The sequence below is a fragment of the Molothrus ater genome, chromosome 12, assembly GCF_012460135.2.
Source record: "Molothrus ater isolate BHLD 08-10-18 breed brown headed cowbird chromosome 12, BPBGC_Mater_1.1, whole genome shotgun sequence".
Lineage (NCBI taxonomy): Eukaryota > Metazoa > Chordata > Aves > Passeriformes > Icteridae > Molothrus > Molothrus ater.
Genome location: NC_050489.2, coordinates 13950012 through 14054088, shown reverse-complemented (window position 1 = coordinate 14054088; position 104077 = coordinate 13950012). Strand labels below are relative to the sequence as shown.

The 104077-nt window shown below is 48.6% G+C and overlaps 2 protein-coding genes across 5 annotated transcripts; one reads left to right on the top strand and one right to left on the bottom strand.

Moving 5' to 3' along the window:
- The first annotated feature begins 4721 nt into the window (after nucleotides 1-4721).
- On the top strand, nucleotides 4722-6800 carry TPPP3 (tubulin polymerization promoting protein family member 3). The gene is given in 4 exon segments (XM_036390678.2): nucleotides 4722-5078; nucleotides 6105-6258; nucleotides 6492-6650; nucleotides 6652-6800. Coding segments are annotated over 4 exon segments (531 nt in total). The 5' UTR covers nucleotides 4722-4890; the 3' UTR covers nucleotides 6682-6800.
- A 10841-nt stretch (nucleotides 6801-17641) lies between these two features.
- PLEKHG4 (pleckstrin homology and RhoGEF domain containing G4) lies at nucleotides 17642-103155 on the bottom strand. Of its 4 annotated transcripts, XM_036390423.2 has the most exons (24): nucleotides 103021-103155; nucleotides 89207-89404; nucleotides 81312-83421; nucleotides 75912-76127; nucleotides 71906-72029; nucleotides 70739-70832; nucleotides 65675-65761; nucleotides 63789-63905; nucleotides 61493-61591; nucleotides 60442-60590; nucleotides 47563-47701; nucleotides 45104-45226; nucleotides 44399-44590; nucleotides 28242-29185; nucleotides 26162-26411; nucleotides 25505-25594; nucleotides 24959-25183; nucleotides 23876-24046; nucleotides 23182-23398; nucleotides 22460-22576; nucleotides 22109-22372; nucleotides 21296-21492; nucleotides 20679-20755; nucleotides 17642-19515 (listed from the first exon to the last, which is right to left on the bottom strand). In XM_036390423.2, exons 1-23 carry the CDS (start codon nucleotides 103021-103023, stop codon nucleotides 20714-20716), a joined length of 6168 nt encoding a protein of 2055 aa, XP_036246316.1. In that variant the 5' UTR covers nucleotides 103024-103155; the 3' UTR covers nucleotides 17642-19515; nucleotides 20679-20713. The 4 variants fall into 4 exon arrangements, with proteins under 4 accessions (XP_036246316.1, XP_054372149.1, XP_054372147.1 ...); XM_054516174.1 differs by lacking the exon at nucleotides 20679-20755; XM_054516172.1 differs by lacking the exon at nucleotides 17642-19515 and having other exon boundaries at nucleotides 20687-21492.
- Between the last annotated feature and the right edge of the window lie 922 nt (nucleotides 103156-104077).

Sequence of the window (104077 nt, the reverse complement as noted above, 5' to 3'; positions counted from 1 at the left end):
CTCTCCTTCTCAACCTTGCTTTTATCCTCTTGGGCCTTTAATGTTGATACCCTGCAGGTTCAAGTGCCAATGGCATTTCTGCTGCTCTGCATGCGGAATGTCCATAGCAGACCTGTGGCAGTAAGCAGAAGGAACAAGTCACATTGGGGTGCTGCTGCAGAGTCCAGCATGGGCAGAGCAGTCCTGGGCTCAGCACCAGAGGGTTGCAATGACCACAAGCTGCAGCCCAAAGCCATGAGAAAGCTGGGTTAAGGTCCTGACAGCAGAAGTCCTGATGCTTCAGCTCCCCATCACTGCAGACACATTGAGGTCTGATATCCTCAAGCACTTTCTCCAGCATAAATAAATAAAAGGGTTTTGCCAGGGTGTGAACTCTCCCACCAGCTGAAGGCAATGCCCTGGACCAGCTGTTTCCACCACAAGACACTGTGGCTTTTTATTAGGAAGAAACAATGATTCGCAGGATGACAGCGTTCCACAATCCTCTGAAATCATGTCATGGTCCCTGGCCACTGTCTGGCAGCTGTGCCAGGCCCCACGGTGCCTGCTCCAAGCCTCCGCCTTGGCATGGGATGCACATCGTGGTTCCTTTCATGTCTGAGCCTGGCTCGAGTTTCTTTGTTTCCTCTTTGAAGTCAAGGGGACCTTCCTTTGGGAAATGATTTTATAGGACTCTGTTCCTGCACTGCTTTTGACACATGCTGAGAGCATCTCAATGAGCTGCCTTGAGCTGCAGGGTGGGCAAAAGGAAGGAGGATGAAGCTTTCCCCCTCTCCTGTGCCCGGAGCTGTGCATGGCACGCCCGCAGCTGGTGCTCGGTGGCACACCCGGCACGGACTCGGCACAGCCCGGTCCCCATCGCGCTCAGCAGCCGCAGCTAAGCCCCGCTAATGCCTTGTGGACACGCTGTTGCTGGGGTGACCGTGTACATATTGCACAACCTCCGAAACACTTCCCTCTGTTTTGTAGCAACTCGCGCTAGAGAAGCGGCGCTCCCGCATAACCTCATCCCACCCCAGACACGGCCGAGCCAGAGAATCATTCCTGGAACGGGATGAGTCCCGGGAGGCTGCGGTGCCCAGCCTCGGGGGAAGCGAGGGGCAAAGAGGATGGGGGTGAGCACAGAGGGTGCTCGGAGGTTGTGCTTGTGCCCTCGTGCAAGATCTGAGCTGCACCCTGAGCAGTCACAGCACTCCGAGCTCTGTGTGAGCTGGGAAGGACACAGCCTCAGCAGGAAGCAGCCGAACGCGCACCTCGGGGATGCAGCTGTGTGTGAGCTTCACCCGGTGTGTCCGGGGTGAGCGCTGGAGTATTCGGCTCATTGCGTCCCTGGGGCAGAGACAGCCTGGGAACATCCTGACCTTGATTAGAAGGGAAAGGCCCCCGGCGAGCTGAGCCCTGAGCCGTGTGCATGCTCCTCCATCACATCACAGGAGCTGTGCAACCTCCCTTTCAATTCCTGCCCGTCCCGCGGGCTGCGGACCAAGTCACAGCCTCCTCCCGGGCTTCCTTTTCCGGGCTGCGTGAGGAACAGCGGGAGCCGGCCAAGGACCACGCTCCATCCCAACAGGGCTGTCATGGTGACAACAAACGCACAACAAACCCCAGCCCTCAGGAACCGAAATCTGACCTGCTCAACCCGAGCCCGTGGGCAGCTCAGCAGCCGTGGCTCAGCGCCCCCCTGCCCGGCTCTCCCCGTGTGCCATTGCTTGGCTCCTTGGGTCTGCAGCCCCAGGAGCAGCTGAAGCTCCTACAGAGGAGCTGCCCACATGTCCAACTCCTTTTCCACCTGCTGCTGGCTCGGAGATCCCGGCTCCCACACTGCCTACAGCTGCCAAGTCCTGCTGGATGCTCCAGCTGATGTTACCTGGCTCCTGTCTGGGGCTGTCAGCTGGAAGCAGAGCCAGACACTGCTCTGGTGGGAGCTGCAGGGCAAGCTAAGGATGAGGCTGTACCTTCATCAAGACTTAACCATCCTCCTCTGTGTAGCAGTATTTATTCCCTTGCCCTTAAGACAGAGAGTTTACAGCTCCTCCTCACCTTCTGCAGGTGGGATCACACCCCTGGGTCCTTGCTGGCCTGCAGAGAGGTTGAAATTCCCACTTCACAGCCAGGCACTGTCAGCTCTGACCCTCTGCACTTTGGAACCTGCTTTCCCATTGTATGAGGAGCAGGAAGAATGTGTGACCAGGAGATCCTCCTGGTGCCACCTGCTCCATGTAGCTCCCAGGCTCTCTGGCCATGTCTGAGCTCTACCAGGACAAACCAGAGAGAGGAAAAACGCTTGGAGAGATCTGCCTGGACTCTGGCATCAGGTGAGCCTCCACACTTACCCTTCCCACTCTGGACTGTCCCCTCCAGGATGTCCTTGCCACCCTGCCTCTGACTGGGCTGTAAAAGAGCAGCTCTTCAGGGGCCACAGGGTTGGTTGGGGGAATAATAAAGTGGGGTCCTTCATGTGTCTGACCAGCTGGGCCCACCCAAAGGGGCCAGGGGCTGTGACACACGTGGGGCCTCCGGCCACTCACCTCTGAAGTGAGAGGTAAAGTTAGTGATCCCAAACTCCCAGAGCTGGCTGGTGGTTACCTCTGGCGGTCTCCAGACCCCAATCCAAGAAAGAATCAGTATGAGTGGGTTGCTCATGTCTTTGTCCAGTCAAGAACTGGCAACAGTGTCCCAGGAGAGAACAGGTACCCCTCAGCCAAGTGGGGGAGGTTGTCACTGGGGCTGTGCCCCACAGCAAAATGCTCTGGGTGCACAAGCAGAACAGATGCCCTGGGGCAGCTCAGCCATGGGGACACCTGTGTTTGTCCTTAACCTGCATCTTCTCTGCACAGGGAGCAGGGCAGACAGACCACAGGGTGCCAAAGATTGATGTTTGAGCCACTTCCCAGTCCCTAAAGCTGCTGATTTGTCCTCAGGACCCCCAAGGCAGCAGCAAATCTCACACTGTGTGTCCTGCTTGCACAGCTCCTGCTGGTGCTGCAGCTGATCACCCACGATGCCCTGCAGCCCCAAGCGATGCCAGGAGGGCACGGGGATCAAAGCAGGCTCTGGGCAAACAGCTGAGGTGGGGCAGTGAGTAAGACATGTGGGTTGTGCTGGAGCTCCATGACAACCACAATATTTGGGTACTGCCTCAGCTCGCAGCACCCACTGGGAGCCCTGCTGTGGTCATGCTCCAGGCTGCCAGGGTGGCAGTGCTGGCATGTGGCTGCTCCAAGGGAGTCCCACTGGGCCACAGGTGCTCACCACGGTCCCTGACACACCAGAGGGGTTGGCATTGCCTCCTCAGCCTGGGCAGAGTTCCTCTATGGGGGGCATGGTGATTGTGTGGGGCAGGGGAAGGGCTGCAGGGTAAAGCACAGCTGGGATGCCAGGAGGAGTCTGTGCTGAGGGGTGGTGGAGAGACCTTGTGGGTTTATGGTGGGGCCTCGGGGGGTGCTAAAGGGACCTTGTGGGACAACGCTGAGGATTTGTAAGGTGATGGAGAGACCTTGTGGAGTGTAGGAAAGACCAGCCAGGTGCTGGTAGGGTCTCGTGGGGAAGCAGAGAGGCTTCATGGGCTCGTGGAGGGTCCCAGAGGTGGTCCCGGGTCCGCTGCCCGGGCTCCTCTCCCCGCCCCGAGGGCGCTCCCGCCGTGCCGCGGCCCGGGGGAGGCGGGCGGGGGCGGCCCGGCCCCTCCCGTCCCCATGGCGGCGCCTTAAACAGGCGGCGGGGCCGCCCCCGCCCGCCTCAGAGCGCGGCGCCGGGAGGGGAGCGAGTGACCGGGAGGTGAGAGACCGAGCGACCGGGACCCCCGCGCCCGCCGCCCCTCGGGTGCCCGTCCCGGGGCCGCTGCACGGGGAGGGAGGGAGGGAGGAAACCCGGGGGGAGGGCGGGCGGGGGCCGTCGCTGCCCCGGCACCCCGCGGCCGCCGGCAGAGACCTCCCAGCCGGGCGGGAGAGGCCCGGCTGCCGCTGCGGGGCCGTGCGGGCCCGGGGCTGCGGGAGCCCGCGGGAGGACGGGGCCGGGAGGGGACCGGCGGCATCCCCGCCCCGCCGCGCCTCCTTAGCGACGGTCGCCAGGCAACGCCCATCCTCCCTAGCGACGGTCTAGGGACCACTCCCCGGCCTTCGCCGAAGCTCCGGGGCCCCACGCCAGCCTCTCTTGCCCGGACACCCACCGGGCGATGTACCCGCTCTGCGCCTCGGGGTGCCGGAGAAGCCCCTGGGTGCTGGAGCTCCCCGGAGTTCAGCCGTGCCTAGTCCCGGCCGAGATGCTGTGGGTGAGGGATGCTGAGCCGCCAGGGCGAGGCTGGCGAGGCGATGGCGAGCGGGGACGGGACAGCAGCAACAGTGCCGCCACGGGGTACAGAGACTTGTTTGCTGCTTGTCACCCTGCAGGGCATCACGCTTGGCCCAGCCCTGGGGGCAGTCACAGGCTGGGGTGCTGCAGCTCCGCACAGGGGGATGGAGGCAGGGGAGAGGTGGGGCTGAAGGCAGGCGGCGGGGCCGCTGTGCGATGTGAGAGCGAGCGGGATGAAGGCGGACGCATTGCGTCATTCCCGGAGAGTACTCCCGAGGGACAGGCTGATGCACTCACTCCCCGCCAGCCCCGGAGCCGGCAGCCTCGCTGCTGACAGCTCTCGACCAGCAGCCTCCATTCCCCAAGACGCGTTCTTGGCTTTCGGCCTCGGGGCTCATCCGAGCCTGCTGTCAGCCCTCACCCCACGCCCGCAGGTGCTGCCAACACCCCGATCCTGCTGCGGAGCCTCCATCCTCGCCAGCCTTCCTCCTCCTCCTCCTCCTCCTCCTCCCGCTGCTGCCCTCGAGGGCCTCGAGCAGCCAGCTGAGCTCTGCCGTGCTGCCAGCAGGAGCCTGGGTGGTGCCGGGCTCATCCTGCAGCCCCATGGCCGGGAATGCTGAGGTGGCATCCCTGGAGGAGAGCTTCCGCAAATTCGCCATCTACGGTGACACCAAGGCCACGGGGCAGGAGATGAACGGCAAGAACTGGGCCAAGCTGTGCAAGGACTGCAAAGTCACCGACGGCAAAAGTGTCACCAGCACCGACGTGGACATTGTCTTCTCCAAGGTGAAGTAAGTGACTTGGATGCCTCTGCAGGATGGGCAGGGTGTGGGTGTCTGGGTGTGGGGTCCCCACAGAGCTCTGCTCCCCCTGCTGTGTGCCCAGGCTGTCCATTCCACTTGTCACAGAGCTGTGGGAGCTGTCCTGCAGTGTCCCACCTTCAGGGGGGACATGTGGCTGCTTCTGCAAGACCTAATGATAAATCAACCCAAATTTGGAGGTGGGAGGCTCAGATTTGGTGCAGAGATTGTGTCCCTGCTCCCACTCCAAGAGCTGGGGTAGGCCTGGTTGGCTCTGCCACGTTCCCATCTCTCAAGAGGTGCCACAGGGAGCAGAGGAAGGTGCTCAGGGTTGTCCCATGTGCTGTGGCCCTTCCCTGGGCCTGGCCAGCTAACACCCAAGCTTGGGGAGGATCCTGGTCCATGGGAGTAACAGAGGCAGCTTGAAGGTCTGAAAGGCTCCTGGAACTGCTTTTAGGGTCCCTGGGGACACAATGATGCTTCACGCTCCACACCAAGGGTGTGGGAACAGGTGGAGAACCTGCTTCTTCCATGTGCTCTGTCCAGGAATTCCCATGTTCCTGGGTTGGGTCACATGGAACTGAGCACTGGGAGGTTTTTGGGGTGCAGGAGAGCAGGTTGCTGTGCTGCCCTAGAGATGAGGACCAGGAGCTCATGGGAGAGATGCTCTGTACATGTCCTTCCAAATTTGACTGGAGGATTGATGCCTGCCAGAGGAGAGAGTGTGGTGGGCAGCCCAGGCAGGCTGGGAGCAGTGAGGATGGATGCACTCCCCTCCTTGACACCAGCACCAAGTCCTAGAGCACTTCCATGCACCCTGGTGTTTGGTAATGGGGACTTCAGCAGCATTTGTCTGGAAGGCTCCTGGAGCTCAGCACCAGCTGTGCCCAGCCCATTCGGCTGCAGCTGAATTTCAGAAGTGGGTGAGGGCAGAACAAAGTCAGGGTCTCTCTGATGCAGCTCATCCCATTTGGAGGCAAAGATGTGCTGGTGGCAGCCTGAGTTTTGCTCTTGCAGAGGGAAGACAGCCCGTGTCATCAACTACGAGGAGTTCAAGAAGGCGCTGGAGGAGCTGGCCCCCAAGAGGTTTAAGGACAAGAGCAAAGAGGAGGCCTATGAAGCCATCTGCCAGCTGGTGGCAGGGAAGGAGCCCATTAACGTGGGTGTCACGGTGAGTGAGGAGCCCCTGGGCTGTGGGAGCAGGAGGGGAGGATGGGGCTCTGCCCATTGTGCAGATGCTTTCTAGGAGACCCCATGGCCCCAGGTGAAGGGGACCTGAGGGTCTCATAGGGCACAGGGGCACAGCAGGGTCTTTGGTGGGTGTCAGGACCTTGTGTGGGGCAAGGGATGGGACTTGTGTGGGAAGGGATCTTCTTGTCTCCCATGTCCCATCTCCCACTGCAGAAAGCCAAGACAGTGGGAGCCGTGGAGAGGCTGACGGACACCTCCAAGTACACCGGCTCCCACAAGGAGCGCTTCGACGAGAGCGGCAAGGGCAAGGGCAAGAGTGGCCGGGAGAACATCGTGGACACCAGCGGCTACGTCAGTGCCTACAAGAACGCAGGGCACCTACGATGCCAAAGTCAAAAAGTAGGGACGGGTGCCCGTGGTGCCACCGGCCCGGGGGCTCGGTCACAGCCCCGGGACGTGCCCGTGAGCCGGGCCCGGGAGGCTGCGCTGGGGCCGGCCCGGGCTGGCGGGATCGGCCCCCGGCGCTGGGGGGATCGGGGAAATCGTCGGGCCCAGAGCTCTGCCCCAGCGCTGCGTCCGTCCCCCCCCGTGCTGTGATCCCCCCGCCCCTCCGTGTCCCCCGTGCTGTCACCGCAGCCCCACACCGCACTAACAGCGCTGCTCCTCAGGGCTCCCCTGCCCGTCGGCACCCACACCTTCCCTACCTCAGCCCCGGCTCTCGGGGCACCCTCCGTGTCCCACCGGGCACCGCCGCTGTGCTGCCCTCCGGGGCCCTGCCTTAACCCGCAGCAGCTCCACCACAGCCGCCTCCTTCCCTCCCCTCGGGGCTGCCTGGCCCTGCCGCTCCCCGGCACTCGAGCCTCAGGCCCTGCGGTGCCGCTCGTCCCGGAGCCGCTCCCGGCCCAGCCCCGGGATGCACCCGCGACAGTTCGGTGTCGCCTGGACAGCGGCAAAGGTCTCCGACCTGAACCCCGGTGGCCTCCCGCTCCCTTCGTGAAGCCCAAACCAAAGGATGCTGCAGGCCCGCGCTGTAACCCGGCTCTGCAATAAACCCCGTCCGCACTGAGCTCCGCTCTGGTTTGTTCGTGGGCCCGACCCCTCTGGCTGCTCCCCCGGCCGGACAGAGGGGGCTCGGCCGCCCCGGGCAGCTGTGCCGGGGGTTGGCCCTGGCCACCGAGGGTTTTGGCAGCTCCTGGCTGGCCCCGAGTTGCCTGGGCAACCGCAGGCACACAAACACGAGCGCCTGGCTCCCACTGCTGCTCTGTTTGCAACCAAACACACGAGGAGCTCCTGGTAACGATCCCTGGGAACAGGCCGGGCTCCAGGGCGGCACGGCAGCTCCGGGATGGGATGGTCACTCAGAGAGAGCCGGAACCCGGCTGCAGGGGCCGTGAGCCCGGCCCCAGGCACGGGCTGAGCCTGCTGCAGGGCTGCTGGGCGGGCACGCCAGGATCTGCAGCTGCACATCCACCTCCAGGGTCATCCACGCAGAGCCAGGCTCCCTAAATAACCCACAGGGGCTATCCCGGGTGCCTCAGCTGTGGCACTGGCACTGCTCAGGACGTGAGGGATGTGTCAGGGGCACACATGAGGCTGGCACAGGCTCGCTCACTGCCAAGGCACAGCACTGCACCTCTGCATCCCAGACACTGCTTTGGCAAGCACAGGAGAAGGAAGAGCTGGTCTGGTTGTCTTCTTCCAGGCTGGATTCAGCCCCATCCTCAGTGAGGGCTGGGGGTTGTTACCTCTCCTTTCTCGTCTGAGGAGGTTGAAGGGAGTTTGTGGCTGTCTATCCCTAAAGGCTCCTTATGAAGAGCCAAAGTTTCTCAAAAATTGTTGCTTGTGAAGGGAGAGGCCGGGAGACTTTAACCCTTTGCTGACTCCCTTGCCCAGTGCACAAATGAGCTGCAGAATTCCCAGGGACAGGCTGCCCCGCATGCCTTGAGGTCTGTGGAGGTGACTCAGCCCTGTCCTTGGAGGCTTGGCAAAGGAAGATTATTTTGGGAAGAGGTGAGCAGGTCAGGCCCCACAGGACTCATCCCTGGCTGTGTGTGGCCCTGCTCAGGACCTGGATGTGGAGCACAGGAGCTCCCATGTGGGGACAGCTCTGCAGGGGAGTTGCAGGTGTTGATGTGGTTTTGATACAGGGAAATCAAGAATCCTGGGAATCACAGAATCCTGGAATTATTTGGGTTGGAAGGTACCTTAAAGACCATCTCATTCCAGCCCTTGCACCATGAGCAGGGATTCCATGTTGTTCCAAGCCCCGTCCAACCTGGCTGTGAATGCTTCCAAGGGATGGGGCATCCACACTTCTCTGGCCAGCCTGTGCCAGGGCCTCCCCACCCTGCTGCTCAGGTGATGGCTCATCCAAGGCAGGGCTGCAGCATCTCCCAGGACAGCCAGCTCCACCAGCCAGCCTTTCCCTGCTGATTCCTGAGCTTCCTCACAGCCTGTGGAGCCCCTGCAGAGCTCAGGTAAGAGCTCACAGCTCTCACAGCTCCCACCTGCTGCCACCCCCTGCATAAAGAGGCTCCTCACCCACTCCTGCACCTCTTCAAGTCCTTCACCACTTTCTCCACAGTTTACACAGAATTTCTCCCCTCCACCCTCTTGGTTCTGGAGGAGGCAGCTCCAGTGCCCACTGTTCCCAGCATGCAAAAGGCATCTCAGTCATGCCAAAGCAGCCCCGGGAGAATTTATGCCAGTAAACACTGGCTGGATCTGTTGGCTGCAAAGTGCCCCAGATCAGCCTGAAAAAAATCATGTCCTCTGAGGTGATGGGAACAGCTTTCTGGGAAGAGTAAGATATTGATCTGGGTCTTCACCAAGAAGGGGAATCTTACTAAATACCAGTGTAATGATCTCCTGAGGGTTGCTGGCTCTGTGTGTGCATGTCCAAGGCCCCGTTCGTCCTTGCAGGAGTGTGTGAATGCCCTTTAGAAACAGCACCTGCAGTTCTGTGGCTGTGACCTGATTACAGACACATCCCACAGCTCCTCAAAGTGGTCAAATCCAGCTGGAGACACGGGTAAGTGCAAGGAATATGGCCTTTGAACAGTAGCTCTCCTGGGCAGTGTGGGCAGGAAGGCAGAGGTTCCTGGAGTGGATGGCAGTGGAGCACAGGATTGACAAGGAGAGGCTGAGCTGGATTGCTCAGCACCTGAGAAGACCAAAACCTGAAGAAACTTCCACAAGACCAGCAGCTCCAGCTCTTTGCCCAGTGAAGCTTGAAGTGGTGCCACAGGCTGCTGAGCCCTTGGGGCATTAGTTGCAGACCTGCTCTGTGTGATGAAAAGTGACACTGCCCAAACCCAGGGCCTGCAGCCATCTCCTCATGCTAATGACCTTCCTCTGGCCAAGCATCTGCTCTGAGCCTGGCTCCTCACCAGCCCCAGACAGACACTTTGCAGCCAGCTGCAATTCCCTGGCAGCAGAGGAGCCAGCAGGGAGGTGTCTCAGCCAGTTTGTGTTGTGTGCATTGGTCCAAGCTCCAGACATGAAGATATTTTCTCCTTCCCACTTGTGTCTCTCCCTTGGCCACCCTCTGGCCACGCTCCCACAGTGGAGAGACTCGCCAGACCTTGTCCCCTGTGGTGCCCTGACACCAGAAACTGCCACCTCTGGGTTTTAGACAAATCCTGACTCTCTTACAAGGTGGTGTCTCACCTTGCCACTGGGATGTGCAGCCCAGAAGGATCAGGTGGGTGATTTGCAATCAATTTAGCTGTAAAATGTGTTTTCTGCCCCAAGGTCCCTTCCCTAGAGAGCTTCTAAAATCATCTGGGCTCAAGGCTAATGAGCTTCATGCTTTGACAAGTTGTGTGCTGGGGATGAGGGAACTGGCTCCTCTGAGAGGTCATTTTTCTCTAGGATGAGCAATTTTTGACCAGAAATACTGATGAGGATGGATCACTCTGGCCCTCAAGGATATAGATTTGTTCCTAGAAGAGGGAGACAGTGGATACCAATATGGCCAGGGAGGTTTTACCCTTTCTGTCCCTGTGCAGGATCACCAAGAAGAGCTCGTGTGCTGTCCAAACCTCGCTCCCCAGGGAACATCCCTGCTCAGAGGGCTCTGTGCTGGTGCTGGCAGGTCCTGGCAAACACCTGCCCTGTGCAGCTGTACCTGCCCTGCTCCCTCAGTACTTTTCCACTTCACTGCTAGCCTGATGGACAATGCTTTCCAAAATACACAGACAAGCTGTAAATCGTGTTCAGACAAGATTCAGAGTGCAGCTTCTGTCACCCAAACCCAACACTTGAATTCAGGCTCCTCCTGTCATGCCCTGAGATTGGTTTGACCACGTGTGTTCAGGCAATGCTTCACTGCCAGCCACGTGCTCCAGCACTGTGCTGGAATATTGATTCAGTTCCCTTTTAGATGGAATTCAATTAACTAAATTACCATCTTCCCAGCATGGCATGGCTCCAGATAAAATGTTATTATCCAGGACTCATCCCTGCATTTTGTTAATGTAATAACTGCAGCAGACTTGTGAGAGCACAGGGGGAAATGGAAGCAGGAAGATGCAGAGAAAGAAAACAAAAGGCAAGGACTGGATTCACCAGATTGAAATACAACAGGAGCTACCATGCAAGGTGAAACTGAGCATGGCCCATATTTAATGTCTGTTTTGTTCCCTGTGCAGAGCACAATTGTATAATTGCTCTGAACTCCGAGCTCCCAGAGCTGTGTGCTTCCACAGCTTCCCAGGTGTGTGATGCACATTTTCCCAGTGGGGATGAGGCTGCATTGCTCATGACTGGTGCATTTCTCAGCTGGAAGAAGGGTTTGGGAACAGTGTGGCTGCTCTCTTTAGTCAGCTGCTGCAGCAGGATGGTTTGTGGATAGTAAAGACTCAGGGCAAGATTGTTGCATAAAAAAGATTAAAGTATAAGCAGGCATTTGAGAGACGGCACCTCCTGCAAGGATATTTTTCCAAAACCGATACACTGGTTTCATCATGGAACCATGGAATATCTGGGACTAGAAAGGATCTTAAAGATCCTTTAGTTCCAGCCCCTTGCCTTGGGCAGGGACACCTTTCACTGCCCCAGGCTGCTCCAAGCCCTGTCCAACCTGGCCTTGGGCACTGCCAGGGATCCAGGGGCAGCCACAGCTGCCCTGGGCACCCTGTGCCAGGGCCTGCCAATCCCCACAGTGAAGAATTTCTTCCCAATATCCAATCCATCCCTGCCCTCTGTCAGTGTGAAGCCAGTGCCCCTGGTCCTGGCACTCCATGGCCTTGTCCAAAGTCTCCCTCCAGCTCTCTTGGAGCCGCTTTAGGGACTGGAAGGTGCTCTGAGGTCTCCTCCTCTCTTCTCCAGGCTGATTTCCATTTATTCAAAATCACATTTTAAAACATTTGTACTTGGAGCTCTAAGCTTGTAGCCCGGAGCTCTGTGTTTGACAACCTGCAGCTACAGCCAAGATTCATTCTAAGATTTCGTGCAGAGATTGCTGACTGTCCCTAATAACTGATAGAAGCTGTTCCAAGAGGTCAATAGCATGTGCTGAGATAGCTGGAAGCACAGCAGTGGAGCAATCACATCTGTGATTGCAAAAGGCAATCAGGTCTCCTCTCTCTTGTTTTGACCTAAGATATTTTTCTAAAAAAAAAAAAGGTTTAATCAGACACAGAATATTCCTGATGTGCTGCTCACTGAACTGGCATTTTCATGACTTGGCTTAGAAGTCTGTGACCAGTTCCAGCCTCATTAAGAGTATAATGTTAATGGTCCCCAGAATAGCTCTCTGTTGTGTCCAAATCCATCCATGTGCCAGCAGTGGGGGCATTACAAGAAGCAGACACGACTGGAGGAATTCTGCTGGGACACAGGCACCGGGTCCTGCTGTGACAGGTGAGCTGTCCCCTGCCTGTGACCTCTGGCTGTGCTGCAGGACAGCCCTGGGCTCCTGTCGTTCAGTCAATTGTTTCACTTCCAGGCTTGGAAATAACACCTGGCAACTCAGACCTTTCCAAAACAACTCATCAGAAGGGAGCACAGGGAGAAGGGTGGGTGAGCTTCCAGGTGCTGCTTTCTGAGCATCTTTCTGTCAGGCTGGGCTGCTCTGAGAGACAAAGGGGATCCAGCAGCTGGAGGTTACACACAGCAGAAAATCTCCAGGGCTGCCTGTGAGAGGCTGCACATCTGTTTGTAAAAAAGCTTGTTTTGGTCCTTCAGCAGCCCAGGTATCCATCCTGTGATGCTCTGGCTTCCTCAGAGTAACTCCACTCTTGCTGTACCATGACTCCAAGCTCCTGGAAAATGCCAGTGGGGCACATCTGGCCCTGGCACCCATGTGTGTGGTTGCTCTGTATCTGTTCTCATGAGCCTTATAAACCACATCAGCCCCCATTTACTCAATTCCCAGGAGGCTCTGGAGGATCTTTCCATTTTTCTTTACTCTGTGTGTGTTTGATTCCTGGAGATGCAGTGGCTGGGAGCAGCAGCCTGATCCATCTCTTGTAGGGTGGAAGCCTCCACATGGTTCCCCTAAAGCCTTTCATCCAGCTACTGAATCAAATAATCCCTTTGGGATGAGACAAGACATAAGAAAGCAAACCCCAAATCCCCAGAATCACAAAGGGTCATAAATGTTACAAGAAATGAATCACTTTTGTACAGTTTTACCTATGTCTGGCAAGTCCCTGGGAGCCTTTCCAGTGGTGCTGCTGAGCCTCAGAAGTGATGAATGTCCATGAATGTAACATGGTGTGAGTTTAAGCAAACCCTTCTGTCACTGCTTTGAAGTATTTGTCTCAAACACACTTCTAAAGAAAAAAACCCCAACTTTTTCCAAGCATTCCTGCATAGGTGTGTGAAAAAAACAACTTAAACAAGCAGTAAAATCTGGAACACACCAAGATAATCTGGAGTTTTGGCAGGAAGCTCAGGTGATGTCAGGAAACAATTCTAAACAGAAAAGTTTCTATGGATTTTTTTTTATTTTTTTTTTTTTTTTGAGACATAATTGGAAACAGATTTTTGCTTTGGATTTAAACACTTCCCAGCAGCATCTGCAGTGTTATCCCTGCCTTATGCATGTCAGGAACAGGAGGGTATGGAGCAGAGGAGAGAAAAGCTCAGCACCCTCCTGTTCACGTTATTGCTGCAGGTTTAGGTTGTCTTTGGACAGCCATGCAACATCATTTTCCTGGGATTATTACCCATTAGATTTCAAGGTAAATTACAAAATCCAGTGAGGCTCCTGTCCATGGAGGTCCATTCTTCCCCCCTCATAAATCCAGCAAAGGATTTTGGAGCTGTGAGAAGAGCGAGGAGCTCGGGCAGGGTGCTCCTCTATATTAATGGTTTTGCAGTCAAGTCGACCAGCAGAGAACATCAGAGACACCAGCGACTCCAAAACCATAAACCTGACACAAAACCAGCCTGCAAACTACTGTCTGGAAAGCTTATTAATTAAATAAATTAAATAAATATCTTATGTCAGCTGATGCTTCCAGTAGTAACACACAGAGATGATAATGGGTAAACCCAGGAGAACATTCAAGATATGTAAACCCATCCCTGAGGTGTGACACTGCCCCAGAATTGCAGCTGTTATTGTACAGATTTATTTAGATTCTAATATTTAAAGTATAAATTATTAACAAATATAAAATATAGATATTAAGATATGGAGTTTGCCTGTATTCATACTGATGCTCTTTTTTTTAATGCTGACCTTATCTCTAGAGGAAGTTAAAAATATTATTCTGAAAAATTGTTTAGATATTTAAATAATAAAGTATTAATGTATATTAAGTAAATATTAATAAAGTATTGATGAGCACTCCTATATCTTTATCTAAAGCCCTCTTAAGGTTTTTTAACTAGAAGTCCCACATGATCAAATTGTTCAGTTAATTTATTAGCTGCCATATTCCAGGTTTTCTTGGTTTTTTAAATTTTTTTTGTCTTCTCACCTGTTCCCTATTCTAAGAAATGACACAAAGAGCATCTAATTAAAGAGATCTGTCATGTTACCATTGTGTTAATTGGCTTTTAAATAAATTGCAGCCCTGCTCCTTCCTCCAGACCGGATGGGATGGGATGGGATGGGATGGGATGGGATGGGATGGGATGGGATGGGATGGGATGGGATGGGATGGGATGGGATGGGATGGGATGGGATGGGATGGGATGAGGAGGCACAAGGCAGGGCTGAGACCCCTTTGTGCAGGGGGAGCTGCTGGCTGGGCACTGCTGCCATCAAACAGCAGCCTGGGCTGCCTGAATTCCCTCAGGAATGTCTGGGAGGACTTTCCTTGCAGCAATGGCACCATGAGGGTGTTTTGGTGGTGCTGTCTTTCTTCCACTGTCCCCTAAAATTGGATTGAGCCTCAGAAATACCAAGGTTTTACTCTCTGGTTGTTTTTCTTAAAGCTTTTAATGTTTCTTGCTTGAACAGTATCAGCAATAAGTTGATGTGATTATCTATGAAAAAGTCTTGTTCATCATCTTTGGTTATCAGTGCAGTCTGGAGCTACAAGCTCTCTCTGTAAGGTACTGACTTTATTTCTTGCATCCATTTACAGAGGATTTCCCTCCCCTCCCTCCCATCCTTTTCCAGACATGCTTTTGACTCCTTTTTCTGTGGCCATTTATATGAGAAATAGCAAAAAACCCTTCCAGACATCAGGTTGTTCTAGAATTTACAGCTTTGTTCTTGCCACTCAATGTTTTCTGTGTGGATGAACCAGAGAGCATTGTGGGATCTGCAGAAGAAGAGTTAATTAATTTTAGTGTCAGTGATTGGTATTTCTCAATTCCCAAAAGAAAAGTCACTCTGTCTCCTGAATCTCTGTTGTGGAAGAAGCTCCTGCATAGGGTAAGTCTGATAATCATAAATTATTCACTGACCAACACAGTTTTGTGTTTGGGCACCTTCATTTTTACATGCAGACCTCAAGGTTACCTTTTCTCAGCTCTGCTGAATTTATCCTATGAGCATTAATTCTGCAGCTGAGGCCTTTCTTGCAGGCAAAGTGGGATTTTCTGTGCTGTATTTCTAGACTTTTTTCATTCTTAGGTAATATTGTGTGCAGATGGATGTCACAGACTTGCTGTTAAAGTTTACCAAGGCTCCTGATAAGTATCCAAATAAAAGTCACATTCAGCTCTTCTGCCCTGGTTGGTGAAACAAGATTTCATGCTTGACCTTTCCATAAGAGCTCATTTAATGGTTTTGATTTTAATTAACTGCAGTTAAAGAAAGCAGCTGCTGTGTTTGAGGAGAATTTTATACTGCCCCATCTTATTGAATACAAATGTTTGAATCTGGAAAAGGTGGTGTTGCCCTTTCTAGTGCTCCATGAGGAAGTTCAGTTGGCCTGAAAATAACTTCATTCTAATGAATTTATTATGGTAAATTCACCACTGAATTTACTGTCATGTGCAACAGGGAAGTGACAGTTCCTCCTCTTCCCCTAAACTCTGTATCTGCATAAATGGAAATACTAAATGGGTATCTCTAACAAAGATTTAATTTGCTATACAGCTACAAGTATTTTTTTATTTTAATTAAAGTGTAATTTTGTCTTGTGCCAGTGAAGGGTGAGTCTGTACATCCTGGCTGGATGAAAGTCTATTTTCAAACGTTCATACCCGCATTTCCTCCAAGCTTTTTCGAAATTCTGAGTTTCTTCTGATTTCCAATTTCTTTTTTTACAAATGGAATTGTCTCCAAAATGTTGTGCTGCTTGATATTTCTAACATCAAATAGTAACATTTTGTATTTAACATCATCCTTTTTTTTTCTTTTTTTTTTTTTCTTTTCCTTTTTAGGCAGTGTTTAAAGTTGTTCCATCTCCAAAGGCTGGGAGAGGAAGAGCAGCAAAGCTCAATAGTGTATTACTGCATTAACAAACAGTGCACAATGACATTTACCATGGCCCTGTTGAGGTATGGCCAGGACCACATCCCACTGAACCAGAATTCCTGCATTCCCCGTCCCTGGAAGTGTTCAAGGCCAGGCTGGACTGGGCTTGGAGCACCTGATCTATTCTAAGGTGTCCCTGTTCATGGCAGGGGGTTGGAATAAGGTGATTTTTAGAGCCCTTTCCAACCCAAACCAGTCTGTGATCACAGATTTGTGCAATGTCTGCACATCTTTAACAAAAAGGAAAATTGCACCTCTCTTCAGATTTTTGTGGGTTTTTTTTAGGGCAGATCAGCAAAGTCAGATTAGTCCAGCTGAAAAATACTCCATCTGCCCCCTCTGCTGGTGTCCCTGCCCTAAGGCTGAAAAATGCTTTCCAAAACTGCAGTGGTCAGGAGAACTCAGGGAGGTTACAGGACAGGGTATCCTCCCTCCACAGGCACAGCAATCTGTCTATAAAATGTATCAATCATCAGAAATTGAGATGGCTTAAAACAGCAGTGTCCTGTGAATATTTCACATTGCACCAAATTAGAATTTTTGCATTCCCCATTCCTGCAAGTGTCCAAGGCCAGGCTGGACAGGGCTTGGGGTGACCTGGTCCAGTGGAAGGCGGCACTGCCCACAGCAGAGGGGTTGAATGAGATGGTCTTTAAGGTTTCTTCCAATCCATTCCAGGATTTTACAATTCTAACACCTGAATGGCCAAACTATGTCTGGGAATTGTTGGGAGTACAAACTGGGTAGGGCCAGGCACAATGGCCATTTCTAGCAGAGATAAGGATGCTCTGGGAAGGGTGGATTCCCAAACAGCCCCACTGAACCCATCTACCCTCTTCAGGGGATCCCCTAAATGTGGAAAATGCCACAATGAATTTTCCATCTGAGGTGTGTCATGAGTGTCACAGAGCAGAGTGGGACTCCTGCTTTTCAATCAGACTTTCTTTATCCCTGGTTAGTTAAAGGGGGAGAAAAAAAGAAGAGACAGAGAATGTCACTTATCTTGTAGAAAGGCTGGAAAAAGTATTGAAAATTCCAGTTCTGACAAAGATTTCAGGGAAACACCTCTGGTTTAGGAGCTCATTTATTTTGGTTGCACCCTCTCAAAAATGCATTGTCTAATCTGGGATTCCTGATATGCAGCTCACTCTGTAGAAGTCAAGGTTGGCAATGGAAATATTTCTACTTATGCCAATAAAACCAAATATTTTTTTCTCATTGTTTGGGTGCCAGATATGGAACAGAGGGAAAAAGTTGTTTGTGTACTTTTCAGTGTTTAAAATGACAGGCACCATCAGCCTCACCCCAATAACCTGCTGGGTTAGGTTTGGTCAGAGAAATGTTACTTCAATCTGTCCCCAGTAGTCTGAGGGGGTATTTAAACACCCCAGGGACAACTGCTCCTCTCAGGACTCCCTGTCTCCTTCTGCAGCCCAGGCTCCCATGCTGAAATCATGCCACAATGCAAGTAAGATTCATATAAAGAAAATAACCTTTATTAGACAAATCAATCAAACCCTGAAGAAAGAGTGTCAGGTAAACAATACTAAAGGTTTGTCCAGCAATTTAGAAACCTTTGAAACTGAGAAATTCCAGACGTTTCATGTTCCTCTTGTTGCATTAGTAACTTCTCTCCCTCTTATGACATGAGCTATTGTTGTCTTGACAGTCCAGAAACTGTGCATTAACCCAGCAATTATCTCAAAATAGTAACTTGTAAAATATTCCCTGTATAACTGTTTCCCACGCAATTTTGTACAAAGGTGTCAAATGTATTTTCCTTGCTGTCTGAAAAAAGAACAAGGTTTAAAAACATCCAGCTTATTAAAAATAAACAAGTGTTTTACATACAGTACAGGAATTTCCAAACTTGAAGGAACACTGTCTCCAGGGTGGCTGTGGGATGTAACACCCCAGTCTGCCAAGGGGAGAAAATTGCAGTTAAATAAATTACTACTCCATCTTCTTCCTCAGGCCAAATGTAGCACTTCTCCCACACCTGCAGGAGCCTGATTTACAGCCCTGCACAAACCAGGAGTAAACAGGAACTTGGCAGCCAAGTAACCACTGTTTCCAGAAATGGTAATTTTCATTTTGTCCAAGAACAGAGGGAGGGTGTCACAGCCACACAGTGACCTTGGATGTTACTCATGAAAAAGCCACCTTGGAACACAGGGCTCGTTTGTTTTCCAGTTATGCTGTGTTACTTCAAACAACTTCCACTTAAGGTTCAGCATTATGATCAACCCATTACACTCAAAACCTGTTGGTCTCGAATGCCAGCACATCCAAAGCTCCTCAAACAAGCCACAACAGTGGGACTGAAGTACCAGAAGAGGGGCTGAGTCAGAGATGAAGCAAGGAGCCAGTCCCTGTCAGTCCAAAACCAGGGGCACAGCCAGGACAAAGCACAATGGAACCTGAACTAAGCCACTGGAACCTGAGCCAGCAGGGCAAGAGAGGAACTTGCACTGGGACTGCAGCTACAGGGGGCAAGTGGCTAAAATTAGAGCCAGGAACTTTGGTGCCTCCAGAGCTCCACCAGACAGCTCCCTCTTCCTCACTCCTACTGACACCTCTGCTGGCTGCTCCAAAGCCCCTCTCTGGGTCAGCCTCCCACTGGCATCAGGGGAGCCTCTGCCTGGGCATCTCCCCCTTCTCTGGTGAATGCACTGAGGATTTACAGGGGGAGCTGGCAGTCAGAGCAGAGGTGGCACAGGCAGAGTGGCAGAGCTGACAGATGGTTATGAGAGAGATTAGCTCAGCACCAAGGCACTGGAAGAACCATCTGAAGAAACAATTCATAACAATGAAATTGCTTTTTATTAGAATGGAAGTATTAAGCCAAGGAAATAAATTATTGCTATGATAGACATATTTAGAACATAAGGAAGGACGTTAAATCTTGAGCTTCAGGTCACTATAACCCTGAAACAGAAAGTTAGACTACTTTTTTTAAATACCTCAATTTCTCTTCATGCCCTTCCAAAAACTTTATAAAATATGCAGCTTACACAACAAATAGTAACAGAGTCACTTGTAATAAAAATCTGTACAACTCATAGCTTTAAAAATAATACTTTTTTTTTCCCCCAAACTGCTATGTTACTTATTACTTATAAATATAGGGCTAACGAGTTCTAAATGCCCAAGGTCCCATCCAATACCAAAGCTATTACATTTAGTTGACAGAAGCCTTCCTGGGACTTCGTCTCAGGAAGAGGTCAAGTTTTGGGCTGTTTGAAAGAGCCTGATAATGGGCAAAAAAATATCTTCAAGGATGAAGACTGTGTCCTTCTGCTGGTCAGAGGCCTGGGGTCTTCAGTGAGTTTGAAATGGCAATCAAACCTGGAACACAGCACCGTGCAATGGGTTAGACCAGCTGCACTCCTGGGACGTGGCAGGATCCCACAGGTCCCTCTGTCCTGGCCAGCAGTGACCTCACAAAACACTTGAAATCCACTGTATGTCAGAGGTAAATTTTGGTGGGGAAAGAATATTCTCCCTGCAGGAGAAGCACAGCTCTTCCCTCTGTGCCTAAGGACTTGCCCAAAGGTTTTGTGCTGCTGTCCCTTCTGCTTCTGTGGCCACTTCAAAAGTCTCACCTGTGACTCTCCAGAAGGAGGCTCAGGATCTTAAATCTGAACCTTACTGGTTCTGTATAGCTGGTTCTGAACTCCTGCACCTGCAGGTCACGAGGCATGGGCCTGCATGGTGCCACATCCCACAGTGCCAAACTTATGAGCCATTCACCACCCTGTGCCTTGACCATTCAAGCCCTAATCCTGCCTCTCCCATACCCCTCTGCTCCCTGTGAGAAGGGAGGCTCAGCCCCAAGGACAGAGAGGAAAAGGCTGAGACAAGAGCAGGCTGGCTTGAGTGACAATATCAAGGGCTGCCAGCCACAAGCAGGAGCCCTGCTTGGCTGCAAGTCCTGTTAGGGTTCACCCTCCTTGGATCAACAGTGACTTCCTTCCAGACAGGGCATCCTCCCAAAATCCCTAAATAGTGAAGCAACCTCTGGCAGCTCCCTCAGGACATCCTGACCATAACCTAGCAGGTTCCTTTGTCTGGCAAAGTACCATTTCCTTTGGAGGTTCAAAGGAAACTGTGGGATAAATCTGCCCTGGGGAGAATATTGTGATTCCTCGAGGCAGTTCAGAGGGACTAAGAGCAGGATTTTGGCAAACAGCCACAAGAAATAGATTAGTGGTTAGACAGGTGGGCAGCATTCAGAGGAAAGCAGCTCATCTGAACACTCAGGAGGTGGTCAAGCCTTTACTACCTGAACGTGATTTTGCTTCTGCAAGGCAGAAAGCATCAGACCAGCTGTTCAGAGTGTGGCTCCATGGGAGCTGCTCCTCTGTAACCAGATGAATCAGAGCCTCAGTCAGGAATGCATAGGGAAAACTCACAGAAGAGCTGAGGGTGAGGTTCCCCTGACTCAGAGCTACTGACAAACCTGACCAGCACTCAGAACTGCTGGAAAATCCCCTGCAGGGGCTACTTACAACAACTCCACTTCCTGAGGCGGGGCCGAGGGGGGTCACACTATTCTTGAGGGACTTATGGTGACCTGGCCTGCTTTCTGCAGAAGAGAGAAGCCAGTGTTAGTAGGGGGTTAGAGGACAACAGCATCAGGACAGGATCTAGTGGGAAGGGAAGCAGCTGAGAACGCTAAGGAACACACCAACATCTCAGAGCAATAGGCTCCCACTACTCCCTCTCATCATTCCCCAAAAAACACCCAAACCTCCCAGGAAAGGAGCTTGGCAGCACGTGCAGCAGAGCTCCAGGCACTCCAGGAGGTTATATGTGTACCCCAGCCCATGGCAGCATTATAGCTCCTGTTTGTGCAACACCTCCTTGTGCAGCCTCCAGCACTGCAGGTCCTTTCCAGCTCATCTCCTCAGGGATCCTGGCCACTGCAGGGGTGGCTCCTGCACCAGAGGCTCTCGCCTGCCCCCGAGGGGCCAAGTCTCTGCAAGAGGAAATGTCACTTCCCCACAGTCACCCCAAGCCCAAAAGCAGCATCTTCAGTCCCCCTGTGAGAGGCAGTGGCTTGAACTGGGGACGCAGGTACAGGAGCAGGCAAAGTAAGGAGAGTGTTTTGGCTGCTTGCACTTACTGCAGAAATGTACTGGCTGTTTGTGAACCTGGGTCTGCCCTCCATGGCAGAGCTGTGTTGTGGGCCTATGGGCATGTAAGGGGGTGAGCCCATGTCTTCACAGAAGCTTTCTTGTGGGACGTTGGAGACACAGCCACTGTCGGAGCCGCTGGAGCCAGTGGCTGACATGCAGTGCGATGACTCTGAGCTCTCTGTTGCTGGGGAAAGAGAGGAAGGTCACTCTGATAGCCACAGACCATTAACAGATCACAGATAACTTTGGGTTGCATATAACCCATGCCACATAAGCTTGATAATGTACCTGTCTGCAAGGGCACTGGCCACACAAGCCCAAAGATCAGCCACACTCCTGTCTGGGCCTCTTTAAGGCCACAGACAACAAACCAACACAAGGAAGAAGAGTTCTAATGATGCTGGTGAGTGGTATGGGCTGGCCAATGAAGTTCACACAAGGGAAGGCAAAGGGTGATGGGGCCAGGATGGTGAGGGCAAAGGACAGAGCACTTCATACCAGAGGGGAAGGGACACAAGTCCCCAAGACCACAACAGTATCAGTACACAGCACCAAGCCTGCTGTGGATATGGCTGCAGCTCAGCAGGTACTTTATAAGCCCTGTATTTGAGCTAACTCTTCTCAGAGAACCTGAGACTGAGCTGGCAAAATAGAAGGGCAGGGCCCTCATGCCCTGGTCTGGGTAGAAGACAAGGACTGCCATGACCCCAGCAAGCCTGGTCTGACCACACAGCACAGAACAAGGTGCAGGGATGAGCCCACACATCCCAGGTGCTGCAGAGCAGAGGGGCTGTACGTACTCATTGAGGGCTGGCTGCTCGTCTCGTGCTCCAGCTCATCTTCCTCGATGCAAGTGCCAATGTCAAAGGGACGTCTGGGGGCCAGGACCCCTGGCAGCAGAGCCTGGTCCAGGTACATGTGGAGGTTGAGGGGCCCCAGCAGGGAGGAGGAGGAAGGGGAATAGGCAGTGGGGGTGCTGCCAGTGGAGAGCTGTGTCTGTGTCCTCTTGAAGGGGTTGGAATGGTCAAACAGAGACACTGCAATTGAAGCTCTGGTCCTGGCACCTGCCAGAAAACATACAAAAAAACCCCCTGAGAACCAGTCCTGCCTCCCTCACAAGGATCAAGGGGGAAGGCACAGCTGGCACCTACCTCTGCCTTTCATGATGTAATCGATAGCACGGTCATTAATAGCTGCCTCACTGGGTTTGATATCCAGGAAGGGCTTGTTACCCACACCCATGGAGACCATCTCCTGCATACGGATTTCTGGAGAGGAAGAGACCCACAGCCACATTGTGAGGCTGACCCAACCCAACCCTCCCCACAGGCACTATTTAGCCACAGGTTAGAGCACTCTTGGGCTGGGCTGCTTCTGAACTGCTGAGATTAGATCTCCTCTCCCCTTGCTGCCCTCCCCAGCGCTGTGGAGTCTCCAGGAACAAGCAATCATGCCCTGCTCTGGCCAAGTAGCTCAGCGCCATGCCACCTACGAGAGTCCTGCCAAGCGGGAAGCCTGTGGGGGACAGGAGGGACTTGGTCAGCATGATTCAGTAGTGAGCTCCAGTAGTGGCCCACATCACTGGGGAGACCAACAAGTCTTTCAGCGGCACAGCCTGTGCTCACAGGACAGGGAACCCTGAGCATGGATCTTTGGTTTCTCTCATGGAGAACAGGTGGGTGTCTACAGTCATACAGAGCTTGGACCAGTTGAGTTCCCTGGGGATGAGGGGCAGGGAAGGGACATGCCCAGCCAAGCCCAGCACATGCTCCTGAGGCTGCATGCTGGCACACAGCTGCTTGCTGCACAGAGCTGCCTGGTAACAGGATCCAAACCTACTCAGGACAGCATGAGCTGAACAGGGCTCCCGCACCTTTTGCGGCACAGAAGGAATTCCAGGAAGGAATCACACCTTTATTGCGGGCTGCCTGCTGCCACAGGATTTTGGCAATGTCACCAGTCCAGGCCTGCTTAGTCTCAGCAGAGCTGGCCTGGAGGATGTAGGTGTCACTGGACTTCCGCCTTCGGAACCAGATCTCAAAGCGCAGGCCGCTGTCTCCGCAGTTCTCGGTCAGACCAATGTCTGCAGTCTGGGAGGAAGAGGAAAAGCAAAGCATAAACCAGACTGTACCAGGAGCAAAAGGAGTAAGCTGCTTGAACCTTGTGCTAGAGCTATCCTCAGCTTGGCAGACCTAAGAGGAAGGAGCCTGAGGGTCTGGAAAGCAGCAGGTATGTCCTGGATACAGCTGAGCACAGACAGCTCAGGCAATTCCTAGTGCTCCATCCAGAATTACCACCACTTCCCTGCCACGTAAACATTGACTTTCCCCCATACTCCACAACCCTCAGAAAATGCTGGCCCCACATCTCACAGCACAGAGGGCCTAGGCATTAATGAGTGAAATATCCCCTTCTGGCTTCACTGCATGGTTTGGAGGAGGCTGAGAAGTGGTGGGAGCAGCTCTTCTGCTGAAGGTGCTCCTGCTTCCCATTTCAGAGGCATGTGCCATGGGGAAACCAGCCATGGACAACTCCCACACAAGAGGGAGCTGCAGGGCTGCCCTTACCTTGAAGGAGCGCTTGTAGATATACACATCAAAGCCACCCTCGATCCTCTTGGGCTTGCTGAAGAGGATGAGGTCCTCGAAGAGGAAGACGTGTCGCTGGTACTTCCTGCGGCCCAGCCAGATGGTGAACTCGTCCTGCCGCACCAGCTGCCCCTGCTCCTTCAGGTTTACCTGGACATGAGAGGACACCCTTGTAAGACTCCACCAGCATGACCCAGGCAGCCCTAGACCTGGACTTGGAGAACATGGTCCCATATGGCTGTAGCCCAGGTGGTGAAGAAGTGGCAGCTACCTGACATATTAAGAGGGCTCTCAAAGAAGTCAGGCTGCATGGCATTGCCGGGGACCACATCAGGCTCAAACAACTGGCTCCAAGCTCAGGGCAGAGCTGGACCTTTCTCCTAGGTGTAACCCACAGATGGCCCTCTTCTGTCGCCCTGTGCACATCTGTGACAAACCTCTGGAGTGGCAACTGCAGGCAGCAGCCAGAGCTTTCTCTTGGGGAGGAAATGAGTTCCATCCACTGCAAGGAGCCCAACTGGGTCAGAAGGCCAGCTCCTTAATTCTTCCTGACCCAGACTGATCTTACTCCACCCTGAGCCCTGGGGTTTCTCCTTCTCAAGTGCTGCACTTTGCATGCCTCTCCAAGTCCCACTTAGTTGATTTTGTCCTACCCTTGGCATTGGCATCAGTTCAAATTCCTTACTGCAATCTGCCTGACCCTCTTTTGACAGCTCAAGAGATGAAAGGTCCAAAGCAGCCTGCAGGATGCCATCTGCAAGGGCTATGAGGCTGCCTCCCATCACTGATAAGCATCTGGGAGCATGTTTATGACAAGCAGCTCACCCAGCTCAGGTAGCAGCACCCAGGCTGTCTGTCCTAGGAAATCAAGGAGACCTCCAGGCCTCACTGCTCCCTTGCCCCATGCCTCAGCAGTCCTTCTGTGCTGTACTGGCAGACAGCTCTCTGATCCCTGGGGGAACCTGAGGGGAGGCTCACCATACAATCCAAAGACACCAAGTCTAGAGAAGGGGAATAAGTGTGGCTCTGCTCCCCTGGGCAGGGGAAGACACTGGAACGTACATCACAGTCACGGATGGCATCCATGGCCAGCAGGTCATTCCCATGCCGGAGCTGAAACTTCACCATCTCCTCAGCAGCACGGAGATAGCCCAGCTCCTGCTCTTGTGCCTCGCTGCACTCCTTGATCAGGTCCTTTAGGAGCAGGGCATATTTGCTCATCCGCTGGATGGGTTTCAGCAGGTAGGAGGCCAGGTCCATCTTATCCCCCAGCTGCACCTGCTTGAACTGAGAAATGCAAAACAGTGAAGGCAGCAGCCTCCCCAAGGAGAACCCTGTGCCCCCAGGCCAGCACTGACACCTCTTGACTGGGGTACTCAGGGAAAATGAGTACTCTTGGGGGAATGCAAGGCTACAGGACCAATGTTGCTGTGTGCTGGGCTCCTTTCCGAAGCTCTCTGCCCTGTCCCTTCCATACAGCTGTGCAGAGAGTTGTGCCAGGGAAGCAGTGGCAGCACTGAGCCTGCCTTATGCAGGTAAGTTGGCTTTGCTTAAACAGATCAGTGACCAAACACACTGAGCAATCCTGATACAGGCAGTGGAACTCACCTTGAAGAAGGTATTCCCATGGCTGGCCAGCAGCGAGTCTGACTTCGGCTTGTTCTTGCTATACAGTGCATACATTCCAAACTGGTCTTTCTGCAGAAGAGATCCATCCTCCAGTGAGACCCATGCACCCAGGACACAGTGACAGCCACAACCCTAGTAGGTTACTCTAGTACTTCTGCCTCTCCTAGGCTGCACCAGAGCCTCCTCTGATATCAGGAATAACTTTATTTCAAGCTCACTAAGAGCCAGGGAATGTTATTGTCTTCCTACTCCCAGAGTAGCTAGGACTTTTTGATTCATTGTTCTGCTATCCCTAGCCTCTTCCATACCCCAACAGTCACCTGGTACCATTCACACCACGTAGCAGCAAAATGCATGGGGCAGCTGACCTTAAGACCTGTGTCCCTGTGCTTCTGCCTAGCAGCCCTCTTCTGCCAGAGCTGGTCTGTACCCCTCTGCTCACTCTAGTCATTACCTCTGACACCACAGACAGAAAACATGTAAGGGATGTCCCTGGAGAAACAGATGGGCTTTAAGGAGCAGAGATTTTGTTCCCCTGGCAGTGTCTCTTGGTAGCAAAGCACAACATGAAAGGCACAGAAACCAAACTCATGTCTGGAAGAGCCTGATCCCGGGGGCAAGGTACTGATGCCTTACGTGTCGCAGGAAGCAGTGGCTGACCCTCAGTGGGTGGTTGCAGCAGCTCTCAAGCTCTCGAAGGAAGTATTGGCTGTGGAAGTCATAGAGTTTCTCCAGGTTTCCAAAAATGACGCTGCGCTTCCCACGCAGGTCCTGGGGCAGGTCGAGGCGCTCCATCTCAGGGAAGTAGCTGTCGATGATGTAGCGGAGTGACCGCACGTACTCCCGCTCCGTGGTCACCATCTCGTCGATGATGTGCCGCAGTTTGCTGCAACAGGAAACACCCAGCCCTGAAGGGACCCGGGCTGCAGCAGGGCTACAGCAGCCAGAGTGCCTGCAAAGCACTGGACTATCACTAGAGAAGCTCTCTCTGACTGCCAGCATGGAGATGGATCCTTGGCACAGCCCAAGCTCAGATACACAACTGTCCGTGATTGCTCTGACCCTGAGCGCTGACAGGACTCAAGGGAACAGCATGAAGCTGTGTCAGGGGAGCTTTTAGGTCCCTGAAGCTATTAGGTCCTTCACCCACAGAGAGGGTGCTAAGGCACTGGAACAGGCTCCCTAGGGAAGTGGTCATGGCACCAAGCCTGTCAGAGCTCAAGAAGCATTTGGACAAAGCTCTCTACCACATGGTGTGATTCTTGGGGTAGTCCAATGCAGTCAGAAGTTGGATCAATTACCCTTTTGGGTCTCTCTTTCAGCTCAGGATATTCTGTGATTCGAAGGATTCAGGAAGGGAGTGCCCAAGGCTGGCTGTGATCCTGATCCTGATCCTCAGCAGGACACACACCCCTGGGCCCACCCAGCCCCTGCTTGGGACACAGTGGGCTGCTCTGCAGTTGGCTGCTCTCCTGAAACAACAGTGACAGCAGAAGTCACAGTGACTTCTGTGAGGAGTCAGCCTGATGACTAGAGACTGTGGGAAGCAATGTTAACCCTGGGAGAACAATAGCTCTAGAATTAGGTGCTGTTGGGCTTGCCCTAGTAAAAGTGAGAGTAAAACTGAAATGTCCTAGCACTTCATCAGTGAACAGCAGTTCCCAGCATGGATTGCTCTCACGTATCTCAAAGGCTGCCTCTTAGGTACTCGAGGTTTCCACTGTGAGGCAGTGTAGTACCAAGCATAACTACTCCAATGTGTCCCTTCCTCCCCTGCATTTCAGCCTTCACTCAAGTCAACTCCTCTGGCTGTTCAGAGAACAGAGCAGTGGAACTGTCTCAACTGTCTCACATGGACACAGGAGGCCTGCTGCATTGCTCCCTTGAGAAGCAAAGTGGTCACCCTTCTATCTGCTGGTGCACATTCCCTGCCATGAGCTTTTCTGGGTATCCCAGGGATATCAGAGCCCCCTTCCAGAAGATTTCACTGTCCCCAGCCATTTCACTCAAGAGTTGTAACCATGGTCCCCCAGCATCCAGCACTCTTTTCTCATCTCTGCCATTAATTTTTTTACTTTGATTTTAATTTTTTCCAGTGAGAGCAACTGAAAGACCTGCGTCAAGATCCTTTGTCAAGAACAGCTCATATCCCTGGGCTCTCCAAAGCATAGGCACACATTATAGTATGACAACAAAGCTGAGATTCTCAAGGATAGAGAAGGAAAACAGCACAAATGGCAGCTGTTGGACACCCAGAGATTTCAGCCCCAAAGCACAAATATAAACACCCTCTCACCTGTGATGCTGCTGTCACAAGGTGCTGGATGTGCCTTCCTACCAGTCTGGGTACAACACTCCCAAAAGTCTGGGGGACAATGCCCTGAACTTCTGCTCTCCCACTGCACCTGTACTCCTGGCTTTGTTAGGTCACTGAATAATGTTTCTGTAATCCCTCATTCTCCAATGGAAGCAATGTTCAGAGACTCCCTCTCCTGTCTGGGAACTGAACTTTCCCCTCCTAGAGGAATCACATTGTGAGGGAATATCCCTGTAGGCTTGCTCAGCATCACATACACACAGGCAGGGAAGCTGGAGCTACAGCTCCATCTGTCCTGTAACCAATGCTAAAGTAACCAGCACTACAGAGCTCCTCTAATCTCTGCTGGCTGCCTTTCCACCATCCTGAGAAAGAGAACCCCAAATATCAGACACTTACCTGCCCCAGCTCCTGGCTTCTGACCCGGAGAGGCAGCCCCTCTGTCCCTCCAGCAGGCAGTCTGCAGCCCAGCTGCTCACAGCTGGCTGCCGCAGAGCGAACGTCCTGTCCACCAGCTCAGTGCTGCTCACCTCCAGCCCCTTAATGAAGACGCCGGTGTTGCCGTACCTGGCCGGCTCGCTCCTCTGGCAGCTGGCCCACAGGCTCTCACCATAAGGCAGGTCAAAGCTTTGGGCCTTCCGGAGCACCTTCCTGGGAGGCAGCTTCCCAGGGACTGGAGTGGATGTAGAACACTGCTTCACCTCTGGGGCTTCTAAAATGCTCTCCAGGTTTGGCTTTTCTTCAGGCAGCATTGGAGACTTACAAGCCCTGCTGGTGAAAGAAATTCTGCTTGAGTGAGGACCAGGGCTGAGAGGAGCTGGGCAGACAAATACTTCCCCAGCATCGACATCTCCAGGGCAGCTCAGGGAGGGCGAGGGAGCTTTCTCCCTAGTCCACTCCAGACAGCTGTTGGTTCTGTTGTAGCCATGAGATGTGCTCTGAGTCCTGTCCCAGTGGGACCTGGAGGTGGCCCCCTCAGAGTGCCTCCGGTGGGACAGAGTGCCAGTCTCACTGCCAGCCTGGGGCTGCTCCCCCACAGCTGGGTTGCGGTCTGACAGCAGAGACTTCCTTGTTCTCAAGGCTGCTTCGAGTTTCTTTTCAAAAACCAGCTTGGTCTCCTGGCATTTAGACCATGCAAATTTCCACTGCTTGAGCCCCTTCTCACTCTTCAGCTCACAGGCCAGCTCCTTCATCTCCTGGAACCGGGCAGCACTGATGTCCGGGTGCTGCCCCTTGTAACTCTCCAGGCATTTGATCACGTCTGCACAGTGCTCGGCGGAGCTGCAGTCCTCCATGCTGATACAGGCAAGGTGTCGCATCCCTTCCAAGGCCCACTCGTACGCCTGCAGAGCGAGTACAAAAAGCAACAGCCAGTCAGAGGGACTCAGTGAAGAACAACCCTAATTCAGTGCCTGAAGATAAGAGAAAGGATCAGTGTCTGGCCACCACAGTTCCTTGAGTGTAGAGAGTGGGGGGGGGCTGCTATTGTCAATGGAGCTTAACAATTCAGCAAAACAAACAGCCCCTTATGCAGAGGGCTTCAGCTGTGCTGGCTGCTCTGCCACAGCCCCACCTCCCCGCCAGGTCCCTGGGAGCTGGCGCCCACACTGCTGGGCATGTTTGTCCTCTCTGGGCAGGGGGGCCCAGGGAAAGCTGCTGCTAAGACTGCAAGAATTCACACCTCAGTGTGGCCCTGCTCAGCATAAAACCTGGAACTCTCTTTCCTCTTTTGCCCAGCCACTTTCACCACTGTCAAGCAGGACAAGGTCAAAGGGCACCAGTAAGCTGCAGGCAATAGGACTGCTGCTCCCTACGCTGTTTTCCCAGAGCTGACAGCACAAAGAAGCCACACCTGGGCTCTGTGGATCACCCCAAATGCTTTGACCCATCCTTGCAGCAAGGAAGAATCTGGGACTGTGCAGCTTGTGCATTTTCTGTGTCTGCTGGCAGCTTGTGTGGTGTGCTGTGTCCTGCCTGCCTGGCTCTGCTTGCCACTGCACTACATGCTTGTGCTCGTTAGTCAAATACTGAGCTCAGCAGTTTATTTCTAATACTCCAGGAATGCTGGAAGCAGCTTCATGGGGCTTAACTCTAGCAGTGGTGCATATGCTGGCCTTGCTAAAACAGTTCTGCTGCATCAGTCAACCAAGAGAAGTGGGACAAAATGTGGTCCAGTGGGACAAATACCAGGGAAGAGTGAGTGTCTTATCACCATGGAAAGAATGGGGCTCAGCACCAAGACGTGTCATCAATCAGAAGCAGAAGAAAGACAAACATCTGACTTAGGTTCATAAGCCACCATTTTCTCTATAAAGAAGAGATGGCAAGATTTAACGATAGAGTAAATAAGATGTGACCAGCTGCTATAGGCCTGGCTAGAGAATTTTAATGGTCATCAGTGAACACACAGGGTTATTTGTTGAAATCAGATATACAAGGTGGGGAAAACACTCTGGACAGGGCTGCCTAGCATCTTCTACCAACTGCCCAACATCAGTGGATGTGCAAAAACACCACTGGATGCCTGGAAGTGAGCCAGACCATCTCTACCACTTAACCTGTCAGGCCCTGTGTACCTGCAGAGAAACAACACTCATTATTAGTGCCAGGAACAAAGTGATTGGTTTTTCCATTTTCCATTTCCTGAGCAGCTTCACTGTAGCAACCTTCACTCAGAGAGCTTAAATCATTTACTTTTATGCAGCTTTAGACATCAAGAAAATCTACCCAAGCTTTATGCAAGCAGACATTGCATCCCCATCAGGGACATGGTGGTCAAACATATCAGGTGCCAGGCTCACTCTCTGCTGGTGACAGAGACAGGCAGAAGGTATTTCATTCACATGATGCTCACTCCCTGATGGGAATGACTTTGACAGCCAAATGCTGCTGTTTGTAGGAGAGCTGAATGCCAGCACAGCCTGCAGCCTGAGCAGAGTCACTCTAGGGCCAGATTCCACAGGAGCTCCCACAGCCATCCACATTCTCTTTTGAGCTGCAGCTGCATGGTGTGCGTGCAGCCAGCCCCATTACTCATGCAGAGCAAGGAGCTGCTTCAGAAACACCAGCAGCTGCTCAGGGAGAATGCTTCTCAGCACCACACAACTGCAGCATGGGACAATCCAGAGAGCAGTAGCCCCCTTTCCAAAGAGCATCAACAGGCCCCTGACCTTCCTCTCTCTTGATCCAGGCTTTATGCTCCAGACTTGCCCACTGCTGGCAGCCAGGAGGGATGTGCAGAGGCAGAGGACGTGTCAGATTTTGGTGTGAATCCGCATTTATCCTCAATGCAGAGGTTCTTCTATTTCCTGGAGGTGGAAGCATTTCAAGGCGAGGTGAATCCCCAGGCCCAGCAGATCTGCACAGCAGTGACAGATGGCCTATTCTGCTGTGGGGTTTTGAGCTGCCCCCTCCAGCTGTACATAAACCAACACCAGCCCCTTACAGCTCTGCCCAAAGCAAGGGCTGGCCATCGGTCTGGGCTAAGAAAGGGCACATCTCACCTCTCTGGCTGTGGAGGTCAATGGGTGATCCCCACTGAAGGCTGCATGCTGGCTGCCATTTGCTTGATGGGAAAAGCTGAGCTCAAAAGACACAGAGAGCTGTCAAAGAGAGTGCTGAGAGCAATGTTCACGAGAGGGACATCCAGCAGACCTGCCTGGACTCTACAGTAACCAGTCAGGAAGGCAGATGCCTTGTGAAGGCCTTATCTAAGGCTGGGGTACTCATTTCCATGCACAGATAGGAGAGAGAGAAAAGAGACTTTTATTTCCTGGAAACACTGCAGATCTGTGTGTGACTACTGTGAGGAGGGATCAGGGCTGCAAAGCACACAGGACAGCAGCCCCACCACCTCTCATCTTCATATGGTCTCTGTCTGTTCTTGGCAAGGACCCCAGGGCTGAGGAGAAATTACTCTCAATCTCGATGGCATTTCCTTCCATCACCAGTGCCTGTCACAGGCCGGCAAATAGCTCAGCTTTGTTCCCTGCACAATGGAGCAGCCCTCCACATCCTGCAGCTTTGCTTGGTAACAGGCTAAGTGACCACCAAGGCTTTCTCCAGTCACATCATCCGCTTCAACTGCCCCTTTTTGCACATAAATGGCAATCCTCTCCAGGGACCAAGTGTGCCCCCATCCTCGTGCAGGGCAGCGGTATTGCTGTCACCTGTCCCCCGAGCAGGGCTGCAAACAACACTCAGCCAAGCCAGGATACGGCCCTCTGGGTGAGGGGCTTTTGGGGAGCAGGCAGCCCTACAGCTTCCCTGCAGAGCTGCAAGAGCTGCTCAGATAAAAGGAGGCACCTGTGCACAGGGAAGCTGAAATCTTCCCAACCATGTCTGGAACCAGGCAGGAAAGAGTCTGTACCTCAGCTTTTGATCTTTACAGTCAAGTTGTTACTGAACCTCTCAATTACAGGATTAAAGACAAATGTGCTTCCTGCATACGCCTGACTGACCTATCCTGCAACAGGCATCAGCAACAGGTTGGTCCTGCCAGGCTGCCCAGGGCTCTCAGGGAGCTGCCATGCTGTAAGGAAAAGGCAGGGACTTCACTGGATTATGGTGCAACCCTCAAGCCCATCATCCTCTGCTGGTCTTCTGATCATTTCACCATGGACAAGGCTCGCAGCACATCGAGGACAGGAGCTCCTGGAGTCTGTTGGGTTTGGCACCACTAAAGTACCATCTGCAAACACAGGCTCAGAGAAGTTGCTCAGCCCTGGCTCAGGGCACACTGCCAGCACTGAAAGCCTTCCAGGGGTCCTGGATCCTCACCTGAGCCACTACTCAGAAATTACACCTCCCCAATCCAAACTTATCACAAACCTATCAGATTCCTTGTATACTCAAGGTTAAGTGACCTCTAAGACACCTTCTGGGTAGCCAAAAGAAGGAGCAGGCACTGTGCATCTCACATATATGCCAGAAGGGGCAATTTCAGGGGTCTGTCTTTGTCCAAACCTCTTTCATCCCTTCCTGTGGGGAGATCATGACAGTAACTACAATTTCTTTACAAATATGAAACTGAATGCCTGAATAGGCAGAGGTAGGCAAATCAACTTTCTGCAGAAGAAAAATGCACCTGGGTGGGTAACTAACTTTGCTGTGAGAAGGTTTCCTTTGGAATCTCAAGTGCCTGCACAGTGCATCTTGAGACAGTCAAGATGGCCCTGGTGGGAGCAAAAATGCAGGCAGGAATGGAATCATGCTGGGGGGTATGAGGACTGAAGCACAGCAACAAGACAGACCAAGTTTCTCACTCTTCTGTGATGATGTCCCAGGACTGGAAGCCCCCATCTCCCTTGCTCTCTACAGCTCAGAGTGGGGGAAGCAGCATAGCAGCTGAGTACACTGTCAAGGACAGCAGAAAAGGAACTGACATAACAAGCCCTGATCCAGCTTGGTGCAGCTCCTGCACCCAGGCTGGGCTCCACTCTGCTGTTTCTCAGTGAGACACAACTGACTGTAGGTCTCTGTGGAAAGAAACAACTACACAGCCCCCCATTTAATCAGACCTCCTCTCACCGCCACTGTACTCATTTTAAATGCCCTTAACTTCAGCTGTGAGCTTTAAGAGCAAAATGAGGTTAGCTTGCAGCAAAAGAGGCAAAACTGGTGCAGCCAGAAAAATTAAAAGCATCACAGGTACTGCTGTGAACTAAACAAAGCACTTCCCAACAGCTATGCAGGGTGTCACACAAGCACTGAGTCCCTGCAGCTGCTCTGCTTTGCTGGCCACCCACACAGCCTTGGTACTGACCCAAGTGCAGCTCAGACACAGATTGCAACAATCCCAGCACAGGAGTAAAGTGTGACAGGGACTCACCAGAACACCATTCCAAAGTAAATGCAGCTCAATTGCAAGAAAATGCTACTGCCATTATTGATGTTTATTTGGGCTTATTCCCTCTAAAGTCCAACATGGCTTTAGGTTGATTTGAGAAGTGACTCCTGCTCACAGCACTGGTGTGTCCCTTGTCACAGGCTGCTGCATGCACGGTGGTAGCAGGGACCCATGGCTGGAGAGAGCCTTATATGCTGGCAGTTCAGAAGGACCACGATTAAAAAGCTATTTTACATCAAAATATATGGAAAGCAAAATTACCCAGGCTTACCTTACTTACCACAAAAAACGTCAGCTGGCAAATGGTGACAAGACTAACTCAGAGACCAAGCAGCTTCAGCAGAAAGTGGTCAGCTCAGCACACACTTGGATCTGCCTTAGGCTTTCCTCAGGCTCCCACCTACCAGTACTAACAGCACCCATGAAGAAAGGAGCAGGGAAAGAGCAAGATTTCAGGATCTGCAGATGTTCCCTTGGCAAGTCTATCTGTTGGTTAAAAACTGGCTTCATCCTACCTTGCCATCTGTCCAGAGGGAGTCCATACCCTGGCTGTGCCCAGCTCTGTGCTGTACATTATCCCCTACAGCCAGACTGAGGCAGGGCCCCTGCTTCAGTGCATCATCTCAGCTCTGATTATTCACAAGCAAATGCTGCTAGCCTAAATACCAGATTGGGGGGCCTGGTAACCAGAGACAAGGCAGAGGGGGAAGGGACCGCGCTTCACACGAGAGCTACTGAAGTGTGCAGAGAACACCCTGACTGGGCACAAGCCAGATACCCCTTCACAGTGCAAAAAACAGGGAGAGAAAGCATTCCAACTGACCCCAAATTCTAGCAAAATGCAAAGTAAAACGCTACCCAACATATAAGAGCTATGGAGCAAACACTGATCCCTCCTAGACATTGTGATGCTTTTTCCACATCTCTACGAGCCAAAGCCCCTGCTCACTTCTACCAAGATCTGTGGCTCCATGAGCAGGCAGCTCCACTTGCACACAAGAAACCATGTAATTTCAGAGCACAAGCATTTCAGCAAAGCCACCACGTTAGAAGTAATCTCTTCTCTATGCAGAGGTTTGCTGTTACTCTCCTATCCTGTAGCAGTCAACTTTTCCAAACTGCATTTGCAGCCCCTGTCTGCGATTCATTAGAAGCACAAACCAAACCAATCAAAACTGTGTCCTACATGAGATGTAGCTGGTAAAAGCTCAGCTTTAAAGACTATGAAAAGACTCATGCTCTTGAAATGAAGAGCTAAACTATTTCTGAGCTGCTGTGTAGCTCAGACAGCCTCCCCTCCTCCAAGGGAGAACAGACCACTGAAATCTTTAGTTTGCCTAAAACTAGCTGCTAAGGAAAATAAACTTTAAATCCTGTATTTGCATTTCTGCCAGTTACCAAGTGCCAGCTGCTGTACAAACACTGTGGGAGGGCAAAGGATGAGAGATGAGCACAAACTAGAAACTCCTTGGATTTAAGCATAAGAAAGCAGAACAAGCAGATACCCCACAGCTGGGCAGGAAAGAACAACAAGGGGTCAGGGAAGCAGCACCTGTCAGGGTTGGTCTGGGCATGCCACAGTCCAGGGTACCATCAAAGGCTGCTCATTAGAGCAACGTGCTTGGACATCCTTTTGCAGCAGCTCTCTTGAACAGAGCTCAAAAATCCCTCCATTTGCCCTCTGGGGAGCCAGGAATGACAAGTCCAGGAGAGCCTAATTACAGGCAAATATAATTGGCTAAAATAAGATTGCACATGATTTCTGCTCTCTTGACGACAGCACGGAGACCCAAAGGGCAAATGTGGCTCGCTGTGCTGGAGCTGTCGTGCAGGACGCGTGCTTGCCCTGCTCTGCTCTAACTGCTGCCACTGCCAGGCAGCACCCAGGGGGGTCAATCAGAAACAGGGTGACTCACCTGGTGAATCACAAGCAGCTACACTAACCCCTGCTTCAGAGCAACTCTGAGATTCCACAAGAGCAGCCTGTGCCAGTTTCACCATATATCTATGTAGAGGCACACACGTACATGTGTATGACATGCATGTGTATATTTACTTGTGTGTGTATGTATAAAATCACTCCCTAGGTAGCTGGGCAGCAAGTGGCAGATCTGCTTTCCTCAAAGCTCCAGAGTTTCTCATGACTGTAGCTTTGGGTAGATTCTGCACTGACTATTCTCCCCCTACTTTTCTGTCTCACTATAGAGATTTTCTCAACATTTAAAAGCTCCCAGGTCCAGAAGATCAGGGGCCAAGTCTGCTCCCAGTAAAACCAAAAACTTCAATGTTTGCCTTTGCTGCAAACCAGCCTCTTCACATTTGAGGCACTGCCCATTTTTTCAGCAGCTTTGTTCACCAATGAGCCAAAAGCCTCATGCTACCAGCCAAGCTCCAGATCAAGCTACAGCGAGATGTGTGAGTCACCAAAGCTGGAGCTGGCAACTTGCACAACAGCAACAAATTACCCTTTCAGAGGCTAATGTCACCTCCAAAGGTTTTTTGCATGCTTTGCTTTTACATCTGTCCTGACAGTCACACCATCATGCTGTTCCAATACCCCACTGTAATAGCACCCCACAGGCAAGTGTGGACAGACTGGACTGTGGTGGGTGTCTCCCCTCTGCCCTGGCTCCCTTTTAATGAGGTTCCTCCTGCTCCATGCTGGGGATTGCAAAACTTCCAGTATGCCCTTAGGCCTGCATGGAGAAAATGGGTGCTTTCTCTGTAGTCTTCATTTCACATCCTTTCCCTTGTGACAAGCTGAGCCAAACTCTGCTTAACTATAGCATGATGTGTTGGGATCTCTCTGCACTGCACTTTGGGTGCTTGTGCCCCAGGAGATGTGGAGCTGAAACTTGATCTCGACACCCAGCACATTTCACTGGGTCTCTCCTCTGCAGGGGAACTGACAATGCTGGAAACAGCTCCTTGTTTAAGAGCACACCAAGATGTACTTGGAGGGTGCAAGGCCCTGCAGAGCAGCCGGAGGAGCCGGCGGAGGCAGCGGGTGCTTGGGAGAGCCCTGTCCATATGTCCAGGGCTTTGATATGCAGATTGAGCCATTGTGAGATTCAGTTCCATCTGTACACTGAGGGGAGCTTCATGACCAGATTGCTTGAACAGATCTATTTAACTCCCATGACTAAAGGGAATTCCAGTCTCCAGGAGGATCCGAGCATCCAGATGGATGCCAGCACACAAAAATTCAGAAAATCTGTCACCCTGTGCAGCTTCTATCCCAAGATCAGAGGGGAAAAAAGTACCCAAATTTTGCAATGCACAAGGCTGGGCCCAGCTGAAGGGAGATCTCTGCTGGCATCAGATCTCACACTTTAAGAACACACATTCCCCTCGCACCTCAGCTCCAATGTGAGCTGAGAAACCTCTGAACCTGCTGGGTGGAAATGCTGTTTCCCTGCCACGACTGACTGGCTCCCAGTGTGGTGTTCCTGCAGGAGATCTGAACACACCTGAGAGAGGCCCAAGTCTTTCAGATAACTGTCAATTTATGCTCATGGCAGCCAAGGACACCGAGGAATTTTTACACAGATGTGCTCTGACAATCAAGGCTGAAGGTGGTTTCACCATGTCAGGCATTGCTCCCTGCATACATGCAGTGGCAGAACATGCTGGCACTCCTTGGGTCAGGGAAGGCACATGAAGGGCACACACCCCACATCCCAAGCTGTGTTACACACCGGCTGGCTCCCTCAGACTCTTCCTGCTGTGTCCTCCACCGAGGGAATTTGGCCAGCACAGTAGGAGGGAGAAGGACCCCAGATGAATCAAGGCTTTGCCTCTCTGCACATGTCACAAACACATCACAGACCTCATTCTGCACTAAAGCACTGCCTGAGGTGCTGGAACAGGTGCTCAAAAGCGTCTTAACCCAAGAACCTCTCACCTTCAACTGCAAATTGCGCTTGGATTTAGCACATGACAAAAACCTAATTAATTCACTGCTGCTGCCCTGTAACACTGAGGGACAAATGAGTCTCACACCTATGTTGTGCAACCAGAAAGGAGCACTGAGTGCTGGTGCTAACTACTATTTAGCTTTTACCTCCTGCCACAGAGCTTGCCAGGGCTACTGCTGTACTGCCCATTTGACCATACAGTTTTTGGTGAAACATAGCAAAAAATAACCCTAGCACCAGCAGAGCTAGAAGTGATTTACTGAAGAATTTGTAAGACAGAACAGTTTCCAAATCGCTAATTTTGCAAGACAGAAAAACCTGATCTGTAACAGCTCAGATTTAAGTGTTCAGGACTTCTTGTTTGTACAAGAGGGCTATCTCCAAGGCAAAGCAGAAACTTTCTAATGCATGAATACACTTTGATAGGAAAGTAAACACTAGACTCTTTTTAACCTTGCAGGAAGATTTCTCCAGCAAAAACCTGGCAGGAAGGAGAGGGGAGAAATCTCACGCATTAACCTTGCATGAACTCTGCCAGAGGATCGATTTTCCTTGAGGCTCATTCCCCCAACTGCTTCAGGCTGTGCATGAAAAAGGACACCCCTGAAATAGGAGAACAAATCAGACTAGATGTCTGTCTAGGGGCACGACTTTACAGGCATAACTGAGGAAGGAGAGAGAAAGAGAGATGAGACAGCTGCTGTCAGACAATGCTGAAGCCAGACAACAGTGGCTTCCCCTAAAACAGCACAGTAACTATTCCTCTCCCATGCCTTTTGGATCTCCTTTCATCATCCTGCGAACTTGCATCAGTAACAAGATCAAAACTGTTATTTGGGAATGTTATGCAGACCATCCCCAGAAAAGCAAAGACAATCTCTGCACAGAGGTGTAGAGAGAATAGTGCATATTAAGTCCCAGGGACTTTATTACAAACCACAGCAAAATCTCATTTGCTCCAAGCTGCTGTGGGGTAAAACCATGTTCTGACCTGTGCAGAACTGCTGGCAGCATCATGGAACAGGGACCTATGTCTCTGTTCACAGTAAGCTACAGTAAGGATACACCGAATGTCTTTTTTTCCACTTTGGTGCTAAGTTCTACTCTGTGCTTCTCCAAGCACATTCCCAGGGCAGGGAATCATAGAACCCTTTCAGTAAAATTACTTCTCAAACTGTGCCAAACAGCCTGCTACAAAAAAAATCACACTTTCAGGTTGCAGACACCAGGATCCTTTCCAGCTTCCCACAGATCAGCATTCACAACCCTCCTTTTTTCATCAAAGGCTAAGAAAAAAAAATCAATAATTTATCACCTGGAACGGACTTTTTTCCCTCAAAAAGATCATCTGCAAAATTGTATCTGGTACATAATCAGAAATGAAACACAGGAGAAAACAAGGTATCAGCAGGTCTCTGTTCTGAAACTTCTGGGGAGAAGTCAGAGATAACATTTGTGGAAGGCAACTTATTTAGCATACTCTGGATTTCTGCTGACAAATTTAAGATCAGATCTGAAAGCTGGGAGTGCTGTGCCAGCGGGTCTCAGTCACCTGGGGGGCAGGAACCCAGCAAACCTTGGAACAGACCAGGAGAGCAGCCCCTTCCTTTGCTGTCCACAACATTTGACAGAAGTCCTGGAGGCTGAGAGGTACCACCTGCCCTGCACATACATCCAGTCCGTCTGCAGCACCCAGCCCCCACAGCAACTTCTAGCTGCAGGTAAATTATGGCCACTGAAATGATCATGCAATAACTTTTAATAAAGAGAAAGAGGGAGTTCTAGTAAAGAGAAAGTCTGCTCTGCTACAGACAGCGCAGCCCTGGGATTCAGAGGGACCATGCAGAGATGCCCACAGCCCACAGGGTTCTGTCTGAGCGCACAAAAGCCGCACACAAAGCGCTCTGATTCACCCTGGATACACAGACACGCACAAGCAACCGAGTGAAAAGCCTTCTCTACGTTGTTTCCAAACAGTATCAATACAGCTCACACATCAGCCGGCACTTGGTACTTACAGGAGGGTTTGCTGTGTCCGTCTGCTGCCGGAGCCGGGATGGGGCGACTGTGACTTGGAGGGAAAGGTGCATGGAGATGTGCAGAGAGGCGAGAGCGATGGAAGAAGGGCCCCGGCCCCTCTTTGGGCCCCAGAGCAGCAACACTTGCTCACGGGATGGAGTGTAAAAAGGCTGGCATTCCTACAGCAGCAAGGACAATGGGGAGGGATGAGGAGGCACTGCCATAATCAAATGCAGGCCAGCTGGCCCTCCCCCAGGAAGGGCAGGCACCTCCTTCACTTGCCAAAGGCTTTGTTTTCTAAGCCACAAAGAACAAAGTGGCTGAGGAGGAGAGCATAGGAGAACCCACTGTGGGGGCAGGTCCATCCAGAAGCACAGGTAACCCATTCCTGGAGATGTAAACACAGATGGAGAGGGGCTGGGCAATATTCTGCCCACTCCAAGCAGAAGTCAGAAACAGCAGCTCCTTGAGTGCAGCAAAAAAAAGACAGACAACTGAGGAACAAGAATCACCTGAGGCTGATGGTCAGGGGTCCTTTGAGGGAAAAGATCCAAGAGAAACAGAGAACACCACTGAAGGAATTGCTTGTGGAACAGAGCCCTAAGAAATCCCAAGAAATGAGAAACCCTACCATTTCTCAACCCACCTTGCCCCAAGAATCCTTAGCAGCAAGAATTGAAGGTGAACAACTTCCCTCAGAAAGCAAACATAAGGCAAGGGCTCAAGCTGCAAGAGACTCACAAGCTATGGCAGGGCAATGACCACACTTTCTCTGAGCACCAGTGAGGCATCATCTTGCACAACATCCTGAGAAGCAGGAAAAAGCCCCCGGAGCTGCCTCAGGCCCTCCTGTAATGATACAGGCAGTTCACCTCTGGGCACCACATCACCACACGGCCACAGGGTATGCAGGTGCTGATGGGACACTGCCCCTTCTGGTTGGGTCAGTGTTTTCTTCTACTTGTGCCAGCAAGGATCATGCACCTTCACTCCTGACCTTCAGCAGGACTGGCTGTCATCCCAGACCTGGTAGAGACTGTCCTGTGTGCTCTGGCTCACTGGACATGCTGCTGCAAGTAAGGTGCTCGGTTCTGACAGGGCACATTTCAAACATGCAGTCCAGGTAACCTGCACTTCCCTTGTGGTAAAGTCAACAACATGGGATATAAGAGTGTTCTGGGAAATAATTCACCCAGAGAGAGCTTAAGGAAGGAAAAATATGAAGGCTGATGAGATAAACAAGGAGAGGAAGACTTGCTGGGGCTGCTCCTGGTCTTGATGGTGTACCTATGGCAGTGTTATTATGAAGCCAGGATAGAGAGCAGGAGAAAAGGATACTGGGGACTGTCCTGCAGGAACCCCAGAACAAAACAGACATCAATGCTTTTGGTGCACCATCCATACCCTTGCTTGTTCAGCTGCCCAGTTTTTCCCCAAAGCACCGTGTGGTGCCAGATCCCAGCGCAGTCTTGGAACTGAGTAAACAAGGGACAGTGGCCAAACCAGGCTTGAAGCCACAGGGAGATGGCAGGACCCCTAATATACGAATATACCCACACTGACTTTGTGGTACTGAAAAACAATCCTCCAGCCCACAGTCAGAGGTGGGGAAAGCAGCTTCCTTCACTGTTCTCCTGCCTCAGCCCAACCATCATCCACCCTCCTGTCAGGCACCAAGGGCTCCTGCCACAAAGGAAGCGGGGACAAATGGAAACATCCAGCTTGGCACCAGTCATGTCTTTGGGGAGGGAACCCTGCCAGCCCATGTGCAAGCTCCATGTGGTCTGGCCCAGCTCAGGCTGCCTCATTGCAAGGAGCTCTGACAGGCCTTCAGGAACTGCCAAGCAGTGAAAAAAACCAGTACAGCACCTTGATAGGGCATATGGGGTTATGCTGTCCTGTCCCACGGCCTGTCCAGCAGCCACAGCCCTACAAACACGTGCCCACCACATGCAGGAGGGCCAGCACAGCAGGGCCTGCCATTCCCAGCAGGCAGTGAGGTACGTGAGGGATGAACACCATGATCCCCATGGTGGGTGCTCCACTCCTTTGGCACATGCTGAGATGTTTGGAGAGCTGAGCTTGCCAGCTCATTTCCATAGTGTACATTGCTTACGCATCCTTGGGCTTCTTCCCCAAATCCTGGGGTTTGGCACTCTGCAGGCTCCTTACAAGAAGGAATATCAAGGACATTGCTTATTGCAGACTCCTGCTGTAGATATGCCCTCAGATATTAGGGAAGAGAGAAGGGAGTCAGGCAGGCACTGACAAGATCAATGCAGGAGGGTCAAAAGCAGCTCAGTATCAGAAGACAGTGAAATCAGTTTAGATAAGATCTTCTGCTTATCCCCCACCTCTCAGACCACACCACTAACTTTGCTTTGGGAAGGCAGAAAGCATTCTGGAGATCAAGATCAAACTCATAGGCACTGAAAGAACTTTCATGCTGTGCAGCAATTTCTGCACTGATCCTACAGCTGCAGGATGTATCCCCCTACACTCCTTGTTTCAGTTGGCCACTGGTTCACAATACACACGTGGTATATTTACACCACCAGAATTGTTTATAACTCTACTGAAACCAGTGAGATCAAAATCCTCCTCCCTCCCTGAGCCAGCTGCCTCTCCTCACACAAAGCAGTGTGAAAACACACTGTGCCACTATAATTTGGTTTTCACTGGGGCTATGCAGCATGAAAGGCACAACCAAGAGGGCTGCTGCTGCCAAGGACTGCATCCTGGAGTTTTCATCCACCAAAAAAGCTGCAATGCCCTCAGAAAATTAATGGGCCGTTGTTGGGGTCTATGTAGCATTTGTGTCTCTAGAAATGACCCAGGCTCTGAAAAGGTTTTGAAGCTGTAGAGAAACACACTGCCATAGTCATGTCCAACTATCCTGGCAGCCCAAGAGCTACCAGCACAATGTAACTTCCATGCCAGAACAGAGCATTGAGCAGCCTGGAAGCTTTGGGGAGACCTTTAGAACACCTTGCAGAACCTGAAGAAGCTCCAAGACAACTGGAGAGGGACTTTGGACAAGGGCATGGAGTGACAGGGCAAGAGAGAATGGCTTCAAACTGACAGAGGGCAGGATTAGACTGGATATTAGGAAGAAATTCTGCCCCGTGAGGCCCTGGCACAGGCTGTCCAGAGAAGCTATGGTTGACCCATCCCTGTAAGTGTTCAAAGCCAGGATGGGGGCTTGTAGCAACCTGGTCTAGTGGGTGGCATCCCTGCCTGTAGCAGGGAAGTTGGAACTGGATGACTCCTTTAAAATCCCTTCAAACTCAAACCATTGTTTGGTTCTATGATCATGTGCTACAGTCCACATTTGTGCTCCAGAGACTTCCAGCTCTGCCTGGAAGGGTTCACATACAACCGATGTTTGGCTTGGCTGCAGAATTGTCAGTATGCCAAACAAGGCTTGGTGCTTTTGTGTGCCTCAATTTATCAGAAAAAACATGAGAAAACCCTTCCCAGGATCCTTCCCAGGATGCCCCATGATAGCAAGGGGTGTTCAAGTACCAGAGCAGCCCTTGAACATCTCTGTTCAGTGAGGCAGAAAAGCATAGGTTCTTGCCATTCTCCTATGGCACAGAAGGCAATTCTCTCTCCATTGGGGTGAAAAAAAAATTACATCTTTCCACAGCAAGAGGGTCCCCCACCTGCACAGCAAACTGCAGAGATGAGCCAGAGCAGACTTGCAGAGCATCACCAAACAAACTCAATCGTCATTGCCCTGACAGCAGTGTTCTGGGCTGCCTTCTCCACTTTTCTGCCTCACACAGGATGCTTTTCCATGTTTTCATGTTTAGCTGAATTTCCTCCCTCCCCCCTGAGCACTTCTGGCTGCCAAGGCAGCTCAGAGACAGCAACGAAGTGGCACCTACATCTGGTACAGCTTAACTTTTAGTGTCTATTCTTTCTGGAATTTGAGAACTTCAATACCCAATGTTTGTACAAGTGTGGAATAAATGAACACAGGCTCCCTGGCTTTCTGTTCTTGCCAAAGTTGTATTTTAAAATGCACTTAGAAAATCCTACTGCTTTTTCATCAGCAACTTTAGAGATTAAAGAACACCAAATCCAACTGCAGATCTGCTAAATGGGTGCATTTGCACTAAACCAAACAGGTGGGAAGGTCAGGCACTCAGCACAGTCACCACACACATCGTGTCCTCCAGCTTCCCAGATCCCTGTGATGATCCAGGGATCCCTTGTTCCCTCAGCCACACTTCCCAGCTCTCCATTCTGGTGCTCCCTTTCCTCATGCAGGCCTCGCACATGGGAGGATTTGGACTGTATTTATTTAGGACTGACAAGCAGAGTGCTACTCCTGATGGGTTAACAGGCTGAATTGGCCAGTGTGTAAGGATATAGCAGGAAAATGCAAGCAGCCTATCCTGGCACGGTGGCCAGGACTGGACACAATCAGCCCACCACTTGGCCCTTGTCATCAGAGCCAGCACTGCCATAATCCTGCCCACTGTTGCCATGAAAGGGGTTAAAAAGCTCCAGCTCAGAGAGCAGAAAACCTCTATGCTTAACAGATGTGGACATTTTCTGGAAGACACACCCACCCCTTCTCCCACACACTGACTTGAAAAAAATCACTGCAGACACATGAGCATGAGGGGACTGCTGCAGATTATAGATCCAGCTCCCTGATGGAGCAAATACTACATTTCACACCTTTCATAAACAATCTAGCATTGGATTGAGTCCAAGCAGACTTTTACACCCTCCTCTGTGCAGCAGATGCCTTGTCTTACCTTGTCAAAGAATTCATACAGCCTGACTGTTTCACAGACTCGGTGCCTCGTTTCATCCAGCTGGGTGCAGAAATCCTCCAGCTCATCTTCATAGGTCTGCAGCTTTATCCTGTAAGAATGCACATCCACAAAGGAAAGGTCTTCCCATTGATTCATCTTCTTTAATGCTTCCTGTCCCCTTTTGCAATATTCCTGAAAACAAAAAGGTATTGCTTATGAGGATAAAGAGCTGGAATCAACACTAAGTAGTCTTCAAGGCCATTAGCAGCTAGGGCTAACTAGACTGGTTTTTAAGGCTCAAATCACATGAGCAGGGGTGTCTTTGTTTACAGCAGAATTTTGAAGCCTGATCTCATGATTTACATTTGTTACACAGTAGCTTGTAAAGGTCTACACAGCAAGACCATGGCTCAGTCAGGATCAGAAAAAGGCAATGTTACAAGCACATCAAAGGAGGAACAAAAAAATCACATCTTTCAACCCAGTAGTTATTTTCCCCAAGACTGGTAAATGCCATCTACTAAGTGTTGAGCTGGTGGGTTTGTCTGCAAAAGGAGAGCAGGGAGACTATGCAGTGAGAGGGAATGACACACATTTTGATGATGAACCCTCTTAGCACCATGTGTTTGGCTGAGCACATACAAGACACACATGCTACCAACTCAGATGCTGGAGAATATAATTTTCCAATCTGACAACACTTACACTGGCAACAAGATCAAACTCCTTGAACTGCTTTTGTGCTTGAAGCAGCATCTCCAAAGAATCATCCAGGTTGACAGTTTCCTTTAGCCGTTTTCTGCCAACGTTCTCAATCCAATTGCTGACCTAGAAGAAAAGGGATAAGCCCTGCTTGTTAGTCACCCTGTGCTACTCACCAATGTAGGCCTTTATGTGGAAAGAGCAAGGAACTCCTCTCATAATGCTGGTCATCTCATTACTGGAAAGAATGAGTGTAGACTTCTCCCCCCCCCCAATCCAGCATTTCAGTCTGAGCCTCCTGCTCAGAGTTTTTCCACTTCAGGTTACAGAGTAATTGAAAAGCTCTGCTATTGCTCACTAGCCTTAGGCATAAACAGGGCAAGTGGCTGCCTGGGCTCTGTTTTGGGTGAGCCATGGTCTAAAGCAAGCTCTGCAACTTGCAGACTGGCCTGACATTCCTATTATTGTTACCCCCAACTGGGATCAAATCTCCTTGCTGCCAGATTTCCTATATCACTTCCCTTTTCTGACTGGTAGGACATGAACCATGTCAGTGTCAATGTATTGATGGATTCTTCCCATCTGCAATGCTCCATGGTTCTCTGGGACTCGCAGCTACTGGTTTTCTGAAGGCAGCTCTCCACAAAGCTGAGCAGCAACTGCATGTTCCTCAATGGAGCCCAGCTACTGCTGCAGTTATCAGCCCATATCCTCAAAGAGGGGTAGAGGACTGACTAAAAAGAGCATCCTAAGAGCAAAGCAGTCATAGGAGGGCAGGCAGGATAACACAGCACCTCCATCATCACTAGGTTTTAAAAACAGGCTGGTAAACTTGTCTGCAATGCTCCAGGCACAGGTGCACCTGGGGGAAGGGACAGACAAAGTGCTTCCTAACGCCCACACATCCTGTTTTCCTATGTCACCTGAATCCATATCCCAACTCAACCCCAGAGTCAAGGACAAACTCCTAGTTTTGTGGACTGTGAGAAGGTTACAAGGAGCAAGCCCACAGGCAAGAGGAAGAGATGGTGGTGGGTTCTCAGTACTGCAGAGAGGCACACTGCTGCTGCCTAGAGCTCCCAGGCAGGCTTAACAGCAGGAGCAGCCCCTGCCACCACTGGTGATCTACAAGCAAAGTAACACAGGAGCAGTGGAGTGTTACTCAATTCAACAAAGAAATAAAGTTCAGCTTAAAGCAGAAAGAGGTTGCAGTGCTTGCTTTTGTGCCTTTTTTCATTTTTGTTAGGTATTAGGAACCTGTGTGTTTAACAAGAGTCTCTACCAGGTTCTTGCAACACACTTCTTGTCCCGAGCACATCCTGCATGGCGCCCCAGTGTCTACCTGCAAATGGGAAGTCATTAAACTCCTAGATCCACCTTGGCCTGTGAAAACACTAGGTAGGCTGCAGCCTCCTTTGCAAATCGAGTTCCCACTAGAGGAGAGGAGCCCAGAATCACAGAACAACAATGGTGAAACGGATCCTAATCATGATTTTTAAGGTCAAACAAACTTCTCACTGTTGATGAGTTACAGCACAGGAAACCATGCAACTCCATAATCTCAGCGTTGAGTTCAGGCTTAGGGATCTGCAACATGGAACATCTGGGATCTGCAACACTGAAAGGACTCATCAGCTCTTCGAGGATGCTCAGATGTGAGCTGCTTTATGACTTTTTGAGGTGCTTTATCAACATGGCTACAGGTTTCAAAGGTCTTTCTGAAAGCCAGTGCCTGTTTGCTTCAGGTATCCCATGGCTGTCAAGAGTTTAAACAAGCACTAAATGAAGGGAAGTTGAAGGTCCCACAGAAGTGCAGAGGGTGGGAGGTTGAGCATGGCTCTTGGGCTAAGGACAAGAAGCTGTTCCCTTCCTGGAGCCTGTAGAGAGGGCTGCACCCAGAGGGGAAGGAGGGTGCCTGGACTTATCAGATATCAGGGACCTGAGAACAGTACAGGAATCTAAACAACAGAGTACACAACAGGGATGGGCAGCCAGTGTGGGACAGGGATATTCTGCAACAGGATGTCAGGAGACCCTGCAGGAGCTATAGCCCAAAGGGGACACCCAGACTTAGCAGCTTGTTGACATCACTCTGCTGCTTCTCAAGGTGAAGTATGAAGAATACTTCATCAACAGTCTCAATGAGAGGGTCAAAAAAGACACCCAACCTCCAAGTGTATGACTTACCTCTGAGCCACTTCACAGATGTTTATGGGGTTTGACTAATCCACACCTAGAGAGAAGCCAAGGGACTTTCACTTGGCATCAAGAGATACCAGGGAAATAAGTGGCTTGATTCTCAGCACTGCTGAAACTCTATCTCAAATTCTTATGTTCAGCTGTTCTTTTTAAGCATCAAGCATCACTGTACACCTTCACACAACAGATCAACAGGCCAAGTACCTGCTGTGGAACACAGAGTCAGAGGGCAGCAGCCACTGGAACTGACAGGTAGGTCTTACCTCCTTAAAACACTCTTCCACTTTCTCAAACTCCATCACCAGCTCCAGCTCCTGGATGCGCTTGTTTGACAGCATCACCAGGCGGTGAACGCCCTCATCAACTTGATTGTAAAGCACGCTGGCAGCGTCGAGTGCATCTCTGCAAGAGGACACAGGGCTGCTCAAGGCTTTTGCATTAGGTCCTTCCCCCAGCACTTCATGCAAACACAACCTGGCCAACAACAGCACTCCAGTCATCCTTCCCATGGAACCCACACAGGCCATCTCCATATGGAGAACAGGGGAGAATACTGCTGCTCCTTGCACATTATCATGATTCACCACTCTGACCCCAATGCAGATAACCTGGCAGGAAAGACAAGAGTATCTCCTCCCAGCCAGACTCCCTGCAAGATTTACCATATTTCTCACACTTTCAGCTTTTCATAAACACAGATCATTGCATCAATGGATTTTCACAAAACACGGGGTCAAGCAGTTTCAGTGTCTAAAACCACCATTTGAATTTAATTAAGTAAATAAGCCACCACTAGTAAGCAAATCTCTCCTGAGTGACAACAACAATATTAAGTGCCTGATGCCCCACTTACTGTCAGGATTTCCACCAGCCAAACAAATATGCAAAGTGTACAACAACTCAGTGCCAGGAGAAATCAGATTTTACAGTGTTGTGCTGAAGAGATTCATAGACTGAGCTTCCTACCTCCCACAGGCAGCCGTGCTGACCAAAGCCCAGCAGGCAACACCAGGAGGCACTCTCCCTGCCAGCCTGCCCACAGCACACAGGCAAGCATGGAGGGGTCAGGATGCAGCCCAGTGCCCTCAGATGCTGCAACCACAGTCTTGGTAAGATAATGAGTATTAGCAAATTCATTTTAGATGTGTGCAACACCTCTCCAGCACAGGCTTGGGTGAATCACAGATGGGATCCAGGAGACAGAAGAGCATTCAAGCTTATTCTTCTTGTATTTCTTTTGCTTCTAGATTTCCCCTCCTACAATCAGGGGCTCAAGAGACAGCTACATACAGAAGAAAACATTACAGCCTCCTTCAGCTGTGCTCTACACTGGCATGTTCAGTTGCCTGGTCATCTCCTGTACTCACCCTAAACCAATTTTCATTTCATCGTCTTACAACCTTTTGACTTATTAGAGCGTGGCTTTTTTATCGTATTATTAAAATTATCTAAAGCACTTGCAAAATAGGTAGCTAATATTGCTAATGGAAAGTGATTCAAACCAATTTAGTATACAAGCTTATTTCTGTCTGGGTTTACAGGCAAACTTGAACCTATGAAATGCAACTGAATGTGAGTGTTTAGTAGCAGCCACCCTGTAGTTTTAATTGACACGAGGTAGCACCATAGGTCTGGACTAGCAGCTCTGCATAGCAGAAATCCACACTATTTTTCCATTCAGAATTCCACCCAGTGTGCAACAGCCAACTTCTCAAACCTCAGGCTCTTAGATACTTTTGTTTTTCCTCTTTGAAATGCCATTAGACTGAATGAATTTCTCCAAAGTGCAGCCAAAAATACCCAAATAGTTTCTGGACTAAGATCAGTGCTACTGCAGTACAGAGCAGACAGGTCCTCTACAGAGAATCTGCAGGCTTCAATGGAAAGATCCAAGCTGTAACGCTGCTCTGGCGTTTCCCAAAACTGCCATAAACAAACTGTGATGATATGAGCCTTCTGTTTTGTAATCCTTTCCTATGGACAGACCCAGATCCAACCCAGGAGACTCACAGCAGCAGTCATAATCATTGTCCAAGCTGAGCTCTGGAAAGTGTTTACAGAGCAGGTTGTGGAGGCCAGTTCCCGTCAGCAGCAGTGACACAGCTGGGACAGCTAATGAGAAACAGTTTGGACGATGGCTGCAAGTTAAATTTGGCAACACCATTAATGCTGCTCGGTTTTGTGCAGCAGAGCGTATCTGTCAAGTCCCATTTTCTGAGTAAGTCTCCAGCATACTGATGGCCAGACAGGCAGACACCCCTTGGCCTTACTCCCACAGGGCTGAATTCCCTGCTGGCATGAATGCTCTCATCCACTCAGGAAATGGATACAGCAAACACTCTTCCTCCCGCTGGCACAGGCAATCAGCACCTATAACTTTAGGCATTCCAGGCTGCTATATGCAAACCTTTTCAATTACCCCCCCATGAGGCAAAATATTTTTCAAACCTTCCCCTGAGCTTCCATGGAAATCACTTTGGTGTTGATGCTACTTCTTTGATGGCACTCATCAGCAAGCCAGACTGACCTGCTAGACCTTTCTGTAATAGGAGTCCTTATGTCCACCCAAGCCAGTGACAAAGCGAGCATCCATGGCTTCAGCACTTAATGTGGTATTGTCAGATGGCAACCTGTTGACACAGGGACCTGAGACAAGGGTTCCAGCTCTGGCATTGCCTGACCCAGCAGAGAGTATGATCTGATTAGGGGATGGGAGCCAGGGAGTCCCACTCTGCCCCTTTCCATACCTGACAGAGGAAACAACCCCCCCATTGTCCTAAGTCTGAGCAGTTTTCCTTGACAGGAATCAGTAGCAACTTGGGCTGCAAGGCCTAACAAATACTACAGATTCTAGCAGAACAGACTGCACATTTCCCAAAGGCACAAAACACAGGCTTCCCTGAAGACAACACTGCAACTATGGGCAGGAAAAAAATCACCCTCAAGGAAGAAGGATAGGAAGTGATTTTAAAAAAAGGCTAAAAAAACCCCACATTTCAAGTTTTTTTTAAAACCAGACATAGGTGTACCATAAAGTCACTGTGTAAAGAGGCTAATTCACTGAGCCTCTGTGGAAAAGACCAGTCTCCTGGAGACCAGTCACCTGAGACCAGTGCTGGCCTTATGGCCAGCAAACCCCTCCAGGTTAGGTTCAAAACTGCAGCAATGAAGTTCTCCTGCTGGCCCACCAAGCACAGACCGAGGAACCCATTTCAGAAGAAGGGGCTTGAGTGAACTTCTTGGTATCCAACTAAAGGATTGAGAAAAATCCACCCAAACAACACCTCTGGCCCGACACATTCCCACCACAGGAGTTATCCTGCCTCTGAAGATCTCAATCCAACCAAGCCTTTATGTACAGTTTTAGAAGGTGGAAGGGAGCTCCAGTTTAGAAGTGAGCCCTTTACCCATTGGATGTAATCATAAAATACATGTCTCAGTAAATAATGTGGCAGCTACAGATGTACAGAATCTACATATATATATGCAAATCAGTCATCCTCTCTCTGTCTCTGCTGATACAATGGTACTAAAAGTGACATCCAGTTACTAAAGACACACACAGAAAACCTTTGCTTTACTGACCCACAAGCATCTCAAACTTACCTGAAGTCAGTCTAAGATGCTTTTGTGAGTTCAGTTCAAAAGAAGGCTGGAAATTAACTCTTACCAGTAATTTGGGCTGTTTGGGGTTATAGAAGCCAAAATCCCTTACTCTTGTCATTTAAAGGACTTTTATTCCTCTGTGAATGCTTGCAGCAGGCTATTGATATCCTTATCAGCCACAATTCAACACTCTAAGGCTGCCCCTTCTCATGGTCCTGCCAATGGTTTCCTGAGCGACTGAAACAACATGCACAGAAAAAATATTTCCAAACAGCTCCTCTGGGCTCAGAGTCCCCAGACAACTTCAGGTGTGGCCTCACACCACTCCTGCTCCTCTGTGAGTTCCTCCAGCATCTCAGCACCTCAGCTCTTTCAAAGACCAGCCACGCTGTTTTCACACATTCTGCCTCGCTTGGCAGGCATTCATTAAGCCCTCTAGTTGTTGGTCTTCTGTTGCATCTCCAAGGTAACTCCATTCATATGTTGTCAGCCCCTGACAGTTCACTTTTACCAGCTGGACAGGCTCTCTGACTAACATCCATCTTTTACTCTCTTACACAGAGGAAAATATAAGCCTTTCCATGCTGTAGTATAAAGTAGGTAGGCAAACTGAGCCCAACAAAGAAATCACTCACAGTCCATGGGAAAGTTTGGTTTTTTGATTCACTTGGGCACTTCAGTGCTCACAGAGAGGATCCACTGGGCATTAAGCCTGTTCTCCCAAACCTCTGTACATCTGTTTATCTATTTACACACACCCACATCCATTTGCTGATCTAGATCTTAAAAACTTCCTAAATGATTTCCAGTACACTAGTAAACTCCACAATATCCTGAAAAAGGGAGTTTTATGGGGAAAACGATACTTCACACAAATATGTATTTCTTTTTCAGCTTCAGACTGAGTAGTTTTTAATTCCTGTCCTTCAGTACCTTCACAGCAGCTTGGAGTAAACAAACCAAATACTGAAAATTTGGTTGAAGAAAGAAGTGACTTCCATCCTGGCACACAAAGAAAACACCTGGTTGTTAAGGACTTTAAAGATATTTTAATAGTGGCCTGTGCAACTGAGCACGAAAGGCAGAGCTGTTTGAAGTCAGTGGAAAGTCTCAGCTCAGATTTGTGTGGATGCAGTGAAATTTCCCTGCATATGGGAGTGTGGTATTAAGAGTCTTCTTCCATGGTCAAATCATCAAAAGCAATTTTGCAATAGTGCAGAGTCAATATAATTTATAGCAAAAAGGAGTAGCTTGATGTCAGTTTATGTTTCCCCAAATCCTGTTTTCATTGGGCAATTATCATTTCAGTGGAAAAGGTTCCAAATGTCTTCAGCTTTCTGGAGAAGTGCCAAGCTGTTGTATAATGGTAGGGTAATTTTAAACCTATAATTTAGAAAGATCATTTGTGTCTAAGTCCATTCTTCAAAAAAAGCCAGCCTAGGAGAGTTACACTTGAGTTTTCAAAGTAAAGTACCTGTTTTGTTTTCAAAAAATAGATGGCCACAGAAGAAGCTTCCAGCAGAGTCACAAAAGCAGGTGCTGCCTGCACCATGCCTGCCAATGTCATTGAGATGTAAACAGGAGAGCACAGGGAAGGGAGCAGCAGAACCATCACTATTCTGCACTTCCTGTCTGCCCCTTCAAGAACAGCTTTGACAATCAGCAAGAACAGCAGATCTAACAAAGGGGCTGAAATCCAGAGTTCATCCTCGGACCAGCCTTAGCCAATTTTAAAATGGCAAAAATTCATGGATGGAAGGAAATACAACACGTTGGTAGTGTATTTGATGGGGTTTGGGCAAGTATAGGGCAGCTAACTTGTCCTAGGAAAATTGGATATCCTTAATCTGATTTGTTCTGTAATTTAGAAGAAACACAGTTGGATGTTACAACATTAGCCTCATCTAGTCTTCCACTCTCTTGGTGCTGAACTTCCCTTGTCCATACAGGTTTTAGCATAAAATGAAAAGGATCTGGAAATCATGAGATTTAAAGGATGGATTAGCCCAAGGACATCACCAAGATCATGTGTGCTGATACCTTGGCTACAAATCATTTAAAACATCCTGAGCAATGCTTCTGGAAGAAATCCTTCCAGGTCTGCAGGGACAGTGCTGTGCCTGAGGGATGTTTTGCAGGATGAGAAATGTCATTCTTGGTCATTACTGCATTTTGGTAGCAACCTACATAAGTGCCATGTTTGTAATGATCCCATAAAAGGAGGTCAACCTCCAATGCACAGTCCTGCTCTCTGAGCTGAGAGCTTCACATGCAGCTGAGGTTAAAATTCAAACTAGCCATGGTGAAGCTAAAGCAGATACGGCTAAATAAATATGACTGATTATTCTCTGCAGCACACAAATAGCCATGGTGGTTTCAATTCCCTGATTGAAGTATCTGAGGAACTGGGAACATTTTTTAGAACCCTGAAGCATCCTTACAAAGGCACAGAGGTCAAACACCAAATCTGCAGTTGCCTGTGGGATGGCTGTTCCCAGTGGATCTAGCTGAGACCACAGACCTGGCTGAATCCCTCCTCACTAGGTTACCTGACCTGGGAGCCATCAAGTAAAAACCATCCAATTAATGCAACACAGGAGACCAACACTGCCAAGAGAATTCTCTTCTGGAGCTCAGTTAGTTTAAATGTGTTTTTAGCAGAAATACACTCAGAAATCCCTTTAAAAGCTAAGGGATCAATGCACACAGTTAAATAAGTGTCCAAGCACAGTCCCAAGATGTGACCTTTGTTTCTTCTGCCTGGCTCACATTCAGATACAATAAAACTGTGTTCAGACTCTGGTTGATTTAAAATCCCAGTAAGATCCATAAAACTGACTGGGAAAAAACCCCATTATAATAAATCCCAAACCAAAAAGTAGCCTGCTTATGGGGACAGTTTCCAGTGCAGTGGAGCCTTGGATAGGATTTGGAAACATCATTCTGGGAACACTGAGCCTCAAGATATGATTTTCTACCAGCTGTAAACAATTTCTACCTCCAAACCTTGTCTAATGTACATTAACCTGCTTATGTTTATACTTTATATCCTGGTCAAATGCACCAGTCTAAGAGCTGTGTTCCTGAAGCTGAGACCAGCAGGCTTTCAAGATGTGCTGCTCAAATACATACACACTTCATTTAAAGCCATATCCTTATTTCACTGATATATCCTTTTGCCCACTTTCAGGACTATGATCCATATAATAGTAGGAGCTGTGCTATTAACCAGCCCAGCAACAGAAGTATCTATCCCAACACAGTTATATAAAAAATGGTTCTTGTGGGATAGCCTGGGCTAAGGCAGGAATGTCAGGCAGTTCAGCTAACATCCTATACTGGAAACTTTTTGCAATTTTTTTCCATAATATTTTTAAACAGATAAAACACAGTGTGTCATTAATTACCTAATGCCCTGTTGGCATGACAAGCATTGCAAACAAAAACAAGCAAAACTGGAGTCTTCTGGGTAAATTCTCACTGAATCCAAGAAGATTTAGGACATAAGCAGAAAATGAAAAACAGAAAGGGAGCTGAGGGGAATCATCTATAAAAAGCCCAAGAGGACAATGAAAACTTACCTAGACAGAACTCTGCAATCTTTTAGCTCTCTGCAAATGCCACAATTGACGTCTCACAGCACTTCATGCACTCAGAATGACAACAGCCCCAGCTCCACTCTCCTTTATGTACGGAGCAGCGAGATTTGTTTAATGGGAGCCTAAGTGCTTTTTACCAGGCTAAAACCACCACGCCAACAGAGGGAACAGGTTAGACTGTAACCAAAATGAATACCAAGTAGCACAGCGTGTGTTTGGGTAGAAATGTCGCCCTATGCTCCTCCCTCCACCTGACACAAACAAATAAGGCCCAGGAAGAGCACAGCCACCCATGCTCGGCCAAAGGCTTAGCACTCGTCAGCACCTTCTGTGTCACCAGCAACAGCACAGAGGCCTCTTGTGGCAGCCTCTGAGGTCAGAATTTAAGCACACGTTTTCATCTGCCTTCAAAGGTATTCTGAGTACACATCTTGTCCCAGGGTTTTAGGACTGGGTCCACAGGAGGAATATGGAAAGGACCCTGCACTGAAAGGTGCCTCTCACAGATCACGTTAGGAGGGTGCACTGTGGCAAGTGGTAGTGTGAGAGGCTCCCAAAGCTCCCAGAGAGGAATGAAGATGGGCAGGCACCAGCTCAACTGCCATCAGCAAGAGGGACACAAGCATTAGCATCTTCTGAAGCATGCACACACAGAGCACAGCAGACACACATCTTTAAAGCAGAAAGGGGATGGCAGAAGACAATAATGCCTCCAGGAAGGTTTTCCCAGTGTAAGTTGCCTGGCTATGACCACCAGCCTATGGGCAGCAGCTGGCAGTTTGACAGTGCACACGCTGTACCTTACAAACTAAGCAGTCCAGCCATCTCATCTTACACACCAGACACCTATCTCCCCACTACCCTTGCTCCCAACCTGTTCCACATTTTGGATGATCAGCTTAGTCTGACTCTGACCCAAGCTTCAGACAGTGCTGTGCAGTCCCTCAGCAGGGGCAGAGAGCCTGTACATTATCCAGGTTTACTTCCACCACAGGGAGCTCACACAGCACTTTGCAGAATGGCACATGCAGGCCTTGCAACATCCCAGGAGTTGCTACCAGCAAGAGCCCTGCTGAAGATCCATAAACATGAGGTCTGCAGCACCACACAGCTATACCCCACCTCATTGTTAACTAGCCACAGCTTCAAGGAGACCCAGAGTCTCAGTAGTGTGTGTGGAAGCCAGAACATGAACTATGGAGGCTTTTAGCTGTAAGATCACCCTCTCTGTCACTGTAATTGAGTCAGGTCCAGCACCAGGAACCTGGCAGCTCAGGAAGTCTGCTCTGTACTGTCCATTCCCTCTGCTCAGCTCAGGTCCCCACCCAGGGCTTCCAACGAGATCACCAAGCCACACTAAAAATAGCCAGCTCACAAAACCAGCTTTTGGCTCTAGCCACTCCACCCTCAAAATACAGAGACTAACTATACTGCCTTCTGCAAACAAAGGAGAATTCACTCCTCCATCTATTTATAAGCTGCTTATTCACAGCTAGTAAGCACAGATTCTTTTCAGATGAGGAGCTTGGGGGAAGAGATTAAGCTTATTCTGGTTCCCTGGTGCACAAAGCCAAACACTCAACATGATCATTCCTTCACCATCTGAGGTTTTTCTCCTTTCAGCTCTCACCTCTAGCCTTGGGACTATCTTGCCCATCACCATGCAGAGCATGACACAATCCCACTCCCGTGCCACGGTGAGAACACTGTGGTAGAGCCAGGCAGGTGCATTCTGGTTAAAAACCATCTATATATTCATATAAAATGGTTATACCTTCTTTACTCTACTTGTGACTCATAACACATCTGCAGGATGAAAGGCATTCACTGGGCACTTGTCTAAGCACACGTTTCCAGCTGTTGGCTATGCAGGAAGGGTAACAATAATGAGAACAACAGTGAGAAACACCTGGCTAAAGACCAGGTTAAAAGGATCCTGGCCTTGCTGCCCACCCCCACACCACAGCCTCACTCAGCAAGAGCTCCCACTGCTGCTGCCTGGCTTCTGGCAGCTTCTCTGACATTGCCATCATAAACGGTAAGTTTTTGACATCCACTACAGAAGCAGCAATAAATTAATCCACTTTTCACAGCTGGCTCAGTGAGTTGCCTGTAGGTGAGCTGATCACTACACAAGATAGCCAGAAGCCAAAGCTACTCCAGCTAGCCAACTCTATGTACCTTATTAAACAACTCTGGTTATTAAAAAATTCCTCTTTGAAAGTGCAAAAAGAAGTATTAACAGCATTGAAGTGATGGAGGTCTCTGTGACATGTGGCCACACTTAGCAAGAGGAACTTCAGCTAGGCTAACAGCTCTGCACTTCAATCCCAGAAAGACTGGGACAGCAAAACCTCAAAGAGTTCAGCTAACAGACCTGGAGAAGCACTGAGCCTTCAGAGCAGAGGATGGTGTAAAGGCAAATATGCTGGCTTTAAATCTACCAACAGTGAGCAAGTGGCAATGCCACCTGCAGCAGTCCCCAGGCACCTCTGGGTGGCCAGCCCTACCATTACTGCACTTCAAGAGGTGCCACAAAGATACACTGGCTCATGAGTGCTACACCCACACCAACTCCAGGACAAATTCAGCCTGGTCTTGATCAGAGGGATCAGCTGAGCACACCACAGCCCCTAATCCAACTCCCTGCAATGAGCTGCCTGCAGGATGTGTATTCTGGTAACTGAGCTCCTCCTTCCTAAGCTGGGAAAAGGCAGAGTTCCAGCCAGCCTGCATGGAGAAGACTGTCTTTCCTTTTGTGGACAAGCAGCTGGATGGGTAAGGCTATCTTCTGCAGTGGTACTTGGTGGAGGAAGGAGTATGAAGGCTCTTGGTCAGCTCACAATGGGAGCAGTTACTGGTCAAAGCCACTGCTGTGGTGCTACAGCATCTCAGGACGAGACCATCCAGGAAAGACTCCCAGAAGCTCTCAAATCAACTGTTAGAGAAACAAATGGATGGAGCACAACACATCCCTCCTGCATGCCCACATCTCTGATGGAATGAGTTCAACTTTTGCAGGAAGGAATCTGTGCCACTGGCTTAGCAAAGCCTCACAAATCCCAGGTCAGACCTGAGCAGCAATGAGACCCACTGCTCTGTGCCACTCCAAAGGGCAGCTGTGCTCTCCAGGAGGTCAGAGCGAGCAGAGAAGGCTCCACAACCAATTCCACGAGAAGAGTTTCATTACTAAAGAAAAACTAAACCAATTCTTGTTTACCTCGTGCTTGTGAAAAGTATTTGGCAGATAACATCTGACTGCACTTACATGCCTGCTTCCTTGCCTGTTTTAACTTATTATCTCCAACCTGTGGTCAGGCATTTCATCCATCTCTATTCTTACCAGCTCCTGGTGTTCTTTTTCCAAATGAAACCACAAAATAGCAAGAAAGACATCTGTGACAGCTAGAAAAATATATTGCCTGAAGAAAACCCCAAGTCAATCCCTTGCTTGGTTAATCCCAAGGTGAAGGCGCAGATGGGCTTGTCATCTCTATTCTTAAAAAAAAAAACAAAACACAATTTTAACTTCAGTTCTCCACTTGTAGTTGACATATTTTAATTAAGTGGAGCCAAAAGTCCAGAAAACTGCTCTTTAAACTGTCTTCTCTATTTATATGTAATTCATGCACATTCAGACAGTCACCTGTTCACAACTGGCCTCAATTTATGACTAAGAAGTCCTGGCAGTCATGACTATTTTATCAGACTTTTGTACCACACGAGACAATAAAAAACAACAATGGGACACGTAATAGACAAAAGAGCCAAAGGTGACTTAGAAGAGTAAAGCCATTTGACTTGCTTTTGTAAATAATTTATTTCAAGTATTGGGAGAATGGGTGTGGAATTAGGCTGCTAAGCATTGATCAAGATTTTACGATTCAAAGTTCAGAGCAGCAGTGCCACAAGCCCTGCTGAGTGCACACACAAAGGGAGTTCTGTTCCATTTTCACATATCACCAGTTGAAAATCAAATATTGGACCTACATACATCACTAGCCACTCCATGCTAGCTTAGTTGGCCAGTTGCAATATTTTGTCTCTATCCTGCTTTGATCATATCTGTTAAAGAAGCCTTTGAAAATCATAATCTTTACAATATTAGCAGGGCTTAGAACCTTGAATATCTGCACATCAGATAGGAAAGAAGGAGTAAGTGCAAAGCTATGGAGGACTGAAAACCAACAGTGCCTTAAACAGAGTTCTCTAGCCAAGTGATAGAGCTCTTTTCCCCATTTAAAGGGATCCTGAAACAAAGAAGAGTGGACTTCTTAGGTCCTCTGCCCCAAGTTAGATGAAAATTTAAATACTGCATGGATTTTAGTTTCTGCAACTACTCCACAGCATAGAAAAGAACAACTTTCTCCTGCTATATTCAGTTACACTCCTTAAGCTGGAGAAAGCCACATGTATTTGAGCCATGGCATACAGTCTCTTTTCACACTGGCAGACAATGAATATAACCTGAATTAAGCAGAGAATATGCTACACAGCTTCAGCATGCACTCAAACACCGTACAATCAAAGAATTCTGTGTGTATCCCCCACCCCTGCCCTTGCTAAAGTAATCAAAGCAGTAAATTATCCTTAGGGGTTCTGTCAGATCAGGTTTCAAAGTTGATCATTTCCCTGCACAAAAATATAGGCTTAGCTTAAAACCAAAACAAAACATAAAACTCATGCACATTTTCCCATTCTCCTAGGACTCTAAAGTTGCTATGTTACTTAAAATAAAATAAATATTAATTAAAAAAACTAAACAAAGCACAAAACCCCACATTATTGTGCTTCTCATGTCATGTGAGAATGAAAAGCTTATACTGTAGCAATTCAATCCAAAATTGCATCAAGATTACTTCACCAGTTCAGCAAGAGAACTGTGTCTGCATAGTCTGCCAGAGCTGCTGACAGGAGCCACAGCAAGCAGGGAACAGAAACAGTTACACAGCCTGCCCTCATGCTCTCTCTCTGCACCAAAATGTCGATCCTCTTCTTCCAGTGACAGGCAGCAACTTGCACTGTCATCCACTTGCTGAATTTTAAAAGAGAAATGTTTTTTTCACAGTGTTTGGTTGAGATACTCCATAACTACTTTGTTATCTTCTCTGGATTCCCTCCCTTCAAACCTCCCAGCTTGTGATGGCAACATGGAATTGAACCAGAGCAAGGCTGTGGGTGCACAGAGCTATTCCACACCACCCTGCCACCCCCCGTGCCCTCACCTGCACCCACATGCCAGTGCTTATCTCACACTGAGCTGCAAGCTCCTGGCTGCAAAGGCTGCCTTTCTACCTTGCTGTTTGCACAGCACATAGCACAGAGGCCTTCCCATGCTGATAGGCTTCAGGTGTTTTAACAGCACAAACACAAGTTGTGCAATGCCCTGGGGATGTCAAACAGCTGGGCTCTCTCAATCCTCGCTTCTCATACCGACCCCACAAATGGGCAGTGAGTATTTGTTTGTGCAAACTGTACCAATGTGCCAGGAGATCAGAGCCTGCCTCAGCCAGCAAGCATTCCTCCCAGCTAAGGTCCCTGGAAATCCCCTTGCACAAGGAGTGCCTTAGGAAATCACACAGCGATAATGGCCTGCACCTAAACATTCATCACTGCTATCATCAATTAAGGCTTGTGTTTCACAGGTACCCAAAATATCCACTTCTCTCTCCACTACAGAAGATAAGTCTGATTTGGCTTCAAAAAGGAAGTTGAACCATCTAAGTGAATTGACCTGGACTAGTTTTTGGACTGGGGAAGAAGCAATCAAGATAAGAATAAAATTCATTACATTTTTCACCTTTACTGTTATTAACATAATTCCTTGCTACACAAAGCTGTTCTCCAGCCTGCACAAACGATAGGGCACCTCAGGGAGACTCCCAGCACCTGCTTTTTGCTCATCCCCATCTCCTCTCTCCCAGTCTGGGGGCTCACCTGTAGTCTTGGGTAAGGGTGACACAGGACGCCTCCTTCCCCAGTCTGGCGAGGAGCGCTCCGCCCTCCTGCTGCACCCTGACCAAACTTGCATCTTCAAGAACATTCTTCATCAACTGCCTTGAATTCCTCAGCAGCACAGCTGCATCCTGGAGGGATCACAAGAGTGAGGTGAGCAGATATTGCAATCTACAGGCAACGAGGGAACAGGCAAAAACCGGAACCTAAACCAAAACACACCAAAACCACATCTCACTGGGCCCACTCTAGGAAAAGGGGACGTTGGTTCCCATAAATGTTTCTCTCCAGCCTGATAAGTCTAAAGTGATAAACAGTGCTCCTTATGCTCCTGATACCTTCCCCACCAGGCTAAAATTGTGACCCAATTCCCATAATTGTTTTTCCATTCATTTGCTGGGCATAGAAAAAACAGCTTTCCAGCCTTGCTTCCCACACATACTTAGCTCCTACTGCTCTGGGAGCCTGGATCTGCATGGCTCCAAGCCTCTGGGACAAGGTGCACATGAAGGGTTTGTGGAGATACAGATGTGTGCAGGAAGGCCACTACCATATCCTCCATCATTTACTATTGGCACCCTCAGTGCAGAGCTGGCAGCAATTCCCTACCATGTCAGGGATACAGCAGCTTCTCAAGAAGAGAAATAGAAGGTTTGTGACCACGTAGGTTTGGTCTTTGTCTCTTTGTCCCTTCCCCTTCTTGCCCACTTCCAAACTTTGCCCACACCCAAGTTTGTACCAGCTACAGAGCTCTGGAGCTGCTGAGAATGCACCCCAATGCTGGAGCTAGCACCCATCAGCAACAAGCCCAGCTGGAAACATCTCCTGGGTGACTCTGAGGAATCAGACAATCAATCAGCTTCCAAACCCACTGAAGCCTCTATCACTTCATTTGGACTAGCTCCTACTAGTACTGGAAAACCCTGCTACTACAGCTTGCAAATTCAAAGCTACAGCTTTTCTGCAGCTATCCAGCCTCGTGCTCCTTTCTGTCTCAGGTCCACCCCTGATCCAAGGTGAGCAACATGCTTACCTCAGCCTTTCCTGGTAATTTTGTGGATTCCACTTTATTAATAGCTCCCTGAAGGAAGGCACAAACACCCTGGCATTGTTGTAGCAAGTATTCCAGCTTCTACAAGAAGAAAAGACCAAGGCAGAGATTATTGTCTCACGGCTGACAGGAAAGGTCTTCTGGGCTTGCAAAAGCTTCAGAGTACAAAAATCAAGAGAGGATCAAACACATTAATCCAAGGGTTCAAATATATCATTCAGTGAGACTATATCAGCAAAGAGAAACCCATAAGAAGCTTCAGCTGCATCACACTAGACCAAGGCCTCTGTGCAGACCTTAGAAAGCTGCATACTCATGGCTTGGATGGGTCATGCTTTACAGAAAAAAACCCCAAAAACCAGTCCACTTATGTCTCACATTCTTCCATTAGCATTTCTTGTAACTTTCCATGATGATGAATCACACTGCATAAATTTCAGAAAAACAAAACATAAAACAAGTACTTGGAATTTTTCTACTTTAAATAATTTCTCCTCGTATTAAAAGTAGTGTAAATTAAAGATTAGGAAACTGGAAAGCTTCCAAAATTAAGTACCTTAACCTATGGACAAATTTGAAATCCTTCCGCTCTTCAGGGTGGGGGGGAAGCAGGGAGAAAAACAAACAAAAAAAAGTCCAAACATTTCATAAGGGCTTGTAAGGCACTATTTTTTAGAAAAGTTAATGATACAAAGCCTGAATACTGCCAGATGCCACCCTCTAGACACTAAAATCAAGAGAAGGGAGAAACAGTTATTCCAAAATAACTGTGATTAAAACAAAACAAAAAAGCAGCTGTTTGAATCTTTACTGAATTGAACTCGCTCCTCCCCTGGAGTGCTGGAACACTGCCAGCAGTGACAGATTAGCAGGCAGGATGCAGGTGAGATCACTGAGACAGGAAATAAATGCTGTTTGCCACATAGCTGCAGAGCTAAAGGAGCTGAGCACACGGGTCATTATCACACACAGTATAAACAGGCATTCCATACAGAATGATTCCCATACTAACTCCATTTGGTAATGTTTTACATGCCAAGACAAGAAATAGCCTGATATTATGGTGCTTCCTTCATGAATTACCCTTCTGCACACCCAGAGCACCTCAGCTCTCAAGGTATTCTCAACTCTGTCCATTAAACTAATCCATTATTTCTTGCAAAGTTTCTCTGCTTTGTCACTGCCAAATAAACTTCAACTTCTCTAAGTTCTCCAAGTCAATCCTTGGCACAGATTAGGCCTCTGTACCTCTACTGCATCAGCACAGGTTCATACAAGTACTTTTAGATGTAAGTTGGAAAAAATAAGTTAACATTTGGCACATGCCAAGCCTATCTTCTGAAGCCTACCACCAGCACCAGAGTGGTGCTATCTGTGACATCTTAATCATGGCACTCTGGGTAGCAAGGTCAGAGCCAAAAGACCACTGGAAGCTGAGGTGACAATTCTGTCAACCACCAGGGTCAGCAAACTCAACATGAAGACAGCCAGCTTGTGTGCAGATTTACAGAGATTTAATCCTGTCTAGTCTTGGTGTGCCAAATAACTCAATAGAGCTTTTAAAGATTCAACAAGCACATGGCTGACAGCACTCAGGCTCCCTCCACAGCACAAGGGCACACAGAGCTGGGTATTGGTGCCATGGATGCCACCCCTGCAGGCTTCTGGCAGTCTGCACATACCCTGCTGCTTGCAAGTAAAAGATATTCCTAGAAGAAGAATTCTGAACTGATTATCCAGAACTTCCAAATCTCACTCATGCAAGGACTTCAGATATTACCAAGGAGATAATAGCTTGATTTGGGAACTTGCTCCAAAATCAAAAAGATTTAATTTGTTATTACAATCAGGTTCTTCATCATGAGTCCAATGGCAACATGGTACCAACACCTTCTGCTGAGATTAGTTTCAGATGTCTGTCCTCCTGTCTAACTCAAGAGCCACTTGTGTATCACAAGACAGGATTCCATTTCAGATTTGACCATATTTTGAAGGCAAGAAAGAATAGAAAGAATTAATGCAGTTCAAGCAAACGAGTAAAAAACTAAAACTTTAGTTCCTGCAGTCATGCCAAAAGACCACAGTGTGTACTCATCTTATGAAGACAGTATTAGCATTTTTTTTTTTGATACGAGAGATTCATTTGCATTCACAGCTTTACAGGAAAATTGTCTTTTAATGCTTGTAGGTTCAGCTGTTGACAGGTTCCTGTTGCTCCCATCTGTTACCATGCCACTGCTTCTCTCAGACACCAAAGCACACAGGCCATTGTACTCACCCTGCGGAAGCTCAGCCAGCTCTGGTGGCAGTATGGAAAGGTCCCTTCCAGCTCTAGAGGCAGCTGGGAGCTGTCTATGTGCTTATGGAGGGATTTCATGGAGGTGAGAAGTTCAAACTGCACAGGAATAGAAAGGAAAAGAAAAAAGCTCACTTGTATTAGGGTGTGAGTACTGGAGGAAGAGGGGAAGGTTAACAAAAGGCAGAATCTATTATTTCTTTATCTGTCTTGCACAGAAGCACAGCATGGAGTGTGTAGCTGCAATATCACAATATGAAGGGGAAAAAAACCCAACAAAAATTCAATCTTAGAGCAGCTTTTTAAACAGCTCAGTGGGCAAACCCTGAAGGAATGCAGGCCACAACATGCTGTTTCACCAGGCAGAACATCTGTGATGGAAGTCTGGCAGCAGCCAGCCTTCTCCAGAGCCAGCACCTCCTGGTGTAAGCAGAGCAACTCCCTCATATGTTCCCACAGTTGTGCTGTGATTTGCATCTGTTTAGAGAATCTGGGAGGTTAAATCTAGCCCCCAGCTTCCCCATCTCACTTCCTATAAAAGAGTCTAACAGACCAGCCTCTGCCCTGCCCTCAGCTCTCCACTCATCACAGCAGCTATTTGCTCCAAGAGTTTCTCGGAGCTTGGCACAGGTAACTTGCCCTCTTCACATCTGTAGGACCTCAGAGCATTTCTACACTCACCAGAGCAACAAGTGCTCCTGCAGGTACATGGAAGCCAGCCCAGACACAAACTCAGGTGCAGACACTTAACTCCTACACACACACAGTGTGAAGTTTCTACCTCCTTACAAAATTGTGATGATGCTTCCAATTCCTCCTGCATGCCCATGTGTTTATTAGCCTTTCCTCTGTTCCCTCCTACACTCTTTGTGTTTGTTCAATGTGTTTAATGTCTTCTGTAACTCTCCCTGCATGCACATGCCTGCAGCCCCCATTCTGACTCCAAATTCTTCCACATGGGGGGAATAAGGAAATGGACCAATAGCATTTGTTATTCTTTAGCCTTTGGGGACACCACACCTCATGCACAGCAAACCTGACACCTGTCACAACATCTTCATCCACAGGAGCCAAAAGGGAGCTCCTGGCCTGCTCTGAAACCTACAGAGCTTCATCAGGCACATAACTCTTGCAGCTTGCAACAGTCTTGGAGCACAGGAAGAGGACTAAGATGAAGTCTGCTGACCACAGCATGGCTGGGAGCCTACATTTCTTATACAGCTATAGAATAGCAAGACAATTTTACTTCTAGTGGGGGAGTTCAGTGATGTTGTGGTAACTTTCCCTCCTCTTGGTCTTTCCAGATATTTCAAGCTACAAAGGGAACCTCACACAAATGCCCATCTCATCTTCCCCTTCTTGCAGAAGTCTCTCAGCCACTGGCAGCAGCAGGTATGAGAGGAAACAGAGGAGATGCAAAATCCAGGAAAGTAACAGGCACCTTCAAAGGTGGAGTTCAGGATTCAGCATCATGTGATCTCTTCCTGACCACACACTTCCCAGCTTGTTAATGGGAGAACATGAAAAGCATCTCTAGCTAATTGTGCAGAGCTCCTCCAGACAGTTATCTATGTTCCCAACAAACCCCCTGTGTTCTGAGTCCCCAGCACACTGACGTAATTGTGGTGCAAATGTCACTGATGGGCGTGGCAATAAACAGCAGGACAGGGATCTGTTCAGCTCACAGAAAGACTACAACCCAGTAAATACCACACCCATAGAGACCACAGCCACAAAACAGGGAGGATACCTATGGAAATTTCATGTGAGAATGAACATACATCAGTGACAGGGAATTTGCTGTCTGGACAGTTAAATAAAGGATATCAGGAGTGGCCAAGCAAACTCCAGATAAATGGTTCCATTACCTGTCCTGCTGGCGGCTTCTCCATCCGAAAAGTCAGATCTTTTTCAACCAGAAGCAGGACTCCATGAATACAGTGAGGATCCATCTCCTACAACAGAACAGAGCACAAATCCATTAGTCATCTGCCTTGGATACTAAGGAGAATATACCACACCAGGTTCATAGAAAGTTTGCAATTTATCCTTCAAAGGCATCTACAAAGCCTGGAAGGCAGTCACCAGAAATTAAGGAAGGCCAGTCTACAAAATATCAAGGTGATGTCTTTAAGGTAGTTTGCTTCAGATCAACTAGTCCTGCAATATTTAAGGAAGCAATGGAAAAGGTCAGGTGTTGGCTGTACTAAAGAAGCTCTGCCTTCTGCACAGGGAAGTGAATCAGGGGAAAAAAAAAAAAAAAAAAACAGAACTTAAAAAAAACTAAACCATGTTCTGTGTCCAAGTTTTTTCCTGATAACTCTCCTGGTCACTTCACCTAACTGAAAGGAAGTGGCTTTCCCCCCTCCACCCCCAATCCAGTGCCAAAAACATCATCTTGTCTCTACTTACTGCCAATTTACAGTCAAGTACTTGCATCCTGTTTCTACTGTTAAACTGACAGAAATTGCAAATACAAGGGATGTTTGGCAGCTGTAATTCAAACTCAGTGATCCAGGAGCAGCTCTCCCGTTACAGAAGCATTCTACAGGGAAGTGAGAAACAGGCAGAGAGAGAAACAGTAGGAAGAGGGAAGCATGGCAGAAAGATCCAGACCATGGAGACAGGACTCCCTACATATGTGATGCCTGGACCAGGAAAGCAAGGAGAAGAGCCATTAAAGCTGTTGTGCCACATGATTAAACAAGAGCCATCCCATTTTGATGTCTCCTATACGGTCTTTGCCTCTGTAAAGATCTCAGGAATTGTCAAGCAACAAATCCTTTGTGGTGTTGCTCGAGCTGGAAGGAACCTGCCACACAGCAGGTCACAACAGCAAAGGAAACTTGTTTAAATAAACAGCTCCAGCAGTGAGCAGGGTTAAATATCTGCCAGGAGCAGCAGAGCCAGAGTACAGAGATAAGTGGACCAACAGAGACTGAATGACCTAACCTGACACTGGGCCCAGTTCAGCAATTAAAAAACAAGGCAAACACAAGGAGCCCAAATTCTGCAAGTGAAAGAACAGAGGAAAAAGGCCTTTCTCTCATCCAGTCCTAAAACATGATCCTTTTAAACAGAGAGCAAAAAAACCCCAACTAAAACACCTTCCAAAACCATGAGAATTTTCTAAATTGTAAATTTCTCCAGTGAATTATTCACATTTTCACTGTTATTTGAACACTGATTAAAAGGCCAAAAAGGATTTATTACATAATTAGGCTGCATTAGGTAAATACTGAAGAGAGGATGGGGAGATATTACAGCTGTATCACCAGCTCTGAATTTATCTGCTAGAAAGTACTGAAGAAAGAAGACTGGACACAACTTCAAGACTGCTGATGGTACTAAACAAATTTTTTCTTACACAATCCCTCTTCTATGCCAACAGTCACAAGATGTGCAATATGAGTGAGGGATAAAGGTAGTGATGGTGTAACAAGAGGTTACCACAATAGCCAAAATACTCATTTGTTTGTTACTCCTGAAAATAGAAACTGAAAAACCATTCACAAATAAAGCTGTCAAGGGAAAAGTTCAAGGTTTTCCAGCTCAAGAAGAAATTGTATTTCCAAAGAAATCAAGTACTTTTCACCACATTTTTAAATTTAAACAGCTGAAGATAAGTCAGTCTCATCTAGCACTGATGGAGCAATCCAAAGACTGAAACAGTTTACCAGGAGCATCTCAGGAGACAAGCAGAGCTGGGAACAGCAGGATGCCACTTGAGGAAGCTTTCCTGCAGCTTTATGCACAATCTCTTACCCTCTCTGCTAACAAAACCAACTTTATGGAAGCAAAGAAACAAGAGTTTCATACATACAAGTGAACTCTTCACCTCCCAAAACAGGTATAGTTTGGACAGCATAGAATAGAGGGGCATCAATAGGAGTTCAGAAAGCACCAGGGTAAATACAGAGCCTTTTATAATTATTCCTTTTAAAGAGAATTAGTTATTTCTTCCAATGTTTCTCAGACTGAAGTTCCAGTTTTCTGGCTTCCTGCCCCAAATGGAAACCCATGGCCAGACTTAACAACGCTGGCACAGTCTGAAGCACAGGCTGCCAGGAATGTTTGCACAGAGGGGACAGTCCCCACACACCTCAGTCAGTCTCTGAGTGACCACTCTAATGGAGTAGCAGGGGTTCCCTGTCTTTAACATGAGACCAAGTTCCTCTGCACTTCTGCACTAAGTGAGAATGCAAATACACCTCTTGAACAGAAAGGTTTGCACAGAACTTCTCTGCTTTCAAATGCTAAACTGACTCTTCCCAACCCAACACGAAAACACAGCCTCACACTGATATGGGAAATTCAAAAGAATCTCACTCTATTAAGACTCAGGCAGAGGGAAATCCCACAGATACTTGCTCACTGAAGGCAGGGTACGCATTCCACTGTCCATGCCTTGTCTGCTCACTGAGCAAGGGATCAGTCTAGGACTTCTGAGCAGCAAAGCTCCTCTTAAGAGTCACCCTCCACAGCACAGAGCTTACCTGTGACAATCTGTAACCAACATTACAGCATTTATCCTGCAAAAATCCTTGCTCCAAAGCATCACTACACAGTTTCCCACAGGAACAAGCCTGATCTATTCCTGCAACATGCACACACTGTGCACTTCCCTTCACCTCCGCACAGAGCTGCCAGAGCTCCTCCTGCTTCTTCCTGAGATAGCTCTGCAGCTCCTTTGATTCTGCCCCACTCCCTCTGCTCTGGCTGCTGTCTGGGACAGAAAGATTTCCCAGCCATCCAATATTCCAAAAAAAAGGCGAAAAAATTATTGCAGAATACAACTGGCCCTACCCTGAAGGCAGAGAGGACAAGCTCCCACCAGTTTACCAGGTGGTTCTGGACAGAGGAACTGACAGACTCCCATTGCTGTAGGGAAAACTAACCTACAAGCACCCAAAGTTGTCTACTAGCATTTAATTCCAATCATGCATTCATTCTCAAAAGATGGAGAAATGGAAGGAAGATTTCCTCAGGCTGACATATCCTGACCCAGGAACCTTTGCTTCCCAGGAGTCTCTCTAGGCTTAAGAGCCCAGCAGGAAGGGACTCTGCAATAGGGCATCTGATCTGTGCTGCCCCACTGTGAAGCAGTGCTTCCCACTGCTGGGTTAAGAGGAAAACAACCCCTCAGAACTGAATAAGCAGTGCTGGACCTCAACATTAAACAGATTCCAGCACATTATCATAGTAGGCTTCACAGAAACTATGTAAGTAAAATCCTCTATAAGGGGAGTGGTGGACAGCAGAGAAATGAGCTCTAGAGACAGTCTGCCAGAGACAAGAGACACTGAGATGTGCAAGGGATTTCAGAAAGGTCCCCAAGGAGGTGATGTGCACGGTAACCTTAGAGATGTAACACACAGTCTGTACCTCAGAGCAGTCACTGGCCAAGCTAATCCTGCTGCACTCCAGAACACTTAGCTTGCCTCACTGTAGTTATGCTCAGTTTTCTGTATTACTCTACCCTTGTTCCAGAGCAGAGGACAACATTGCCATGGGATAACAGAGTAAATGCTGAGGATCTTAGTGAGGCCAGGGATTACTCCTGTGCCATAACTAGGCGATGAGCTACCTGAACAGGTCTCCTTTACAGAGTCTTCAGAAGAGTCAGTGTAAGGATCAAAAACCCATAAGCAGAGTAATCAGCCTTTGTAAACAGTAAGAGTAATCAGTCACTGCTACCTAGAGCACACACTTAGGTCCAGCAATCTGTCTTACAGCACATTAAACTCTGTTAAGTAACTGTAGCACCACCCTGATAAGGAGGTTCTCAGAGCCAAACAGCCATCACAGCACAGCAAAAAGCTTCCCCCCTCCCTCATTTCAGAGGGGAAACTTAAGGTTAAAATGGCATTATTACCATGCTTGTATGAGAATTGAGACAGCCAGAACATGTTACTGATTTCCAAATCAGGCAACTAAGACTGCCATGCAACTTACATGGACGGTGAAATGCTCAAAAGCTTTAGCAAGCCTACTGCCATGTGGGCACAGCATAAAAGAGAACGTGTTTGCTTGTTACCTCTGCAGAACTGAGCAGGGCACAGATTACTCCTTCACCACAGAGAGTGAGCACACTGATAGAGCTCACAGCTCCACCCAGCCCAGGAAGCAGGAGGAGACAGACCTCTGAGTCAGACTCAACTCTCAGATGTGGCACTGAAGCACATAAACCACAGACATCAGCTTCATTAAAACATTGCCCTGTTCCAGTTTGCAGAGTTTGAGTCCTAAGAGACCTAAGCTCTGATTTAAAAGGAACACCTGCTTAAACAAGATTAGTCATCACTGCAACCCATCATCTCCCTGTCTTTCTAAGAGCAGCAGATAGTTTCTATCTGGGAGGGGGGGGGCAACATAACCCACTGGCTTCCCAAGTGACTGATATGAAAGCCTTTGACCTGAAGCAATACAGAGTTACAGCACATCCGATTCTAATCATTCACTGACAGCCACATCAACAGCTGCACGTGCTTTTCCACCTGGCACAGCAAGCAGTGTCCTTCCCTTCCCATGACAGCAGCAGAGGCATCTCTCCCTCCCTTCTCTGCAGCAGGCAACAACCCCTGCACATTCCACACAGCCCCTCAGTGCAGGGGACAACACCTCCAAGCAAGATAATTCATGACAGCATTGAGACTTGGGTACGGGCTGTTCTCAGCACTGAGATGAAAGCAAATTTGGAGGGGTGGGGAGGGGTGCTCTCCCCTAACTCAGACTGGCTTAGGTTTTTTGCTTTGTCTGCAGTCTGGCAAGTCCAGGTCATCCTCCTAAAGCAGGGCTGGGTGCGTATCTCCACCTCCCAAAGCCAACTGAAAGCCAGGTGGCAGATGGAGACACGAGCAGCAGATGGAGATGTAACATCCAACCATGCCAGCAAGGCAGCCAGTGCTCCTCTGCCCAGGCTCAAGGCTCACCTGCAACGTGCTGAACGCCTTGAAGAGAGCAGGAACGGGAGAACAGCGACGAGCATCCACAAGAACAGTCAGACCCAAAGCCTGACATTCTGGTCTGCAAGGACAAAGATAAAAAGGTCACCTTTGTCACCAATGAAAATTAATAAGACTATAAAAACAGAACCTGTAGTCATGGCAGGGTGAAAAAAGACCAGTACATTATGGCTTTATAATAACAGGAACTAATTAGCCACCTTCTCCTGAGCAAAATATATACACAGAAACCACCAAATAATTGCTCTGTTTTTACCTTTGCCATATGATTATATGACTTCCACCCAATTTCCCACTTCTCCTATTCCTAGAATATTTGTCACTGATGGCAAAGGTGCTGATGCACACTGGATAATCCACACAGGAAAACCAATTCTTCCTAATTGTGTTCAGAGACAAGCTCAGGTTTCAGCCTCACTGTTTCAGGAGAGCAGCCAGTCTGGAGCAGACCCAATGTCTACCTCATCTAGAATCAGATTTGAAGGGAGAAGCATAAGAAACAAAGCATGAGTTTCTCATGGATTAAGCCTGCTCCCCTTATTGTTATATGGTTTAAAGGCCTCAAAAAATCACTATCAGAGTTGCTTTACCTCTTCTTATTTAATCATATACAAGTGAAAAATAGTGATGAGCTGGGGAAGAAAAGTCTGTCATAGTGAAAGGAAGAGAAGCTCCAGCAAACTCCAGCTTGCAGACAGAGGCTTTTTTCAGACACACATCAGGCAGCCTCTCAACCCTTACATATCCTTCCTCCCTCTCAGCTTGGAGGCCTGGCCCTAAAATATCATGTCACAACACTATCACAGAGCTGCTGCATGACTGCCCCATGATAGCTCCCAAATCCCATTTTCTGAACTAATGAAGGATAGCAAGAATGGCTTGGATTCATGGCAACACATGAAAACATTCAGTACATACCCAATTATATCACACCATGTGCACACGGCATATACAGAATAGGCAAAGTGCTTGCTGAACACAGGCAGGAGATTCCCAGCTGTGTAATTTCAGAACTGTCTGGACCAAGTTCCTAGGCCAATAAAGTCAACCTCCTCCCATTCCTGTCTCAATTCCCATCTCCAGGAAAGGGAAAGCAGACAGGGCAGCAGCTGTCAGCCCAAGAGCATCACAAACCTTGGGATGCTGTGCAAGTACAGAAGCAGGCGCACAAGCTCAGTGGTGTTGCAGTGGGGGTTTAACCAGGCTGTGCTCCTTGTTGTTATTATGGCCACTGCACGTCCCGATTTGTCTCTCGTACCTGTAAAAAGAGAGGGGGTGGAAATCACACAAGTCATTCAAGAGAGCCTGGTTCCAGGTCTGTATGCATCATATTCTCCTACTAAGACCCCACCACCTTCCTGGAAATCCTGCACAGAACTCAATATAGTGCATGTTGCAGATGGTAGGATGCTATAAACACACTTTCAAAGTACCCAAATGCTGCCCCAGAGTGAAGCAGATGAGCTCAGCTTGTCTCTCTCATGGTAGTGTTAAATTTGTACTGCTGTCCTCCACCCAAACACACATTCTTCATAAATATGGCTGAAGTTGCCTAACAATAATCTTGAGAAAAGCAGAAATCTCATAAATTTAAGACAGAGAATCTCACCTTCACATTGCTGTCAGATGAGAGAATGCAAACAGGTCTGTAGAACATGCACTATGTTAGGAGAGTGGGCACATGCTGAGCCCAGAATGTAACCATGCTGCAAGCAAAGCCCTGGAGCAGGAGCCCAGAGCTGCTCCTCAGAGGCTGCAGAGAGGACAGTCCAGGAGCACACTCCTGCCTGCCTACAGCTCTGACAAAGGGCAGAGGCAGTGCTATGCTTTCATTAGGTGCAGAGCTTGCTCAGTGCCCAGGGAATAGATACAGCACAGAACAGGCAACCCAGCTGAGTTGTGATACACTCAAGAAGAAATCCCTCTGCTTCAGTTAGCCAGGAAGGACAATGCTTCCCTGACACCCATTTTCCAAAAGCCCAAAGTCACAGCTTATCACAGGAGGAGAAGGACCTAACAGTGCCAGCTTTGGGATTATGTCCAGCCTCCTCTCCAGATGCAAAAGCAGGGGTAAAGAGCAGGTGGACACAGCACTGTGGAAAGCCAGAGCTGCTTCTGAGACTCAAAATCAGGCAGTACCTGCAGTGAGCCTGCTCAAGCAACTGGGAAAGTAAGTGATTTGGTGAACAGGAAGGACAACACCTCTTTTGTGTGAAGAGTATTTCACAAGAACAGGAGCCAATTCCTGTCATACAAACAGTATAAGAAAGATGGGGAGTGGGCAGAAATCCCAAGCACAAGACAAAAGCAGAGACTTGGAGAAATCTGTTTCTTTCTCTCCTTAACTCTGTTCCCACCACAGGAGATACTGTCCTGGACCACCTCTCTCCCCCATATCCCAGGGACAGGCATGAGAGCTGTCAGGTAAAACAGACACAGATGGACAGGCACAAGCATGGAAAGCTGCCCCAGTGTCATCTCCATCTGTCACTTGGACATGACTTGAGTAAGGGCCACAGACACAGATGGACACCATTTTGAAGCAGGGCTTTCTACCTCACAGGGACCAAAACTGTGACACAGGCTTTCTCCTGCTAACAAAAATCTTTCATCATCAGTGTGATTCAGGAGGACTTCTATTACTCCTGAAGTACTGTAGCCTGGATGCTGCATAATCAAAGAGATGGAAAGAAATTAGAAAAAGCTCATTAATATAATTTGTTTCATAAGCTAAGGGGACCATCACAAAATAAAATAAAATAAAATAAAATAAAATAAAATAAAATAAAATAAAATAAAATAAAATAAAATAAAATAAAATAAAATAAAATAAAATAAAATAAAATAAAATAAAATAAAATAAAATAAAATAACCAAAGCCCTCAATTACTGGAAAAATGGCTCAATAAAACTTTTTCATTTTGAAGCAACATCTTCTGTCTATCAAGCAGGTTGGGAATGACCAGAATTTGATTAAACCTTGAACTTCCACCTAGTAGTTTGGGAATTGCCTGATCAGGTCAAAAAAAGCAACCAGAGCCACCAGGGCTAGGTCTTCAACAGTGGCATAATCCAAAACTGAAACTATCCTGGAAGTTTCAACTAACTACATCAGCTACTAGTTTATTAGCTCTTATTTACCATTCATTATAAAAGTTATTCCTTCTAATGTAATTACTGTATCATTGTCACTGACTAACATAAAGCATTTAACTGAGTGGTGAGTGCATTCCCTCAGGTGTGAGGGTGCCCACTGAAACCCCAAAGAGGCAGAGAGGTCATTCAAATCTCATAGTGCTTTTACAGGAAACATAATTCCTTCCTTAGAGAAAAACTTGCTTGGAAGCAGTATCAAACCCAATCCTTGCTTCTTGTGGGCATTTGCTATCCTTCCATCACATATTCAAATGCTTTTGTCTCATTTAACATTTGTACATTATGAGAGGAATCTGTGACAAAGGGAGCATTAGGTAACGTGGTCAGGCTTCTGCAACAGCATGGACTGAGAGCTTCTCTGAAAGACCCTCTCTACTCCTGTAACTTTTTGGGCTGTTATATACAGCATAAAAATGTCCAAACTGATCAGTAGACCAGAAGATTAAAAATCCTCCTTTGGAATTTGTTGTAACAATTCATCTCCTAATGCAAAGTTACATGTATGAATGTACCATTACTCTGCCCTGCCCTTGGTTTTCCATTTCACCTTCTTCCAGAAACTGGAAAAGTTTTAACTCCCTTCTTCTTTCCTGGCACAAAGGTGATTTCATCTCTTTCTCAATCATCCTATGAGATAAACAGCCTTCCAGTCTCTTGTTGTAAGACACCCAGTTTAATTACAAGAAACGGGCTGTAACCCTTCTCTGCACCACCTCTAATATTTACCATTTCCTTTTACAATACAGCCCAAACTATTTCAGAGGCATCACTAATAAGTATACAGAGGTAAAAAATCAGTCTCTTAATCTGTCTAGTTGTTTCCTCCCCTTTACACAACTGAGGTCAAAATGGGGGGGTGGGAGCATTTGCCCAGCACCACCAGGGAGATGCCTGTGCTGCCTTTCTGCTCTCCTTCCCTACTCCTCCACACTGCACAGTCTGCCTGACCTCTTCTCTGAGGTTGGGCTCTCTGCCCAATTTTTAACTTGTATGTGGCCCCTGAGCTGATCAAATGCAGCTCCTCCTGCCCCACACTGAACAACCCTCTGCTGGCTCTGAAAGGACAAGCCCAGAGGGGCTCCTTACACAGAGCTGCCAAATGCTGCTTCTCACTAGAGAGGTAGCTCTTACTTTCTCTGCTTTACTTCATGTTTGGTTAAACACAAAGACGTCTTGTGTGGGCCCTGTACACCAAGCAACCCTGGCTGCTCTGTCCAACAGCCTCAGCTTTGTTCACCCCTCTGCCAGTATTCATCCCATGCAGAAATTTTATCTGCAGCTATTTGATATTCATTGCTCTATCAGATGCAAACACTGAATAACATTTGACCTACATCTTGATTCTGGCAGAATAATTCTGGGAAGTTCTCCCTTGATAGCTTACAGGTTTTGTCATCTGCTATTTAGCTACACTATCATTCACCCTACATGTTGCCCATCCACTTCACTGGGATATTCCTCTCAGCACCACGTGCCATGAAATCTAATGTTTTCTAAAAATCTATTATATCTACGTGGCTACATTTAGTCAACTAAACTTCTAATTAGCAAGAATAAAACTGGTTTTCAAGAGTCCTGTCAAAGAGCATCTTCTACATTCCTATCCTTTAATTACCTAGCAGGTGAATCAAGTTCCTATTCTTCTGACCAGGTCTGATGTCAGGCCCACCAGCCCATCATTAGCTGCATCCTCACTCTGCTCTTTTTGAACTCCTGGTATGAGCCCACAGATTTGGCATTTCTGACTCATACACACTTGGTTAACATTTTGAGACTCCTGAGAGCAAATTAACATTAATGGGAGGCAAGTTCTACTTCCTGTCCTGCCCATTCGGAAACTTCAGAGGATTCAAGAAGTGGAATTTCTGAAGAGGTTTGGAAGAAATAGAATTGGCACCAGTCTCCAGTGCTGCAGAAGGAGGCTCACCTCCCTTGCCCTCCTACAAACCACATTTCCAAGACACATTCTGGCTCAGCTACTCACCAGGCAGGCAGGCAACTCCACTCCTGAGCACTTCTGGGTTCACATCCTTGACTATCGTAGGTGCAAAGTGACCACCCCAGGCAGTTCCACAAGTTGGGGATGTCGGGGGAGTAACAGGAGGTGAAGTTTCCTCCAGGGCACTGCTTTTACTCACTGGTTTCAACACACCTGTGCCAGTTGCCTCTTTCCTCATCTCTGTCTCTTCTGGCATCATCCCTGTAAGACAAGCAACAAACAGAAGCTCGAGCAGAGTTCCACCCAAAAGATCCCAGGTAAGTACCAGACTGGGGAGAGATGTGCTCCCAGCTCCAGCACTCTGCAGCTCCTCCAGCCCTTTAGCCAGCAGCATGCATGTTCTAAAACTGGTTATAACATTAATACTACTGTAATTCTATAAAAAGAAACCAATTTATTGTAAAGTTTGCAAAGTATAAAAGCTCAATTCAGATGGGGATTACTGTAGTCAAAGTTCTTTCTAAAGGTAACATATCAAGCAGTACATGTCTGCTCACAGCCTGGAAGTCTGGCACACTGCAAGTCCCTGGCTGAGCTCCAGCAGCCTGAGCATGCTGAAGTGATAAACCAGCTTCTGACAGGGAGGGCTACTCCATCAGGACAGAATTACACCCCCAACACCACTTTCAGATTAGTTCCTGAAAATATGAAGTCAACTGGAGGCTGACAGATCAGCTGGAAATTAGCCAAAGAGATCCTGTTCTCCTCGTCCAGCCTTTTTTAATTAACATTTAACTTGAAAGTCAAGAACACATTTAAAAATACTGAAGAACAGGATGATTACACCAATCAGCTCCTGCTCAAGAACTGCAGAAAATGCTTCCTTTGTCTGATACCTCAGCTCCAAAGTACAAGTTATCAAAATCAGTTAATTCTAAAATTAAATATCTGGGCTACTCCATGGAAACTAAAGCTAGTTCTATCAAGTTTCAATTTTCATGTAAAATTATCTGGAAAGAAGGAAAAAAAGTATCTACCCATGGGGAAGTATTATTCCCCATTTCCCAACATCACAAGAATTAGAAGCCAACAGTACATCTTCAATAATAGATCTTTAGTATCCTAAGTACCCAACTAGGCTATCCCTGTGTTTGCAGTAAGCTACACTAAATAAAATACTAAACTTCACTACTAATCCTGATACTTCAGAATCTATCAACAAAAATATCAACATTTTTTCACGAAAATAAGAGTGGAATATTTATTTGCTTGCTCTGAAGTCAGACATTTTAATTGCTATTTAAAATTTACTTCAACCATCCTACCTTCCTGCTGCATCAACAATGCTGACACTTGACTCAGTTTATTTACTAACAGATTCCAATACTTCATTAAAGAGCAGGACCAGGAACAAAGCAGTCCTTGAAGTGGCTTTCAATACAAGTTCTAGCAGTGAAGGAGATTTACAGGTTGAAGCTTAGCCTGAACTGCTTTCAAAATTGCTAAAATGGGTGAGAGAAGTGCCCTGAGCAGCATGGCTCACTGCAACAAATCATGCAGCAGTGGGGGAAACTAGGAGGAGCTCCCAGGCACTACACCATCAAGGGCATGATAGAATAGCTGCTCTTTCCTCTTTGGTAACACCACTGGCTGAGGAGCATCCCTGGGATGCAGCCTGGCATCTGCTGCATTTGGCCACATAAGCTGCTGTGATGGCTTCAGGGCTCTGCCCAGTTCCGGGCTGTACCAGAGTCCCACTCTGTTCCTAGGGGGACGTCAGCCTCCACTTCCCAGTGGTGCAAGAGGTCATCCACTTCAAACACTGCTACATCTTCCTGAGCAGCACTTTAGAGGGGCACTGATCTCCTGCAGAAAGGGTATCTTGAACATCACAGAGTCATGGAAGTTGTGCCCAAAGGTTTCACACTAAGAGCTGGTAGACTTTCTAGGAGAACATGGAATCACCTTATCAATGAGCTGTAAGGACTGGCAGTAAGAAGAACTACACGGTTTGTAGTGAAGGAGTCTGCATTAAATGACAAAAGCCTGCAAGGAGGACCAAAATGTGAGATTTCAAGAGGACAAGAAACAGAACATAGCTGTGTTCCACATAGGTTACACACCAGGGTAAGAGAAATACATAAATGTATGTGACAGTCTTGCCTTGGATATCGCTTAGGAACGAGGCAGCAGCTCCCAAAAGATAGGAAAGATTTTGTTCAGCCCACCATACACAGTCATGGTACCAGGGCTTTTCAGCCCTGGGGAAACTTCACTAAAGCTGTGCAGCCTCCAGACTATGCACATCTTGGCCAAACAAAACTCTCCCTGAGCTCCTGAAGGCCAGCTCAGATGTGCAGATGCCAGCTCTCCCAAACAGGCCCAAGCGCACTGTTTGTTATTCACAGTCGGGGCGGAGGCACTCACTAAAGCGGAAATTGTCCAATGCGGAGGATTGGAGGATTACATCTAAAAGCAAATTGAGAACAGGGACATCTGAATTTGCCGTGTTTGCAGGTTCCACCTTTCCCCGAGGTCAAGGAAGTGGTAGGGGAGGATTTGCTTGTGTGCATTTCACAGAGACATTAGCATTTTCCCTGCAAACTGCCCCAGCACCAGTATCACCTATGCTAACATGAGGTAGTAACCGGGACCAGGAATGGAACGCCCTAACAGGTGCTGCTGAATATGCCCCAGTGTGGCTTTTCAGACTATTTCTTGAATATAAAGGTATTTTCCACCCACAAAATAGAGGCATTCTTTCCAGAGCTGTGAAGTTTCAAAATCCACTTTCATTTAGATGTTAGTCATTAGGAAAAAACAGCAGTCACATTATCTGTGAATGGAACCAGTGTAAATTTTAAGCCACTAACTCAAAACAGTTCACATTTGACTTCAGACTCTTTTCTATTTATATCTAAGTCTTTCTAAGTTAGACTCTATTTGTGCACAGAATAAGCTCACTGAGAATGGAAGTAAAGGGAGAGAGTTAAGGGACAAGGAAAAACATGCAGACACAGCAAACTCAGATGCCCCAGTTCTGAACATGTATTTTGACATAATCAACAATATCTGCTGTAACAAGCAAGCTCCTCCACCTCACACAAAGCAAATTGTGCCTCTGCCCACTGCTGCTGAGGTGTGAATTTCAGATCTGAATTGACCCAGTAAAGCTTAAGCTTTGTTGTTATTTATAGTTTAGGCAAGATACCCACAGTTTCCAATCATAGTAGCAAAATGACCTCAACAAGACACAGAGAATTTAACCTACAGAACCACCTTGCTGGAAAAGTAAAGTCCATTTGTAGGACATTTGCTTTGCTTTGTAATTTTATCTCTGAATTATCTTGTAAGTACATCTCTGAGGGTTTAATGGGGCTAGATAAGGAGATGGCTTGTTTGGATCTCAAAGCAATCTAATGTAATTGAATGGATTAAGCTTTTTATAGTGCCAACTCTAGTGTTTAAGAAGTACTGCCAGCATTAACAGATACTTGAGCTTCCCTTTGCCACAAAAAGTTTATTTGGACACTTTGGATGGTTTTCCTGGCAATTTAGGTTGTTTCTTTTGCTTTACAAACACTGAGAAAAAAGGTTTGAATTTTTCTTAAACTGCAATGCCGAAGTTTAACATCAGCAGACTTGAACCAAAAGTGTCACTTATTTCAGCCAAATCCCCAAAATCATTTTTATTGTCTTTCATTAAAAACAAACTCTGTGTGTACCCAAGAGGAGTCCACCACTGCTAAAATCTCCAGCAGTGGCCAAGATTTATTCTTTGGATCAGTGAGAACATCACACATCTCATAACAAGCTGGACCTGGTTAATTTTAAAAGGAAAGAGATGGGAACACTCTACAAGCAATCACAGCACTCATGAGCAAAGTGTCCACCCAGTACTAAACACGGACTTGGTGTTCCAAGGCCTGGTCCTGAGTAAGCAAGAAGTCAGGCCAGGTTCAGGTTGGCCAGGGAAATGGACACCCACAGCATGGATATTTCCTCACATATATCCACCAAGACCCACAGATAGGCAGAAGGTGATTTTTTTTTTTTCTGCTCATGGTGACAGATGCTCAGACAGATGTGTGCTGCAGAAATAGAAATTCTGAGCTGACCCCTCCATTTTGCAAAAGAGAAATGCTTGTCACTTCAAAAGTATCAGAAATGCCTGGTAACCCTGGGCTTGCCTAACTATAGATTTGTTTGATGCAAATGTTAATGAAGTTTTATTTTAATCAGTGGACACTAATTTAGCTCCATTAGAAGGTCACTAAGATATCAGGTAAAATGTGAGTTTTGGGCACCTGAGAAGCAGCTGTGTGTGCAGTCAAATGGAATCATGCAGCAGCTCTTGGCCACATAATTTGGGACAAGGGCAAGCATTACAGTGGCAGCACATCCCAAGACAACCAGCTCTGGATCTGTTGCCCCAGAGGCCCAAACATGCTCTAGCAACGTGGGTCTGTACGCCAACCCTTTCAAGAGTCCTCACTCCAACATTTCAAGCTGGGTAATTTTCCTAGCCAGGGGTCTCAGGGAATGAGAGCTGCCGAACTGGAATGGCATGTTCCACCCGCCCCCGCCGCACACCCGCTCCTCTGTGTGATCTGCATATCGAGCTGCAGCTTTCCAGACTCAGCAGAGCTGGGCAAAGCCCACACCGGGCCCGTGCGGTTACACACCGCCTGCCTACAGTCTGCTGCAAAAGGCACACACCTGGATTGCCCTCTCAGTCCTCCTGAAGCAGCACAGCTCCAGCTCAGGAACCCAAGCATCAAGAAATCTGGGTAATACCTGCTTGAACATTCCATCTGAGTTAGATGCTTCATTTCTGTGCTCTCCCACTCAAGTTAAACAGCTCCTACTTGAAACACAATCGAGCTGAAGAAAGCATGCCGGAGGGGAAGGCAGGGAAGAGGGGGGAATCCCTCAGCTCTGCAGCTTGCTGCCTGAATCAGTTAACAGCACATACATTTGTTGATCTTCAGGTCACGTTACACAACTAGTATTTTACTGTGGCATCCACTGCTGCTTCCTCTTGCCACAGCCATCTTCCTAAAGCCAGTTTTCAACTATGAAAGACTTGTACAGTTAGACAAGTCTCTCCTCATACATTCTGCACATCATGAATGTAAGCAGGAGGAGGCCACCAGCAATCAGATTAACTGAAATTAAAAGCTTCTTCCAATGGAATTTTGTTCTGTACCAACATAAATTTGCAAAGAATTATTAAACAAAATACCACAATAAACCCAACTGTGAAGAGAAAGCTAATTTCATGCCACAAAAAATGACAATTTATCTCTTCCCAGCATTTTGTGCTATTACCCCAAAGCCTCCCACATGTATTTATCAAATCCTGCCTGATAAGTAGTACTCCTTGAGGATTTTGCTTTCAATCCATGTTACCAAACACAACCAACAAACACCCAATGGCTGTACCTTTAGGAGGTGATGCCCCCGATGATGCCTCTGGCTGGGAGTGCAGAGTGGTAGACTCTGTATGCCCCTCAGCAGATCCTGAGGACAGTGGTCCACCCTCCAATTCCTCCTCAATGGATTCCAGTGTTTTTGAGGCTGTAGTCTTCAACCTTTCCCTGTAAGAACAACTTTCCTGGTTCTCCACCTGTCCCTGCAAGTCCTGTATTGCAACATGCTCCTGGTTCAGCAGAGAATTCTCTTCACTTTCACAGCCATGGTTTTCCACCAGCCTTTGCGGTTCCTCAAACGTCCCTCCAGACCTCTGCATTTTGAACAGACTTGAGTCGTCTTCTTGTGCATTGGGAGCCAACAAGTCACTGTTATTTAGTTGTTCTGCCATCTGATTCTCCTCTGCTGACTGGGCAGTTTTGAGTGGTATGGTTTCTTCAGCCTTTTTATGCTCTTGCTCTTCACCATCTGACAAGGTTCCATCCGCTGGAGCTTTCACAGAACAGCGACTATGACTAGTCTGATTTTCATTTACAGTCAACATTTCTTGAGACTCTTTCACTTCCTCTTGGCTGTCCCTTCTTCCCACCTCAAATTCATCTACATCTCCTTGGCTCTCTTCTGGAGGACTTAATGCAGAACTGCTATTTGCCTCATTATTGCTGCAGCCAGCACTTACATCTGCCATGTTCCCTGAAGGAGAGCCTCTCTCCCCACCTACCTCTGAATTCTCAGGCAATGTAGTGACCTGAACTGGCTCAACACTTCCACTGACAACCTGGCAAGAGACATCAGAAGCTTCCTTTAGTGTGCAACATGGTCCCAAAGGCCCTAGGACAGGTCCAGAAGAAGCATCCATCAGTGTCACCTCCTTCTGACCCTCAGTCAGTGGTTCTGTGCGTACTCCCAGCATCACTTCCTCTCTAGCAGCAGTAGCATCTAGAATCACTTCTGGGCTCTGCTCCAATGTTTCAACACCAGCATTTTCACTAGGTCCATCCCTTTGTCCCTCCACGTTTCCAGGGGCACCAGGCACTCGTGCCCTGCAGCTGACAGCATCTCCAGCACACACATCAGTGTAGCTGCACAGTGCGTATCGCTCACCGTGAGTCTCCCGCTCTACAGATGAATCTTCTGCACGGCAAGCAGGAGGCTCAGCCATAGGAAAGTTATCACCCATACTTCCAGGATCAGCTGGTATCAGCTGACCTTCTGGGGACAGTTCTCCATGTGCCATCACTTTGTTGCCTTCCAAAGGAGTAACATTTTTGAGAACTTCTGGAGAAGTGCTCAGAGTGTCCATTTGACAGTGCTCTTTCTGCATAAGTGCTGACTGAATTAAGTTCTTGGAGTAGGTGCTGTCTTGTATGACAATAAACCTGTGCTTGCCTTTAGACTCATTCACTCGTGCCCTGGGCTGAGTTAAATAACTTAATGCCAGCGACTGTGTTAAAGATCCTGTTTGTGGCCCAAATCTGGGCAGCGAAACTTCTGCCAGCTCAACGTACTCTCCTTCAAGGTCACTTTCCAAGTTCTCTTGAGTCACAGGACTTGTACAGACACCATTGATCAGAGCTTCATTTAACTGTGGAGCTGTGCTGCTAATGACAGGGTTGTCTCGATTTGAGCTTAATTCTTGTAGATACTGAGACCTCAGGTCTGGTGAACCACACTTAGTACGGTCCGTGGAGAGGCACAAAATTGAACGTTCCTCTGTTATTTCTGGAGAGATGATATTGTTTTCAATTATTTTTGGTTTATTTATAAATTCAGGATTAACCACTTTATCCCAGGGGACACGAAATATTTTGTCATCAGTGGTTAGTAAACAATTTTCCAGTGCTATGCCCATCCGCTCTCCATTGAACGTACTCAACCATTCCAGAGTAAAAATAGAGGTATATGAAACTTCTGGAATCACCACTTCTTCTACATTATGCTTATCTTTTGCCAAACATTTCAGTACAATTCGTGGAGGCTTCTTCAGAGAGGGGACCACCTGCAGATAGAAGTCACCAGGCTTCAAGATTTGCCAGTCAATGGAAGCTAGCTGGATTACAATCTTCTCTTGAATACACAGGGGCCAGCCCGCATGGCGAAACAGCAACCCGCAGTACGGAGCCTGTGGAGACAAGAGAACGTGTTTTCAGCACCAGCAAAAGATCTCAGCTCAAGCTTCTCTGGAAGAGATCAAGAAAACAGATTAATCTAGAGTCTTTGCTTATTGCAAGTTTTCCACACTAAGGTCTTCTCTTGAAAAAGCAGAAATAAGAAAATCTACCAACACGAACCACCCATGCAGGACAGGTGGGCACAAGTTACACTGGGAAGCTGCAACATCCCACTGAAGAGGACAGTGCAAAAAAACCCAGGAGATAGGAAGCAGCAAATGAGGAAAGCACAGCAGAGCTACAGAGAAAGAAAGCAGCAAATGCCATCAGCAAGCTGTGAGGAACCACACTTAATATACCAGCAATTTACTCATTCCCAAAACATAGCAGCACTCAGGCCATGCCTCAGACAAATCCCACCCAAGTAAAAGAACTGAAGTTTCACGGCTGAACTGACTTGACTCAATTATTTACAGCTTTATCACAACTTCAAAAAATAAAGTCCAGTGCTTTGAACTTGATTCTGTTTGGGTAAGATTTAAATTAAGCCATTCTATAAGCCATCAATTCCACAATTAATTTCATCTTTTTCTGTATGACGAGGCTTTGGATTCAATTAATTCAAGTATTTTGCCATACAGCAGAGAAACCAGAGAACAGAAAGGAACTTCCTGGATCCTCACACATCTTGAAACAACAGGTACTGGGATAAAGCAATTTCTTTCTTATGTTCATCAAGCCTTCAGCCCCACCAGATTTCTAACTCTCCTTGCACCTGAAGCAAAGTTGCTCACAGGCTTAGAAACCCAAATCATCCTTCAGATTCAGTAATTCCTCCTCCTCCTCAATCCTCTATTTTCTGGATGTGTTTTCATTGCTTAGACTTATTAACCCATGTCACATGACCTTAGCATGTCTACCTTCATCATCTCCTCAGTGTGCCTGAAGTATCTCCTTTGTAATGCCTATTTCTTTTCCTTAAAAACCATTTGTTCATTGTGCAAAGCATTGTAAAACATGGCCTGTAATGGCATCACCACTTCCCAAATGTGCTTCCTAGAAGCATCTCTTAAAGCTAAGATCCCACTTGTCTTCCAGTCACTCTCCTACAGTAGCCCAGTCACCTACTGGTTTTTCTTTTCAAACTGATGAACTCCAGTTCACAACAGAAGTTCTGCCTCCCACTTTGTGGAGGCACATACTTGCCCTCTGAGTCTACCATTAGAAAATTTAAGTATAAAGTTTTAGAGCTCATCTTGTGCAATGCATTTACCACCCTCCTCTGCCGGGTTATAGTTTGTGTGTCTCAGGCTGGTTTCACCACAAACATGCCATACATACTCTTTATGCCAAGGTCATGGATGAGAAGCACGGTGTGTTTCATGACTCCTGCCTCCAACTCCATTTTCCCCCCAGTACAAACACCCTCCCTCCCTTTCACCAGTTTGTAGCCATCTTGCAATTCTTGCATAAACCTCAACCCCTTTGACACAGTAATTAATCTTCCATATGACTCCATAATAAATCCTTTATGGCAGAGATTAAACAATGGAACTTATCTCTCTAGAGAGAGTTGGTTTATTAAAAAGGCTGTTGTGACACTACCTGCCATGGAGCAAACCACATGAAAACGTTATTCAGTTTTTCATGGGTCAGTTAATTCAGTCCTTGCTCAGTGCACAATGTTGTAGACTCAGCTTGTTCTCTGTATTTTGTTACTAGTCCTGACTTAACAGATTCAATAAAATCCCTGCTACCAGACATTCAGCATTATATGGTAACTTCTTCCATATTCCAGGATGGAGACCTGCCAGTCCTATTTCTTCAAAATAGTCAAGTTCAGTCACAGTAGTTTTGCTTCTGTTCACTTATTGCTACTGCCTAACTAATGTACTTACACACTGTATCACTACAAAAAGAAACCTGACTTTAGTTTTCATTTACTTGAAGGATCATATTAATATTACCTTTCTATTCTAACCTTGACTCAGAGCAGGCACACATCCCCTTCTTTCCTCTTTCTATGAAGTTAGAACCAAAAAGCCCTCTAACCTGACACACAGCTGCTTGAACTTCCCTCAAAGGCTAAGCTGGGCAGTCTGATGTTCTCAGGCTTTCTGATCAGCAAGGCACAGATGCCTCTGTCACTAAGCTCCTTTCATCCACAATGCAGTTAAACTCAGCAAACCAAGACCACCTCTTGCAGCAGTTTGCACAAGCTGCTTCTGGCTCCAGCAGGTCTCAGGCTAAATGTACCTCATGGACTCTTCTATCAAGCTCAAGGCCAACAAAGCTTGTGGCTCTGACCAAAGTACCCAAATCAAGTACTTTGTACATAAGTTTTAAACTAGAGCAATTTGCAGTTTTCCAGAAGAGACTGTACTACTGCAGCACACCAACCCCTCTTCTCCCATTATAGGATCTCCTAGTAGGTATATGAAGGCCAAGGGTCTGTACCAAGGGTCTTTCAGGAGAAAAAGAGGCAGATGAAGATCAGTTCCCAAACTATTATAGCTCATAGGACTGAAAAGTGAAAGAGACAATCAGCAGCAGCATAAACACAAAGCTGAATTCCATCAGCACATACTTGACATAGAGATTCTGTTAAAATTTGGATGCAGAGTAACCCACTGGAGGGTCACTCATACATTAAGAAATTCCAAACAGCCTCCCTGTTTAGATGCTTACTTGTCTGCCTACTAACTCATAAGGAGAAAACTCAGCAATAAAATCACCAAAACCAAAATGCAGAATGCATTGAAGTTCCTGAAAAGCCCTACAAAGCCACAATCTAAACTGCATCAGGAGCCAGAGTAACATCCAAAACAGGAATGCAAGTCCCACAATAGCCTAAACATTACAGAGCTTTAGAACTTTTAGTAAGTGGAGCATCCTCGGGCTGCTCCTGTTCCAAAATGCACCTTCAAAGGGAAGATTATGTGAAGAGGCTTATTACAGTACCTTTAACATCTCATTTTGAGGCTCAAGGATTTGCTTTTCTCGTGTCCAAACACTACAGAGCCAAACCAGGCCCACCAGAGGAGTGCCAGGAACACCCTCTACACCCAGTGGCTGCAGCCAGGAATAAAGCTGCCTCTGAAGAAAGAGCTGGGCACCAATGACAAAAATGGCACAAAAGCTGAATCTTCTAAAGCTACAGGGATGGTTAAGCTGGAACAGACCATTTAGCTCAGGACATCACCTCAAAGCCAGGGACAAAATCTGTTTTTAACTTTGTGCTAAGCAGAGACAGACCTCCTTGGAACACCCCTTCCAGACCCTGAGGAATCACTCACAGGCTGATGATTTTAATACACCCAACTGATGCCCATGAACTTGTCTAACACTTCATGAAGCCATTTACACTTTTGTCACTGCAGAGGCTGACAAAAGATCCAGTGCTCTCTAGACTTTCTACAGTAGTCATTCAGACATGAGTTAATTTTTTGCCCTCTAGTGTGTTTAGGAAACGCTCACACGGAGCAGCTGAACTACAAACTAGGGAAAAAGTACTGCTTTTGTTTAGACTGCCTAAAAACTAGGCAAGACTTTCAAAAAGCAATTAGTAAGAAACAGTCCTATGTGATTTCAGACTATAAAGATGAAGGCGCATACAGTGGAGGTTTGAGGAAGAAGAGACCACAGCAAATTAAACAAATTTCATAAATAAGAAATAATAAATTTAAAATATCAAACAAGCAGACTTTTAAATAAAATATGGAATAGCCTGGGCCCAACTCTAAAAGGGTACAAGGTACCTAGAGCTTCCCTTGATCTCCTGGTACTAGCACTCCAGAAGCAAAAATCACGAGTCACGGCCTGAAAAGGTCACAACCAAGTAAGAAAAGATCTTGCTCTCTCTCAGACATTTCACACCTCACCAAAAGCCCCCAATACCTAATACTAAGCCGTGTGCAGCCCTCCCTAAAGGCAGCTGCCCAACCCACCCCACATCTTGTTGGTCAGTTGGGTGGGCCACCAGTATCCTGGGCTTCTCCAGTGCCCACTGGCCTCATACTTCCCTTATCAGGACCCCGAGCTCCACCTGCCTTCACCTCTCCCTCCTCAGGACACCCAGCACCCATTGCCCTCACACCTCTCCCTCCTTAGGACACCCAGTGCCCACCGCCTTCACACCTCTCCCTGCTCAGAATGCCCAGCACCCATTGCCCTCACACCTCTCCCTCCTCGGGACGCCCACCACCTATTTCCCTCACACCTCTCCCTCCTTGGGACGCCAACCACCCATTTCCCTCACACCTCTCCCTCCTCACGGCCGAGCACTGCAGCGCCTCGCGTTCCAACGGCCCTCCAACAGCCACCGAAGCCACCGTGCCCGTCAAGGCGGCCCCGCGCTGCTATTGGCTGCTGCAGCCCCCGCTGTCCTCCCATTGGCTGCCAGGCGGCGGAGGCCCGCCCAGCCGCCCTGCCCGCGTTCCCCCGCGCGCCCCGAGGGCCGCGGTGGTTGCGCGGTGGTTGGGCGGCCTTTGCCCTGCGTTCCTCGGGCCCTGGTGCCAACGGCTCCCCTCAGGGACAGCAGCACCGTGCGCCCACCTCACTGCTGCTTTCTTGCCTTCCCCTTCACCGCCTCACCTGCCCAAGGCACCGCTGGCCGCTCAGAAGCTGCCGGGATCTCGAGAAGTGGGGAAATTGCTACCTTGGCTCCTTTAGCGAGGGCGGTGTTTTGGGGAAAGCCGTGAAACATCTTGAAATAATTACCAGTTTGTACAAACGCAAAGCCTTTTGTTTCTTTAAAGGGGAAAAACACACTATGCACCATAGAATTAGAAGCTCCAATTACAGATACTGATGGACTAACATCTATTCCAGTGTTCAGGGTGGGAGAGAGCAGCAAGGTCGTGCACCACCTTGGATCCTCCTCAACTCACAAAGACGGCTGGCACCAAGCTGGAGGCTGGTGACAATACAGGGTGACAAACACTGCACCAAAACACACTTTCAAGATGCCTAGCTCACATGGATCCACCCTGTGTGATGGGTCTGTCCCCCAGTATTTAATTTCCTCGAAACAAATGAGTAAATGACTATTTCAGTTTCTATTCCATATTTTTCCTCCTCCTAGAAATTCCTTGCCCTCTACCATGAGGACTTGAATTGAAAGCCTGGCCACATGCCCCCTTTGCATTCAGAGACAAAGAAGTTAGAACAAACCTACCTTTTAGGTTGTTTGGGCTGGTTGGGTTTTTTTTCATCTTGCAGACTTCAAGCCAAGTTTTGTGATGGAGGTGTTTGACTCATCGTTTCTAACATTTTAGACTCCCAACAGTAAAGCACGTTAATCTTGGACTCGTTCTGGCAGTAAGTGTAATGTGACTCCTCGGGGCTACTGAGCCTTGTGACCGTTCCAGCAACCATCAAAGGGGAGCTGGAGTTTTGGAAAAACACCGACTGAAAGCATTTCTCCCTGCACGTCATTGTGCCAGTGGCAGGAGCCCGACAGCTTCATCCACAGGCCCAGAGAACAGCTGGGGTCAGAGGCCACCCTGGTCAGACACATTTAGCAAACACTTTGCTAAACCTCTTCCTGTGAATCCCTTAAGCCCTTGGTGTTCCTGATTACAGAAACGGAGAGCACTGCTCCACACCTGATCGCTGATCTCTGAAGGGTTAAGCTTCAACAACAATTTCTCAACTATTTCCTAATTGTCTGCCTGCCCTCCCACCTAGACTGCCATACATACTCAAGCACTTTTTGCCAGCCGTTTTGCATACAAGAGCAGAAAGAAAACTCTCCAAGAAAGCCTTCACATGCCTTAGAGAGCATGATGTACTCACACAGGCATCCTGCTGAATGCACTGCAGGATGTGCTTAGCTGGAATCAGGAAGTCTATGAGGTAGTGCAGTCCATCCCCACGGTACGTCTTCTCCACCACATCAAAAACTTGGCACAGAACAGTGGCTGCGGTAGCCTCAAATGGAGGGTAGAGTGCTGATAACGTGCTCTGAATGCAGCCGTCCAGTGACTCCGAGTCCTGCCGAGAGAGAAAGCATTAGTGGGACTGGGGCACGATCCGCCCAACGCCCAGGAGCGCGGCCATCGCCAAACGCAGGAGGAACGAAGATCAAAGGAGCCAAGTGCTGTCCTTTCTGGCTTCTTTTGGCACTAGAGATCGCAGGTAAACACAGAAAAGCTCTCCCAAACCAGGAGTGGAGTGCTCGCAGAGCGCTTCACACAGGATTGCCAGCTTTTGCTTACGCAGCAAGTCCTTGTGCTGCCTGCGCGGGGTGGGGCGGCTGTTAGACCACACCGCAGCACGTGAGCGCATGCAAGACACACAGCCATGGGGTGGGCATCACCAGCCCTGTCCATGGTTTGGGGACACTCCCTGGTGGGCTAAGGGCACCTGCAGTGGGCTGAAGCTCCTCAGCCTCCTGTGCTCTGGAGTCCCAGCCCAGGATAAGGTGCCAGAGTTGTTTGGTTCTGTGGAAAGCCATTCTCCAGAGCGACTCTTCGTTATTCAAAGCTGTTTGCCTCTCTTGAAAGGCTCTACTGCAGGAGCCAGGAGATTTTTGCAGTGCGAGATGCCTCACATGAGGATTCACACAATGTGTGTGAGCAGGGCTGCCTGTGGTCCCTGAGCACACTCATTGATACCTAGGATGCCTGTTCAGGGGGATCGGAGGCAATGGCTTGCCTGCATCCACCTTCATTTGGGAGAACCTGCCAGCCAGAGCCTGCCCATAGTGTCAGGACCAATTCCAGTGCTGGAGGCCAAATTCTGAGTTATTGCATGGGTGTAAATCAAGAGAGCTTGCCAAAAAGTAACAATTAAAAAAATATAAAGCTGTACATATCTGGAGAGAGGATCAGGATCGCTCCTTTCTTTTCTATTTTAGAGGGGATCCCTTGGGCTAGCTTACAGCCACTGGGAGTAAGTTTTGCTCCAAAACCAAATCAAAGTTTACTCAGGTGTCTGGCCAGATCCTCATCTGATCCAAATCCACCTCCTTTCACTAGAGACAAGAAAAGCACTTCAGCTGCTTACGCAGAAGCTCTACAGCCTCCTGTAGAACAGGAACAACTACATGAACATGCCTGAAAATACACTTCAGTCCCACAGCAAGACTGGGAGAGAAAGTTAAACAAAGCAGTGCCACAATAGCTTACACCACAACCAGGGAACAGTAGAACAAGGGGATCAGGAGGAAACAAATGATTTCACTGCTTCCATCCATTGCAGCACATCTCTGAAGATGCCCCCACCAGCCTGAGAAAGTTCAACAGTCTCAGAGCAAGCCTGAACTGACCTGCAGCCCAGCAGAGATGATGCTCCTCACACAAGCCTTCCCATCTCTTGCAGCTTACCGATCTCCAGGTTCCTCCTTTAGAGGGTTGGGTGTTTAAGCACAACATAAACTCCCTGCTCTGATGCAAAGCCACCTTGTAGGACAGCCTATGGGACTGCACAGGAGAGGGGAGGACACCCAGGTGATGCCTCCACAATCCCTGCCTGCAATGAGCTGGCAGAACTACGGTGACAGGCAAACCACACATTGCCTGTGGGACAGTACTGCTTCCTTCCTTGCCTTTTCTGCTCTTTCTCCTGATGTCAGCAAAAGCAAGGCTAGATGGATGGCAGCAGGCTCCTAAAGTGCCCACACCTTTTCTGAGAGACCAACTGCCTCCTGCAATACTCAAGGCCAATGCAGCTAGATAAACAGAGGTTAAGGAGCTATTTTTCATACACATAGAATCATAGATTATCCTTAGTTGGAATACTTAATCCAGTATTCTTAAGCCAGAATTCCAAAAGCAAGACCCCTATGTGCACACTCCGTAGAGCTGAATTCTAGGGGATGAGCATTTAACCCTAATTCTAAATAGGAGGAGAAGGCTGTTTTAAACAATTTACTTTCCACTCAGAAAAATAATAACCTCTGTTGATACCAATCAGTCCCAGCAAGTGCCTGTGACCTTGTCAGATAAAACTGGCCTTCACACAGGTGCTTTCCCACCCTACCAGTCACCTTCTTGGGCACTATCATAGCATTGCTGCTGGCAGCAATCTCCCTCTGACCCTCCACAGCCCACAAGTTCAAAACATCAATCAAAACCAGCTGGGGTTTGTTCTGCACCATCTTCTGCTTGAGCAAAATTCTTTCAGATATCAATCCCTCCCCAAAATAAATTTGTTAAGTTCACTGTTGCAAATAAAACAAAGAAGTCAAAATATTTGCACATGAGTCAGTGCATTGCTCTAAGGTTCTCACACCATTCCTCCTGCCTTAGAGTTCACAAAACAATTATTAACATTGGCACCAAATCAAAAATCCTTTATATGGTTAAAATAAACCAGGTTGTACCTTATCCTTTCTTTAGTAAAATTCAAAATAACCATAGCCTGTAGCCATTGCAGAGTGCAGTGCTAACTGCACTCCTGAGCACAGAGGCTTTCTCTCCCTCTGGCTAGATTATACCACAAAGCCATGATAGCTGTGTAGATTTCTAAGGGATAGAGAGAAGGTTTCAACCATTACCTTTTGGTAGAAAGAGATGTTTGCACCAGTCTCTGCTAATTCTGCAGGAAAAGCCCCAAACAAGAAGTAGATTCCCATGTCCCACTGTGCTGCATTGGATTGCAGCACCAGAATCCTTGGGAGGGTACAGAGCACAGTAGCCTCTGTGTGCTGCAGAGGAATGTGGAGGTGACACTGCTCCTCAGTGCTCCCATCCAGGATGGTCACCCAGGGATAGCTCCTGCCTGGAAGGAGGGTGAAACATGGTACTGCTTCAGAAGCCACCTTGAAAATACAGAGGGCAGAACATGGCAGAGCTTGGGGCCTGCAACAGCAACATACTCTCCTTCAGCAGGGGATTCATTAACCCAGCTCACAATCCTAGGGATGGGGCTGCTTATTGGCACTAATTAACTTCTCAGACTGCAGAGGGGCTGGAGGAAAGCACGTCAGCCAGGACTACAAGAGGCCTCATGGAGCTGCTGTGGAATGCCAGAGCACAGATGGGCAGCCTTACACATCCTGCCTGCTGCCAGGGCCTGCTGCCATGCACGTGGGGGAGATGTGGTTTGCAGGCACAGGGAGTTCATAGAAACCAGAGAAAGGGATAGTGCCCTGTGGTCCTGAGGCTGATAAACCTGAAGTCTAGAGCCTATCTCACCTACATCAAGGAATCATAAAATGAGTAATGAAGGGACCACTGGAGGTCATCTGTCCAACTTCTCTGCTCCAGAATGCCCCAGACCATATTAGGATCCCCCTAGACCTCTGCAGGGTCACCTGGAGCATGTTCCTCCAGACAGCTTTTGAATATCTCCAGAGAAGGAGACTCCACAATCTCTGGGCAACTTGTTCCAGAGGTTCCATCCCTTATCTCAAACAGGCAGTGTAACCCCCAGCAGGCACAAGGAGAAACTTTTGTGACCCGGGATAAGTGAACAGCACCCGGAGAGAAGGAGAACAAGCTAAACCTAAAAGAATCCATGGAGGGGCACTCCTACCCCAGCACATTTCCACTACAACCAGCTCACAGTGGTCCCCAAGAGCTGGCAGAGCCTGGCACAGGAGCCTGCTGAAAAAAAACCAGCCTCCTTCAGGGACTACACATTTCAAGCTTCCCTGCTTCCAACACTGTTGCCACATCTCTCTCACAAGAAAGATCCTGGACATGTGCTGCTTTTCAGCCACTGGGCACAAACACCAACAGGAGCACTTTCCAAGCAAGCCAGAGAGCATCTCTGCAAGCAAAAGGAGTCTTGGGATTCAAATGGTTCTTTGTCAATAGCACGGGAGGACCTATAAACTCCAGCTCACTGCCACCACTCCACCACACCTCCCAAAAGAGAAACACGCTTTTAAAATAACTCCTCTATAAATCAAGGCGCTAAATAAAGCCCAGGTTAAGGTCATGTCCGGCCAAACTGGCTTTCACTGCTGCTCAGCTGAGAGCCAGCTGCAGGGGCTGGAGCACAGGGACAGAGGAGGAAAGCACCACACAGGGATGGGATGGGATGGGATGGGCTCCATGGGCTGAGCCATGTGACAGGAACTACCCAGCATGGTCGCACCCAGGAGGCCAGGAGAGCAGTGAGAACCCAGGAGGAGTTCACAACTGGCAGAGGGCTTGGGTCTGAACCGTGGGTGGGTGCGCTGCCCTCTTCCCCTGCATATCACAGGAGCCACGGATGCTGTGACAAATAGAGCAATAAAGACTGTTGTGACAAAGCTCTGCTGCTCAGCCCTCAGAGCCCCATTCCATCACAAACTGCAGCAAGAACCAGGAGTCAATCAGAAATGAAGCTACGAGTGCCTGGGCAGAAGAGGAGCCCAGCAGCTGTTGCAAACCTGCTTAGGGGATGTATCTACTTCTCCTGGTGCAAGTTGACACTGCAGGCTGGAAGAGGAGCCTGCCATGAGGCATCTGGAGTAACCAGGAGCTTCTTAGGCTTTTCTAGGTACACTGATGGAATTTTCTGCCACTGGGAACTCCTGTCATTCTACATTTTTTCTTACTCAGAACTGAACTTCTTCCTCTTCGAGACCTACTGCTTACCAATTAAGTGTGAACCCTGAAGAACCTCCTCCAGGTTTGGAGAACAAAATGTCAGCCTACCTGGGGAGCAGAGAGGTCATCCCCAGGGCTACACACACACTTCACACAGCATCAGAATATCTGTGCTCTTCAAGCAAGAGACAGCAACCCAAGCAGCTCAGGACAATGTAAATCAGTGCAGGGGAGACCTGCAATGCTTCTGGACCCACCTGGGACAGCAAAGCCTTGGCAGCATTTTCCCTACAATTCACCAAAGCACTTTGCTCATTTTGCCTACAAAGTACTGAGTCTTAGTCAAGGCAAACATGAAGAGGCACAACTCTTCCCTGATGACAGCCCAGATGCTGTCTGCAGACTACTAAAAAAGATTATTTTGTTGAGACTAACATGGGTTTGACTAACCCATGACTTATGGCAGACAGCTCTCCTTTCCAGCAGGCTGGACTGGCCCATGTAACACGCTGAGGATTCATCCTGCAACAGGAATTTAGTTAAAGAACCTACAGCTCTGCTTTCCCAAACCTACACTCCCATTTGAGCTGCCAGAGAATGAAACTACATGTGCCAAATGCCCCAGTTAAATCCAGAGCTTGCAATGGCTTGGCAGAACAAGGAGCATGGCTGGGCCGTGGAGCAGAGCCTGGCAGGCTGCGAGTACAGAGAGTGGTGCCCGTGGTACACCCAGCTCTGAGTCACGGAGCCTCTGGGCTCCTGCTCAGCAGGGAGACCTTGCCAGAGCTCCCGCAACTTCGTCCTTCTTCTGCCAGCTGCCCGGAGCGTGGCCACGTCCTGCACGCACCCTCTTTGTCCCCTCTTGCCCAGGTGCCAAGATCCAGTGCAAAGGCAGAGCAGGAGAGACCAGAGTGTGCAAAGGTGAGGGGAAGAAATGACCCAACCCTCCCACACCCCAGACTGGAAAGTAGAAATAATCGCAAAACTGGGGAGAGGCAGAGCTCCAAGCAGCACAGCACAGCGCCTGCCCATGGCTCCCAGCCAGCTTGGGGACTGGGGGAAAAGGAGCTCACAGCAGGGGCTGAGCAGGGCTGGGTTAGCTGGTCCCTCCGCCAGCACAGGCTGCTGTGCTGCACCACTTGGCTGGGGCTGCTCAGATCTCAGCTGACGTGAGAAACCTCATTTCCAGTAAAAACAGACCTCTGGGCTTTCCATGAAGCCTTTCCACTTTCTGACACAGAGCCGAAAGACAGACTGCTTTCCCTTTAAATAAAGGAGACATTTCTGTGTTCAGAAAGGTCTCTGGCTAAAAAGAGGGCTTGTTTTTCTGACAAAATTTGAGATTTCCCACTCCATTGCTGCAGAGAGGAGAACCCTCCCAGCCCCATTTCCTGAGCTGTTCTAATCACAGCGGCAATGAGTTCAAGAGAGAAAAATCTTCCCAGAGCAAGTGCCAGCTCCCCCCTCTGCTGCTTGCTCTGAGGCTCAGGGGGAGGCTGAGAAGAGGGCGCCTTCCTTCGGCACCCTGCCTTCCTCTGGATAAAATCATGTATTATTAAGAGGTGCAGCTATAGAGGTAGGCATTCCAACTCCTATAATTACACCACCTTCCTGTGAGATAACCAGGAACAGGTCTACCTGCTCTTTGGGCTATTGTTTTAGGCTTTTCAGGGAGAAAAGCACAGCACCCACTTCCACTTGGGAGGCAAGTGTTTGCAGTCTCACCCAGGCCAGCTTTGCTGAAGGGCTGTGCCTCCAAAAGCAAGCTGCTTTCTGCGTGCCACCAAGGCATCCCTTGCAGAGGGCATGGCTGCAGCCTGGCTCAGCTCCCCTACACTGAGGCAGGCAGGACTGCTCCATAGCCTGTGGATAAACCAGCTCCTACAGCTTTGCAGGGAGTGGTGCTCTGCAGACAGAGCTCAGAGAATCATTTCCAGATGCCTCCCTCTGTTCTCCCAGCCCTACTCGGTGTTGACGCGGCTGCGGCAGCCAAAGCAGCTCCTACTGGGCAGCACACAGGATTATCATTCCAGGCACTGCAGGAAAACAAGCGCTTGGAAGCGATTAACTCATGATCTCTCATTTAATTAAACAAAGGGAAAATGATGTATTTGCTTTTCAGCTCCGAGGTCCCTGTTCTGCGCATGCTGTAGGTCTGGGCGTGCGCAGCTGGGGAAAGGCAGGCCCAGAGCTGGGTGATCTCTCCAAGCTCAGGCTTGGTTTGTTTTCACTCAAGGGGGGACACCTCAGATTCCTTTGAAAGTGAAGCATGACCTCCTGTGAGCTTCAAGCTTTGGAGTGCACAACTACTCCAGCGCTGTCCTTGTGCTGGAGCAAAAGGCAGGGAATAGCAGAGGCAGCCTGGTTCAGGTACATCCCTGGCTCTGCACCACACTGCAGGTGGCCTAACACAGGCATTACCATATGGCAACATGACTGGTCACCTGAGCCTGCCCCAGCCCAAGACCCCTGTTTACTTGGGTTCAATACAGCACCTTCCCCCTAATTCACCTTACTTCTCCCTACTCTTCAGGTTTTTGTCCTCCAGCTTTTCTGGAGAAGAGATTGTAACTTTCTCCTTTGTCTGTGCAACATCCAACACATCAGAAGAGCTGCTGACAACTGCTGAAGATTAAAGAGGCCAAAGTGGGAGTGACCCACAATCCAAGAAAGTTGTCTTTTAGTCAGAGTGGGGAAGAACTGGGAAATGAAGCATTTCCTCACAAGGGCATGTCTCGCTCCCTGATGAGTTCTCAGTGTACTAAGCAGGAGATAGGTCTTTTATCCATAGCAACAAATGAGCCCTGGTCTCAAAGACCAGTTACTTTCTATCAGAAATAGATCAAGGAGATGATATAGGTGTTTAAAGGGCAGCTGAGTGAACAGATCAAAGCCCTGTCCTTAAACAGACATCTTCCAACTGAAACAAAGGTCTGCAAGTGGATGAGAAGAGCTGTGTATAAAACACCATCCTACAGCTGGACACCAGCTTATTTTGGTTTAGTTTAATCAAGGGATTAAGTCCTTAATCTGAAATAACTGTCTAAGCACAGGTTTTTATTTTTTTTAAATATCACTGGCATAGCTCTAACATTGCAATTAATTAAACAGGTTGTATTCTGTGTGCTGCAAAGCTTTGGGTACTTTTAGAACAACCTTCCCAGAAAGAGACTCATGCTGGAAGAGCATGAGCACTGGCAGCCATGGTTTCACTGCCCATTGTTGGCCATGTGCACCTTTCCACCTCCTCAAGACCACCTGGAGTTCTCCTCTTCCTCCTGCTGCCAGCCTGCACAGGCTGCCCTGCCTTGGGCACCAACACTCTGCCCGTGGCACCATATGCCACAGTCCAGCCAGGGACTTCCACATTCCAAGTGTCATGTTCTACAACAGGCCCAGACAAGGCTTGCTAAATCCTGTTAGATATCACAGTGAGAGCCAAGTATTTCACAGGCTACTTCTATACAAGTCCTGAGACATTGCAGCCAACTCCCATTCTTTATAGGGCTCAGTGTACAAATGCACTAAAAACCTTTTTCTCTGCTATGGAACAAAAGAAATTGCTTAAGCTCATGCACCCCATTATTAGTGATGGGATTTGCTCTGCTCTCAACTTCAGGCACTGGCATCCATCTGGCAAACGAACCCATGCAGCAGCATGTTGTGCCCCTTCTTATTTCTGCCTAATGGGTACTAACTGACAGGGCACTCCAGGCAGATGGAAGATTTCTTTGTACCAGCCAGCTATAAAATACCCTAAGTAAATTCTTCACCAAACAGGTCAGCTCATTTTAACACCTTTTAGTCAGAGGCATTAGGCCATAGCCAACCCCTTGTGTTCAGACACCCATCTGGGGGCATCTTACAACAGATGGGCAGCCACCTGTGCTCAAAAAGAAAATGATAATCCTTCATCAGGCCAGCTGATGAGTGCCAAAAATGATCTTCATGGGGTCAGTACTTAGAGTATTATTTCTGTGCCAGTGTTGCACACATTCTGGACTCACGTTTAGATCTCACCCCTTCCTTTTGCAAGGTGCATGAGCTGCTAGACAGACTCCCATGGGGACTGGTGGATTCTCCATATCTTGCAACCTCCATAACTGAGGGTGGATGCCACAGAAAAATTATCCTCTTTCAATTAAAGAGCTCCCAGACTCCATATGGAAGCTAGGTGACACTCTACAGTCCCAATATCCCGTAACAGATGAGCCATAGTTCCTTTTGGCCTTAAACACACTGTGTTACCATGTGCTCATGAAATATGAGTCCTGCTATGTCAGAGGGGGACAGAAACTGCTCTGAAGCAGAGCTGCAGTTCCAGGAGGGGATGGCTGAGCACATGAGAGCACAGTAAGTGTAGACCTTGGAGGAGCACATCCCTGCACACCATTGATAGGAGAAAGTACCCAGCAGCAGTCATCAGATGCCTCTTAGGAAGAGGCAGGATGAGCCAGAAGGACAGAGCAGGCAGCTCAGAGATGTCCATGATTATGCCAGCTCAGCCATGGGCCACTCCAAGAAACATCAGTCTGTGCTGAAGAAGGGAGAAGTGTTCCTGGTCAGGGGGACCAAGATTTGTTCCAAGACTCTCTGAGGTCACTGGGAAACAGACACGTGTGCTCAAGCTCTCCTCCTGCCCCCAAGCAGCAAACCTGGGACAGATTCAGATGAAAACATTTCCCCTGTATTTGGATACAGCACTAAATGCATGCCTCCCAGAAAGCTAAGTAAATCAGTCAGAAATTCAGGGCATTTCTTTCATTAAACTCCTGAGTCAGAAAGGGGTGAACACAGGCTTTTAAAGCTACTCCCTTTATAGATTTTTTTTTTCCAAACAGAAAACAGTCTCACGTGTCCCATTATTTCCATACATATCAAAGGAGGGTGGAGATTTAACTAGCAATTTCTAAAAGATCTTTGTGCACAGAAGGGATGTATGCCAAAACGTGGGTGGTTATAAGCCCAAACACAAAGGAGAATACATCCACAGGCATTTTTCCCCTTGATCCATTAACGGGCCTGCATACCAGCCTCCTGAGCATATGAGAGGGACCTTGTTCAAAAGGTAAATGTATTCAGCAAGATGACAACAGACAGCAAATAACCCACATCTTTTAGCCATGTTGGAGGCTCAGCAATGCTGGGGTTTTGTTGGGAGGCACTGAGACTTGACAGGCAGCCTCAGGGAAGGCATCCTCCTGAAGGAACCTGCTCAGGAAGCCTCTGCCACACCTAACACAGGCTGCAAAGCTCAAGGTGGACACCTAGCTAAGGTCATCAGAACTCCAGCAGCTTTCCTCCTCTGCAGCATGCAAACCACCATCCAGCCACAGCAGTGTGCCCCATTGCAGGGGATCATAAGGCTCCATGGAGATTCTCCTTTACCCCATTCACCAGTGTCCAGGAGGAGCACATGCAAGTCTTCTCTTCAGCTGAGCCATTTGATTCCATTCAGATCAATGGTTGGCTGTACCAGCTGAAGTAAGGGTTCATCCTGGGCTTCCCAGGCTGATGGCAGGATGGCAAATCTGAGCAGACAGAAAGATTTTCAGATTCATTCTGTGCTGCTTTGATCTTGGAAGTTTCAGCTTGGTGTCCAGTGATGCAAAAAATAGGATACATATGAAACCAGCACATACTACAAGAAAGGCCCCATTTTTTGTTAATATTTTAATGAGAGACTAAGCCAGCCAACAGAGATGAGGCACTTGGTGTGGCAGAGAGGTATAAGCATGGCCAAACCTTCAGAATCAACAAGGGCATGTCTACTCACTTCTCTGAGCTGCAAACCAGGTACTATGAGTGGTGCAAAAAACACAGAGCATCCCATGGCCAGAAAGTGGGCAGCTTCACCCTGCAAGCTCTCCTTGCTTCCTACTGCTCTTCAGTCAGCAACACATCTGCTCCCAGTGCTACCACTCACTTTCTCAGACCTTGGTGACACTGAGCTCTGCAGGACTGGAACAGGGGGTTCCATCATGCATAAACAGCCAAAAACAGGAACAAAAAGTGCTCTGGTACAGTGCCTATAGGTGGGTTCAGTTTATAGTTTCTGTAGGACACCTTGATTGTTTAAACAGGGATTTTTTCAACACTTCAGTGCTAAAGGAACCTGTAGCCCCTGTGATATGACTTCCACCCACACTCAGCACCAATGCTCAGGTTAAGGCTGTGCACAGCCTGCAGGATGGTCCAAACTTTACATAGATTGGTTGCAGACAGGGTTACATTTGAGATGCAACTAGAAAATGAGGCTCTGTGAGCTGAGCACTGTGCCTGTGCTCTAGAATTTAGAGCAGCCATGCTGGCTATCTTGTCTGAAGTGACCAGCCAGGAGATGCTGACAAGGCTCTCATGTTATGATCTCTTCTGCTATAGCAAGGTATGCCTGCAGAGCCAACTGCCCATGGGGGCAGCTAGCCAGCAGCACTGCCAGAAGGGGCTATGCTACAGGATGCTGGTTTTCAGAAAACAAGTGCTGACACACAGCACAGAGTCCTCCTTGGATTGTCTCACTGTAAGCACCTGCTGTCTCCCATCCCCATGTGGTACTAGAATACATTTGGCAATTTCTACAAGGAGATGCCTGGATGCAGCTGGGCTGTCACCTGCACTCAGCCATTATTTTTATTGTTACAATGAACAACATGTTCACCTGCCCAGAGCTTTTGAAAATAAGCTGGGCAAAATGCAAGTTGTCAACCTTGTTACCCCAGAGGAGGTGCTTTCAAACTGCTTCCATGTGCTCAGGATTATGTCTCTGGACTTTGTCTGTGTTCCAACATCTTGCTCATGGTTTTGGCACAGACATAAAGAAAGAAGAGCCCCAATGCTTAAAGCTCTTTGTGATTCCCAGATTCATTTCCTTCCCACCCTGGGAGAAGACATAACTGGAGGAAGAAAGACCCTATTTTCTGCTGAAACCCATCTTCTCTCCTACCAGCATAGAGGTGCCACCAGAACTTCTCTGAGGAAGCACCAGGAAAGGTGAATCCTGGGAATACCAGGGGATGAAGACAGATCCCAAGTCACAAAAATCACGATGGGTGAGCAAGGTAGACAGAGCCCAGCCAGACTCCTGCACTGCTCTCACCATGGAGTTTCCACAGCTCCAGAAGTCACTTCTAGTGGAAGTGGGCTACTTTAGCCCAAGCTATCTCACCCATTTGGTGTTCTGGGGATATCCCAACTGCCACAACCTTGTGTACCCACACACAACATCAGCTCTAACACTGAAACCCCATGAAAATGAATCACCTGTCTCACAGAGCAGGGCAGCCAGCAGTGGTGCCTTGCCACACCTCCATCAGGAGCCAAGTCTCCAAGAGTCCTGCAGGCTGCTGGAGGCCATGGAAGGTCTGTACAGGCCAGCAGACTGACACACATTCACTGAGATCCAAATCTTTTTGCCTGCAGGGTTTGTTTGATTTACCAGGACACAAAAAACTCAAGTTTACCAGAACAGCTTGGAGCTACAGTCACAACTTGGTTGCTCACAGAAATGCACCTCCCAAAATGTAGATTGGTCTACCACAACATTGAGAACAGATACCTGCCATGGACCAGAGGTGTCCACAATGTGGCCTGCGCCCAGTGCTGGGTCTGGTGCAGCTTGGCCTCTGGTTCCTGTTCCTTCCAGCTGCACTCAGCCCCTGAGAGGCACAGGATCCCTCCTCAGCAGTGATACACAGTCCTTGAAAGGCCAACCACCCAGACTGGTCATGGCACTGCTCCTCACAAAGGCCCCTGCTTCAGACAGCTTTTGCATCACACATTAAAACAACATCAAGGGGGGAAGCTGAAGCACTTGGGAATCAGAAAGACACCTCCAGCTTGCAGGAGCAGAGTAGTAGCAGCCAGTCTCTGCCTCCAGCCTCTAAGGGCAGAATTTCACAAGCACTGCTCCAGCCCATGTGGCAAAATGCAGCCCATGAGACTGCAAGGGATGGCCCCAACCCTGCACAACCCCAAGCAGTGCTCTCCTTTGACTTCGATTTCATAATATAACCTGCATAGACCAAAAATTGCCAAGAACACACAAGGCATGGGGTGAGGAAAGAGGTCTTCTGACTGGGATGGAGAAGTAGAAGTGAGATGCCTCCAGAAGAATAGCAGAGGAGAGCACACCACGGCTCTGACAGGCATGTGAGGGCAAAGAGTACCACAGGATTCTCTGCAAAGGAGCTGGAGGGTAGTAAAGGGAAAAGATATGGGTCTATAAACTTAGCTCAATTTGCAGAAGTCAGAATTCAACTCATCCCTCAATGAAAGCCAAGTTTCTGCAGGCTCAGAAGCTGAACTTTGAAAGGGCAAGTCACTGCCAGGCACAGCAGCAATGCAAGCTTCTTGTCTTCCTCATGGATTTTGTTCCCTCTGCTGTGGGGAAGCAGCCCCTAACATAGCAGGACACCTCCAGGAGATTTGGGGTTGCTGGGCACATGGATCTCAGCCTGAGCCTAGGATCAAACCATCAGAAGCTGGACTGATGCTCAGTAGGATGTCACCACACGGCCAGCGATCCCTCCAGCTACTGCTGGGCACCTCTGTTTGCAGGGCAGTGCCAGTGTGACTGGGCAGGGGACAGCCCTGCAGCCACTCCCAAGGAGTCTGGGTGCTCTGCTGCCCACTGGGCTCACCATCCTTTCCCCTCTCCAAACAAAGATCCCCACATGCACAACTTGACAGCCAAAAGGAACATCCCTGCCCAGCTCCAGGGGTTCTCTGGATGCCCACCCTGGGCAGGAGAAAAGGCTCTGCAAGAGGGCAATGCCCAGAGCCACAGAGCAGGATTGGCAGAGGGGGGGCAGGAGGAGAGCCCAGCATCCAGGCAGCACAAAAGACAAGGCTCTGCCCGAACTGACCCATCCCAGCTTCTCGCTCCAGCGCTGTGCCCGACAGGCACCTCGCAGGGGTCAGTGCCAACAAGAAGTTTGTGTCCCCGCAGCCACCGCCCCGGACTGGCACCAGGAGTGCAGTGTGCCACTCGAGTAGCGGGAAATGCCAAAAGAGCCGCTTCCCACTCCCGGCATTAGCGCCGTGCGCTGGCTCCAGGCGGGCTGTGCCGGTAGCAGCTTCGTCCCGCACAGTGCCCAGGGCAAGAGCCCTTCGCAGAGATTTCCTTACCATGTTCCCGGCCTCCTTTCTTCCCCCTCACTTCCAAAGGCAGCGTTTTTTCTCTTTTTCCTCCATGTGTGCGACGGGGCGTCTCCTCTCCCCTCCGACGTGAACCACCGAAGCACTTTGAGTTCTGGACTGTAATCCAAGCCCTCGCCGCCCCCAGCACAGCTCCAACTAATCTAACTCATGACACTACCGGGGCTGAGCAGGGGACCTCCAAGGTTTCTCTGACAGCCAACTCCAGCGCTAGACGGCACAGGGGCATATCGAGAGCAAGGTGCCGCATCCCCCAGCCCTGCGGGGCCTTTCGGACACGGGCAGAGCCAGAGGCGCTGCCGGGCTGCTCCTCACGGCACCGCGGCTCTCCGCGCCCCTCGGACCCGCTTAATGCAGGCGCGCCGTGGCAGGGAGCTGCCTTCGCCCGGGAAGATCTGAATAGCTGCTGGAGGAGAGGAAGGCAGGCATCCCGAGAAGGTCTCCAGCTTCCCAAAGAGGTTTCCAGCAAAGTCCTCCCCCCCTTGCCTCCTCTCGGCTTGTTTTTCTCTAAGTCCAGGGAAGTTTCTCCACTCCACGAGATCCTGAGGCGCTGCCGCAGGTTAAGTAAAATGCTGAGAAATGCAGGGAGAGTGCTCTGAAATATTGTTTTTCTAACTTCTAGAAGGAAAACAGAGAGCAGTGACCGCTTCAGGCAACAGCAACAAACTGCATTGGGACCAGGCAAGAGATGTAGAGACCTCACCCCCTCCCAAAGGAGTAAGTAATTTAACACGGCAAGTTTCTCCACCCCTCCATTAATTGTTTAAGATGGCCAGGGGCCAAAATACTGCCCGAGCAGTGGGGAAGGTCACCAAACAGGCAGGCAGCAGCCTCCAGAAGTGACAACGGGAAAGGGCAGAGCCACAGAGGCGGAGAGAGAGAGAGAGGCAGGTGCCGCGGGGCATCCCAGGATCTGCTGACACACAAAGGCTTTGTGTAACGGGAAGCAGGGCGGGAAGTGACACACAGGCAAAACCTGGGCACGAGATGCAGGCCCTGGGACCAGAAACTGCCTCTCCAGCCTGAG

Coding starts and splice junctions, on each gene's coding strand:
- PLEKHG4 (XM_054516172.1), bottom strand. Junction 47,702..60,441: donor ACCCTTACCCAAGACTACAG/GTGAGCCCCCAG, acceptor GTCCTCTTGCAG/AGATGCACTCGACGCTGCCA. Junction 25,595..26,161: donor GCCACTGCTTCCTGCGACAC/GTAAGGCATCAG, acceptor TCTCTTCTGCAG/AAAGACCAGTTTGGAATGTA.